At 37.7% G+C, this 144179-nt stretch overlaps 5 protein-coding genes across 10 annotated transcripts in view; all 5 read left to right on the top strand.

The window, feature by feature from the left end:
* The window catches only part of sipa1.S (signal-induced proliferation-associated 1 S homeolog), a 29311-nt gene extending 15770 nt beyond the window's left edge, over nucleotides 1–13541 (top strand). The window contains exons 4-15 of the mRNA XM_041591557.1: nucleotides 1–181; nucleotides 315–489; nucleotides 729–832; nucleotides 1498–2295; nucleotides 5356–5630; nucleotides 5721–5879; nucleotides 7353–7419; nucleotides 7707–7818; nucleotides 8868–8954; nucleotides 11413–11473; nucleotides 11561–11627; nucleotides 12596–13541. The exon at nucleotides 1–181 is cut by the window's left edge and continues 8 nt beyond it. Of these exons, the coding sequence (XP_041447491.1) occupies nucleotides 1–181; nucleotides 315–489; nucleotides 729–832; nucleotides 1498–2295; nucleotides 5356–5630; nucleotides 5721–5879; nucleotides 7353–7419; nucleotides 7707–7818; nucleotides 8868–8954; nucleotides 11413–11473; nucleotides 11561–11627; nucleotides 12596–12766 (2257 nt within the window). The 3' untranslated portion in view covers nucleotides 12767–13541. The remainder of the gene's footprint in view (nucleotides 182–314; nucleotides 490–728; nucleotides 833–1497; nucleotides 2296–5355; nucleotides 5631–5720; nucleotides 5880–7352; nucleotides 7420–7706; nucleotides 7819–8867; nucleotides 8955–11412; nucleotides 11474–11560; nucleotides 11628–12595) is intronic.
* A 2682-nt stretch (nucleotides 13542–16223) lies between these two features.
* On the top strand, nucleotides 16224–48581 carry ltbp3.S (latent transforming growth factor beta binding protein 3 S homeolog). Of its 2 annotated transcripts, XM_018259949.2 has the most exons (25): nucleotides 16224–17191; nucleotides 21405–21698; nucleotides 22729–22946; nucleotides 24917–25022; nucleotides 28588–28680; nucleotides 30669–30791; nucleotides 31217–31375; nucleotides 31520–31711; nucleotides 32257–32276; nucleotides 33077–33161; nucleotides 34410–34505; nucleotides 34589–34714; nucleotides 35681–35812; nucleotides 37169–37297; nucleotides 38741–38860; nucleotides 38947–39075; nucleotides 39244–39411; nucleotides 39506–39589; nucleotides 39889–40017; nucleotides 40460–40597; nucleotides 41200–41340; nucleotides 42979–43131; nucleotides 44972–45052; nucleotides 46296–46427; nucleotides 47852–48581. In XM_018259949.2, the coding sequence occupies exons 1-25, from the start codon at nucleotides 16948–16950 to the stop codon at nucleotides 47998–48000; spliced, it is 3441 nt and encodes a 1146-aa protein (XP_018115438.1). In that variant the 5' UTR covers nucleotides 16224–16947; the 3' UTR covers nucleotides 48001–48581. The 2 variants fall into 2 exon arrangements, with proteins under 2 accessions (XP_018115438.1, XP_018115443.1); XM_018259954.2 differs by lacking the exon at nucleotides 21405–21698 and having other exon boundaries at nucleotides 16225–17191.
* Nucleotides 48582–54134: 5553 nt separating this feature from the next.
* On the top strand, nucleotides 54135–71065 carry sf1.S (splicing factor 1 S homeolog). 2 transcript variants are annotated; one of them, NM_001087311.1, is given in 12 exon segments: nucleotides 54135–54193; nucleotides 57713–57838; nucleotides 59293–59368; nucleotides 64235–64387; nucleotides 64557–64646; nucleotides 65271–65454; nucleotides 66974–67089; nucleotides 67169–67276; nucleotides 68459–68651; nucleotides 68777–68948; nucleotides 69178–69339; nucleotides 69480–71065. In NM_001087311.1, coding segments are annotated over 12 exon segments (1716 nt in total). In that variant the 5' UTR covers nucleotides 54135–54189; the 3' UTR covers nucleotides 69812–71065.
* An 11032-nt stretch (nucleotides 71066–82097) lies between these two features.
* On the top strand, nucleotides 82098–105372 carry pygb.S (phosphorylase, glycogen; brain S homeolog). 2 transcript variants are annotated; one of them, XM_041591556.1, is made up of 21 exons: nucleotides 82098–82359; nucleotides 82464–82734; nucleotides 85306–85407; nucleotides 85931–86009; nucleotides 87505–87608; nucleotides 88062–88193; nucleotides 88597–88708; nucleotides 89628–89710; nucleotides 90738–90881; nucleotides 90968–91060; nucleotides 92990–93136; nucleotides 93372–93535; nucleotides 93761–93875; nucleotides 94900–95001; nucleotides 95490–95637; nucleotides 98473–98531; nucleotides 100014–100155; nucleotides 100386–100593; nucleotides 104038–104172; nucleotides 104314–104380; nucleotides 104669–105372. In XM_041591556.1, exons 2-21 carry the CDS (start codon nucleotides 82492–82494, stop codon nucleotides 104819–104821), a joined length of 2532 nt encoding a protein of 843 aa, XP_041447490.1. In that variant the 5' UTR covers nucleotides 82098–82359; nucleotides 82464–82491; the 3' UTR covers nucleotides 104822–105372. The 2 variants fall into 2 exon arrangements, with proteins under 2 accessions (XP_041447490.1, XP_041447489.1); XM_041591555.1 differs by having other exon boundaries at nucleotides 82099–82359; nucleotides 82446–82734.
* Nucleotides 105373–105698: 326 nt separating this feature from the next.
* Nucleotides 105699–143930, top strand: rasgrp2.S (RAS guanyl releasing protein 2 (calcium and DAG-regulated) S homeolog). 3 transcript variants are annotated; one of them, XM_041591148.1, is made up of 17 exons: nucleotides 105699–106116; nucleotides 125981–126126; nucleotides 127010–127112; nucleotides 128554–128604; nucleotides 129025–129156; nucleotides 130001–130151; nucleotides 131450–131623; nucleotides 131784–131900; nucleotides 132834–133115; nucleotides 133789–133866; nucleotides 134112–134225; nucleotides 135358–135473; nucleotides 137414–137555; nucleotides 139551–139587; nucleotides 140344–140502; nucleotides 142630–142696; nucleotides 143170–143910. In XM_041591148.1, the coding sequence occupies exons 2-16, from the start codon at nucleotides 126057–126059 to the stop codon at nucleotides 142686–142688; spliced, it is 1785 nt and encodes a 594-aa protein (XP_041447082.1). In that variant the 5' UTR covers nucleotides 105699–106116; nucleotides 125981–126056; the 3' UTR covers nucleotides 142689–142696; nucleotides 143170–143910.
* The last annotated feature ends 249 nt before the right edge of the window (nucleotides 143931–144179 follow it).

Genomic DNA, 144179 nt, shown 5'->3' with positions numbered 1-144179 from the left:
CCTTCGTGGTTCTATCCTGGAAGAAGCCTTTCCCTCAGCAATCCGTCACAACTCCTCCAGGGCCATATCACCTAAAAAACTCCTAGAATATATTGTTCCAGAGGTTAACCTGCAATGTCTACGCTTAGCATCCAGTTCTCCTAAAGTCCCAGAAACTCTCCTCAAACTGGATGAGCAAGGGGTGAGTAAGTAGAAATGCGTGTTATACCATTTTAGTCCTTTAGTAATCTTCTTGAGTGCAAGTGGAAAAGACCTAGTGTAGGTTTACTGTAAGTATGTAGTTAATTTCTACTGCTATTCCTTTGATTTCTCAGATCAGCTTTCAAAGGAAGATTGGCATTTTATACTGTAGAGCTGGACAAGGCTCAGAGGAGGAGATGTACAACAATGAGATACCTGGGCCTGCTTTTAAACATTTTCTGAATCTCCTAGGAGAAGAAGTTCGACTGAAAGGGTTTGACAAATATCGGGCACAGCTGGACAACAAAAGTAAGGCCTTTACTGTTATATATATATATATATATATATATATATATATATATATATTGTTATATTTTGGTTTTGCTTCCTTCTTAATTATCATTTGGTCTTGTGTCCCCTCTTTTTTTCAATTTAGTTGTAATCATTCTGTTTTACTTTATTTTCTATTGATTATATGGCCACTTAATACCATACATTGTTATACTATATTAATCTATTTATTCACACTTGTATTTCCCTATTCACAGCTGACAGCACAGGAACACATTCGCTTTACACACGTTACCAAGACTATGAAATCATGTTCCACGTATCAACAATGCTTCCGTATACAGCCAACAACACTCAGCAGGTAAAGAAAGAACTGTATATACTAGCATTTATATCCTGAAGAGTTACAGTTAAAAGCATACCCTTAAATGGATAACTCATTGTTGATACAGAACAATAAGGGGCAGATTTATCAAGGGTTGAATTTCGAGGGTTAAAAAAAACCTCGAATTCGACCCTCGAAGTAAAATCTTTCGAATTTTGAAGGATTTTAGCGCAAAAGCTTTGATCGAACGATCTAATAAAAATCGACCGATGAAATCGAACGATTTTAAGCGATCGATCGAACAATTTTTATTCGACCCAAAAAAACTTGCTGGGGAAGGTCCCCATAGGCTAACATTGGACTTCGGTAGCTTTAATTTGGCAGTATGAAGTCGAAGTACCCAAAAAATTACTTTGAAAATCGAATATTTTTTGATTTGAACTATTCACTCGAGCTTAGTAAATCTGCCCCTAATAGTATTGCTTAACAGGTACTCACAAAAATACTCAAAAAAATAAAAATGTCAGGCTTTTGTTTCTTGCTTGTCCCAGATGAAGTAGAAGGGGACAGGTCCTGTTCTTGTATAAATATTGAATAGGGCCATGCATATAAGTCGCTGAAGAATCATGCTATGCCATGCGCAATTTGTATCTCTCATAAGCAGTTTAGCTTCTTCTAATGTCAATTTCCTTTTCCCCCAGCTGCTTCGGAAAAGGCATATCGGCAATGACATTGTAACTATAATTTTTCAAGAGCCAGGAGCCCTACCATTTACACCCAAAACCATTCGCTCCCACTTTCAACATATCTTTATTGTGGTGAGAGTCCAAAATGCATGTACTGCTCACACCTCTTATAGTGTAGCTGTAAGTCGTTCAGCTGACACACCATTCTTTGGCCCCGCACTGCCTCCCACCAACTTCGCTCACTCCCCTGAGCTCAGAGACTTTCTGCTTTCCAAAGCTGTAAATGGTGAGAATGCAGCTGAGCATGGAGGCAAGTTCTTAGCTATGGCTACGCGGACTAGAGAAGAGTATTTGAAAGACCTTGCTCGTGACCATGTTACTACTGCTACTCTGGACTCTTGTTCATCTAAGTTAGCCATTTTGAGTCTGTCCAAGAAACGTGACCGAGCTGGCAGCACTGGCACTGGAGACAAGGCTGGAAAAAACCCTTGTTGGGCCTACACAGTACCTCCTGAATTTCACAGCCCAGGTGCACTAGTATGGCCAGCGAGAGCCAAAAGCTACTCAGTCCCTGATGGTACCTACTTGCTGGGCATCTCTTCTGAGATGCTGGTATTGATAGATGTACAAAAGGAGAGAGAAATTGCCATAAGCTTTCACTGTTCATGCAGAGATGTTTTAGGATGGACATATTCATCAAAAGGAGGGCTGGACCTTTACTATGGTGGAGCTGGTAGACTTCAACTTTGTCCAGTGGCCGGTAGTGATGCAGAAGTTGAAAAAGAGGTGAATCATATTGTGAAGAGACTTCAGGTGAGAAAAAATAAAGATATACAGTAGTTAAATGAATGCTTTAGTATTAAAGCAGAACTAAACCTTAAAAACGAATATGGCTAAAAATATCATATTTTATATAGTAAATGTGTTGCACCAGCGTAACGTTTCATCTTGTCAATAGCAGCAATGATCCAGGACTTCAAACTTGTCACTGGGGGTCACCATCTTGGAAAGTGTCTGTGACACTCACATGCTCAGTGGGCTCTGATTGGCTGTTGAGAAGCTAAGCTTAGGGCTCGTCACTAATTATCCAGCAGAAAATGAGCTTCCCTGGCTGTAATATAAGCTGATGCTACAGGTTTGCTGATTATTCAATTCTGATGCTAATTACACTGGTTTCTGTGCTGCCATGTAGTAATTATCTGTATTAACTCAGTAACTAACAGCATCATGGAGCATGTGCAGTGAATTAGCAGAAAAGAAGATGAGGAGCTACTGGGGCATCTTTGGAGACACAGATCTTTACGAAGCCCAAAACATAATTTACAGAATCTCTAGCCTACTTTTTTAGTTAAGCTTTATTTCTCCTTTAATGATGGTTGTTCAGTATATGAGTATGGATAAAGCAATACGCATTTGCCAGTAAACTAAAATAGCACCTCTTATAAAAGGGCTGCTGTGCATGTAGAACTAGCCTCTCTGTGCCAATATTTGGTTTGTCACATTATTCAAAGCAATCTTAATAAGTGAAGTGGTGAATTGTGTGGCAACTTAAAGTACAAGTGGGTCAGTCAAGGATGCAAAAAATAAAGGTTATTTCTGTTGTTTTGAGCAGAGAGTAAATTGTAAAATATTAAGCACAAGGCTATGGGACCCTTGGTATTTGGAAACAGGAACAAAGCTGAGGTTTTAAGCCGATGAGGAACCAGTTAATGAAGTATTTCTTCTTAATAGACCTATTTCAATAAGTCTCAGTACAGTTTAATGGTTGACTCAGGAGGAAGTTCAAATAGATTATTTAAAGGTATCAAGAACCAGATGGCATTTACCCCAGGTAGTAAAGGAGTTTAGCTCTGTGCTTGCCAAACCACATTGATTGAAGGGGAAACAGCACAGAAATGAAAATCTCATGGAAATGATAATCTTTTGAAATATAATTAATAAATTAAAATACAAATTATGTATAGTCATGTTTAAATCTGGTGTGTGCTGCTTACAATTATGAATTTTTGTATTTATATACAAGCAGAGAGAGAAAGAGAGATGGAGACATGGTTGATAAATGTGGGGTTTTTTTTGGTGTGGAGCTTGTTGCCTAATGTGGGTTAGTGAAGATGATATACACATGGAAGGTTCAGTTTTAGAGGGGAAAAACACAATTTTTTCGTGCTTTATTAAACCCTTATTAAAGCCAAATTTTTGGGTATCAAATATGAACAAATCGTATGATCCAGATTTTTTGGAGTACATTTATTTATACATACGGTAAAAAATGTGTGTGGGAGTTTGATCAAAGTGGTTTTAAGAAAATAGTGAAATATTTTCAGATTTTAGTAAATAACCCCCTCTGTGTCTACTACTTTTAATTCAAATGCATGTTTTTATATTATTTCCTTTTACTGTCAGAAGAAGGTTCAAATTATTTTTCTTAAGCCAAAAATTCTAAAAAAATGTAAGTTTAAAATACAGGAAGTTTACTATAAAATTGCAGGAAACTATTATATCTCAGGAAGTTAGTTCAGTAGTAAAATGCTGGATACCACTATTGTTAAAATGTAGGCAGAATAATGAAAAAATAAGTTGAGTTCTTAAATATAGGAAGTCAAACAAGTGAATGTGAGTCTCACAAATAACAAAGTATAATTTTACAACCAGAGCAGCTTAAGAAGATGTAATAGTTCTTCCCTTCCTGTAAATCTACTAAACTGAAGTGAAAGTTCAAATCAATTGTTCCTATTCTCTTAAGAAAAGTGTAGGCCTTTGCAAAGAGATATTTGGCTCTGCAGCTATTCAGTGCTCATTTTCATTTAGGGTTTTGATGTCCTCATTCCATGTCCCAGACTGGAAATAACCATTGTTGTAGGTTGCCAACAACTCACTGTTTGAAATGTACTTGAGAAGTATTATAGCATTGGCTATATGATTGGCTATCATTATTGCACTTATTGAGTTGAGTGCACAGATCCCCAATATAAATGCAGTGCTGCATCTAGAGGAGGCTATAGGTGCTTTGCATGTGGCCATCCTCTCAACCCACCTCAGCTTGTTCTTCTAGCAAGTGCAAGTTATATAATGCTGGGGATGCTTCCTGCCAACAATCGGATCAACCTGATTTGTGCCAGTGTATGGTTGGCCAAACTGGGCAAAGATACACTAGTTTATTAACTTTAGCAAATGAGCAGGTCTTTACACGAATAGCCAACTTAAAACAGTGTAGTGAAAAAGATTATTATTTACTTATGAATAGTGACGGGCGAATTTATTCGGCAGCTGCAAATTCACGGCGTCAAAGTTTTTTCGACGCCGGCAATGGTTCCAACGTCAATGATAAACAGCAGCCCACCTGCGAATTGTCGCAAGTGTCAAAACTGCCATTTTGCAAATTTTTCGCCAGTTTTATGAATTTCGTGGCGAAGAGAAACAGGACAAATTCGCCCATCAATATGCCTGCCGCGTGGTGTTCTTCCTTCTAACGTTGGTGATACTGTGGCTTAGGGCACATGCGGCGCGCACTTTGGGTTTTTATAGGCGCACTTGAGCTGCATGTTTTCATCAGCGCACAATGGCGCAAAATTTAAACAGTATTAAAGGGGACTTGCTGTTTTTATCATGGCCCGTTGTACTGTCACGATCGGTACCCAAAGTCCAGAACCAATGCTAGGCTCCCTGTTCTCGGCTCTTGACTCAAGAGCTGAGACCAGGGAGCCTAGCATTGTTTCTGCACAATGATAACAAATCTGGCTGTAAATGCACAGAACATCATCAGAGGGTGCATGCCATTCACAATAACAGTAGCACATTAAAAAATAAGCATGCACTTTGTGACAGATGAAACAATGATATATATGTTCAGATATGTATTTTTTTATTTCTTAGGTTGTATCTGGTGGTTGTGAGACTCGGGAGATACCACTTCTGAGAAATGGTCTGGGCCAGTTGGGGTTTGAAGCAGACTCTGAAGGATTTGTGACAGAGGTGGAAAGATTCAGCGTGGCTGAAACTGTTGGACTTTGTCCTGGAGCTCGCTTAGTGGCTATTTGTGGCCAACCCTTCTGCTTGCTCAGCCCAAATGATGTCCGTTCTCTTTATCTAAGTGGCAAGAAGGTTACAGTAACCACATTACCTCCAGATGAAGCAGGAAAGCCACGTAGGCAAGTGCACCTAGGAATTACCAAAAGACAAACATTTGTAGCTTTTGTGTTGTATTGTTTTTCATTTCTATCCATACTCTTTATACTCAGGAGCTTCTCTGAACTGTATGTGAGATCTCTGCAGGGTCAAAGAGTTCTAAAGCCAATAGCAATGGAGGATGGCAAGGAAAAGGGTTTAGAGAAACCTTCCCCAGAGACCAGAAACCTTCTACGTACTTTGTCTGTACAGGAAGAGAGAACTGAGTTCAGGTAAGAGCAATTCTTGCGGCAGCACCATCTTTATAGTTGTTACCTGTATTTCGATGCTTGTTAAAATGAGAGAACTAGATTGAAAATCTCTATTTAAAGGTGCAACAATAGGCCACTGAAGATACAGCTCAACATATTTAATATCAGGGAGCATTTATTTACGTAGCCAATTCTGCCTCCTCCTTCCACTTGAAATAAATGGACAGTCTCTTTATATCGATTAGTATATTTGTTTTCTACCTGAATGATGAGAGGGGTCATTTACAAAGACAGAAGAGCAAAAGCACTAAGGGGTGTAAAAATGTTCTAGTGAAATAAAGAATTAGCAAGATGCTAATGAAATAGTTTTTATCCACAATTCAATACAGAATTTCTGCAAGATCTCTTATCCAACACTAGACACAAACTACTGTTCTGTATGTTTTGCTGACGTCAATGTGGGTTAGGGTTGGGCATGCAGCGGGTGTTTTATAGTTGCAAGCTCATCAGTTGGTATATAATAATTTGTGTGTGAATGAAGAGTGATAATGGAACATGGGACTTAACAGGACTGCCCTTTGGAAATAATTCAAAGCAAAAAGTCATAATATTTGCAGCTATGGCTTCGTCATGCAAGGCACAACAACACTGGTTCTTAGTGATAATTGGTTTGGTAGAAATCTTTTCTGATTTAATGAATACAGCCTTGCACTACTTTGTACCTTGCACCACAAGGCTGCTTGATATGAGACCCCATGTCCTTTCATTAATCCTTGTGAGGCAACTTCGGGCGACTTTGGAAAATGAAGCACTCTGAGTGCTATCCCACCAGCGGCTTACATTCTAGCCGGCGGGAAGGCATTGCAGGGAGATTAGTCGCCCGAAGAAGAGGAGATTTGTCGCTGGCCGACTAATCCCCCCCAAATACTGTAGCATTGTGTGCCTCTACCCTAAAACCAAAATAGATAAGATTCAAGAAGGTTGACAATATTGTTCCCTTGATGTACTGTAACAAGTATATTCAGCCTCACAACCCACACACTGCAGTGCTGGCGCATTCCTCATATAATGTAACACAAATGTTATAGAAGTCACACACTCTACATAACATGCAGGAGGCAAGCTTACAACATTTATTGTGATACCTGCATTAACTTCTGCATTAACCCTGCCTTTATTATCATGTGATAACTGGAATCTATGGCATAACTGGAAATGACTGGAAACCACAGCAAAATTATTTTAGGGGATCCCCTAAACTGTGATGCTATTTTTTTATGAACGATATGGAAACTGCTTATTTGTAAGGGTCCCATTAGGCTACAGATAACTCCTGTCCCCCTACATCAGTAGCAAGGTCTGTTTCCTCTCTAGTTATAGCCCTGGTCTTATCCCTAACCCCAGGTGCTAATATTATTTCAAACAGGACAGTGTCTATTATTATTTTAGGAAACTGCTTATTCTCTAAATGCAAACTGCACTCTATTTCTGCAGATATAATAATTCTGATCTGGCTCCCCCTGATGTCATACCTCAACCTGACCCTGTTGCACATGAACAGGTAAGATATACAAATTGTCATTTTCTTAACTTTCTGGTAAAATATAACATTTGGGAAGACAAAGAGATTAGGGTTTATTCACAAAAATGGGGCATGGTGCAAAGTGCAAAAAAACAGGCGCCACAAGCAAATTTTCTCGTTGTCCTCTGAGGTGCAACTCTTTGGCCATTACAGCCGGCACCTCATTCTACAACAGATGTAACTGCTCCATGTAAGATGTCATTTTCTCCAGAACTTGTGCCTGTACCAGTGGTAAATTTGGTGTATTTGGTATTTTGAACTGTCAGACTGTGGATGTCTCCTCCCTTGCATTGAATAATGATGTATTTGAATCAAGCACCCTCAGTGAAGATGGAAGTCTCCCAGAAGCTCCATCTTTTGAAGAACCCTCCAAAGAAGGTAAATTGAATTTATTTCACTCTAACATTGATTTCTCTTAGAAAGCTTCTCTATGTTGCTCAAGTCTTTTCTATTTTACCAATCTGTTTTGAAGAGAAATCATTGTTTTATACTAATAATAGGATGGGCTTCCAAATTTCGCCTCTTTGCAATTATATTCTTAATATGGTTATTTATATATATAGTTTGTACACATTTTGAGCATGTGAATTAGTCTCTAGTCTCTCTCAAAGCAGAAAGCAATATACGTTCTGACTGTAAAATGTAACCCAACAATTTCCTGCATTAACAATTTATTGTTGGCCCAATTGATAGCATGCCTGCTATAGCCAGGAGGTTTCTCATGTGCCATATGCTCCCTTGCCTGTCCTAGTGTGCAATTTATGGAGCATTAATAGCAGTGGTGCCCCCAAAGAATGCGCTGTATACAAAGCAAAGCCAACATTTTTCTGCTCTAAAGGTCTTCGTCACTACCTCCCCTGTGGTGACAATATGGGGCCAAGTATCAGTCATTGCACTTCACAATATAGGTTCTGGGGCTTCACTGCTGGTCCATATTTAGTAGATTTGATGCTTTATTTTCCTAATGATTCCAAAAAATGTGTATGGCTGATGAGACCTGTGAACAGACATAGTAATGGGCAGGTCAAAAAGATTTTAAAGCTGTAGCAAGCCTGCTGCATAGCAACCCACACACATCCTTCCTCTGATGGTGACATTGCTGAACTGGAAGGCCTTGGTGGTAGTGGTCTTGCTTTAATCCACCACACGCCCAGCTAAGTTTCCTGAATTCACTCAAATTCACTCAAATTTACACAAGCTCAGGCAATCTCACCATCACTAAATAAATAAAGTGATAGATATTATGCAAAACAGATATGGAATATTAGAAATAAATGCAGTGGAAATGTATATCAAGGTAACCTATTGAAATTACAGGCAAAGGGTCCTGTGTCTTGCGTGCAATTTTAGAATTTGTTGTTTCCCAACTGGACTGTCTAGTTCCTTTGGTTTCTTGTTCTGATTCTCTTTCTCAACCCTGTCACCAGTTCCCTCGTCTATTGAAGATGAATGGCAGAGTATATCGGATCTCACCTTGGCCTGTAACAGTATACTGGAATCCATGTCTAAAGAAGGTGATCACCATGCATGACTACAATGAATTAAATATTTTAGGGCCAATTTATTGTTGTAAAATTTCCTTTAGGGGCTACAACTTTGTGTGATACAAACCAAATAGATTTCAAGGATTTCAGGGCTACTGCATTTGTTCGATTACAGTTACATTAATCTAGCAAACCTTTCCAGTTTCAATGCAGAAATGAAATGTTGTGGTGTCATGTGACATTCATGCATTGAGATATAAACAATTATTTAGTGGCATCCAGCTAGTCGGAACATGCAACTCCTTAAAAAAGAACAGGGAGACAAGTGACTATATGATCGGAATAATAGAAGCCAGTTTGGCACATACACAGTCTTCTTCCAGAAAATACATTTAGAGCATATATGAATGAACTGGAAAATGCAGATACTGTAGTATAGTTAGCAAGACTAATCCTAGTCCAACATACCAAGTTTCAATTTTGTTAAAATGAAGGCACCCTAATGAGGAATTTGGCTGGTAGCAGAACAAACCTGAAGCTGCTTCCAATTTTCTTTGGAAGAGGAAATACCTTCTTAAATCCTAAAGCACAATTGGGCTAATTACTGAATCAACATTGTATAATTGTATAATACAAGTATATTCACTTCATTAGCGTTGTGTTTTAACACTTTCGAAAAATGAAGTCATCCAAATGTATCTGCTAGTACAAATTCTATGAAACTTGTCATGTGAGGTGGGCAATATCAGCTGATGCAACCATTTGGCCACGAACGGACAAACCTTCACCTCTATATAGATAAGCTATGTAGAACCAAATAATGCAATCAAATTCTTAGTAAGGGTCTGTGTTTCTTGACTAATGTGTAACAGTTTTTTTATTTCTATTTCTGTTTATTCAACTTGAGGAGAAGTTTAAAAGAATGACTTATTCTGCCCTCTTTGGAAACACTCTTAGAAGGTTAAAAGGATACTGTCATGAGAATTTTTTTTTTCCCAAAATGAATCAGTTAATAGTGCTGCTCCAGCAGAATTCTGCACTGAAATCCGTTTCTCAAAAGAGCAAACAGATTTTTTTATATTCAATTTTGAAATCTGACATGGGGCTAGACATTTTGTCGATTTCCCAGCTGCCCCCAGTCATGTGACTTGTGCCTGTACTTTAGGAGAGAAATGCTTTCTGGCAGGCTGCTGTTTTTCCTTCTCAATGTAACTGAATGTGTCTCAGTGGGACCTGGATTTTACTATTGAGTGTTGTTCTTAGATCTACCAGGGAGCTGTTATCTTGTGTTAGGGAGCTGCTATCTGGTTACCTTCCCATTGTTCTGTTGTTAGGCTGCTGGGGGAAAAAGGGAGGGGGGTGATATCAGTCCAACTTGCTGTACAGCAGTAAAGAGTGATTGAAGTTCATCAGAGCACAAGTCACATGACTTGTGGCAGCTGGTAAATTGACAATATGTCTAGCCCCATGTCCGATTTCAAAATTGAATATAAAAAAATATGTTTGCTCTTTTGAGAAATGGATTTCAGTGCAGAATTCTGCTGGAGCAGCACTATTAACTGATTCATTTTGAAAAAAAAAATTTTTTCCAATGACAGTATCTTTTTAAGCACTTCTTGCCATTACAAAGCAAATTCAGAAGTTAATTGAAGTGTTCCTCTTCTTGCTTTTTTTAATCTATGGTTTCACCTAAGGCTAAACGGCTGTGCCTCGGGTTTTCTCTGTCTGCATTTTTTCACCAGGTAGAGAGAAACCAATGCACTACTTTGTGTAGTGCAAAGCATGAGTGCAAATAAAAGGAGTGGAATTTGGTGCAAAATATGAATACTTCCATATTTTTGCTCCAAAATCTGTTCTGTGTATTTGTACAGAGTCTGATGCTGTGTCTGTCTCTGTTTCTACACAAAAGAAAGGATCAGAAAGATTTTTTTCCATTAGCGGAGAGAAACCCATGCTCAGTCCCAGTTGCCCTTAAGTAAGTAACTAAGACCCAAGAAGAAATTTCTGGCTTCCCAGATGATAAAATCAATATCTCAAAGATGCCTCTTATGTACCCTCCCTGAATTCCTGTAAGAAGACATGATACTTTATGGTTCAAAATATTAAACACCATTAATGAGTCTAGGACTTTGTCCTTTATGTAGGTTTAGGCAATGGAGTGGCTCTGAGAATTTATAATGTTCAAACACCAGCCTTTCTTCCAATGTCTATGACTTTAATATTAGCAAAGCCACAGGGTTGTAGTATTTCTTTTACTTGATTTCTATGCTTGTTTAATAAGTAAACTTGTTCCTTTAATGTCCATAGCAAATTTGAAAAATGCTTTATTATACCCATCTGAGTATAAAAAAAATGTTCATCTACATTGGATTAACAACTGAAGCAATTCTCTGAAATCATATTAAATATAATGAGCAGCCCACCAGTTTAAAAAAATGAAAATAACATTTGATGTGCTGTAATACCGTTTTTATTTGTTTTATAACAGGACAGGAGCTGGAGGTATCTAAAGAATTGAGGGCACATACGCCATCCTCACCACCATCAGGGTAAGGAATACCAATATTTTTTATAGTTCTGCCTCTTGGACTATGTGTCTTCTGTAAGAGAAATCATTTCCCCTATTTTCATTGCAGGAATCTCTCTTACAAAGTCTCAGAGCTGGAACTGCAGCTGAAAAGACTACAGGAGGACCTGAAGAGGGTGAGACATTTAATGTGAAAGACTTGAAGACATTTGTCTATTTGTCATTCCAACAGTTATGTTGATCATACTTTGGTTCCCCCACAAGCTAATGCATTAGATCAAATGCCCTTGCATTTGAGGGGCTAAATTGCACCAGTCCAAATAACAGCCATATCTAACAGTAGGTAGGACATATCCAGGTGAAGGGCAAACATGGCAGATTGTCTGCTTTCCTCCATCTGGTTTTGTGTATACAGGTGGTGGAAACCATATCTGCTTTCTTTAGCTCCCCCCCATAGGTCCTTTGACTACATGTAAGTGGCCATATCTGATAGGTGCTTGCCGAGGTCAACAACCTCTGTAGTTTATTGGGGGTGGTAAAAAAAACTTCCCCCGTAACTTTAAAAAAAAAATTCCTGTTTTGTAATTGCTAACTGGTCAAAAGTGATGAGTTTCGGCACCCACCCCTTGTTACTGAATGTGGTCTTCATTATACACCCCTCCCTTGCCCCAGTTGGATCCCAGAATGTAATTCTAAGGGGATTAAGGGGGCAGTATCAGGTAGGATGACACGCGGGGCTGGAATGCCCATGATCAGGTAGAGTTTTGATTATTGATTTGGGCATGCATAATTTAATATAATTTAAAACGTTCAAAAAATAAAAATGAAACACCCAAAGAAAATTTTCAGTAAGCTTCACCTACTCAGCTTTGTATGTAAGGGGCAATAGAAGCCACGACGGCTGTGGGGGACCTGAGGGGGCAGATGGAGGGATCACAGGTCATGGAGTTGGTGAGCCCAGAAAGGTTTTTAGGGACCAGGGGGACTGAGGAGATAAAGTTTTGCCCATGCTGGCAAGAAATCATAATGTATGCACTGTATTGAAGATGAGGGACTAAGGAAATGGTGTATCTAAGATTTATGTAGAAATAAACTCTTATGCTATGCAGTGTTAATAATTGCAGCCAAATTTCCCTGATCATAGGAGCAAGAAGGTCGGGCCCAACTTCAAGCAGAAGTGCAAAGTCTGAAGAGGACTCAGGAGGAAGCTTTCACTGGAACCTTGCCCCATGAGGGTGGAGCAAAAATACTCAGGGGTGGTGCCACCAACTGTGAAGAACTAGCCAATGACTGTACAGAAAGAGCCATGGACTGAGTGCATTTATGGGCTGGGACTGGTGCAAAGGATAAGGGGAAGTTATATCATTAAGAAGGATTGGTAACATTTATTTTTTGGCCACCAAACTAATTAAACACTCAAAGCATAAAACATAAAAATCAGAAACAGAGAAAAAAAAATCATCAAGAACTTAACAATAAAGGTATAGCCAGGAAATATGTGAAAAACGAGTGACACAAAGAAGCCTTTGAGTGGATGGCGCGGCTGCTTATTGTGGGTTATTGAGAAGCAGATGATTCACAAGACGAGAAAAGACATGAGAAATGGAAGAAAGATTTTAGGGAGTGAGGAAGGATCTGACTAAATAATCACAAGAAAGAAACACAGGGTAGTCAAGGACTGAGGGGAACACACATTTTTATAGTGTGGGCAATGATTATCTTGTTCACTCTTATTTCAGGGAGGGTTTTTATTTTTAAACTGTGAAAGGGGTTAATAAAATGATTTGCAAGCGCAAGCATATTTTGCAGAAGGTTGATCTGTGAGCAAAGTATTAACAGAATTACAGGAGTTACGGTCAGAGCGATACTCTGCAAAGGTTAATTCAGCTGAACTCGTAGAAGGATGTTCTGCATTGAATAACTTTGTAAATATGAATGTCTTCCGGCAATTTTAAACCTTCCAGCTATCGTGAATATATTCCTGGGACAATGAAAGGGTTAAATGTATCTGTAAGAAGTTTTCATAACTGCACTCATTAATGACTGCAGATTGGATAAATATCGGAATATTAAAATTGTATAAAATTTGACTAAACAAATTGTGAGTTTCATTTTTTAATTAATTTATACATAGTCTACCAGCAATGTATGTGAAAACAGCAATTTATGTAAAAAGTATATTTGACTTAAAATTGGCTCTATGGATGTGTCAGGAGCGCCGGCGGCGCATCCTTCTACCGGCGACAACGGATCTAAGATGGCGGCGCCCTTCAGTCCCACGTAGGTATCGATGCTGGCGCAGTAACGGCGGCGCAATGACATCACAAACCAGCGCCAAATTCAAATAAAAGGATGCCCAGCACGCCGGTTCAATACTCAAGTATAGGATTTGTTTGCTAACGTTCCTGGGTGCTCTATATTTCCTATTTGATTGATTATTGGACTTTGACCCCTGCCTGGACTTTGTTTCTGAAACTATTCTTCCTGCCTTTGAACTCTTGCTTGGACTTGGATACGATTTTGCCTGAACTCTTTTTGTAAAACAATTTTGGACTTTAACCCTATAGCTTCCTCCTTGGTCCTGACTACTCCCTGCTAATACTCTTTAATGTGCATATAATATATATATATATATTACTCCAGCCCGTTTGCTTTGTGTTGTCCTGATTCATCTCAGGTAGATAATTAAAAAGGCAGCTCAAGCCAGAGTGGGGATCTCCAGTCTGAGGAAAGGACACAGAAAAGCTCCTGTGTGAACTCATTGAGGGGATTGAAATCACCACAAGGTTTGGGATTTTGTATTTTCCTGAATGTTCTATGTTTTGGGGAGACAGGCGGTAGGCCTCCACTTGATTGTGTTAGTTAGAACTGACTTGTGTTAGAAGCCCATTAAGTGGCAAGGATTTTATTTTGAACTGTTTATTTTGTTTCTTTTGCTGCAAGTGAAACTAAACTGCCGAAAAGAGACTAAATTCTCATGAGTCGTGTTTGTGCCGTGGGCAGTTTAACCCCAGAAAACTGATCCCAGCTACACAAGCCCATACAATATATATTGTATTGCAGAAAGTACCCAGACATGGGGGTCCGTTTACTAAAGTGCGTTAAAAATATTCGCACAATATATAGACAGAATTTTCGCCAAATATGTTATCGCCAGTTTACTAACCTGCGGTAAATATAAATTTGCGAATTTTCTTGCGCAAGAATAATTGTTCGCCAGTTATCGCATTTGCTGAAAATAACGCTACGTACACATTAACGCATGGTTTACTAAACAGCGAAATGTGCTAAAGACAAAATTAACGCCAGAATATTCGCAAACTTTTACCGCCACCTATGAAGTGGCGTAAAAGTATTTTTTCCGCCAGAAAATTCTCAAGGGGCAGGAAATATCCCATAATAATGTTTTTTTTTTACCCATCATTCTTTGCTGACAGGAGACAGATCTGTAGCTATTGCTGACAGGATGTTTTGGCTTCTGCTTCTATCTGGTGCAACAGCAGCAGTTTCAGCTCAGAGTCGTATTATTGGCAGCGGCATCACAGTCCAAGGATTCGTCAGCCTCTACACTTTTTTGGTTTCATTGTGATTGGCTACATTAAACTGTGCATTTCTATGAAGCAAAGAGATTGACTGGTATCATTTCCTATGATTCTATTGGCAGAAGGGTTTATATGATGCAGACATGTTTGATTGGTGTCACGCTGGTGATGTTGTTGGATGGTATAATCATCAGTCAATAAAGTTTATAAGTTTTGAAGATGCATTTCTGGCCATAAATGTCACAGTAAAAATTGCCATAATAACCGCCATAAAACAAGACTATTTTATAGCATAAATATTCGCAAAAACGTAATTTTTCGCCAGAAAATTCGCAACTCGCTAAAATTACCGCTAACGTAAGCTAGTTCCTTAACGTAGTTACCGCAAGTGATCGCAATGACTTCTGAGCGCATCGCTGTTTAGTAAACTTAGTCGCTGCGAATATTCTGGCGTAAAAATATTCTCAGCGATAACATGCGGAAACTTAAAGTCAGATTTACCGCACTTTAGTAAACGGACCCCATGGTATTAATTATTGGGTCCTGGTCTCGTGCAAGCTCAGGAGGACTACCTTAGCCACTTCACTTCAGGTCATTGAATATCAATCAACCGTAGCTATTTCTCAGGGCTTTCTCTTTTTTTAAGTGAGGGTTCCCCTTAGCTCTTAACAATGTTACTTGTACTGCCACAGTTTCAACAATGTATGAAACAGCAAATACGTTTCACTCCCAAATATCCCAAATATCTATTTGACCTTCGTGCTAAGCGTCCAGTATATAGGGTATGACTCTGTAATGAGTTATATAAAAAATCTGCTGAATTGATCTGCTCTGATAGATGAAAACCTTGAAAGCCATCATTTGACCTGGGTCCAATAGAATCTGTTGAGTTAACGGGGCTTTTCTAGGGTCTGTCATCATGCGCAGCCAATTATACCTACGTACGCTATTTCTGTATTAGTGCAATCATTTAATTAGTAATTAGAATTCATCTCTGGCACAGTAGAGACAAAGCAATAAGTTATTTGCCATGTTTCTGGGATTCTACTTCATATTTCCTTCCTTTCTAACCACATCTTTGTAGTATTTCTTCTTCCTTTGTTGCTAATTCTTGTCTGCATTTTTCTTCTGTCTGTCTCTGAGTCTCTTATAGTTTTTTCAGTCTCCCTTTCCTCCCACCCCTCTCAGTGCTTGGCTCTCCTCCCCTGTCTGCCTCAGTCGCTCCCTTTCTCCCCCTCCTTCGTCTTCCTGTTTTCTCACTCCGTTTTTCTGCTGGCTGCTCTCAGGACACTGCTTTCATCCGGAAAACGTTCTTCCTAAAGCCTTGGGCTTTTACATTTTCTACCTACACCCTGTTACCTTTACTTTCTTTAGCCCTCAGTACTGTATTTCCCTTTCTGATCTACTCTCAATTTCATTTTTATCTTCATTTCTTTTCCTTACCAGAAAGCTTCTGCACATGAGGAAACTCTATACACAATACATCAATTATATACAAAAGCTGACGCTAACAGAAATAGACTTCTGATATGGCTCTTGACACATAGTTTACACACACACACTTGAGAATTCCACAAATAAGTAATAATAGACTTCAATAGCTTTCAGACAGCTATAAACTACATGAAGATACAACTAAAATATATGCACACTGAAAAGCCACACATATTTTATAACACCAAACGCATATAGATGTAAAATTATATAGAACATTTAAAAGAAATTGTTACTTTGCCAAATGAAGGAGAAGACACAATTCTACAGATATGCAGTGACTCAGACCTATAGAGAGACGGAATAGAACACATTCCTAGAGTCGAACACTTCTAGAGCAGCACAGGACTAAACAGTGTCTTTCATTGACAAACATGTGAGTGACACAGAGTACAAAGGAAAAACTAGTGCAAATTCTCACAATCTAAAACACACCCAGGATACAGTCTATGCTTGGACAATGTACCCTACTTGTATCTTCTCCTCTATTTGTCTTCTGTTTCTCTGGCTACGGATAATCTCTTGCCACATCACCCCCTCTGGAACCCGAGAACGTTTCAAGGTGGTGTTTGCCCCATTGGTATGCAAAAGAACATGTCAAAAAGGCTACTGCCATGATGTATGCAAACCAGGAAGCAACATGACGCTCATAGCAGAAAATGGGGGATCAGCAGACACCCTAACAGGTTCTGGATTCCGAGTTGGTAAGTATGTGACTTGTGAGTGACCCTGCCTTACAGTGAAAAGTAGCAATAGGTCTGTGCTTTTGTTTTTCTGACTATCACATAATCCTTAAGGGCCTTTTCAATGTGAATTTCAGCTTGATTAGATGGTAATGGAGTAAAAAAAAGTCCAAAGTAAAAGGGGTTGTCGATGGTCTGTACAGCCTGGACGAAGTTGTATGTTCTACTTTCATATCAGTTGCTCTGTGCTAACAACTCCACGGTGCCAGTAAATCAAAAATAATAATAAAAAGGAAGGAGAACTCCAGCAGAATCTCTTTTATTCCATGTTGTGGTTAAACAACCTGGAATAAAAGTTTTTGCAGAGATTCTGCTGGAGTTCTCCTTCCTTTTTATTATTATTTTTGATTTACTGGAGTAATGGAGTAAGAATTAGAGTGAGCATGTAGTGGACACGCGGATAAATCATGGTTAACTGCAAAGTATATTTTTTTTAACTTGCATGCCAGCTCCCTGCCCCTGGTTTTAGTAAACGCTGAATACTAATGTGTCTTAAATCTGATATACACAATAAAATGTAAAAGGGTGTTTTATATTATTTTCTTAACATTACGACCCATTTCCAAAAGCAAACACAACTGCTTAGTGCAACTGGCACGTAAGTCACCTTGTTTTTCACCTGCTAAGTAGTTGTCCCAAAACTCTGGCATAATAGAAGAGCCTGCTAAGTAGCATTTGCCCCAACTTGTGGGTGATCTGAGTTGGATTGACCCTCCAGGAAAATTGCCAGTGGGCCCAGGTTTCTGCTCATCCAAACATTTTGCCTTGTATTCCTTTCTGTATGAGAACAAAAAGAAGAGATAGAGAGAAGACTAGATGATAGTAGGCAAAAAGAATGACTAGGAGAATGGGTGAAGTTGGGTGAAGAGAAGAGGAAAAATATGTGGACACTGGTCCTAAGTTTTCTGGTGGTCCTGGGCATCCCAGTCGACACTGTTTGCAATGGCACAATAAGGGTTCACAAGTGGATATATAGTATTACTTCCGCATGGTGTCAGGAACTGCATTAGAGTCATAATCACTTGGAACAAGTCCAGGGTGCACAACTGCCATTGCACATACTTCACCTGAGCATGTATGGGCGCAAGTACCTTGTAGCATAACTGCAAGTTACATGTTCTATATCTGTTCTAGAGCTTTGCAAATAAGTCCTTAAACAGAATATTATTTCCACACCCATGAAATACATTTATGTGTACTGGGAGGCTGGTTTGAGTACTTTGGCACCACATTTTCAGCCCCCTAAAAATGTGATGCTTAGATTTGATCATTTATTACCTAGAATGTATATCAGAAATAAGTGGAATTGTGATTTTAAAATGTGTTTGGTTTTGTGGTTCTAGACCCTATAGCTATTTCTGGTATTTTGCGTTCTGTCCATATTAGAGTATCCCATTAACACTGCATTCTGAGAACCATTTTATTGTTGTGCATTAAGGTGCTTGCCCTTTAAAGGCCACAATACTTAGACACAAATAAAATTGTACAAAATTAAAAGTGGCGGCCCTGTGATCCAAGCTAATATTCATATAGTATGGATATTGGTCGCATTATATTGGTTTATCTTCACTTCCAGCTGGGTGTATGTGTGTCTGTCTATTGTTTCAATCATTCAGGCAGACAGTCTCTCATATGCTGTCTATCCTTTCAGTCCTGGGGCTATATATATAATTTTGTCATAAATGATTTGCTTTTACATTGCCCATGTGACTCCCCGTGCTCGTCTATGAGGGGGCTGCCATATTTGTGCAGCAGGAGTCCGTTTGCATTAGAAACTCTAACTGACAGTCTGGTTGGCAAAACAATCAGGTTTAGGAACATAAACTAAAAATTATTTACAAAAACAGACCTCTTAGCAAAAAACTATCAACATGACCTATAGGTAACTTTTAGGGGCCCATTTACTTAGCTCGAGTGAAGGAATAGAGGAAAAAAAACTTCGAATTGCGAATGATTTTTTTGGCTACTTGGACCATCGGCTACTTGGACCTTCAAATCGAATGATTCAACCTAAAAATTGTTCAACTATTCAACCATTCCATAGTCGAAGTACTGTCTCTTTAAAAAAAACCTTCAACCCCCTAGTTCACCACCCAAAAGCTACCGAGGTCAATGTTAGCCTATGGGGAAGGTCCCCATAGGCTTAGCTATCTTTTTTTGGTCAAACAAAAATCGTTCGATCGATGGATTAAAATCCTTCAAATTGAACGATTTGAGGGATTTAATCGTTCGATCAAACGAATAGTGCTAAATCCTTCGATATTCGATATTTGCCCCTTAATGTACATTCATATTTTAAAATAGTTTTTTAGCGTCAGTATCACTTTAAGTCTATACACTTCTGCACAGCTGCACAGTCAAATCTATGCTGATACTCAAAAGTAAACTTAAATCAACAATGTCTGCTCATTCATAGCAACCAACATGTCTCGTCATGTAATGTGCCCAGTTGAACAATAACATCCAACACTCATCACTAACCTGCACACAGCTGCAAAGCCACAAAAATGCATTCTAGCAAACTCATATGTAGGTGGAGCACAGTTACTCACTCAGAAGTGCATAGGTCACACCAGAACACCAAGGGGCACATTTACTTAGCTCGAGTGAAAGATTAGAAGGAAAAAATCTTCGAATTTCAAAGGTTTTTTTTTGGCTACGTCGACCATCGTATTGGCTACTTCGACCTTCGACTACGACTTCGAATCGAACGATTCAAACTAAAAATCATTCGACTATTCGACCATTCGATAGTCGAAGTACTGTCTCTTTAAAAAAAACTTTGACCACCTACTTCGCCACCTTAAACCTACCGAGCACCAATGTTAGCCTATGGGGAAGGTCCCCATAGGCTTTCCTAGCAATTTGTGATCGAAGGAAAAACGTTCGATCGATGAATTGAAATCCTTCGAATCGTTCGATAACCCTCGATATTCGACCCATAGTAAATGTGCCCCCAACTGTAAGTCTAACATGACACACACCAGTGCAGTGAGACGTGAGAAAAGTATTAGTACATACTTAGGGGCAAATTCACTAAGCGCCGAAGCACCGAACGCTAGCGTTAATTCGCTAGCGTTTGGCATTTTCATTACTGCGCAAACTCACTAACGAACGCTGGCGTAGTTTCGCTAGTGTTACTTCGCACCCTTACGCCAGGCGAATTTTCGCTAGCGACGTAACTACGCAAATTCACTAACTTGCGCAGTGTACTGAACGCTACCTTTTACGCTAGACTTCCTTCGCCACCTCAGACCTGGCGAAGCGCAATAGAGTAGATAGGGATTGTTTCAAAAAAAGTCAAAATTTTTTCTAAGTCCCAAAAAATGCTGGCGTGTTTTCTACATTATGGGTGATGGGCTGAAAAAGATCGAAAATTTTTTTGGGGCTCCCCTCCTTCCCCCCTACATTTCCTGACTCATGGCAACTTACCTAGACAGTGGGCACACGTGTAGGGCAAAATAAAATTTATATTTGATGATTTGAAGGTTCCCCAGGCATTTGTAGTGCTGATACGTATTCCTCCATTGAAATTTGAATTTCGCGCCGTATGCAAATTAGCCTTCGCTAGTGTAACTTCGCTTTATATAGCGAATCAACGCTAGCGCAACTTCGCAACCTTACGCTACCCCTGTGCGCAACTTCGGATTTTAGTGAATTTGCGGAGCGCTGGCGAAACTACGCCTGGCAAAGTGAGGCGAAGTTGCGCCTGGCGCAACTTCGCATCTTAGTGAATTTGCCCCTAAAATGAAGAATACTGACTCTAGTATTGCATTGAAATCTGTTCCCCTTGCAGTATCCAGGCCACTATGCATTGCTTACATTAGTGACCAGAGTGGCACATAAAATAAAATAACCATTAAGGGGTATTCTAATAAGAACAATTACATGCAGTGATGGGCGAATTTGTCCCATTTCGTGGGAAAATTTTCCAGCGAATTTCGCAAAACGCCTTAAAATTTCCATCAATTCTGATGCCTGCATTATAGTCAATGAGCGTCCAAATAATGTTGACGCACGACAGATTTGATGCAACCGACTATTCCAAATTATTTTGACGCCGGCTAATTTTCGCAAATTTATTTGCCGATGTCGAAATGCGGACATTTATGTCACCATTATTTAAGTTGGTATTTCCTTCAGTTACATATGGCATCTTCTTTCTCTTCTACAGTGGTGTGCCCACTACCATGCATTAATGGCGGCCAGTGTTCTTCAAACAATCACTGCCTCTGCCCCCCAGACTTCACTGGACGATTTTGTCAGTTGCCGGCATCTGGTGGAGGGGGCTCTGCAAGAAATACAGGTGAGGCAACTGAAACAGAGGTTGCCGACCCCTCCTCAGGAAAACACGCTGTCTATGCCGTTCAGGTGATTGCGGGAGAAGATGAAGCAGATGGCAGAGAAACAAAGATTAGCCAATCAGCTCTTACAGTACCACTGGCACCTGGGCATACGTCATCGGAAGGTATCCGTCTATATCAGAAAGTAGCTTTATTTATGGCTTTAATCATTTTCTATGCAAAAAACTAAATTATGGGGAAAAAAATATTGGTACTGGCCTCTCCCACCACCAGTTGTAAATGTTTTAAAAAGAATGGAACGCCAATACACGTTTCATCGTGACCTGCGTGTCCTGAGCACTTCAATAAATTTGGGAACACCCCATTTTTGATTAAGGTATTGGCTTTCTATTTTTTTCAAAGCATTTAATCATTTTCTTACATTTCTATCTAGATATTCATCATAAATAAGAATTTTTATTAATGTGCAGTATATCTTGTACATATTGCCATATATAGCTAATGTAATATTTATACAAAGAGGTATATCGACGGTGCTTTATAAAAGACACACGAGGGAATAAACTCTTTTCTGAGGAAATCTTACTGCCTTTATAACTCCCAATGTGGGAGTTTTTGTGGGAAAATCCAAAATCTCAGGGTTCCCCAGAAAGGGTGGACTTATTAGAAAGTGGTTGTGGTTTTGGGAACATTCAAGAGAGATTTGTATGTGTCTATAGCAGTGGATGTATAGTGTGCTTTAAATTGCTGTGCCTCTTCATATTCAAAGATAAGGATGCAGGTTTTTTGGTAAAATGAACATTTCCATAAATTGTGCTTCTTGGGCTATTTATGTAGGTCACATTTTATCTACTTCCTGTCACCCCATGTCCATATACATTTGGAGGTTCATGTAGGAATGGGTGTGACATCAGTATCCGTGATTGCAGAATTAAAAAACAATTAAAACAGTAAATACAGAAAAGAACCTGCAAAGACAACTGAGAATATGGTCACTGGGACATAATTAGAAGAAGCTGCAGTTGGACATTCCCTGTGGTCTCATCAAGAGAAAGAACATTATGATAACACTGCCAAGTCTATAAAGAAACATGATCTTCTGCTCAATATGTCTATAGTATAGATGCATCTTTTATGTTTCCTTACTTACCTCCATCTTTTTTTTTTTACTTAATTATCTTCCTCTCGCTTCAGTCCAGGTTTTACCCCCTTTCCTAAATGTCCGAGTTCATCACCCACCCAATGCCTCTATCCAAGTTCATCGTATCAATGGCCTGGGGTCTGAGGGTTCACCAGGTGGAGGAGCAACTCATCTGATTGCGCATTCGGAGGGAGGCAAAGCTACACCTTCTCGGCCCCTCACTTACAAACCTTTGGGGCGCTGTTTTCAGGATACTCTTCCCAAGCAAGATGTGAGTAACAATAAACCAATAAAAAGCTTGCATAGCATCTCTGTTATTGTCTATATGTGAGGAAGACTACATTTGATGCAAGTATGTGAGTATATGTGTACCACTTATGTACAGCACAACAATAAATGAATGTAACAAACAGGGAGTCCTTACAATAATATATATGCAAAGAATTATAAAATACAAAGTACATTAAGATCTTTGGGGCAGATTTATCAAGAGTCGAATTCTGAGGTGATGGGAGTTTTTTAAAAATTAAATTTGTCATTTGTAGCTGCCTTCCTTTCGGAGAAAAAACTTGAATTGAATTGAAGTTTGAGGGACGATCCTATTCACCCAAGTACAAAAAAATTAGATTTTTTAATAAATTGCAGTTGGTCGTATTTCGAGTTCATGGGAGTTTATAATAACTCCCATGAACTCGAAATTCATCCCTTGATAAATCTGCCCTTATATAAATCCAAAAAGGATTGTTTTCCCACCAGTAAGGATTATTTATTTCTTAGTTGGGATCAAGTACAAGATACTGATTTAAAATGTTGAATTATTTGATTCAGAGTCTATGACAGATGATCTTTCCATAATTCTGAGCTTTCTGCATAACAGGTTTCTGGATAACAGATCCTACACCTGTACTAATTCTTTTCTCTAAATGTGCTGTATAAAAAATGTAGATTCATTTAGAGGACGTATAGGTGCTTTTCATTGCGCAGCATATTCTTGTTCTATAGGTTTTACCCTCACCAGGAATGCTGCAATTTTCATGATGCCAAATGCAATAATAGGTTGAATGGAGATGGATCATTTCAAGCTCTATATTCATCTGGAAAAGAGCATTTGGCCTCATTAAATGTTTCCCTCTGGCAAACTTTAGCTTATGCTAGCACAGTGATTGCATTTAAAGGATTACTAAACTATTATTATTCCATGTTTTGCCTAGCAACCAGCTCCAAAGCAAAGAATTTACAAATATAGGTATAGATCTGTTATCCAGAATGCTCAGGATACAGTATATTTCTGGATAAAGGATCTTTCTGTCATAACTTAAAATTTTTTAAACATTAAAGAAACCCTTAAGGATTGTTTTATTACCAATATGGCGTCATGCAGCTTAGTCACCATCAAGTAAAAGATATTGTTTTATTATTACAGAGAAAAGAGACATATTTAAAATGTAATTATTTGCTTATAAAAGAGTATATTGCTTCCAATATTCAGAGCTTTCTGGATAATGAGTTTTTGAATAAGGGATCTTATATATGTATTTCTATGAAATAATATGTACTTTAAAATATAATATAAAAAAAAGTATATATATATATATATATACATATATATATATATATATACATATATATATATATATATACATATATATATATATATATATATATATATATATATATATATATATATATATATATATATATATATATATATATATATACAGGTACAGGATCCCAACTAAGATATATTTAATCCTTATTGGAAGCAAAACCAGCCTATTGGCTTTATTAACTAGTAGACGTAATGTATGAGGATCCAATTTATGGAAAGATCTGTTATCCTGAAAACCCCTAATCCTGAGGATTAATTATATCTTAGTTGGAATCAAGTACAAGCGACTGTTTTATTATTACACAGAAAAAGGAAATCATTTTTTAAAATGTGGATTATTTGGATAAAATGGAGTCTATGGGAGACAGCCATTCTGTAGGGTTTCTGGATAAGGGATCCTATACCTGTACCTGCTTATTTTGGGCTATAATCTGTGGCATGCTCACTTTAGCTCCGGTATTTTTCAACTTTTAAACAAACCATCAACAATTACACTTTATTATTATTCTGCCGGCATGTACAGTATATGAGACCATGGTTTACTCTTTCACTCATTCTGATGTTCTTCCCCATCGATGTGTTATATACAGTATATATATATGTGTCTCTTACTTTGTTCCTGTGTATGACAGTGCAGCACTAACCCTCTACCTGGACTTACCAAAGAGGAGGACTGTTGTGGCAGTGTGGGGACATCATGGGGACAGCACAAATGCCATAAATGTCCACAATTGTCATGTGAGTGTCACAAGAATTAAATCTCCAAATGACAATTTATCAATATGGTAAAAAGATATCTCAATACACAGTAAACATTACAGGTCTAATGCAATCTAATTCAATGTACAAGTAACCTGAGTAGTACAAGTAGACCTAAGAAAGGTCTCCAAAGTGTAAGCTCAACTGAGATCACACAATAAAACACATTTTCATTATTTAGGGCAGATTTATCAAGGGTCGAATTTCAAAGTTGAAAATACTTCAAAATTTGACCATCGAATTGAATTACTTCGACTTTGAATATCGAAGTTGAAGTTTTGTTTCATCGAATTTGGCCATTGGGGATCGAAGTAAAATCATTTGATCGATTATCCATCGATTGAACCATTTTTCTTTGACTTCAAAAAATGTAGAAGGTCCCCATAGGATAACATAGCACTTTGGCAGGTTCAATTTGGCGAAGTATTGAAGTCGAAGTTTCTTTAATGAGACAGTACTTCGATTATCGAATATTCGAACTATTTTACTTCAAATCGAATTAGAAATTGAAGTCGTAGTATCCTATTCGATGGTTGAAGTATCCAATTAGAATTTCACATTTTTTTTCTTCGAAATTCCCTCGAATTTACTTCGACCCTTGATAAAGTAAATCTGCCCCTCAATGTTAGCAGACATCACTTTACATAGAGGCCAATTAACCCTAATCTACCCCCTAATCTGCTTTGTGAGATTTACAGTTCAGCATTCTTGAGGAGCATTTCAGACTCATCAACTACCTGTAACTTGTTCTTATGTCCATCAATCAGCTTTTATGGCTACTGAGGGGAGTTGGTTCTTGTCAGGATTGAGAGAATCTTATCACAAGAAGCAGTTGGATTAGGGAATTGAACAAAGAAGTGACATCAGGAAGAAATGAAACTTGCACCTCTATTCGTCACAAACATTTGACGATTTAAATTCGATTCTAGGGTTGGAACGTTCAAATGTGACGGTCAAATTTTTTCATGGATAACATACCATTCGAATGGTGAATAAAATCTAATTTATTAGAGTTTTAAAAAAATCACATTACTCTAAAATTCAACCTTTGATAAATAACCCCCTATGTGTAGATGTTTTTAGAAATTTTTCATTTCATGGTGTTAGTGATCTATTAAAACCGCCTGGAATCTAACACCTAACTGCTATGAAGCACCAAAACACAGAGTAAGTTGGAAGAGGAATGCAAGTCTTCAAACTCTCTAAAAATATAACCATAAGAAGACGCATAGAAAACCCAGCAGCCAAAACACTATTCCAGGCTTAAGGCAACATTTTAGAATATCTATAAGTCTTGAATGAAATCTTTAATGTATAGTAACAAATGATCTGCTCTTATTCCTACGTCTTTTTCTATAATGGTAATAGAATAAGGTAAATTGTTGATATTAATATATTTTTCTGTAGTCAGCAAAGCCTAAACAGTATGTGTTTATGTATATTTTATAGGGATAACCCAAATCCAGGGTTTGGTTCAGAATTCAGCTAGGAATCTGCCTTTTTCAGCAGGATTCAGCCAAAATGAATCCTTAAAATCACTTCATTACACAAATAATGAAGTAACTGAGCAGTCCTCTCAAACCATTTGTAGACCATTTGTAAATTAGGGTTCCGATTCAGTACGCTATTTGGCCGAATCTTTCATAAAGGATTCGAGCTTGGTTGAATCCCAAAATGTTGAATTCTGTGCATCCCTAATATTTTGGAATTATGTTTTTTATATGTGTTTATAATTTTCTCATTGTGATGTTCTTCTCCCTTTAAAATAGTGGCCCTACATCACGTTACAGTGTGTATTCTAGTAGCAACCATAAAGGGATACTGTCATGGGAAAAAATTTTTTTTTCAAAATGAATCAGTTAATAGTGCTGCTCCAGCAGAATTCTGCACTGAAATCCATTTCTCAAAAGAGCAAACTGATTTTTTTATATTCAATTTTGAAATCTGACATGGGGCTAGACATTTTGTCAATTTCCCAGCTGCCCCAAGTCATGTGACTTGTGCTCTGATAAACTTCAATCACTCTTTACTGCTGTACTGCAAGTTGGAGTGATATCACCCCCCCCCCTTTTCTCCCCCAGCAGCCAAACAAAAGAACAATGGGAAGGTAACCAGATAGCAGCTCCCTAACACAAGATAACAGCTGCCTGGTAGATCTAAGAACAACACTCAATAGTAAAAACCCATGTCCCACTGAGACACATTCAGTTACATTGAGAAGGAAAAACAGCAGCCTGCCAAAAAGCATTTCTCTCCTAAAGTGCAGGCACAAGTCACATGACCAGGGGCAGCTGGGAAATTGACAAAATGTCTAGCCCCATGTCAGATTTCAAAATTGAATATAAAAAAATCTGTTTGCTCTTTTCAGAAATGGATTTCAGTACAGAATTCTGCTGGAGCGGCACTATTAACAGATTCATTTTGGAAATTTTTTTTTTTTCCCATGACAGTATCCCTTTAATAATAGTAGTACAAAGCATTCAGATGTGGTAAGAGGTCCTCCAGCAAGAAAACAGCCAAGGTATTTTTTATAAAAGTAGAAAAAGATTTTTCTACTTTTATAAAAAAATACCTTGGCTACTGCTTTACTCCTGGAGTACCTCTTACCACATCTGCATGCTTTGTATTTTTCAAAAAATTTGGCAAACATTTGGACTCGGGGTCACCCTGGTAAGAGACCATCCTTTATAACATACTTTTGTATTTTTGACCTTTTTACTTGTTCACTATACATTATCTTCATTATTACTTTTTTGACGTTTGTCAAAGCAATGGAGCCACACACTAACATTTATATGGCTTAATAGTAGTAGTCCCTTAATTGGAAGCCCTGGGTGGTTTCCATCAAAGGTTTATTGTATAGAAACACTGGAAATATAATCAAACAAACCATTCATAGAGAAACTAATGACCTTATGGCTTTCAATCCCTACAGTAGTCTCTAGGAGAGTGAGATAGTGAGGGAAGATAGAAAGAGCAGCTTTGTGCTCCATCAAGGATTGTGGCAGGGAGTAGATTCCCTAGGCTATTAGATTGCCTACAGTGAAGGGACTGCAGAGAATAGGGTGTCAGGTTTATATTGTTCTCCCTGATTACTCCGGACCACTTTTGAGGTATTTCTGCCTGGTGGTGCTGTACTACATTGACTACATCCACAGGTATGTACTGTCCTACAATGCATAAATGCATCTGGACAAAAGTGCAACTTTTTGTCAGTATCAGTAAATAGACCAATTACATATATGCTTTCATCATCAGAGTCTTTAGATTAAATGAAAAAAAAGAGAGATGCAAATGACAATGGTTTAGGGTGAGGAGGCAAAGAAATAGATCAGCATTTTACAAAGCTCCCATCTGTCTCTGCTCCACCACATTCCCGTCTCCCCCACTCTAACGTTTTTCTCACTTCTCTCAGACTTTGGATTCAGTTTTTCCAGACCTGCTGGAAGTGAAATATTGTAAATGCAGAGTAGGGGGAGGGTGGGGGAGGCTGAAATCTTCAACGGCTTCAATTTAAATACTGACTTTCCTTTTCTGCCTTCAGACTCTGGAAGCCATAAAACAGCCCCATTTCGTGGGGAACACGGATCTAACTGCCCTCAGGGTTTTAAGTGGATGAATACTACGCACTGTGACGGTAACTGCATCTTTCTTCTGTTTATTATTCACTCACTTCACAGCGCATGTAATTACTCTGGAAATGTGGGGAAAACGCTGCATTCTGGGTAAAAACCATGGACAATTGCATCTGAATTTGCACTTTGCACACTGCACTTTGGAAATAAGCTCTATTGTCTTCTTAAAGGAACATTAATTCACTGTTTCACGGGCTGAGACAATAGGGCTGCAATTGTGGGCGTGCAAAACTTGCCAAATTAAAGCAATTCATTAAAGGTAACATAAGAATTGAAGTTGAAAAAAGACAAGTTCATCAAGTTTCTTTACAATGACAATTTGACCAGTCCCTGGATGAACTTTTTGCTGTCAGCTAATGTTGGTAACTCTGTACCTTCTCTCTTGCTAATGTGCCATCAAAGCCCTTCTTAAAGCTGCCAATGTATTTGCCAGTACAAGTGATTCAGGGAGAGAAATTCTACTCAGCTCTCACTGTAACAACTTCTTTCAGATACAGGTATGGGATCTGCTGTTATCCAGTAGGCTCCGAAAGCCGTCTCCCATAGACTCCATTAAAACATTTTTTTGAATAATTCACTTTTTAAAAAATCCCTTTCATTTTCTGTAATAATAAACCAGTACCTTGCACGTATTCCAAACCCCTTATTGAAGGCAAAATAATTCAATTGTTAATGTTTCAATTATTTTTAGCACACTTAAGTTATGGAGATCCAAATTACTGAAAGACCCCTTATCCAGAAAACCCCAGGTCCTTAGCATTCTGGATAATAGGTCCCATACCTGTATTATAGGTATGCCCTGCTGGAAAGACCTACAGGTAATTAAAACATTGGAGAGATTGTTATATGATACCCTTAAAGGAGAACTAACCCCTAAAGTTAAAAAAACCCTACCCCCTACCCTACATAGACCCCTCCCCACTATGGGGAGCATGTGTAAGAATTCTCAACCAATTACATGTACAACCTAAAGCAATAAGTGATGGTGTATGACTGTATAAGATGCAGAGCATTTTTGGGAACATTGGGACAACATTTTTATACAAAATCTGGAAAATGCACCCACTATGATGCATTATAAATTGGGGGGACCACAATTGTCAATTTCACTGTATATAAATAAAGCACTTTTCTGTCTCTGGTATTCTTGGTTTTTATTCTCTCCTCTACTTTCCTTGTGCTTTTTATTACTTCCAGATCTTTTCTAGTATTTCCGTCCCTATATTACTGCCATACAGGACTGCTGCTGAGGTGCAGCTCATTTTTTTAGTAGAAGTTTAAAGGGGAACAATTTGAAGATGAAAATGTAATATAAGTTTCCTTATACTGAAATAAGAAACATTGTAAATACAATCAATTGCATATTCTGCATTGTTTCTGAAATAATCAAGTTTATATTCACTATTCCTCTCTCAGCATCTGTTTCTCTTCATTCTCTCTTCATGCAGCAGTTGGGTGTCAGATATTCACTGACAGTTACATCCAATATATCTTATAGGGGGCTCCTTTCCTAGCAGATGTATTAGAGCTCACTCAAATACCTGATTCCAGTACAAACACAATGTAACAAAATAACTGCCTTTTGCACAAATCCTGCATGTAGAGAGACATGATGTCTGGTGAGTTTAATAGAGTGAGCTCTAATTCATCTTCTAGCCAAAAGGAGCCCCCCTATAAGATATATTGGATCTAACTGTCAATAATTATCTGACACCCAACCTCCTAACAGATGAATTAGAGCTCATTCAAATAACTTATTCCAGTACAAACAAAATAACTGACTTTTGCACAAATGCTGCATGTAGAGAGACATGATGTCTGGTGATTTTAACAGAGTGAGCTATTACTTATATTAAAAGCTGTTTTCAAATCATATCTAATGATGCTCCTTTGGACATTTCATATTATTTTATTTCTCTTCCACGGTGCTCTATTTTGTATTCATTTTATTTTGAACTGTTATATTCAGTTTATATTTTTATTCCCACAGATATAAACGAGTGTGTCATGCAAGGAGTATGTCAAAATGGGGAATGTTTAAATACACAAGGCAGCTTTCGATGTACATGCAAACATGGCTATATCTTTATCTCCTCACAAATGCATTGTGCACGTAAGTGAAATATTTTGCTATTTGATTTGAACTAGAACTTAGTATATATTTTATGCATTAGGAGGCCTTTACAAATATACAAATACACATAACACAAACCTGGGACAGATTTATAAAGGATTGTTCTTGTTCATTGTGGTACCAATGGTTAAACAATCATTATCAAACAAATCTTTTCCAGCATTAATGCAGAGTAAAATTATGGGAAAAATAAATTACTGATTACATATTAATTCATGCCCCACAGAATTTATTTTTAGGAACTTTTTTATAAATTGCTTCCCTGATAATTTTGCTCACCATAATTCTGCCACAAAGAAAGGATATTGTGTTTTTAATTTTGTGTTCTTTCAAATTGCATTTAAAATCATTGTCTGACATGTTTTAGATATTTATGGTGATTATTACTGATCTCTTCCATTTAGCTGAGAAGCAGGAGGTTAAAGGTCTGTGTTACAGGCTGGTTGGGACTGATGGGCAATGCCAACACCCATTGGCTACGAGGTTGACCCGACAATTGTGCTGCTGCAGTGTGGGGAAGGCATGGGGGTCTCAGTGTGAGGCATGCCCTGCAGATGGGACTGGTGAGAAATGATTTCAGCTCTAAACCTTTATTTTCTTAGCTTTACTATCTCTTCCAATTCATAAAGTGCATTTAAATCCTCTATTTCTCATTCTAGGTCTCTGAACTGTCTCTCTGCTTTTGTCTCTGCTTTTGTCTCTGCCAGCCTCTTTCAGTGAGATCTGCCCAGCTGGAAAGGGTTACCATGTGCTGATGTCTCACCAGACACTCACAATCCAAGCTCAGAGTGATTTTACACTTCATCTACACCCCGAGGGTGGGGAAAATCCACCTCTGATTCCAAGGGTCCCTGAGGTGATTGCACCTCCAAAGATTACAGAGCCGGATTCCAAAGATGGTAAGAATTAATACTTAATGGATATGAATCTATGATTCATTTTAGAGATATATATTTTTTAGGGATATGCTCATCTAGAGCAGTGATCCCCCAACCAGTAGCTTGTGAGCAACAAGTTGATCTCTGACCCCTTGGAGGCCTCAAAGTAGCTTATTTTTGAATTCCTGGCTTTTAGGCAAATTTTAGTTGCATAAAAACCAAGTGTACTGCCAACCCTAGCCTCCTGTAGGCTGCCAGTCTATATAGGGCTACTAATAGCCAATTTCAGCCAATATTTGGAACCCTCAGGAACTTTTTTTATGCTTATGTTGCTCTCCAACTATTTTTACATTTGAATGTTGTTCACGGGTAAAAAAAAGGTTGGGGACCTCTGATCTAGAGGATGCAATCTGAACCTCAATTTTAGGTTCTATAAGTACTATGTTATTTGTTCATGTGTTTAAAAGTCTGTAAAATAAAGTGTAAATGCGCAATACCATTTCCATATAGGTTGATTTCTAACACACTTATACAAACCTAATTTATTTACTTTTGTTGTTTTCTAGGGGATGTTACTGCTGCTGTGGTGAGTTGCTTCTCTCCTCTCCATTCTAGATAAACACAAAACATAAAATATCATCGAATGATCAGAACTATTTCATGTGGCCCAAATAAGGGCTTATTTGCAAATTCAAGATTCAAGAAATTCAAGAACTGGGGCATAAAAAGTCATGTTTACCAATTCTGAATCCTTTCGGCAGGTGTAGTATTAAAACAATATCTAGTTTTCTTGAGTCTACTCACGGTTTACTCACTACGTTTAGCATAGATATGGAGTTTGATGGTCAAAGGTAGAAAAAACATATTTACAGACAAAGAATTCTTCACGAATCATCCTAAATATGAATGATATGATGTTTGTCTATATGTAAGAACCAGAAACCTGTTTCAGCCAATGGCATGTATCCTTTTGCAAGTGTGGAAAGCTTCAACCAATAAGAAAGTGACTGGAGACAATTTCCTTTACAATCTCAGTACATTATGGTCCTCCCATAGTGCTTATGTAGTTCATCAAATCCTGATGTTAGAATGCACGGATTCTCAGACATACTTACTGAGGTGAGACCAGTAGTACTGTTAGCAGAGAAAGACATTTATTTTATGTTAGCCAGGAGGCTGGATATTTCTTTTGAACTGCTGTTTTTTGGTTACCTTGCCCCTGGGAGGGGAAATTTCTGCAGCTGCTGGAAAATAAACGTGAGCAGGAAGCCCTTAAACCGATCCTGGTGTGTGAAGTTGCCTCGTTTGCAGCCTACAAGCAAGTGAACCCCCACAGTACATGGATATATTTATATATATATATATAGTCAATTTTTTTACTTTCAGCTCCCAGCGTACAGCACAAACTCAGAGGAGGAATCTGTTGATTTTACACCAGTCCTTTCCACAACACAAGGAATCTCGTTTCCAGGTAGGATAAATGGGATAACTGGTTTTCTTTGTTGAATTGCACACAGTGTTCCATAGCAGTGGATATGATATACTATAGACCGAAATATCTTTCCTGGATTCATGAAATGGGGTAATGAGAAAGTCATTGGTGCTTGTCAGAATACAATAGTAGGTTTAATTGACGTGTGTCTTTTCTACAATCACATTTCTGTAAGAGTAAAACAAAAAACTGTTTGAGAAGGTACAATATTCAGTTCAGTGAGAAAAAGAAAGGTTTACCACGTTATCACGAGATTCAATTTGCGATGCAATTCAATTCAGGAAAAACTCTATTCAAGTATATGGGGGAAAAACTAGAACTGAATTAGGAGACAAGATTTTTCTCCTCAAATTGAATCTCATCCATGACTTTTTTTTTTTCTAACTTTTTCTCACTGAATTGAATCTGGAGCAGTGTTGTGAGGTTTGAGCCTATCTAACCCATTGCCCTCAAAGGCATTGCAAAGTGCAAACAATAGGTACAAACAGCTATGTTTTTTTATGTAACTGCACCTTGCCCTGCACTTTGCAGAATAGCCACAAATCTTTGCATTCCAAAATGGAGAGCAAAGACCTGCATCTGCCCCATGAATACATACGAACATGCAATAGGCACATGAGGATTAGTCAAGGGGAGGCACATAGGTGCACCTCCTCCCGTCTCTTAACTTGTGCATCATTCAGACAGACACGTTGGTGGGCATGGGATACAAAGGAGCCCTGTAATGCCAAAGGCAGGTGGTAAGGACAGGGCTACCTTGCACCCATGGTCTTTATAATAAAGGGAAAGATTTTGAAGCTCCAGCAGTTGTAGCATGGACTTCTTAATTGAACCTCCAGTTTTGTGCATAATTAGAGCCATTCACTAAAAGCTGGACAACACTGATACTTAGGGGCCTATTTAAGATTTAAGTTTCTTAACTAAGCTGGACCTATTTAAGATTTAGGTTGGGTTTCATGCTGAAAAAAACCCAGGTAAAATTACATAGATTGCAGAGCTTTGAAACAGGAAACTGAAGCAGGTTTTCCTTAAATATTGTTTGTGTCGAAAGGCATGTACAGTCTCCAATAAACCCCACAGCTATTACATTTGCTGTTCCTTTCTCTCGGATTATAAAGATTTTTCCAGTCTGTGATATTCCCTGCAAAGATATATGATTTTCTGCAGTGATAATGATGATGTATGAAGGTATGAACTAGCAATCCCTGAAAATAAATATCTTTTCAGAGGTTGCTCTGAAACCTACCATTGTTGCCGTTAAGAATATACCTCCTGAGTATTACAATCGGAGCGCTGTTGAGATTGCTGTGACAAAGGGACCAGGTGAGCATTATAGTCGTTTTTTCTGCTGAAACTGATTGTTGAGAACGTAATTACTGAAATGTCTCTGTGTTCTCTGTGCATAGAAACTGACGAATGCAGACTGACCAGGGACCTTTGCGGGTTTGGAGAGTGTATAGCAACCCCTTCAGGATATTACTGCAGTTGTAATCCTGGGTACCAGCCACATCCCGAGAGAAAGCATTGTATTGGTGAGTAGCTATAGATAACAGAACTAAAAAACGGTTAAAAAGTGGTGTATCAAGAGAGCTGGGCTCATAGTGATGGGCGAATTTGCGCCGTTTCGCCGAAAAATTAGCGAAACGGCGCCGGCGTCCGTTTTTTGACGCCGGCGCCCGTTTTTGCGTTAGTGACTGTTATATTCCCCCAATTGTCTATTCACATGTGGCACTTTCTGTTTTGTACTTTGGATGTTTTTTTGAAGCACTTTGCTCTGACTTCACTAAAGAAAAGGAAAAAAAGAGATAGAAAAGAACAGTCTTGATGGGGCAGTGTACCTCCTTGTTCAGCTTGAGTTGAGCTGAACAGGGCAAAAAAGGAAACTGAAGCTTCTTAAAGGAGAAGGAAACCCCCTGGGCGCAAAACCCCTCCCCTGTGTTGCCCCCCCCCCTCCTCCCCCCTGTCCACTCCATGGACAGGACCTGCGCAGAGGGGTAAGTAACAAGTTAGGGGCATTTGCCCAGGGGGACAGGTAGGCCAGGGGGGAGGAGGGAGGGGGGGCAACACAGGGGAGGGGTTTTGCGCCCAGGGGGTTTCCTTCTCCTTTAATGTTTGCTCCTTGCAAAATTGATATTTATATAAGTATACAACCCTCTACCTTCACTCCTTTTTGTGACTATTTTGTAAGCAGAAATCAATTATAAGGAGCATTATATGTGAATATTAATTATGCTGGGGTCACCTAGGTGAATTTGTAATCCTAGGTGGGTTTGAAAGCCTACAGTATATTTCCATTTGCAATTAAGGTAATAAAGTGATATATTGTAACTACACACATTGTAACTTTATATATTGGCACAGTCACTTCCCTTATGCAAGAATTGAATTAACAATAACATAACAAATGTCTATTAACATTGATTTATTACCATATTGCTCTTGATTCTAGGACATAGAACAACAAATACTCTGTAATATTATTTGTCTTTGTGCCACAGATATTAATGAATGTGACAAAAATCCATGCGGCCCTGGTCGGGGCGTTTGCCTTAACACAGCCGGCTCCTTTAACTGCCGCTGTCACCATGGCTACAGACTACAAGTGACAAATGAACAGCGAGCTTGTGTGGGTGAGAGAACTTGCTGCCTGTCAATATGTCTCTCAATTTATTTCTATTCTTATCTCTTTATACTTTCAACAATCTTAATCTTGCCACCAGCAATCATTAATGTAGGTTGAATCTTTATCTGTGCCGCAAACTTTCAGCAATAGCTTAAACGAGACATAAACACTAAGGGGCACATTTATCAAGGGTCGAAGTGAAAATTAGAATTTCATACACTGCTCCTTTCAGAACTCAAATTCGACTATTCGCCACCTAAAACCTGCCGAATTGCTGTTTTAGTCAATGGAAAACAACCTGGGAACTTGTTGTTTGCAGCCTTCCTGACATTTGGACATTTTCGGATAAAAAACTCGAATTGGGTTTTTAAAACTCAAATCGACTTCGATTCCAGTTTTCGGGTCAATCTTTTTTTTTCTTTTTCGATTGGTCAAATTTCGAGTTCATGGGAGTTTTTAAAAAACTCATAAACTCATGACTCATAACTCATCTGTTTATGAGATTTGTGATGACCCCTAAGCTTTGCTACTCAATGGCTACTCAATGGCTACTCAAAGCTCCACTGAGCATGTGAGTGTCGCAGACACCCCTAACAAAATCTGAAGATGGGGAACTCCTGTGATATCTTATTACTACACATATGGGATCCATTATCCGGAAAGCACCAACTTATTGAAAGGCCGTCTTCCATAGACTCATTTTATCCAAATTATTCACATTTTTAAAAATGATTTCCTTTTTCTCTGTAATAATAAAACAGTACCCTGTACATGATCCAAATTATATATAATTAATCCTTACTGGAAGCAAAACCAGCCTATTAATCTTAATAAACAGATTAAATAAAGCCAATAGGCTGGTTTTGCTTCCAGTAAGGATTAATTATATATAGTTTGGATCATGTACAGGGTACTGTTTTATTATTACAGAGAAAAAGTAAATCATTTTTAAATATGATTTAATTTGGATAAAATGAGTCTATGGGAGACGGCCTTTCAATAAGTTGGTGCTTTCCGGATAATGAATCCCATATGTGTAGTAATAAGATATCACAGGAGTTCCCCATCTTCAGATTTTGTTAGGGGTGTCTGCGACACTCACATGCTCAGTGAGCTTTGAGTAGCCATTGAGTAGCCATTGAGTTGCCATTGAGTAGCTAAGCTTAGGGGTCATCACAAGTCATCAAGCAGAAAATGAGGTTAGTCTCTCATATAAGTTGATACTACCAGCCAAGAATAAGATGCTAATGTAATTTTGCACTAAGGCAGTAACATGCTTGCCTGTAATAAACAACATTGTGCTTGTCTGCTGTATGTTACGAACTGCTACTGAAATAGTATATGTTTATTTTCCCTCTATCAGATGTTAATGAGTGTCTCCGGACTGGAGTTTGTGGAGACTCTCGCAGCTGTTTCAATTTCCCAGGATCATATAAATGTGAGTGTCAGCTTGGCTACAAACAGAGAACCACAAGACCACTGGTATGTGAAGGTAAGGAACAAACTTAGAAAGGAACATATACATTGTAAAGATACATATATAAACACACAGAATGAGAACCACTTAGACCGTAAGCTCTATGGGACAGGGACCTCCTTCCCACTCTCTCTCTTACCATATAGAATGTAAGCTCTGTGTCCTTATATGAGCTCTGTGTATATTTATTGTGTGACTTGTCCTACCTGTGTGTACTTTTATATATTGTACTTTTATTTATATTGTACTTTTATGCTTTGTAGGGCGTTGAGGCTCCTCAACAGCACTTTACAAATAAAGTTATACGTACATACCATAACCCAGTCCTTTCCTGCCTAATCTAGTGCAACAACACAGGCTAAACCCCATTTCTCCATAGCACCCCATTTAAAAGCTTAATGTAACTGCTACGTTAGAATCAGGCAGCAGAATACCAGGATTAAACAAAAGTAGTGGATCTCTTGGGCCTAACCTCCTTTCCCCTGGGGATAAGCCTGTATTGTATAAACACAAATAATACGTGACAGGTCTCTGAAAGTCCAATGGTTTGTTGGACTAAGTACTGATCTGGGGACTGAATCCAATTGTATTCTAAAGAACTTATTTCTGCCTTTCCACCATTTCCAGCTTTGAATGGCTGACCCCATGGCTACACAGCAGCTTGTTTATATAAACTATAGTAGTACTTATCTGTTATCTACTGTGTATCCTGTGCTTGAATGGCTGCCCCCACAGCTACACAGCAGCTTGTTTATATAAACTATAGTAGTACTTATCTGTTATCTACTGTGTATCCTGTGCTTGAATGGCTGCCCCCATGGCTACACAGCAGCTTGTTTCTATAAACTATAGTAGTACTTATCTGTTATCTACTGTGTATCCTGTGCTTGAATGGGTGCCCCCATGGCTACACAGCAGCTTGTTTCTATAAACTATAGTAGTACTTATCTGTTATCTACTGTGTATCCTGTGCTTGAATGGCTGCCCCCATGGCTACACAGCAGCTTGTTTATATAAACTATAGTAGTACTTATCTGTTATCTACTGTGTATCCTGTGCTTGAATGTCTGCCCCCATGGCTAGCCAGCAGCTTGTTTATATAAACTATGGTAGTACTTATCTGTTATCTACTGTGTATCCTGTGCTTGAATGGCTGCCCCCATGGCTACACAGCAGCTTGTTTATATAAACTATAGTAGTACTTATCTGTTATCTACTGTGTATCCTGTGCTTGAATGGCTGCCCCCATGGCTACACAGCAGCTTGTTTATATAAACTATAGTAGTACTTATCTACCCTGTGCTTGAATGGCTGCACAGCAGCTTGTCAAACCCACCAGATTTACTAGTGCAGCTCAACAATACATTGTAATCACTTATTACTCATTATTTGTTGTTACTGTTCCTTTAAACATAATCATAACACAAATATTATGTTATAATTTGTCCCGTGTTGCAGATATCGATGAGTGTTTGTCTCGCCAGCCGTGTGGTGGGGGAAAATGTATTAATATCCTTGGCTCGTTTCGCTGTATATGTCCACCAGGTTACAAATTATACAACCATCACCTGTGTAAAGGTAAAACTATCCAGAATTTTTTTTTTTTGCAGTATTTCTGTGTTTGAATCAATTTTTTTTTCCTAAAAACTGTGTTGACCTCTCAGATATAGATGAATGCTGGCTCAACCCACACTTATGTTCCCCTCATGGCACATGTGAAAATGTGGTGGGGTCATTCGTTTGTGTATGTGACACTGGATACACACTGAGTGAGGACGGCACGACATGTCAAGGTTAGTGGTTTCAATTGTTCAGCCAACACTTCTTCCATTTCCATCTTCATGTTTCTTGCTTGTTGCAGTCAGTCTTTTATTATCAGCCTTTTATTATCAGCCTTTTATTATTCTACCAACACTCACAATCTTCCCAGTGTGTCATTTTGTTCTTTTTTTGCCACTTAGAGGCTGTGCGTATTTTGGATCGCAGAGACTGCTTTTTGAGTTTGGATGACTCCCTGTTCTGTGACAGTGTTCTTGCTGTTAATGTAACTCGGGAGCAGTGTTGTTGTTCTCTGGGGGCAGGATGGGGGGACCACTGTGAGATTTACCCCTGCCCTGTGCATAATTCAGGTACTCAAATATGACATTGCATATCTCCATTATCTCTTACTTCACTATTGTCTTGTCTAACACTATTGACTGCTATTGCTTTTACTTACTTTAGCTGAATTCCTCACACTCTGTCCCGATGGGATAGGATTTATAATTGATCTTGACATCGTGACTTATGGTTCCCCATCCTACAGAGGTGAGACATACAACGTTCATTAGAATATTCAGTTAAATGCAAAGAATGTGAGCTTCTATTCTTGTAGTTGGGCCTGCAGTAAGATATATATATATAAATATATACATATACATACATACACATACATAACAGTCTTGGCAACGGTTCAAGGAGAACCAAAAAAAGAGTAGGATTGTGTGTAAATTTGAATAAAGTCACTTGAAGGTGTATCCATGAGTGCTCCCTCCTAAATACTTTTTATTATATATTATATTATATACATATAACTTGAGCTTATAATGAACTGATCTCTCCTGCAGATATTGATGAGTGTCAGCTATTTGGACAGGAAATCTGCAAGGAGGGAATGTGTGTGAATACAAAGCCCAGCTATGAATGCTACTGCAAACATGGATATTACTATGATAATCGTCTGCTACAGTGCATGGGTAAAATGTATTTTATTTGACAAAGTGAAAATGAAAATGGAAAAAAACTGATGTTTTAAGAAACTAGTGAACTGATATAAGAACACATGAGGTCCTGAGGTGATGGCCCCCAATGGGTTCTGGACAAAAAAATAAAAATGTGCTTATTTTTAATGTAAAAAATATATACCTGGACTTAAAGTTTCACCAGAGAAGGGGGGATATGAACTACAAAGACATTGCAAACACACCCAGTGAAATTGTACCCTAATACAACAGTTGGTTTAATTTCCCCAACAAGATCTTATTTTTTGAGAATAGCCTTACAACATTTAATATTTTATTGCCATCTTGTAAATTACACAAATATGAACGTATACATAATGGGCTTTCCTGCAGTTTCATGTACATGATGAACATGTTTCAACTTTTCTTGCTCTAAAGATTTCTCTTCTTCCCACAGATGTGGACGAATGTGTTGATGAATCCAACTGCATTAATGGCCGATGCATCAATACTCAGGGCTCCTTCTATTGTCATTGTCCTCAGCATACTCAGTATCATCCAGAACTCAAGCAATGCCTTTCTAATGCTGAACTTGGTAAGACTGTTTTTATTAATAGATGTTTTCTGCATATGGGTAACCCATCACAACATTAATAATTCATGTATCAGCACTGAATATCAGAGGTAAAAACACAGCTTGGTAGCAGTTAGTCAGAAAATGTTTCACCCAAAAAAATTATTCATAATCCTATTTTATCACATCAGTCAAGCAAAATGAACTTTAATTACACTATATAAATTATTTGAATCTTGTTTCCTTCAGTCTGGGAATTCCTAATTATAACAAGCAGGCAGGAGCCATTTTGTGGGACACTGTTATTAAGACAAGTCTTGTATCATCTCAGAATCTTGTTTGTGCATCAGAATGGGGGACCTGATGTCCATCCCCATGTCCTGGTTACACAATTAAATGGTGAAGAGATTGGGGGGAATGTGGGGAGAGCAGTGACATGTAGGAAGTGCTGAATGGATAGTGAAAGTAATTGTCTGCCCCACCAATATCTGAAAACATTTTCACTAGTGGCTTTATAAGCAGCACACTTAATTTAGTAAGATGGATTAATAGCTGATAGATATTTCTACCACAAGTACTGTAAACCTGTCTTTTTATTAATTTTGCTCACTTTCATCTTCTAGATGTTGATGAGTGTCGAGATCCAGCATTGTGTCGCAATGGGCGTTGTGTAAATACACATGGCTCATTCCACTGTGAATGTACTCATCCTTGGACTCTGGATCCTCTCGGCAGACACTGTAACCCTCCTGAGATGCAATCAGGTGACACATATTTACACTCTATAAGGGACTTGGGTAGACTAAAAGCAATCAATACATGCAAAGAACGAAGAAAAACCTTTGTTTAGAAGACAAGACTGACAAAGAGATACAAGATAGAAAGCAGAGAGGATAGAGTCAGACGAGAGGGAACAAAATACATTAACTAATTAGGTAACTAATTAGGTAAGTAGTACAAGCTTGAAACCTATTATGTTATAGATTACAGCACCAAAGAAAATCGATGTTCTGTGCTTATTCATACATAACCCTGTGCAATATCCATAGTCACATGGTCACAAGCCTTCGGAATCAGTGCATCTCTAATAATTAGCACCCCCAGATCCTTTACATACACAATCCTTTACTTACACATTTGTAGTGTAGCGTTTGACGCATTCATTGTGTTTGCTAGTCATGACTCTACTCCACTAAAACGTATATAGTAAGGATTATAACAAGGCTTACTTAGAAAACGTCATCTATTTAACAAAAAAAAAAAAACAACCTACAACCAAACTAATCATTGGTGTTCATGATTATGGATGCCATAAAAAAGGTATAATTACAAATAGTCTTGTTCTTCAGAAACATCTCCAGCAGAATTCTGCACTGAAATCCATTTCTCAAAAGAGCAAACAGATTTTTTTATATTCCATTTTGAAATCTGACATGGGGCTAGACATATTGTCAATTTCCCAGCTGCCCCTGGTCATGTGACTTGTGCCTGCACTTTAGGAGAGAAATGCTTTCTGGCAGGCTGCTGTTTTTCCTTCTCAATGTTACTGAATGTGTCTCAGTGGGACCTGGATTTTCCTATTGAGTGTTGTTCTTAGATCTGCCAGGCAGCTGTTATCTTGTGTTAGGGAGCTGCTATCTGGTTACCTTCCCAATGTTCTGTTGTTAGGCTGCTGGGGGGAGGGGGGTGTTATCACTCCAACTTGCAGTACAACAGTAAAGAGTGACTGAAGTTTATCAGTCACATGACTGGGTGCAGCTGGGAAACTGACAATATGTCTAGCCCCATGTCAGATTTCAAAATTAAATATAAAAAAAATTGAGTTTGCTCTTTTGAGAAATGGATTTCAGTGCAGAATTCTACTGGAGCAGCACTATTAACTGATTCATTTTGAAATTTTTTTCCCATGACAGTATCCCTTTAAAACATTTTCTATAAACAACATATTGCTGGTATCATTTTTTTCTCCTTTATTAAACAAATTTCCTTATAGTGTGCCTGGAGGTTGTATAGAAGTCAATAGGAATGTTCTCAACTTTATTTATTTTTCCAGTTTATTAAAATATTTGCAACTGAGGTGAATAGGACAATGAGTCTCGTTGAAAATGAATGTCACACAAGTTTTGTCTGTGTTTTTTCCTCCTCATCAGTGTTTTTTCCCCCACTATTTCCTATTTTGAGGAATCTACTTTTTTAAAGTTTATTTATTTGTATGGACGTATGCTTCATTTATTTTAATTTTTTTTAATATATAATACACCCAGCAGCAACCTGGTTGTTGAACCGTTATGGTAGTAAAAAAGTAAATTGCATTAACCTTAAGGTTGAAGTATGACCGCATTTTCAGGCATGTGGATATACCTATTCTAATAAATACCATAATGTATGCTGTTCTGTTACAGATCGTGAGTCTCAAGGTATTTGTTGGCAAATTCGAGGTTCAGATGGAATCTGTTCCCAGCCCTTGCCTGGTCCCCAGTTGTCACTGGCCGAGTGTTGCTGCCATCAAGGACAGGGATGGGGTTTGAGTTGTCATTCTTGCCCACCCAGACATGGTAAGACTGTTGTTGCTTAATTTAAAATTGCACTTTACATTAAATATTTGCCAAGAGGATTCTCTTCATAGAGATTCTCTAGTGATTGCAGTAGGCAAGATTCTGCTACCTTGGAAGACAAATGTGCCCCTGCATCTTACTGTGACACAGCACTGGTGGTAGATTTATCAGTCCAACACAAAAGGTTCTAGCAGACGACTTAAAGACTTATCCTCTATTCTGAAATTGTCTTGTCTAATTGAGGGTATATACTTTTAAGTAGTTTTGTTCATACATGTTGGTTTATGGAGTGGTCCTAACACCACCCTCCTGATTCCTTATTCAGTGAGGCTTGGAGTTTACCAATTTGTATAGAATCTATACAGCTCATATTGGTTATATTTCAGAAACATAAATGGAGGAATTGTTTACTATCTAAGTGGATACATATTGCACAGCAGCATAGAACCCAGCCTGTATCAAATGAATTATACACAGAACAGATGGATGAATTTAAAATATATCTGATTTGAAATGGCTAATCTACAAAAATGTACACTATCCACTCATGGCTGCATCCCTCTTAATATATAATGCATTGTACTGGGGTATGCTGATATATATATGAACCCCCACATTAGGCAAATTTAGGGTTAGGGTTTTGCATTGACCTGGCACCTGAATAATAGACATTATATAAGTATAAAAGTATAAGCATGTTTTTAATTCACTTCCTTTTGAGTAGCACACAGCTGGTGGTTGGGGTGTAACAGTTCTAAAATAAGTATCAGTCTTAAAAGGTTTCAGCATAAAAATAGCAACTGTTTCCTTTAGCAATTATATATTATTGAACTCTGCCTTTCCTTCGTGCATAAAAAGTTATAAAAACCATAAACCAAAATAAAACAGCTCGGCACATAGACAACTTGATGGTATAAAATGTTCACAACTGTCAGATCCACATTTGCTTTTTGTGGCACTGAAAAAATTCAGTTCTGCTGTGTTTTTTACCAAGAAATTGAAAATGCCAGTTTCATATTTCAAATTGTTGAAATGAAGATTGCTGCAGGAATGCATACGTATGCCGTTAAGTCTCTCTTGTCATATGAGTGATACACCAGCAGCAGATGAACAAATGTAAAAACATTATTAAGCATTGTTAATGATTAAAGATGAACTCAGTACAGAAATCAGGGTAGAATTTGGTTGAGTGCCTGGCTGGACCTATTCATTATTGTCATGTGAATTGAAGTTAGTTGACCATTTTTTTAGATGTTGCAATTTTTTTTATATTTTACTCAAATCCAAATATACTTATAAACATTATGTAAATTCAACAAAACCTTTGTGTTATTCACACAATCCCTAACAATTTTGACCTAGGCAATATTATTTTGACACTCGTTATTATATAATAAGATATTAAACGGGTCCTGATTTGTGGGAAGATCACAAGGGCCCAAGTATAGAGCAAATATATATTGAAAGCGAAGAGATTTTGAAATATTCATGTATTCTTAAAGCACATTTTTGAAGCTAGTTCAAGTAGTTAAGCTGGACATGGACCAATTAAATGAAATGACTTTAGTCTTGTGTTTTCAGAAATGCACACAGCATGATATTGTGGAGAGTCTAGTGAACCAAGACCTTCCACTGTAATCATGTAACTCCATAATTAGCCACTGCTAACTTAAACTTTAACAAGCTAAACTTATTGCAGCATCCGGCATATGTGAACACATCTCTGAAGCTAAGTGTGCTTCATCTGTAATATACGTATGCTCAACTGAAACAATCCTGGAGCTGCCTGTGTATTGTTTATTAGTAACTATACAAAGTGCATCTCCTGTTTGCTTTCCAGCTCTGCAATGCTCAGCTTCTCATAGTGAGGCTAATTCTTTCTGGGAATCAAGTGCTCTTCACATAAAGAAATACAGAAGAGGTAAAACATTCTCCTTTTATGCTCACCCTTTTATATCTTCAAGTTTGTTCTTTTCTAACACTATTTAAGATTCATCATGCAATGTGCTAAAATGGATGTAAAATTGTGGCATATTCTCAAATACAGTGTACTTCTACCCATAACCCAATACACTGATTCAGCCTCCTACAGTGCCCACCTCTTGCTATGGAGCTCTGGAATTAACACCCGTTTTGAGGAGGTGAAAGTCACACGGTCCCCTAAACTTGTTTTGTCCACACATGCAACTGAGTTGTGCCTAGTACATCACACACACATAGTGGCACCATTTGGGCATAAACCAACTGCTAAAAACTTGCACTGAAAATTGAATGTGATTTACTAGGGAATCCACATTACTAAATCGCACTTAAGCTGTAACAAACACTACTATTTACTAAGCTCCAAATGCAAAAATCACAAAAAATTTTTTTTTATAAAATGTGACTTTTAAAAAATCACGAATTTTTCAGAATTAATCAAATCCAGAGGATGGAAAAGTCTGAATCAGATAATCCGGCATCTCAGACCTGTCGAGGTTGCATATAAGTCAATAGGATAAGTCCCAATGATTTTTTGATGTGCAATACCCCAAAGTTTTCAGGTGAAAAATCGGAGTTTGTAGCAGAAGATATTAAGATATATTCGGACTTTGAAAAATAACCCCCCCAGTGTGTGCCCGCAATAACTTATAAAATGCTGCATTGTGGGTAAAAATCATTGTATTTTTCTGTCTATTTTGCACTTTTCACCTTCATTCCTTAAGCTTTATTTTCTGTTTATGACACACTGAGGCCCATTTAGTAACAATCAAATTTTGGTTCCCCCCCCCACAAATCGAAGTTTTGCTATGTTTCTAAAAATTCAAGATTTAAGTGTAAATACCACAAAAACCTCTAAGGCAAAACTTTGCCAAGTAAAAGGACTTATAGAAGTCAAGGGAGCGGCGCTGATCTGATTGGACCGCTTTAAATCAATTTGGACTTGTAGAGGTTTTCAGGTTTTTTTAAAACTAGGAATTGTCAGACAAACTCACATTTGTATTTTTTAGCGCATCGTTCAGCACATTTTTTTAGTTCCTACTTTTTATATTTGTTTTTTTTAATAAATTCAATGATAATCATGGTTTTACCATTTGTGAGTTGAGTTGTGGTTTCAAACACCTCTAAAACCACTAAAATCTTTAATAAATACGTCTCACTGTGACATAAATATGTCTTATCAGATCATGACAGCTCAGAGGAAGGGTCAGATGAGTGTCCCTGTGTGAATGGCCACTGTAGAAGAGGGCCTTATGGTGTCTTCTGTGAGTGCCCAGTGGGCTTTCAACTGGATATTACTCGAACTCGTTGCCTTGGTGAGTTATGACTCTTCATTTATTACTACATACTGTAGGTACATTGCTGCTACCAACACTGCACCTTTCAGCTTATCCCTAACACATTACTCCTAGTAGTGGGAATTAATAAAGAAGAGGAAGCTTAACTCATTCTGAAACAGAAGACGATGCTAGTTAAATCTGGCATACTCTTGATCTGGGTGGCAAGTAAATGTAAGGTTATGCACTTAAATATATAGATAATAAACAGCAAACATATTTCTGTGTAAGAGGGCTACCGATCCACAGTTTAAGAAGTTTTTCCTTTCTAAGGGAAATAGTTTTTGGCTTTATCAGGTAGAAGTTAGGTAGGACTTATTTGGGCAAAAGTTTTTTTTGTGAAAAAATTGCACAAATAAGAACAAAAATTCAAAATGTTCATATCTTTTTCAGTAATAAGTTTTATTACATACACTGGTGCTAGCTATATAACTAGCTATATTAAATTAGCTCAAAGGTAAAACAGTTAAAGAAATAATTTTTCACACTGTACATATTTTATCCATTAAGACCTTTTATTAAATTCCCCAATTGTTTGGACACCAATATGGATTCATGCAGCTTAGATAGAAGCCAAGTAGAGGGTATTGTTTTATTACATAGAAAAAGGTTTTCTATATTTTCAAAAATGAGAATTAGTTGTTTAATATAGATTGTAAGGGAGATGGATTTCCCATAATGTGGAGTTTTTTGGGTAATAAGCTTGTGTAAAGGGATCCAGTAGCAGTACTTGGTGATAAATAAGCTAATAACTAACAACTAATCACATTTTATATATTTTTAGAAGTCTTAAATCTGATCTTATTGTGGTCCAAATTATGGAAATATCCATTATCCATAACACCCCAGTTCCCAAGCATTCCAGAATAAAGATCTCATTTTGTATTATGTAACTATGTAGGTCAGCAACAAAGTAGTTGTCCTCATGAAAGAGAAGCTCTTCCACAAACCTAGCAATATAAAAAATATTAATAAATTCTAAAGAATAGCTAAGGGAATTATTAGATTGAGAGAGAAGCTCTGAAAGTTGATTTGGGTTGGCATAAAATGAAAGAATCAATGGCAGAAGGAAGAATATATAGTTGGAGAAATGAAATACATCTAAGAAGTCCTTAAAATGCTTACTATTAAAAATTATTATAAATGTGTCCCAGATCTGGAAGTGTAGAACTACCTTTAGAATAGAAGGACATTCTCCGAAAGAAAGTTTTATGAAGTAATGAGGAGATGCTCAACCATATAATTTTTTTGTCAGTTCTCTGAATTTGGATTCATACAGTGTAGTTGTTTTTGTAGATTGTATTCATTCAATTATTTATTGATTTCAATTGTTCTCTAAAATTGTTTTCTCTCTGTTTTCACTCAACTAGTAAATTGCATTTCACTTATTGTTGTTATCACAGATTTGGATGAATGCAGGCAGAAAAATCCAAGAGGATCTCTGTGCAAGAACAGCCGCTGTATAAATACAATGGGATCATACCGCTGTGTGTGCAAGCCAGGATACACTCGTTTCCCCAACCCCCATATCTGCATCCCTCAGAGGAAATAACTGCATTTTCAAAATGAATTTAGCTCAAATTTGAACTGATGCTTGCAAAAGTAGGCATAGTGTCAAAGAATGGCGATAAGGCATAGAATGGCTAAAGGAGTAAGAAAGAGAAGGGGCCACCATCTGAAGAAAAGAGGTTAATCAAGTAAACAAGGCGTGAACTGAAAAACAGAAAGCAAGAATAAAAAATGAGTATTAATTAAAAAAATAGAAGGGTATGTGTCTTCTGTACATATAAAATGCTTAGGCTGCTGTATTGGACTATGGCAGAACAGCCCAAAATGCTGACTATCTATTTCTAGAATCCTCTGTATATTTATAGAAAATCTTTTTAGCCTGCACACTTTCAATGTAAAAACATTTAATGTAGAACTGTAGTTAAAGGAAATTGCTGAAATAACAAAAGGAAATGGAACCACTGTGTGTGTATATAAAGAAACGCTTCACTTATCAGTATGTACTGTATGCGTTTATACATGCATGTACCTATACAAATACTTTTGTCCTGCTCAATCATATCCTTTTGAGTTTAGATTTAAGTTTAGAATTGTAGATTTACATAAAAATATTTGTCCAAAATATATTCTTTATATTTATTATTGTATATTGCAGCAATTAATGTTACTCTAAATATAAAAATGTTTATATAGATTTTTACCTGCATTAATTTACTTGCTGGACTACATGTACCGTATATACTCGAGTATAAGCCGTCCTGAGTATAAGCCGAGGTACCTAATTTTACCTCCAAAAACTGGGAAAGCTTATTGACTCGAGTATAAGCCTAGGGTGAGAAATGCAACAGCTTCTGGTAAGTTTCAATCAAAAAATTTAGGGTTTCTGCTCCCATTGGAGGTGCCGGCGTCTCGTTTTTGGATGCCGGCGACCATTCTTGGACACCAGCGAATATTCTTGGACACTATTCTTGGACGCCAGCGAATATTCTTGGAGACTATTCTTGGACGCCAGCGACTATTCTTAGACGCCAGCGACGTATTTGCGCTTGACCCGAGTATAAGCCAAGGTAGAGTTTTTCAGCAATTTTGGGGGCTGAAAAACTCGGCTTATACTCGAGTATATACAGTAATATATGTCACTAAAATAACCTTACAGATTAAGAGAAGTAAATATTGCTTTATCTCTAGTAACCCATCTACTAATCAACCAGATGTTAGCTTTTAAATCGACCAGTAAATGATTCTGCTGTTGCTATTTGGCTTAAGTCAAAAAAGAACTTAAGTTTGCCCAGGTGAAAGAACCAATTGGAACCAATCATCGGGTAGAATTTATTGGTTTAAAAGAACATTTTATTGGCTGCTATGGGTTAATGCACCTGGGCAAACTACAACCTTTTATTACATAAGGGGGGTATGTGTATCTAGACCTGGAACAAACCGTAACATTATGCTTCTTAAGATAAGATCAGATAAAAAAAAATCATACAAAAAGTCAATATGCAATGTTCCCTTTTAGAGGTTCTACTAGTTTTGGATTATACATTAAATTCTTAGCCTTAGAGTGGCCGTGAAAGGTTTCGATCAGTTTCCCGGTCTCCTGTTCTACGCTGTCTATGCCTGTCCTGCCTTTGTGTGCCATACTCTGCCTGCCCTACACTGTCTGTGGGAATTCAGCCTGATCTGGTGGTTTGTTAGAATTTGGAAATAGTTGTAGGGGGTCCCTAAGGTGTTTCATTATTTACTGGGGGTCGCTGCACTATCCACAGGGGAGGAAGACATATGTATTTAAAGGTATATATTAATATGACAAATTTCTCTGATAAAACTATATGTGCCTTGGAGTTACAATAAAAAATTCTTTTGAACACTGGATAACTTTTAACAGGATTCCCCAGTTGAAACACATATGGGGGAATGTAGAAAAGTGCAATGTGAAAAGTTATGCCTTTGCACAAAAAATGTTGCTTTGAGCGAATTTAATATAGCTTTGCAAACCCGGGAAATTGTTTAGTGCCCTCTTCCGACAGTAGAAGAAAGTTTGCGAATTTTATAGTTTGTGACAGTGTGCAGCGAATGTAATAAACTTTCTTTGAAAAAGTTGTTGTTTGCGCAAGAAGATTACGACACCTTCAGACACTTCTTAAAAGTGGGCAATGCGCAATAAAAATTTGCAATGTAATAACAGTTTGAGGAAGCATATTACATTGTGAAATGAGTTACTTACTTCTGCAAATTGCTTTGCTCTTTGTGACTTTTATTACATTCCCCCAATACTCACGTTTTCATTCTGAAGTCAAAAATGTTGGTTCTAAATAGACCCTTAAAAGGGAACCAAAGCCTAAAAAAGAAGAATGCTAGAAATGCTGTATTTTGTATACTAAATATAAACATAACTTACTGCACCAGAAGCCTGCCTAAACAAATGATTTATGCTTTCAAAGTTGGCCACAGGGGGTCACTATCTTGTAACTTTGTTATATATCTTTGCAAGACCAAGGCTGTGCACATGCTCAGTGTCGTCTGGGCTTCAGTTGGGAGGTTAAGATTAGGGATTGTCAAAAATAATCAAAACAGCACAGATAATTTCTGCCATAGTAGCCGATACAGCAAGACTGATTAATAAACAGAATATTAAGACTGCAGTGGGTCTTCCGGATACAAATCTCTACACAGTCACCGGCTGCTCAACAGGGAAACAAACAAAGCTACTCGAGTTCTGGGAAGTAAGGTGGGGGGCTCCCCCCTGCCATTTGAAAGTATGATCTGTTTCTATGCAGAGCAGTTAGAGACAGCTATCTGCAGCTGTCAGAGCAAGTAAAACGAAGGGATTTCACTGCATACAGTCAAGTTTCTTATAAAAATCAGTACACATTTTTTAATTAAAGTATATTGGAGATTATTAAAAAGTAAAAATTGGATTTTATTTGTTTGCATTTACATTCCCTTTGAAACCGGCAATACAGTTTTTAGCCTATAGAACTACCCATTCAATTCTGTGCAATACTAAATCTATTAACATGATTCTCCAGTTACAACATATTTTACAACTTGTATCCCACCTCCATGAAATAGATAAGGAAAGGAACCAACTATTTGCCATTAAGTTTTGATTTTGATGAGCTTTAACACAGCTTTATACTATACTGCTTTCTGAAGAACAATTTTGTGTGATTGTGTAGCAAAATGTAGTTAAATGGAGGAGAGAGAAAAGCACCCCGCTTCTATCAATTACAATAACAGGTTTCTAAAGCTTACTACAGTGCTAATTCAACATACATCCAACCACAGGAATTCGAGGATCAACAAAATAACTGTGCAACAACAACTTGACCACCTTAAAAATCAGAGGCCAACTTTCACTTAACCTAGAGTTTCTTATTAAAGTGCTTTGTGCAATTGTTTCAGTTCAGTAAATCATTGTTTGCCAACAATTTGATTGGTGCCTATTAATATCTAAAGAACAATTAATTGTTAATTATAAAGTGCATATGTAAGAATTAATTAGAGGACTTGATAATCAATTAATATTAAGTGCTGTGCCAATAAAAAAAATTTTTTTTGGATTTCCCGTCCGAGTATTGCACGGAACCCAGGGTATCTTTGGGACTTCTCCCATTGACTTAAATACAACCTCAGCAGGTCTGAGATGATGTATTTTCAGATTAAGAATTTTTCCATCCTCGGGGTATAATAAATCCCTAAAAATTCAAGTTTTTTTTCACAAAAAATTCAGATTTTATGGTAAAAAAAACTTGAATTTTTAGGCATTCAGACTTTAATAAATAACCCCCTAAAAGTAGGCAGTAAGTGTGTATGTTCTTAAAATTTGGACTGCCTACCATTTGAGATCTTGGCCAGGATTCATACATACAACACATTTTTGAATGTCTATCATGGCTCAAACAATGGATGTGCCTGAGGACCTCAGAAAAAGAGTTGTTGATGCCCATAAAGCTGGAAAAGGTTACAAGACTATCTCTAATGAGTTTGGACTCCATTGATCAACAGTCAGATAGATTGTGTACAAGTGGAGGAAATTCAAGACTATTATTACCCTACCTAGAAGTGATCATCCAAAGATAACACCAACTGCAAGGCATCTACTAGTCTGAGATGTTACAAAGCAACCTAGGGTATCTTCTAAGCAACCGTAGACCTGTCTCACATTGGAGAACAGCAAACAGCAATGGTGTGTATGGCAAGGAGAAAGCCACTGCTCTCCCCCCAAAATATTGCTGGCCATACAGTTTGTGGAAGATCATGTTGACAAACCATAAGGATACTGGAAGAATGTTTTGTGGACAGATGGAGCCAAAGTGGAATTTTTTGGCTTAAATGAGGAGCATAACATTTGGGAAAAGAAAAACACTTGTCCCATCTGTGAAACATGGTGGTGGGAATGTTCTGGTTTGGGCCTGTTTTGCTGCATCTGGGCCTGGCCGCTTGCTATCATTGATGGAAAGAATACATGACCAAATATGAAAATTTGTTTTTCACTTGTTTAACTAGGTTTTCATCTACCAAATTTCCAAAAATCATGCCAAAGCTCCATCTACCAAACAGTTTCTAAATGGAGTGCTTTAATGAAATGTTTAAAAAATTGCAGTTCACTGCATCTTATCTCCAACATGTTCTTGGGTACAAATACAAAACATAATAAACTAAAGGCTATGAGCAACTATCAAAATGTCAAAAGATAGAAAGAAGCATTGCCAAGATTGATTCAGCAACAAAAATGCAGCTCAGATAACATATTTACAAATAATTTCATGATCCCACTTTATTGAATATTGAAATTTCAGATTATTTCAAAGTGCCTCGTGTAGAGGGCCAGGGAAATACAATCTTAACCTAAAATTTCATTTGAATTATAATTAATATAATAATCTTATTACGAGCTTTGCAAAGAGTCTCTCTTAAACAATGAATCATTTTTTTTTAAAAATAAACATTTTTCGTTTCTGTTTGAAGGCTCTAGATGTGAGACATACTGTCATGGCCGCCATCAGGGGCTCACAGGGGGCCCGGTGTGCTGCAGTTTAACCCCCTAAAGTGATGCAGGATTTAAGTCAACTGTTCAAATTTTTTTGGCCACAAACGGACAAACCTTCACCTCTATATAGATAAGGTCCTGAGGGGGTGTGGGCCCTGGCCTGCTCACACCCCCTGCTCCCTGGGTAGTTCCACCACTGTAACTAACTATATTAGAAACATTTTTTATTTTGCACAGCCTGTTTATTTACCCAGTTTTTATTTTTATACTGAACTGTTCCTTTAAGGTGAACTACCCATTGGCCATGAAAAGAAAAGCAGAAATGACATAAAGTGCAATTGGATTTATTAGGCTTAAAATAGAATTGCCTTTGTTTGTGTCTGTCTGCACAGCTGGTTGTGACTCGTGCAATAATGTAGCAGAATCCTCCAGCTGTTCATGAACCAGTGCTCGGACTCCTCCTGCATCTCAACAGTGATAAGGAGTGGGAAGAATAAATCAGACAGACACGTGTTGCTTTTAACTGCAGATATATTTACAAATGTCTGAATTGAGATTGTCTGCCCTGATTATTATAGCTGGAGACTAGTCTCTCCATTACTACAAACATTCAGTCTTTATTGGTCCCTACTCAGTCACTATAGCCATTGTGTTACTGCTTCAACATCGCTCAATAGTAAAACCCTGCGATAACAGAGACATGTTTAATGTTGAAACGTGCGCTCGTTCAATCCCAATCCGCCATTTTATTGCTCGCTCTTTCAGCGATAAAGCAAGATGGCGGCACAGACGTATTGGTAACGTCACAGACCACAACATCCCACAATTCCGGAAGAGTTATTTGAGTAAATAGCAAACATATTTTCGCGCGTTTAGGCTCATTACAACACAATCTATGCGAACAAAAAAAAAAACGGCTGGGATTATGAGCACGTCAGATAACCAATCGCTTCACTGTTCCTACAATACGTACGTGCGACGTAGCGCTTTGTCCAATAGAAACTACTAATTTCAGCCAATCATCGTTTACGTTTTTCCCTCTTTAGAAATCGACACGGTTCTCGGCCAATCGCTATCCTTTTTCTTCACCAACTCCGCCAATGTTGCTCGTCCTCTATTCGTAGAGGGAGGACACCGAAGGTGATAAAAGGTAAACGCTGCACATTTCCGTTCAGTCATCTTGGAGCGAGGAAGGAGGAGGAGGAGTTTGGAAGTGTAGTGACAAAGCTAGACCGCGTGATGGGTAAGTAGTGGACGAGACGTTGACTAGGCCTTTCCTGTAATTCTCCCGCTTTATCTTTTCTTCTGTGAGTCGCGATTATAAGTGTCCTTTTTGTGTGACTTTCATTTCGGCCCAATATGGGTTTATGTTCCGTGTGTAAAACCTCCATTTGTGCTCACACATCTCCCTGACTGGTTTGTTCTCTGTATAAACGCACGTGACTAGACTTCTGTAGTTTGTATAATAAACGTGTCTAGTAAAGGCCTCTGCTTTTATTATAATTCTATTTATGCTGCTGTGTGTTTCTCTATTGAGTTCAGCGCAATTTGTGTGTTTCTATGAGTGTAGCCCTTCATACAATGGGGAGTGGCATCTGCCTGTGAATTACAAGTCTATTCCCTTTATTCAGTGTCACGTGGTTAATGCACTGCTGCTCCTGACTCCCTCCTGCAGCTGCACCTTTGCTGACTTTACATTTTCAAGGAGATAAAAATCATCTTTCAGTTTACCTTCATTTAAGTCTGTTCCCTTTTTACTGATTTATCAAACAGTGTGGCACAAAGCAGCTGATCTGGGGACAAGTGTGAAAGGCTGACTTCTACTGCACTGCTTCAACAGTCACAACCAGCGGTGTATTGTTATTAAAGGGCCTGTTCACCTTCCAAAAACTTTTTCAAATGAGTTCTTTAAAGGGGAACTCTGGCTTCCAAACCAAAATGTGATAGAGACCCACATAACTCAGAAACCCCTAATATACTCATCAGTTACCTGTTTCTTCAAAAAGTCTGAATAAATGGCATTTTCTATGCTGAAATTCAGCTGTTTAACAGTTCTTCTCTTTCTGCATCATTTGAAATCCTGGCAGGGAAGCACTGATGTTACATATTGTATTTACAGACAGCATGCAGGAACTACATAACCCACAATGCATTGCACTGGGATGTTCCTTGTTGAAATCACGTGTGCAGGGAATTGTGGGGTTTGGGAGATGCAGGCTGAGGACAGATGGCTGTTGATACAAAGTAACAGTAGTCAGACAGCTCAGCACAAAGTGGCCGGCCCAGCACAAAGTGGCCGGCCCAGCACAAAGTGGCCGGCCCAGCACAAAGTGGCCGGCCCAGCACAAAGTGGCCGGCCCAGCACAAAGTGGCCGGCCCAGCACAAAGCCCAGCACAAAGTGGCCCGGGGGCTAGGCTTAGTGAACTGTCGGAAACCATTAAATATAATGAAAAGTCTGCATATTTTTTAATTGATGTATATTGCAAAATTGCTTGAAATTATGTTTACTTTTCAAAAAAAATAAGTTATGCTTGAGGGGAGTTCACCTTTTAACGGTTGTTCGTGAGAAATAAACGCTTTTTCCAATTGCTTTCCATTTTTTAGTTTTTACCGTTTTTCCAAAATTGAAGTTTAAATGTTAAGGTTCCTGTCTGGCAGTTCAGTGATTCAGGTGCAGATTGTGAACTGTTACAATTTGCTACATTTAGTTGATACATTTCTCAGCAGTACACCTGCTGTATCCATTCTAACAGCTGCCTTTAAACGGTTCACCTTTAAAGGGGTTGTTCACCTGTTAGTATGATGTAGAGAGGGATATTCTGATACAATTTGCAATTAGTTTTAATTTTTTATTATTGAAGGTTTTTCAGTTATTTTTAGCTTTTTATTTAGCAGCTCTTCAATTTGCATTTTAAGCAATCTGGTAACTAAGGCCTAAATTCCCCTAGCAACCAGGCATTGATTTGAATAAGAGACTGGAATATGAATAGGAGAGTCTGAGAAGAAGGATCAGCAATAGAATAACAATACATTTGTAGCTTTACAGAGCATTTGTTTTTTAGAAGAAATTTCCTTTTTGTCAGGTGACCAGTAAATGCTAAAAGATTATTGGTTGCTATGTACTACTGCGCCTGCACAAACTTTGTGTATTCTATTACATAGCACCTTTCGTCTCTCTAAATATTAAAATATTTTTGTTTCAGCATAAACTTGTTTTTCGTTAAGTGGGCGATATGTATAGGTATATAATGGCTTCTTAATTACAACTTTAAGGATCATATAGAGCAGGAATTCCCACAAATCTGCCTTATGCTCAGCTGCAACACCAATGCAGGTTTCTCACCAGGGAGTGGACTGTACAGATATTTGAGTCCTACGAAATGTTTATATACCTGTATTATGTCATTTATTTCTAGTTGGTTGGAGTTTTCTCTCCATCATGCTGAAATAAAATATTTTATAAATATAATCAATTTAAAGTACAATTACTAAAATAATTAAATTACCCTTTACGGTCACCCTTTAATTTTCATCTGTCAGTCAGGTTTTGATTAAAAGTTAGGTTTAATATAGGCTTAGGACTCCTTTACCTATAATGTTTTTCAGTTCTTAATGGATGATTCACAAATAACACCTTTGAGTATATTAGGCTGAGTTTGAAGGTAGAGGGCTGCTGTTAGGATGACAAATGTATTATCAGTGAGATATATTACTTTTTTTCTCGAAAGGAAGAATAGAAAGGCAAGTAAGCAGTAAAGAGATTGCTGTTTGTGCATTGTCTTAAAATAATTTTACAGTAAAACACCTTCCGTTTCGTTACCTTTGTACATTAAATCATTACGAAATAGATTTGTGCATTATACTAATGAAAAGGCTTCCCCAACCACCTGCCTGACATACCTGCTCTTTCCCTAGACCTAGTGCTACATGTTTTGGACCTATTGGGACCTGGAGTTTTCTGGATAGGGATTTTTCTGTAATTTGGATCTCCATACTTGCGTCTGCTAAAACATTTAAAGCCAACAAGCATTAATTGTATTTTAGTTGGAATCAAGTACAAAGTACTGTTTTATCACAGAGAAAAGGGAAATCATTATTTGATTAAAATACAGTCAGTGGGAGATGACTTTCTTGATAACTACTTTCTGGAAAATGAGTCCCACACATGTACAGCTAACCGTTGTAAAATAACCAACTCCAACACAAAGCTTTCAAGTATTTCTGTGAAGGGGATGATGAAGGGTTACATGTGACATGTTCCTTGCAAGATGTACAGTCTCCAAATATGTTGTAAAATACAAAATCTTTAAGGAATAGTAACATCAAAAATAAGCGTTTTTAAGATATAAAACATAAAAATATTTTTAAGATATAAAACATAAAAATATGTTGCCCTGCACTGGTAAAACAAGTTGCTGTGTAACAATGGGGACAGCCATTCAAAGGAAACAGCCCAGGTTACAGAACAGATAAGCTCTGTAGAACATAATCTTATCTGTTATCCACTATTTAACTACTTGTACCATATAGCCTTTTTTCAATTTCCACCATTGCTACACAGCAGCTTGTTTATATAAACCATAGTAGTGTCTCTGAAACAAACCAGTGCAGGGCAATAGTACATGATATTTTCATTACTTTAAAACACTTCGTTTTTGGATGTTACTCTTCATATGAGCAAAGACAACATTGTTTTGCTTATTTTTTTCTGAAAACGTGTTGTAGAGAGTTCAGAAGTTAACTTGTAATTATCCTTGTTAGATTTCTCCAGAAAACGTAAGCGCAGTCGATGGAATGATGAAACTCCAGACCAGAAGACTATTATACCCGGGATGCCTACAGTAATACCTCCAGGGCTCAGTCGTGATCAGGAAAGAGCTTATATAGGTAATCTTCACATATGTTTTGCCTTTATCTAAGTGCAATCTCAATTTTAATAATTGTTCATGTTTGACCTAACAATTTTAAATAGGTTAATTTTGTACTGAAAATTATACATGAATAACAAATCAATTTCTATTGCCAAACAAAATTGTGGGATAATAAGAAATGCAAAGTTGTAATTAGTCTTTTTGTATTGTTCAATAGGTGGTGTCCGTTCTTAAAATTCTAATGTTTAATACAATTTCAAGTGCCCCCACTGTAACATTATTAGAAATATTAACATTTTAATTGTGACCGTGTCTTAGTCAGTGGTACTTAATAGTTATCCCAATTTTACCTATTTCCTATAATCTTTTAATATTGGTGAAATGTTATGACCCTTTTTTTTGATATGGTATTGTGCATAATGGACTAGTGGAAGCTTCCAAGATTCTGAGCTTCGTTTTAGGCATCTGTAGGTCCATGCACTGCAAGGAATCTATAAAGTCCATCTATCCACTGACATTCATGCAAGGTAGCCCAAGTATGGTTATTGTTAGATAGTGTTAATTACCCCAATTTGTTGCTTTTTACAAATGTATAATCTGACACATGTAGGTTCTCCTGTACTTTAACACGTTGAAAATGATAGCATTGACGAAAACAATATCATTTTGTGCATGTCACCTACAGCCTTTTAAAACTTTAATATCTGGCCTCGGCAAGGTGTTGAGCTCCACCTCACAATTAAAAGCACAATAAAGATATACAGGTGGAGCCCAGAGTCAGAAAAGGTAGATTGGGGAAATTCACTTTAGGGAAGTTTTTATCAAGGCATTCTTAAAAGTGAATATAAGGAGTGCTGCTAAATACAATATGTCTTCTTGTTTGCGATTTAAGAAATTCTGAAATTAATGTTTTTATAAAAATGAGAATCTCCATTTCTTAGTAAATAATATCCAAAATCATGGGCATATCGTGAATCTTAATTATTATGTAAATATTTAGCAATTACTTTAGAAAGTTTGCTAGCCTTGTTTCAATGACATCTCCATATTCCTGCTATTGTGTAGTTATCAAATACACTAATTCTAAAGCAGCTTTCAGGACTATTGGAACACTACTTGAATACTCGATTTTAATAGGTTATTTTACTTTTTAATTGTCACTGCTACTGCAGTTGCACTGCTTTAACTTTAAATTGAATTGCTTGTCATGTTAATTAGCAGGTTTTAATTCCTACACGTTATGCAACATTTTAATTATGACATTTACCAGGCATGTGCTGGAGGGCACCAAGGTAAATATACCTCTCAGTTGCCACCATCCAAGCCTTGATTGTTAACATTCAACATGTTCTCTTCCTCATCAAAGGCTAAATGTAAATGATTTATATTATGGGTTTAATTCTTTCCTCTCTTGGTTTTGTAACAATTTTTCCCGTTCCCTTTTTTGTTTTCTAACCTACTTTCTTCCAGTTCAACTGCAAATTGAGGATCTGACGCGCAAGCTTCGCACAGGAGACCTGGGAATCCCCCCTAACCCAGAAGACAGGTTGGGAAAACCCATCCACAAGTTTATAACTGCTGACAGTAATGGTTTAATCTTCTCTTGGGCTCATATTTTAGTGAAGGTGTGAAGTTTAGACAAAAATTGTCAGGAGGCTTTGTATCCTTTCCACTGTTTTCTGCCTGAGGGTTCTCTGCAAGTTTCCCTGAAAAATGAATGCTTTTGCAACCCATATGACTTTTAAAAATAGCTTAACCTCTGTAATATTAATTTTGGCAATATTATGTAGGAGTGTTGAGTAACATGGCCAATTTAAAAGGACAGTAACACCAAAAAGTGAGTGTTTTGCAGTAATTAAATCAGAACCTTGATTATATATACTATAGTTCTTTTCAAAAACAAACACATCAGTTTTACCAGTGCAGGGCAGCACTATTATATTGTCCTTCATTTAAAACACTTTCATTTTTTGGTGACTATCTTCACCAAAACCACTTAATGTAAAGTTTCTCAGGGTGTTCATCTTGCATTCTAAATTTTTTCCCCTTCAGTTCTACACTGCTTGTCTAATAGGAACACCCCGTCATTTGTCAATGGCTGAAGCATACGTTTCTAATGTAGGAGGGGTGTCCTGATTGTTCATGTCACCACCTGCATTAGTAACATAAGCTTTTGCTTTTATCACTGGACAGCAAGGATGTTCCTGTTAAAAATTGATTGCCGTTATTAACCTAACCACAATTTAATTTTAAGAAACATTTCTATGCAGTTCATGTTTTCAGTGCTTTTAAAGTAATTTTTTAAAACCACTGGAAATGTTGATCTTACACAGTGGTGTAGCTGTATGGGCCTGGACCCACCTCCCCCACAAAAAAACTGCCCTCGGAGTGGCAGATTTGGGAATGGAAACTTACATTGTCATACCAACATCCTGCTTGAACTGAAAGCTGGCTCTGTCATATGCATTGGGTTTCTCAGGTAAAGTGAATCTAGTTTAAATGGCAATTATGCACATTTCAATTTATTCCAAATGGTCTAACTGATAATTACAACAGGAAGACTGTGATGTCACATGTCATCTGTTTTCATGCCTGTTCAGAACTCCTGCAAAGCAATCTAAATGATTGACACATCACTTGGCTCAGTGGGACAGTGTATATATAAAAAATGTGCAAATTTGCACTTTGGCAAAAAAAATATAACAACCAATCTTATATTTTCTTTTCTAGTTCTGCCTCTAACTGTATAAACGTTGGTTGCTATGGGCTACTGCCAATGTGTAAATCACAGTTTTTCTATATTCGCTGCACATGCTTTGTTTAATCCATACTTTTTTTGGGTATCTAAAGGTGACACAAACAAAAGAAACCTTAAAATCTTGAGTCATATGTTGTAAAACCAAATATACTAATCAAAAGAATGTTTTGTGATTATGGTTGTATGCATTCTGGTCATTCATATGGCAACTTTTTGGGGAAACTTTTAGACTACTTTCAGTAGATTTGAAAATCTTCTTAATTCCTAAACTGTTGTCTTGGCTTCTTAATTCTGCCAGTAGGTCTCTAGATTGGAAAGACAGTTTGTTACATGGTTTGGATTTGGCAATATCCCATACTCCTTCCAGGCTTAATTGGTATTACCTCAGGGGAAATTGCAAAATCCATTCAAAATTTTATACAGGTTTTGATTTTGTGCTGGGTTTTAAATTGACGCTTCAGGAAACCAAAATCTTGAGTCTCATGTGCTTGGTTAAAACTATGGTTTTGGGGACACTTTTTTTGAGCAGTGTACAAAAAATATGAAGTTTCTCTGCTACCATTCACATTAATCTACTTCTTGCACCCTTTTGATATTGTGTATAGATTCAACAACCTGGATCTTTTTGACTGAGGCTCTCCTTTAAGAACTGCACAAAAACAAAAACGCTGCAATCCCAAAGCGGCTTTCTACTATGGAATAATTAGCAGTGTCCCAGTTTTTTTTACTTAGCAGTAGTCAGAATTGGTAAAATATTGGGTATTCCATAGATAGCGAGATAGATACATTTGTCCCATTGTCAAAAAGTTATACAATATTATTTACCCATGCCATGGCTGAGCCATACCACCCAACAAAACAAAATGGAATATTATCTTAAAGGTTAACTATACCTCCAAAATGAATACTTAAGCAACGCATAGTTTATATCATATTAAGTGACATATTAAAGAATCTTGCCAAACTGGAATATATATTGACGTAAATATTGCCCGTTTACATCTCTTGCCTTGGACCCTCATTTCATGATGGTCTGTTGCCTCAGAGATCACCTGACCAGAAATACTGCAGCTCTAACTCTTAACAGGAAGAGGTGTGGAAGCAAAAGAGAGAACTGTCTGTTAATTGGCTCGTGTGACCTAACATGTTTGGTTTGTTTGTGTGCACCGTGAATCCTATGATCCCATGGGGCGGCCCTTATTTTTTAAAATGGCAATTTCCTTTTAGGATTACCCAATGTCACATACTACTAGAAAAGTATATTATTGTGAAAATGGATTATTTACATGAAGCACGGTTTTACACATGAGCTGTTTTCATGCAATATATTTTTAGAGACCTACATTTTTGGGGGTATAGTTTTCCTTTAAGTGATAAAGGTCACTTCATTACAGGAAGGCTTTGATAATATGGGGAAATACTATGGCAATCTTTGTAGCCTAATATTTGAAAACCAGCCCCTGTTATTTCAGCTCATGCAGCAGCTTCTGCAATATTGGCTGGGTATTTGCTTTTTTTTATTCTGTAATTTTTGCATTTTTCAGAACCACTTCTGATTTTCTTTCACTGCTACTCTTATTGCCAGTGAGTGTGAATGCCACAAGGAAAAAGCAAAAATGAGGTTTTCTATAGCCTGCATCTCAGCTGCAAATGCAATTTCACTGCTAAGATGATTTTCCTTGCTAGCACATATGCATAAGACGTATTTGGCACAAGGGTGTTTCATATATGAGCATATATTTGACTGGCCTAAAAAATGACTTCTATAAGAAGGATGGTGTCAGCAGTGGGAAACACATCTGTAGATTCATGGAAAACCTTGCAACAAAAACAGTGCCATGTATTATTTTAATATTTCTTTGAAAACAAATAACTACTGATTTCTGTAATTAAAATAGACTACCTGAAGCAGTCTCTCAACCCACATCCAATCAATTGTAGCCTTATATAGCCTGTAGGTAACCCCCCTGCCCATTGAAGTTAGAATGCAGCTCCCATTTATGCGTTGGTTCTGCTTAAATTGTGAATTTCTTTTTAATGATTATTCATCCCCTTTCAACATATGCATGCAACTGCTATGATCAAGGATACTGAATATTTTTTACAGCCTTTTTACTGCAGTAACTTAAATCCGTTGCCTTTTTATTTGTTACTACACGTGAACAGTCACTACATTTTTTTAAAAAAAAAATTTGTTGCAGTCCATTGCCACGGAGTAGCCCTAAATGGTTGCAGACCGTTATATTCTGATTACATGGATGTAGATAGGGAAGATCTGATGGTCCGTTTTATAATTGTGTATACACCTTACATACTTTTCTTAAATTGGAGTTTAATTAGGCTCTTAACTTGTTTGCACTTTAATGGCTTTTTCTCTGTACATGTTTGGCAAACAAAGTGTTTAATTCTGCTTTTTGTTAAAAATCTGTGGCAGTCTAAAGTAATCTCAATATGTTACAGATTCTTGCTAGTCGTAGGACATTTGTATGGTCTGTGCTTTCGGCATAGGTAAAAGAAATTGCATTAAACACTTTGTTGCAGAGTTGTTAGAATAGTGCTCTTAAACTTCCAAAAGGTGGCCCTATAGTTCCACAAGAAAACTTCCCAGTTTACCATTGTAATAGTTAATTGTAGTTCCCAGTTGCTAACAGACTTCTCAACTTTATCTTTTAACACTCCTATTTCTCCCATATGTGCTTTTAACAGACTTTTTAATTGACATACACTCAGTGGGATTTTCTATCTCAAACTTGTTACTTTTAAACTGGGATGTTGGAGGTTTACCTGACTTTATACATATCCCTAACCTCACCCTTTTTTTCCTCTCCTCATAATGTTTCATTAACTTTTTTTTTATAGTAAAAACAGGTTTTAGAGAGGTTAATGTTTCTTTTGAAGAGTTAATAACCGTTGCACCTCTTTAAACACGTCTTATTGCCATGTCTCCCAATTTAAAAAGGTGTATCAGCTGAAGTGTACTCAGTAACCCTAATGTTTGCTTTTTTTCTCAAAGCAGCCCTCAATTAAATTTTGTCTTTTTCGGCCGCGTATTTAACCACATTTTGCAGCATTAACCTGCATATTTCTCTTTAGAGCAAAAATTAGGTTCTTCATTATTTTCCCCTTTTCTACCCATTTACACAATGTTCTGAGGTCAGCAAAAATGTTTTTCTATTAATTTAGACAAGTTAGTGGGGTTTCCAGAATTCTTCTGACATTTTATTCTATTGAAATTGTAGAAATAGGCTTTCTTTTTGTCCAAAAAAGAAATGCATCTTATTTCCTTTTAAATGTATAATAGCGGTGTATTAGCATTTTGCTAAAAAAAAAATCTTTGCTTTTGAATGTGAGGTGAGTAAATTAGATTTTGTTAATCTCTTAAAATAAATCTGCGCACGAAAGAGAGAAAATAGTGCATTATAAAACATCAAGTGCTTCTTATTAAAGTTATAAATGAGAAATCTTAATGTAATGGACAGATAGGTTTTTTTTATGTGTTGACGAGACTTGATTTAACAATGCAGTCTTTAATCTTAACAAAAGTTGGCTTCATGAACAATGTTTGAGAAGTTTAAAATTCTGTTCTTGATGCATTTTTATTTGGGAAGCTTGATAATCCCACTTTCTGATGCCAGCTTCTCTACCTTTATGCAGGTCTCCATCTCCAGAACCAATTTATAACAGTGAAGGGAAGCGGCTGAACACACGAGAGTTCAGAACACGCAAGAAGCTGGAAGAGGAACGGCATAACCTCATCACTGAAATGGTGGGGTTGAACCCTGATTTCAAGCCACCTGCAGACTACAAGTAAGGCTCTGTTTGGAAATTCTTTGGCATAAATCCTTTTTTTATTTGTTTATTTTTCTCAAACCACAAATATCTGTAATCTGCTGTTTTTTTGTCTTTCTTCTGTTCTATCAATTGTAATAAAAAAACTGATCCGCAAATATAAAATGTTTTCATTTTTTCGTCCCAGGCCACCAGCTACCCGTGTCAGTGATAAGGTCATGATACCTCAGGATGAGTACCCAGAGATCAACTTTGTGGGGTTGCTTATAGGGCCTCGGTATGTAAATATTTTTCCATAATTACATTTTCATATTCCATTTAGAATAGCTCTTATTTTATAACAAAGTTGTGGACATTAAAGGGGAAGGAAACCTAGTCGGCGCAAACACCCCACCCCTCCTCCCCCCTGGCCTACCCGTCCCGCTGGGCAAATGCCCCTACCTTGTTACTTACCCTTCTGCGCAGGTCCAGACCAGGGAGTTCACCGACGACATCTTCTTCCTGCTGTGAACGGCGTTTTGGCGCATGCGCAGTAGGATCATTTCACCCGTACGGATCTACTGCGCATGTGCCAAAAGTCACGCGCATGTGCAGTAGATCGTGCCGGCGAAATGATCCTACTGTGCATGTGCCGTTGATCGCGTGGAAGAAGATGTCGTCTGTGAACTCCCTGGACTGGACCTGCGCAGAAGGGTAAGTAACAAGTTTGGGGCATTTGCCCAGCGGGACGGGTAGGCCAGGGGGGAGGAGGGAGGGTGGGCAACAGACGGGAGGGGGGGTGGGGGGTTTGCACCGACTAGGTTTCCTTCCCCTTTAAGCTTTGTATTGCAATTAGTATGCATGGAAAGTACTAGGTGTCATTTATGGGGGTTCTGTAGTGTTTTGTTAACACATGTTTCAGGGGGAACACATTGAAGAACATTGAAAAGGAGTGCAATGCCAAGATCATGATACGTGGTAAGGGTTCTGTGAAGGAGGGCAAGGTTGGCAGAAAAGACGGACAGATGCTTCCTGGAGAAGATGAACCCCTTCATGCCTTGGTAACAGCCAACACTATGGAAAACGTGAAGAAGGCAGTTGACCAGGTAAATGCATTGTCGTCTGTATGGCCATAAAATGGGTTCAAGTCTCACAGATATTGTGGTGAACTTCGTACTTGTAATAGACTGAAATGAGCTTGTTAGGGTTACTTAAGAGCATCAGTGTGCACAATAACTTTGAATTAGAATAACCAAAACTGGAATGTTTGAAAGCCAAATTATTTTATTTTTGATCTTCACAGAAGCACAGCTTTTTGTGTGCTTCTCTGAATGGAAGGAAATCGCTAAATTTGCTTGGGTAGGGCTGTGTTGTAGCATTTTAGGGACTGCCTCTAAATTCAGACCTTACTGCTTTACACCTTGGCCTAAGTAAATGATGAAGGAAAATGGTTGTTTAAATGTGTTCCCTCGACTAGTGTTTGCTGTTAACAATTTGTCTGAATTCCTAAAGTTTGTTCCGTCTTTTTTTTTTTTTTAAATTTTATTACGCTATTTTAATATAGGCATAGTGCTAGGTATAGAAAATACAATGATTTGTGGATTTGAGTTAATAGGTGTCTTTACCCTTTTTGAATTTGTTAGAATGTGAGCTTTTAGGACGAGTCTCTGTTTAACTTGCTGTTATGAAACACCTTACACTAAGAATAATTATATGGTTATTTTTTTTATTATTATTGAATACCTTATAGGCACTAAGTTTTAAAGCAGATGGAATGATTTAGTATTTAAAAATATATGGTGTTCCATGTCATCTTAGTGTAGGGCTATTATGGTACATATAATGCAGGTATTGTACTTGATTGGTGTAGCCAAATGTATGGTCTAATGTGCTTAACTTATTAGGGCGTTTTGGCCCTGTGCTCTAAACTATGCTTCTGCTGGTGTTCTTGAAAATTTGGTATTTGTGAGTTTTTGATAAGGGATGCACAAAAAAAATCTATTTTTTGCCTTGACCACATCTTGAATCCTATGAAACAGATTGAAAGAATATTGTACCAAAACCTTATTTGCATATTCAGATGAGAGAAAAAATATAAAAAATGCATCATTTGGAAACAATTGGTACTTATTTCATTTTCAATAGAACTGTAATGTGAATTTCAGGATTAATATTTGGTTTCGCTTAACACTAATTCAATAAAGTCCCGCAAAGAATATTAGGTTTTAGCAAATCCTCAATTTGGGATCCATACTCATCACAAGTGGCTCTAAAAATTTCATATTTGTAATTGGTGTATTCAGAAAACAGGGGCATCTGCAAATCTGCTGTATAACCTCTTGTGTTCTTATATTATGAACATTTTGTTTGTGTTGAGTAATAAAGTGTTAATTTCTTAACTATCAGTGTGAATTCAGTGGACAGTGATTGGGTTAAAGATTTTTCCATATTTCAATTTAATTGCTTATATACTGCAGCTGTGTAGAAACTTCTCATTTCTACTTTTCTTTTGAATAACTAAAGACTAACTTCTGTAGCAATTAGTTACCAATAAGTTTTTCTATTTCTTCATCATATTCATGCGTTTTGGAATTCTTATGTAGATCTTTTTTTTTATTTCTCCAGATTCGTAATATTCTAAAACAGGGCATAGAAACTCCGGAGGATCAGAATGATTTGCGTAAAATGCAGCTGCGAGAGCTTGCTAGGCTGAATGGTACGCTGCGAGAAGACGACAACAGGTTGGTTTTCTGAGAGACGAGTGTAAATATATAGGATTATCTCCTGACTTCCAAGTTAGTTATATCTGTCTATCAACAGGATACTGAGACCATGGCAGAGCTCTGAACCTAGAAGCATCACCAACACTACATTGTGCACAAAATGTGGAGGAGCAGGACACATAGCTTCCGACTGCAAATTTACTAGGTAAGGTCTGATCTTGCTTTAATGATGTTTTCAGCTCCAATAATTTCTTGCCTTTACCTGATGTAACCCAGCAATGCAATTAACCATAAATTCAAAGCATGTTATGCTCATAAAAACAAAATATCTTCTAGCTGTACCTGGATTCATGATAAATTATATGGAAGTATCGGGGCAGTACCAAATGCTTTGTCACCGGTGATAGTTACCCACAGAAGAGATTTTTGTGGGAGTCTAATCTCATGACATTGCCCTACATCCAAAGGTCAATTTATGTCCGTGCATCCACCGTCAGGAGTTGCATCTTTGCTTTTAATTTCTCCTAATTTAATGTCAGCCTTGACTATTGCAGTTGCTATATGCACAACAGGTTTTATTTTGTCTGGTCATATTATAAACAGCTTATTACTTAAGTTTGCGTCTGGGTGCTGACAAAACAGTTGTGCCTGTTGGTATCCTTTATGGGTTCTTTCCATGCCTGCCCATCCACCATTTAAATATCGTATTGAAGATTATAGCCAGAGAATAGCATTGCAAGTAATAGCCAGCAAGTCATTATCCTGTAATAATAGGGGTTTCATAGTATTAGAAGGTTAATTGGAACATGGAGTGCTGTTTGTCAAAATGCCAGAAAATACCCTCTTTTAGGTAAGTATAGAAAGCATTTCCCAATTGGCCAGACAACTCAGTTAAACATTTTATCAAAGAATTAATTGCTGACCTGCCTTCAGCGATTCTCATACATGTGCCCCCTAACCCTTACAAAGCACAGGAAAAGATCTAGAAGCATCTTTGATCTTTAATAAACAGGGATAGTCTAGAGATTATGGAAGATCTCCATCATCCAAAAAAAAAAAGCTGGTTAAATTGTCATTGCTTGAAGTTAGAAGAAAGGTTGTTTCATCCTAATGTGTGAAATGTTTTTGTACATTGCAAGCTGTGAAGTTGTGTAGTTCTCTCCCCAAAGTGGTTGAACTGGCCAATACATAACTTCAAAAAGTGTTTTTTAGAGTTTTGATCCAGGGACTGGTCCCCTTGTTCTTCCTGTGCAGGGGACTAGGCCTTTAAAATTTGCAGCAATCTTTGTTAGTTTTAGCTGGAAAGATTCCCAATCTTATAAGGGGAAGAGGGGTTTATAAAAGGAGTGCATTTATGAATGTTTAAAAACCGTTTCATTCTGTTTAGTGTAACTGCGCGCCCTGGTGAACCACAGTCTGCCCAGGACAAAGCAAGAATGGATAAAGAGTATCTGTCCCTCATGGCTGAACTGGGAGAGGCCCCTGTACCCTCACCTATGGGTCCTGCTTCAGTTCCATCCCATAATCCTGTTCAAGGAGGGCCCCGTCCAGCTGCACTGACGGGAAACACACCTCCCATGGTATGTAAATCATTTTGGAAGCTAGATTTTTAAAGCAGTGTAGAATTACTACAGTATTAAAGAACATGCATGACTTTTGTTTATTTGAGGTTGCTGATAGCAATTCTTTAATTTTCAATCTTTAGAACCGTCCGCCTTGGATGACTCCTGATCGTCCATTTCCAGCTCTCCATGGTAGTCCCCATTCTTTTCCACACCATATGGGAAATGCAGGGAATGGACCTCCCCTCCATCATAACACCGGGGGACCACATCATCACTGGATGCAACCACACCATTCTGGCCCACATCCTATGGGTAAGATGAAGAAACAGAGCCTCTTCCCAATACAGTAAATCACATATAACTAAAATGCTTTAAAACCAAGCAGAAAAGCTCTGCATATCAATTTTAGTGTTTTCTCTATGACCTGTTTTCTGTGGTGTATTTGTGATTAATCTTTGCTGCTCTACATATTCTAATCAAAAATATTAGCAATACCTTTGCACATCAACTGTGTTTCCTAATATTACAATTATTTCCTCAGGTCTTTTGCATTCTCATCCAATGGGCCTGATGCCACCACCACCTCCACCCAGTGGGCCAGCCCCTCCACCACCCCCACCTTCTGCACCATCTCTACCCCCTTGGCAGCAGCAAGCTACTGGTGCCCCTCCCCAAACTGGAGGTCATTTACCTTGGCACCAAAGTAAGTGAAGTCACTACATTTATTCAATGCTCTTTATTTACCTTGCCAGCTGAATAGCACCACTCTTGTATTACCACCAGGTAAATTATTTGTCAAACAAATAATACATTTTCTGTTACTTTTTTTTTTTTTTTAATTAGGTTCACCAACAACAGTATCTGGAACAGCTTCTCTCCCTCCATGGCAACAGGGAGCTGGAAGTACTACATCTAGCTCTGCCCCCCAACTACAGACAACAGCCTCCCTAGTGCCTCCTCTTCCAGGTGTTCAGCCACCATTGCCACCAAGTGCTCCACCCCCTCCCCCACCTCCTCCCCCAGGCACATCTGGTCTTCTGTATGCTCCACCTCCCCCACCACCACCTCCTTTAGATCCCTCAAACTATGTCACCATGATGGGAATGGGTGTACCAGGTATTCCCCCATTTTCTATGCCTCCTGCTCCTCCTCCACCACCACCACCTCAGAACTAAATTTGACGGTGGACCTTTTTAATACAAACAGCGAATAGGGGTGTTTGCACTATTCTTTAAAAGTGAGTGCCCCTTCCCCAGTGTCTGGCTACTTCAAATACTTAAAAATGATTGGTGCTGTCCCTCTCATAATGTGTGACGTAGTAGTGTTTACTACAACATCTGGTTCCCCTAGTTTAACAGTGAAACTCCATCCCTCAAATGTGACTGTACTGTCTGCGCAGCACAACTGAAGAGATGTTTTATTGAATTCTGAAGGGATATTGTGCCCTTGCCTGTACCTAATTATTTCTGGTCTCCTAGAACTACAGTACTTTGCTTGTTCTGTTACATTAATTCTTCCTTTCACAAATTGCTTGTTACTTAAATGTATTGAAATGCTAATATACATCTTTTGTTTATATGACAGCCTTTTTTTTTTTTTAAATATACATATGTATATGAATCCATAATTTGACATACAATATATTGTGCATGCCCTAAGGTGTTGGTGCCATTTGCACATATCCATTTTATTTTTCAGTCTATTGTTGAGTATTTGAGACAAACGCTGAGCAAATCCCTTGATAAAGTAACACTTCAACCCTGCACACTGTAAGATTCGGTTGGTAGCACTTGCCTTCTATGTGCAAATTAACATGCTTGGTTATACAAAATCCTGCCGTAGCTGCATTTTAGTAATATAATACATCATGCTTTCATATAAAAAAAACTTTCTTAAAGTTCCTTAATATAAAGGGAACTGTTAAGGACTTTTGCAGCCTTTTATAAAAGTAATGTCCTAATGGAAAAGATTGTTAGTGTCAAAGCTTAGAGGTAACGTATGAAAGATTTAATGTTGCTTCTTTGCAAAACCTTTGTCATAAAGTTCTCATCCCAGACAGTTATTCAGTATTCCACAGCAGATATAAAACTGCCTTCCTAGATTATAGGCGCTATGTTCTTGGATTGTGTTCTTTAGTCCCTCTGCCAACTTTTTAGATACGGATTGTATTTAACTGCTTAGTCCAGGTACTTTACAACTTTAGTAAGTTGCTGCTTTGATTGTTGAATACTTGTTAAAGGCCCCAGCATCAATTATGCCTTTTGGTTGTATACAACAGTCACCATTTTTAAGATCCTCTTGAGGGAGGGGCCAGGTGTACTATTTAGCTAGGGAAACACATTTCTGTGCCCTAATGCTTGCTTTTTTTTGTGACTGATTACTCTGTAATAAGGGCCTGTCCCTGAATTAAAATACATTTTTAAAAAAAAGTTTCTTGTTTAATTCACTGGCTATGTATGTTAAATAAAAATTAGCTCTTATAGCAGTGGCGTAACTATATGTCACTGGGCCCCACAGCAAATTCAATTTAGGGCTCCAGAATATTGATAAGGTGGCCTGTTCTACCCAGACATATTAATATTGGCTATTAATTAGGGCCTCACTGGGCCCCCTATTCTACTGGCCCCCCCCTGCATGTGCAGGGTTTCCTTCCTCTGTAGTTACGCCCTGTCTTATAGATAGCCTTAAAGACGGGCACCAGAAATTAAACCATTTTTACATCTATCATAGTATTGGCTTTGTTTGCTACTTATAATTTTGCCATAAAGTATTTCCTCAAAGCTTTTAGATTAACCATCTAACTCCCCGTGCTGATCTATGAGGGGGCTGCCATATTTGTGCAGCAGGAGTCTTAAACTGTCAGGCTGAGATGGGACAGTCAGGTATAGGAAACGAAAAATTATTTACAAAACCAAATGGTTTTTACCATTACTTGTAGGTCATAAGTACTCATAAAAGCCCATAAAATGTCCTGGCTATTGCATCGATTAACATGATGTTTGTATTCTGGCAAATTTCTGTAAATATTCTAGCACATCATACTTAAAATATTTTTAATAGGATTAATGAGAACATCATTTTGAAGGTTTAATGGTGTTACAAAAAAACTTATCAATTACAGATAACATTCAAAGAAATTGACCCTGACAGTCTGAAAAACATTACAGGATAGTAAGAAGAGTACTGTGCTTACCAGCCTATTTTTGGGTACATAACTAAATTTGGTATGATAAAACATCTCACATTATCCCATTCATCTACAGCAGTGATCTCCAACCAGTGGTGTGTGAGCAACATATTTCTCACCAATCTTAATGTTGCTCTACGTCTACGAGACCTCTAAGCTGCTTATTTTTAAAATTCTAGGCTTGGAATCAAGTTTTGATTGCATAAAATGTATGCTTGATGCCTAGTAGAGCCCTCTCTAAGTTGCCAGGCTAAATAGTGGCTACCAAATAGCCAATCATAGCCCTTATATGGCACTCCAGGGACTTTTTTATGCTTTTTACTCCCCAACTCTCTACATTTGAATGTGACTCGCAGTTAAAAAAAAAAAAGTTTGGGGGACCCCTGAGCTACGGTATCCACTGCTCTTATGTGTAGAAAAATCATCACTACCAAGGTTACATTCATCACTTAGGCTTTTTTTTGCTGGTCCTTGTTGAGCCATAAATGAGCAAATTTTGGAACCAGTGATATCCAGCAGCTGTAGAGTAAGTTGCTCAGTGAATGGCTTCCCAAACAAAGTTACAATGCAAGTATGTTCTGTTCTTAAAGGCAGATTCTGTAGACTGACAATGTCAAGCCTTTTGTCTGCTTCAGTTGAAATTGTTTATTGTGGGCGCACCGTGTTAATTGTTTCGGCGGCCCAGTTCAGGACTGTCTGCGGCCCAGTGGTTGGGGACCCTTGATTGTTTTGCCTGCATCTGATCCATTTATCTTCATTTTCTTAAAGGAGATATTTGCCTTTAAATTAACTTAGTATAACATACCATCCTAGAGAGTTTATTTATCTTTTTATTCAGCAACTCTCCAGTTTGCAATTTCAGCAATGTGGTTGCTAGGGTCCAAATTACTGTAGCAATCGTGTTCAATAAATGACTTTTATATGAGTAGGAGAGGGCCTAAACAGTAGGAGTATAAAAAGTAGCAATCACACATTTATTGCCTTAATGGGGCCTTTGCTTTTCAGATGGTGTCAGTGACCCCCATTTGAAATGGGTCAGAAGAAAGACATTAATTCAAAAACTTCAATCGTGCATCAAGAATACACATGGATGTAAACTGACAAAACAAGTGATGCAAGAGTTGGAATTTAAAGGGATACTGTCATGGGGGAAAAAAAAAAAATTTTAATAGTGCTAATCCAGCAGACTTATGCACTGAAATCCATTTCTCAAAAGAGCAAACTGATTTTTTTATATTCAATTTTGAAATCTGACATGGGGCTAGACATATTGTCAATTTCTCAGCTGCCCCCAGTCATGTGACTTATATAAAAAAAATCTGCTTGCTCTTTTGAGAAATGGATTTCAGTGCAGAATTCTGCTGGAGCAGCCCTATTAACTGATTCATTTTGAAAAACTTTTTTTCCCCCCATAACAGTATCCCTTTAATGACAAAACTGTTCTAATTTATTGAAGTATTGTGGTTGTGTTCAAAAGTATAAATGCAAATATAAGAGGAAACTGCTGAAGAAACCACATGAAAGAAAAAAAAAAAAATATCTCCACAGTTAACAGACTAATCACACCCATGTTTGTCTGTGTGTAGTGGCATAGGTGTACCAGTTTCATGTGAACACAAGAAGGAAGGACTGATATTGTCACCACAAGACTGAAAGCGGCAACACCCATGCATAAGAGGCACAGCAGCAGAATCTATAGAGACTTCGGGAATCTGGAGAAACATTTGCTGCCAGACCTCTAGTAAATTCCCAAGTGGCTGTGTAAGAGCAACCAGTTGTTTAGTGAGAATAGCCAGGGCATAGTGATTACTACAGGTTGCATTTCTGACACTGTGAATATCCAAAGTGGGTATAAATGAATAGGGTTGAGGCCCTAAAGTTGAAAACAAACTTAGATGTAGAGTAGCAGAAGTGCCCGATGATTACTGTTCAAATGATGCCCAGTGATAATTGGCCTGTCAGAATACAAGGAAAGTATTAAGTAGAATCCAAATTCAGAAAACAGGCAGGTGTCATGAAAGTCTAGGAGTTGATCGTAGGAAAGGGCAAGGAGCTAACTGATCACAAAAGTTGGATATACAAGTATTATTCAATGAGTTACAAAAAAAATCACTTAATGTTAAACATTTACTTATATAGTTAACATAGGAGAATGATCCTTATTTAATTTATTAATTCAACAGATTTTATATTTTTTAGAGCAGTAGCGATCTGTAACCAGGATTCTATTCATTATTTACAGCTGTATATTTATTGACTTCAGGTGGAATATATGAAAACTTGACTCCAAACCTTGCCCAACCTCTTACATAACGGCAGCCTAAACCACTGCCTCTCCCCTTGGGGGAAAGTTATCCGAATTCTACATTACATTCAACACCTCAATCAGGATTTCTCACACAACATCAAGATTCATTGGAAGAGACATTTAAAAAGTAAATAAATGAAATAAACTATGCATCAACGGCCTGTTGTCCTATACTGACGAGTAATGTGACTGCGCCAACATAATCTGTATGTATATATACGTCATTTGTATATGTATGTACATACAAGTAAGCTGAGCTGTAGCCATGGGGGGTCCTACAGTCAGGCCTAACCAACACTGTCCGAGTTACAAGACCACCATACTCCCCCTGAAAACCAGATGAATTTCCAACATTATTCCGTCCTTTCCCATTCACTACTTCCCTCTATACACGCTTATGTAACTGTGTAGTTGCCCTACTGTTGTAGTAGATTACGCTATTGCTGCAAACATAGCAGTACAGTAGATACAGGTAATACAGCCTTAATGTTACTTCCATTAAATAAGTCACCAAAGCATATGCTAACATATTGTAATCCGGATTCCTGTATGTAAATCTTGTCAGAAAAAATGTAAATACTTTGATTCAGTTAATCATATCCTATATTACAAGTGCTTCATTCACAATATTCTATAAGTGATAGCTTGGAAAACACAATGCTGTAAGTAATAAATACCATTATAAATACTTACTGCAATATGGCCTTGGCATTGGAGAAGACTGTTTTATCATTGCAATCTTTTTTTTTTTAAACAATATTAGCCTTATTTTATCATGAAAGAAGTAGTCAAGGCCAAGAGATTCCTGACTTCTTTATATGTTTGTTCCTTTATGTCTTGCGTGGGAGTTTTGTTTTTCTCGAGTTGATATATTACTTCATGTCACTTGATATCTTTAAAGTATTTTCCCTGATACTATTTCTTGAAACTTTGCATTATCATTGGCTTTGATTAGCAATGAAGAGATACATTTATATATAACCTGCCTTACTGCTAGGTGATCCAGAGGAAGGTGAAAAACCTAATTTGAAGTCTCTCCAATTTGCCTCAGAGGGGAAAAAGACTGTACTACTACTACTACTTTGCACTCTGACGCCAGGCGAAAGTCCCAAAAAACGCTGGCAACTTTTCAGTTTTTCAGGGTGATAGGCTGCAAAAGATCATAAATTTTTTTTAGGGTACCCAGCTTCCCCCCTACATTTCTTTAAATATGCCACATAAACTATACACTGGGTACATGTGTAGGGCAATATAACAATTTTATGCAAAAGATCATAATTTTTTTTTAGGGTACCCGGCATCCCCCCTACATTTCTTTAAAAATGGCACATAAAGTATACACTGGGTACATGTGTAGGGCAATATAACAATTTTATTTTATTAAGGTTCCCTGGGCTTGTGTAGTGTAATGTATTTGTTGCAACACATACGTCCATTGAAATTTAACTTCCCGCCGTATGCAAATTAGCCAATGCTAGCGAAACTTCGCTTTGCTTGCCGAATTAACGATATCACCGCCCTGGACGCAACTTCACATTTTAGTGAATTAGCGCTGTCCTGGCGAATTTTCGCCTGGCAAAGTGTGGCGATTTGAGTGAAGCTGTCACTGCCGAATTTTCGGAGGTTAGTGAATTTGCCGCTAAGTTTGCAGTGCATTTAAAATCAAGACGTAAGTAAGTCAAGTAGTAAGACCATTGCGCACTTACCCTTAACTCAGGAGCTTTAGTGGGAAAGCTTTTAAGCCCCAGCCAACCAACATACACCTGTGCATCATTATTTTCCTACACTATCTTTTAGCATTTGAAATTTGTAGTGCATTTAAAGGCACAGCGATGGCTGCTTCCACACCAATATCACAGCTAAAATAATACATTTGTTGGTTCTTTTTATGAATCTCTGGTATATAGGTTGAACAGTTGACTGTCACGTGTATCAGTGTTTTCTTTGAAATGGGTGAAACTCAACTCTAATGCTCAATTAATTAATTTACAGCCTTATCTAATGGATTTCTGGATAAGGCCACACTAGGCGATAGCGCCGCGATTTGACTCGCGGCGACTTTTCGCCGCGACTTTTAAGCCGCAATCGCTGGGGAAACTTTTGCGCTGGCGTCTATGGGGAATCGCGAAAAATCGCCAGCGTAAAAACACACGCGGCGATCTTTTTTCTATTGTCGCTCGAAATCGCCTAGCGAGGCAATTTCGAGCGACAGTAGAGAAGATTGCGGCTTAAAAGTCGCGGCGAAAAGTCGCCGCGAGTCAAATCGCGGCGCTATCGCCTAGTGTGGCCTTAGCCTAAAGCATCCCCACTGCTGCATGTCACTTGATATTTTATCTTGGATATATTTTAATACTTTTGAATTCAGCATGTCAGGTATAAAGACTTTTACAACAACTTGCCGTAGTTTAAAATAACTGTAATTATACGGGTTTTTTTCAGTATATTTCAACATTTTACATGTACATGCAATTAGCATGTTTTCCATTTTGTATCTAAGAAAAAATGACACCAAGTCCCTTTGGGAGGTTTATCAAACAAATTAGTTCTTTTGAGAGGTTCAGCTCTAGAATTAGGATCTTTACTTAACTCTCCTTCAGTTGACTGTAAGCATTCTTGTTTCTTTCCAGCAGAGATAAGTTGCTTCCCCTTCAGTGGCATACATATATGTTACTGGGCCCCACCGCAAATTAATTTTAGGGCCCCAACATATCCAGTGGTTGTCCTGTTTTACCAATAAATATTGAATTTTCACATTCATTAGGACCTCCTGGAGCGCCTATACCTCCCGGGTCCCATGCAGCCGCCCCATTAGTAACAGTATACAGATGTATCTTGTTTTTTTTCACTTCTATAGAAACTTTGAGCATATCGTCCTCTGTTACATCGTACATTTCAGCTATGGGAACATATTTCATTAAGAAAATGTCCGTGACCAAGAATGCTAGGCCAACTCAAGGTCTTAAAATGATACTGACACTTAAAAACGACTCTTCTTTTCACTGATAGGGCTGCTTTTTTAAGTTTTCCTAAACCTGACTATTTTGCCAACCTGACTGTCCCTTCTCAAGTTAGAATTTCTAATGCTAAAGCACTATTGCTACACAAATAATGGCAGCCCTCTCATTGAGGAACATTAGGGATCATTTAGGTAGCGTAAAAGCATTTGGTAAATACCTTGATGTCAACAATGTAAAAAGTTTGATTTCTGGTGTCGCTGGCATGTTGAAGCAAGATCATGATCAATTATTCTTCATCTTGTAACAACTTGGTGCAACTTACTGCACAGGCCTTACGCTACGCTGATTCATTAAACCAGCCTTTACCATGTTAGCACTCTACTTTGGTAGGTATTGGATCTGTTATCCAGAAGCCTGTTCTCCAGAAAGTATGGAAAGGCGTCTCCCATAGACTCCATTGTAATCAAATATATAAAATAACTAATGCTGATATGGTGTCTTGAAAACGGTCTTTAAAAAATGCCAATATATTCTACTATCTGTAAGCCTTTCATGCATTCCCTAAATGCACATTATTCATTTATCGATTTTGATTTTAAAATATAATTTTACTAATGGAGCACCTCTATGAGAAATACAAAGCAGCTCATAGAATTAACTAAGGGTACAGCAACAATAAAGGTAGCCTATCACACTTGTGCCCTTCTTGGACACTTCTACTAAAAACCATGTACTCAAAGGAGCACACTGTAGTTTTTCCACCGCAAGCTGATTGTACTGTGAGGATAAAACGTGTTTAATTAGAACAGATTATGTCTAAAATGTAGAGCAATAAAAGTATGTTAATGACTGCGGTATTGTAACAGGTGTCTTTTCACTTGAGGATATTTATTTTCCATGTCACTGATGCTTTAATTAGGTTCTTTCCTAGCTGGTTGCTTTGTAAAGAACTGAAACAGGGCACCATCTTTTTTTTTTAATTTTTGAGAAATTTGCTCTTAGCACTGACAATCTATGTGATCAGGACACATTCCAATATTTTTAGATACTGTATTTTAATGTTTGGTCTTATGTGTCACCTCTGACCTTTCTCAGCTACCAGACTCGCCTGTCAATCATAACCCTTGGCCTTTCTCCCTGTTGAAGGGCTATATTTATAGGCCGCCCCCTTGTAGGACAAAGCAGCTGTCATGTCACATGACCACCAAGCTCAATTCATGGGTCATTAATAAACTTCTGCTTAGAAAAGTACCTTATTCTTTTAGTTTCTTGTGTCAGTAGTTATAGGATTACAGTTTTTATATTAAGTCCCTGTAATTTTTCAGTGTATTTATTCTCTCTTTCAAAACATCTGTGGTCCCAGCCCTGTTTTCACCCCCTGTGTAAGGTGTCGCATCTCCTCCTATGACCTTTTATAAGGCAAGTTTTTTAAATTCCAAATGAGTCACTTCACCCTTGGCCTAAGAGAGGGCACTGCAATTGCAAACATTAATGTAGGGCAATAATGCTGTACTCTACTATAAAGCAATATCTAAAAACTTGTTTCCAATTTTATTACAACAAATCAGACACACTAAAAATTCTCACAAACTTGAGAATAGAAATGATGCTCTGTGAGATGGTAATGCAACAAATGTCAACTTTATTTACTGGTTGCATTATTTGGTTTTGGTAAAAAAAACGAAAAATCTAAAGGACACAGATTATACAAGGGAGGCCTATTGCAAGGCACACAAGACACTTGCTGTGTTACTACCCTTTACACAAATAATTTCTTCTCAGTTTTTGGTCAAAAGGTTTGGATGGGTAATGGGAAAACTCCATAAATAGATAGAAATGTCTCCTAAATCTACCACCGTGGGCTGCATCAATACACACAGCAGACTTACCTAAAAAATCAGATCACTGTAGATGTCATTTTGATACCCCTTTAGAGTCTGCACCCAAGCCTGAGCTTTTAGCTTCTAGGCCTGCAAAGGAACCCATAGAGTTGGGCTCTACTTGTTTAACTCTGAAAAAAACGCATGCTGCTGGGTTGTGCCTGTATTGTAAAGGTAAAGGGCATTTCTGTGATACCTGTCCGAAGAGGCATGGAAAAAAGGCAAAATCTAAACAGCTCTGGAGAATTCTGTTTTGGTCATGCTCGGTCTACTCCCCAAAATTTTTTTCCAAAGTACTCATTCCAGTCCTCTTAGATTCTCATAAGGGTTTCGTAGAAAGTTCTGCCTTCTTAGATTCTGGAGCAGCAGGAAACTTTTTCGATTTTAATTTTGTTCATAGACACTGCATACCCACACAATCCCTTGTCCCATTGGTCAAACTATTGGCTATAGAGGGTAGTTCCTTAGGATGTGAGTTAGTGTCTTCCAAATCTGAAAATATCATCACCTTCATTTGTACTAATCATTCTGAACAAATTTCCTTCTCACATTAATTGTCCTCATGCTCCTTTGAGTCTAGTCCTTTCCTGGTTACAGAAACACAACCCCCAAGTGGATTGGGTTACTAACAATATATTTCAATGGGAATAAGTTTCATGTCTAAAATCTTTGCAAATTTTTGCGGCAATATCTGTTAACTTTCTGCTACTCCTCATTTGCAGATGACTTCTCTAAAAAGGCTGCCAAGACCCTTCCTCATCCTTATAATTGTGCAATCGGTTTAATTCCATGCTCCTCTCCTCCTATGGGAAGGATATACCCCCCTTTCAATTCTTGAGTTTCAGGCCATGGAGGAGTATATTAAAGAAAACCTGGAAAGAGGGTTCATAAGGCCTTCTTCTTCTCCTGCGGGTTCCAGCTTTTTTTTTGTAGAGAAGAAAGATGGTGTCCTAAGGCCGTGCATAGATTATAGAAATCTGAATAAGATCACAGTCAAAAATTGTTATCCCTGTCACTTGGTTTCTGAACTCAGGGCCCCACCGTTTTTTCTAAATTTGATCTGAAAGGCTCATATAATAAAATTCGAATCAGGGAAGGAGATGGCCTTTATCAATTATGAATACTTAGTAATGCTCTTTGGTTTATGTAATGCCCCAGCCAGCTTCTAAAATTTTCAAACAAGATTTTTTGTGGTCTTCTGGGTCGCTATGTAGTGATGTACCTAGATGTTACTCTGATTTATTCTTTATTTAACTGACAATCGTGTCCATGTTCCGGTGTTCAGGCTCCATTAAACATGTTTTCTGATAGGTGGGTTCAATCTGTTTCAAGGTTCTGGTGGGCTTTTTGCTCACTTATGGGCACTGATTTGTCTTTTTCCTCTGTGTATTATGGGCACATGAACAGCTAGATGCAAAGGATAAATCAATCATTGGAACAAAGTCTCAGTTGTTATGTCTCCAGTAGGGCAGATTATCTTTTTTGGGCTGAGCTTGCATTCAATAATGCTACTCCCTCGTCTACCGGAGAATCTCTGTTCTTTATTGATTTTTAGCCATCATCCTAGTGCCTTTTGATTTTCTGGTCTTTTGACCACTTTTCTAAAATTTGGTAAAAGGTTCAAAACAAAAGAGAACCTCTCATAGGCATCATAAAGTGTCACCCAAGTTGATGATAGTTGGTGGTCACTCAGGTTGGTGATAGGGTCTGGTTATCTTACAAAAATATTCCATTGAACGTTCCTTCTGCCAAGCTAGGACCCAAATCCATTGGTCCATTTTCTGTATCAGAAATCATTAATCCCAGCACTGTCAGAACTTCCTCCTGAATTTAAAGTGTAATTGTGTAGGGCACTGTGCATCTGCCTTAGGTCCCCCATTCCGGCACCAGCCCGGTATATACAACTGTTTAAAGGAAAACTATATCCCCTAACAATGTAGGTCTCTATATTGCATATAACAGTTCATATGTAAAACCCTGCTTCATGTAAATAAACCATTTTCATAATAATATACTTTTTTTTGTAGTATGTGCCTTTGGTTAATCCAAATAACCCGTACATGTTAGGTCACATGAGCCAATTAACAGACAGAGTTCTGTCTTTTGCTTGCACACTTCTTCCTGTTAGAGTTTCAGTATTTCTGGTCAGGTGATCTCTTCCTATTACAGTTAGAGTTGCAGTATTTCTGGTCAGGTGATCTCTTCTTATTATAGTTAGAGCTGCAGTATTTCTGGTCAGGTGATCTCTTCCTGTTACAGTTAGAGCTGCAGTATTTCTGGTCAGGTGATCTCTTCCTGTTACAGTTAGAGCTGCAGTATTTCTGGTCAGGTGATCTCTTCCTGTTACAGTTAGAGCTGCAGTATTTCTGGTCAGGTGATCTCTTCCTGTTACAGTTAGAGCTGCAGTATTTCTGGTCAGGTGATCTCTTCCTGTTACAGTTAGAGCTGTAGTATTTCTGGTCTGGCGATCTCTTCCTGTTACAGTTAGAGCTGCAGTATTTCTGGTCAGGTGATCTCTTCCTGTTACAGTTAGAGCTGCAGTATTTCTGGTCAGGTGATCTCCGAGGCAGCAGACAGACCATCACAAAATGGGGGTTCAAGGCAATATTTACTAAAATATATATTCCAGAACGGTAAGATTATTTAATATGCCACTTAATTTGATATTAACTATTAATTTTAGTGTATAGTTTAATTTTAAGCAGTGATCTCCAGCCTAAGCAGTAAGAGGAAAGCTGCTTCTGCATGAGGAATGTATGGGGTCTCCCTCCTTTCCAATCCAACAGCTGAGACATTACATGTTTTTTTATTCACTAACTAGTTGTCAGGGGCCTGACTTGCCCCCACCATAGAATTGCTCATTCCTGTTGCTCTTAGACCAATGACATGCCCTGTACCTATGACATGGCCTTTGTTCACAGGATATATGTAGAGAGGTTAAGATGAGAACATCCTGGCAAGGAAGGGGTTAAGTAGCCTCCCCAAACACAAAATTGACCCACCACCCATGCCTGTAATCAATATATCTGCTGTTGGAAGGTCAGAGTTATATTTAAACAGGAGAGGGGCAGACTAAAATCTGATCTGCGGCGCTGCAATCACCCCTTCCCCTCCAGATCCCCAGTACAGATGATTTAACCTTTGCCTTTCCGAGGCCATCCCTCCTTTCCCTTTCTAATGGCAGAGATGACTTGTAAAACGTGACCAAGGCACATAATTATGACATGTGTTTATGGCACGTATTTATGGCGCGCTCTGTATTTACACCACCAGACAAAGAGCTGCGCTGAGCATTCCCTGTACCTGCTGAATGTTGTTGAGACTTTCTTACTGTAAACTATCCCTCGTACCCTTTGCTCAAGCTCTCTAACCCTGCCTATTGGCTTTTTCAGTAAGTATGGGAGTGGCGTTATAAGGGTGGGTTTTCTGACACAGTGAGACATCCCCAGTTATATTATCTGTACCCTGCTCCTGTAGCCTTTATTTTCCCTGCAGCTGCTGGTGCCCACCTTGAGCTTTCATCATGTCTCGTCCTCTTACTGACCAGGAGAAGCGCAAACAGATCAGTGTGCGTGGATTGGCCGGCGCAGAAAATGTCTCTGACCTCAAGAAGAACTTCAACCGACACCTCCACTTTACTCTGGTCAAGGACCGAAATGTGGCACTGCCCCGCGATTATTACTTTGCTCTTGCACATACAGTACGGGATCACCTGGTGGGACGCTGGATCAGAACTCAGCAGCATTACTATGAGCATGACCCCAAGGTGAGCTGTGATGCTGGAAAGGCTCAGTGCGTTCATCTAATAATCCTCATCTATTTATAATGTGTGAGAATGTAATATTCAAAATACTTGTATGGAAACTTCCTGGCATGGGATCCTTTCTATGCCAGGACATCTTAATCTTACCTCCCCGCGTAAGTCAATACAGAGTGAAAGATCCAAGAGCAGCAGGAAAGAGCAATTCTATTGTATTGACTGTCATGTCCCTTACAGACAACACTCTAGAATTGAATATGTGACAGTTAGCAGAGTATAGAAAACTGTTCTGGTTTTAATGATGTCCCTCTGTTAGTGCCAGTATTCTATAAATAAAATGCCAAGGAACTTCTGTGCCTCTGACTATTGGCCCAATGGGTATGTGTATTCCTCTTTCATAGCTTACTGCTGCTTTCAAAACAGTGACCATAAAGGGGAAAGGGAGAAGGTTGCACACCAGTAATCTAATGATCTACTTTGCAAGGATCAAACATGGAGTATATTCCTATTAAACATCATCTCCCATTAATCTCATTGCCTATATTGAGAGGTGTAATTCATCACCAGTTTGGGCCTGCAAGATGAACCCTGGAAGTAGCTGGAGAGTCATCATCTACCAGCACATCATATAGTGAGATAAACCATTTAGTAAAACCATGCAATTATTATCCGTGCTAAGGACTGACTGACTGCCAGGCACTATAACCACAAAATAGTCGTTTTATTTGAATCTGCACACTCCTCTTCACTAAATCTCCCCAGGCCTGCATTTCCCTCATGAATAGAGCGCTGTCTGCATTTGGCCACCCTGTATTCATGAGGTGTTGGCAGAGGCATAGACGTGACCCAACTCCTGACCAATACCTGTCCATCATGGGTGCCCAGGGCCAGCTTCAAGCAGTGTTTCTCAACTCCTCATAAGACCAGTGCTGTTCTGGGCATTTTGGGTCCATCACAAAAACCTTCACAAACATTAGACATTGTAAAGCTCATTTACAAAATGTCATTTTCTTATTCTAAAAAAAGATGCACTATATCTGCAGTGCAAAAGAAAAATAAATAAACAGGCGCAACACGCCATGTCTTTTCTGCTTAAAGGGGTGCCCCTTGTATGCCCCTAGGTTGCACTCATTTAGAACTTTAAATCCAGAAGAACTTTGCAATTTTGCAACCCTTATTGCTTCTGCACATGTGTCTATTCCATTGTAAATGTGTGCTAAATCGTTTAGGTGTTGCATTGGCTTGTGGCAGAGATAAGAAGGACCAGCAGTCATTTTACTTACTATGGGGTTAGAGATTTTTTTGGTTCTGTTACAAACGATCCCAACACTGTATAAAGTGGACTCCCATCTGCCAGATGTTTTGAGCAGTCTCAACTGTTAAAGCCTTCTCTTTAGTGCAAAGTAAATAGTAAATGTCTAATTTCCTTACTTTATAACTTATTTCCATTCGCCACATACTTCACTTTGCCTATATTATATTGTAGAGCAGAGGTCCAACATTTGGTTAGCTCCCCCTTGTTTATACAGGGGCCAGACAGATATAGAAACACCTTGAAGTATCTTAGAATTCAAATGGGCATTTTCCTTATATCTCATCATGTTGGACCAGACACAGTTCTGTGCTACCACTGGGTATTAAGTGCAACACTTTGGGGGTTATTTATAAACACTGGGCAAATTTGCACCTGGGCAGTAACCCATAGCAACCAATCAGATGATTGCTTTCAGTGTTCAACCTACAGCTGACTGTAAAAAAGCTAATCACTGATTGGTTGCTATGGGTTACTGCCCAGGTTCAAATTTGCCCAGTGTTTATGAATAACCCCCTTTGAGTACCAGTTTTATAGAGCTGCCTATTCTAAGCAGCTTTCATTATTTATTTATTTTAAATGATTTGCCTGCCTGTTTCCAGTCTACAACTGAAACCACTTCCATGTTTGCAGTGTGCAAATTGCAATTGCAGACGAGATCTGGTAGCACACCTAGGAATTGTGGGCAATTCATTAAAACTAACGCAGTTGCACGTATCCTTTGACTTGAAGTGGAAAGTGGTGGTGTCAGAAATTGTCATTTTTGGGACTTGTCATCTGAGTTCCGTTGCAAGTTCGCTGCTTCAAATGATACAAGGCTTATTTGCAAGCAAGGCAGAATGGAGCCAGTACAGGGCACAACTATGCAGCTTTGGATGCAAGTACCTTTAATGAACATCAATTTTTGTGCAACGACTGCTCCTAAAATTGCACAACAGCAACTGCACTTGCAGGTCATAAATGACCCTTATAGACTGTTAGTCTTCTATTTTTTATTGCTTATCTCCTGGTGATTTTCCATTATGACTTCCAAGGAATTCCAAGGGTTTAGTACAAAAAATAATTTTTTTTTAAAAAAAATCACATAAAAAAAAACATAAAAATGAAAAGTAAATTCTATGGTGAACGAGCCTTTTTAGTGTTGCCTATACCTGCCTTCAGTAACGTGTCACTACACAGCTGACTCTCCTATATAATCCTTATACATGGGCTGACCCATATGTTATAATGTCCTAATCAACAATCTTTTTTTTTTTTTTTACCAGCGGATTTATTATATCTCCCTTGAATTCTATATGGGCCGGACACTACAGAATACCATGGTGAATTTAGGTCTTGAAAATGCTTGTGACGAAGCAACATACCAGGTACTTATTAAAGGATATCAGGACACTGCTGAATATAACAATAGCTATTAGCTGCCTTTTCAAAGATTTGAACCTAAACATAATTCTAGCTTGCACTGAATTTTTCATTTTCATCACAACTATATTTTGCAATATTGCAATAACTAATGTATTCTTATTCAAGAGTCTTATATTGGTTCCGATGTTGTAAAAAAACTAGAAGTAGGCCTTTTCCTTTAAAATGGCCTTAGAACTCAACGGTTGTAAAATCCTTATAGTTTACAGCAGGGTTTCCCTTATGCAATATACAGTATATACCTTCATGGCTCTTATGTATAAAAATAGAAATATATTCTGAACGTCTAAAAGTAGGTTAATACAAAGTTATAGCAAAATACTCCTATAAAACACTAATGATATGCAGATTATTACAATTATAATTATTATATGCAGGTTATTACAATTATATTATTATAATCAGTTACAGATTATAAATACTATGATTTGTCATGAATAGTTGATCAGCTGTGACCATTTTTTACAGCTTGGACTAGATATGGAAGATTTAGAGGAGATTGAAGAAGATGCTGGATTAGGAAATGGAGGTCTTGGGAGATTAGCAGGTACATATGCTTGTGTAATATTTTTAAATGCAACACTTTTTGTAAGATACTGTGAATGGTACTTCTTTGACTTCTTTGATTTTAAAGAATTATGTCATAATTTTAAGGTATAGTTTTTTTAAATTTCTAAATTACACTGTGTATATTGTAATTAATTAATTAATTCTACCATTTAAAATGTTATTCTTGAACTAATAAATATATTTTAGTTGTAATATTGGTGTGTAGGTGCATCTCAAGTCATTTTGCCTGGTCATGTGCTTTCAGAAAGAGCCAGTGTTTCACAATGGGACTTGTTTCAGATAAGCTATTGTTTCTCCTACTCAATGTAACTGAAGGAGTTGCGACTTGGGTTAGCTGGACTGGAATTTTTACTACTGAGTGCTGTTCTCATATCTTCTACATGACTAAGGGCACCTGGGAAATTGACAACATGTTGGATTTCAAAATTAAATATAAAAAAATCTGCTTGCTTTTTTGAAAAATGACAGAATTCTGCTGGAGGATCGTTATTAACAGATGCATATTGGAAAAAAAAAAAACATGTGATAATCCCTTTAACATTGAATACATAAAATACACATTTAATATTCACAACATGAAATTTCCAAATGGTCCACACAAAGTTGCAGCTTCACCTGTTCAGGGAAACAGGGACAGGCCCTATCACAGTCTTGACCCATTTAAGGCTTCAACCTTAAACCTGGCAACAACATTATTGACAGGGAAGGCTTTGGGAGTACTCACAGATAACAGACATGGGGAAATGTAATAAAAGGTGTAACATTTCTGATATACTTCTGTTACAATTGATTCTGTTCTTTACTTGGGGCTCTATTTCGTTTTTGTGAAGACTCTAATTAATGGTCCTTCAATCTCTTTTTAAACCTCCCGCATTTCATTTTTTCACGATTGATGCAGGTTTTGAATCTATTATCCAGAACGCTAGGGACCTGTGGTTTTCCAAATAAGGTTAATGTTCGTAATTTGCATCACCAAAGGGGCAGATTTATAAAAATAGATGTGGCATTATTTTCTCTATCCAAAACAAAGAAAGAGAAAGCACAAATATAAACACAGGCTCTTTCTGAAACTTTGAATAGTCACAATTTATTAAAGAAAAACATGTCGCCAATAAAAACTTGGCAAGTAAAAGCAGTCAGGTTTCTATGGAAGTCAACAGGAATTGTCTCTAACAAGTTTACTTATTTATTTTCCAAGTTTATCAAAACATTTGAGATTTTCCATCTCATTGAAAATGAATGGATCAATGTGATTCTTGCTTGCAGTCTAGTTTTTTTTCCCACAATGAACCCAACTACAAATATTCTGAGGTTATTTTTCTAAACAAGATAGTGCTCGAGGAAAAAATGTCACACAGATTTTGTCTTTTTTTCCCCCCTTGACCTTGAAAATGAGTTAAAAGGCCTCTAAATCTACTAAAACCCAAGAGGTTTTAACGTACACTGATCTCCCTTCTGATTTTTTTCCACAGCTTGTTTTCTGGACTCTATGGCGACTGTTGGTCTTGCTGCATATGGTTATGGAATTCGGTATGAATTTGGCATCTTCAATCAAAAGGTTTCCAATGGCTGGCAGGTTTGTTGAGTACTCTATCTAATGCACACGGGAAAAACAGGTATTTTCAAAAAGGCACCTATCAAAAAGAGTTCCCCCTCCTCACCAGAGGATCAGGATCTTACAGTGAATTGCACTTGGGACACTTGTTGCTTATGCATTGGCTTCTGCTTGGCTACCCACACTGGAACAGCACTCAACAGGGTGACATTCTCCAGGGAATTTACCTGACAGGCTTTCAATTGACATACCAGTTGCTGATTTGTTTTGTACCCCATTAAAGATCCCTTGGTATAGTTTACCCAACAATAACTAATATCATTTAAAAAAAGAAATCCCTCCATAACTTCAAAACGTTTTTCACTGCCTTCCAATAAGACATTCTGTTTTCTGCCTCTGTATATTCCATTTTCATGCTTTTTTCTACTTTTGTCCATTTATTTCGTGCCTTGCTCTTTTTACTTACTATTCTAGATGGAAGAGGCAGATGATTGGCTGAGATATGGAAACCCCTGGGAGAAAGCTCGGCCTGAATGTATGATCCCTGTGCATTTTTATGGCAGGGTTCAACACACACCACATGGAGCTGAATGGGTGGACACACAGGTTAGTACAATCTATTACCATATGAGGAACTTTAATACCAAAATAAATATATTTATCGTATACAGGAATGGGATCAGTGTCTGGAAACTCTTTATCCAGAAAGCTCTGAATTATGGAAAGTTTGTCTCCCACATTTTATCCAAATGATACAAATTTTTTAAAATAATTTCCTTTTTCTGTGTAATAATAAAACAGTACCTGGCGCATGCTCCAAACTAAGATGTCATTAATCCTTATTGTAATGTTATTTAATGTTTGCATGGTTTTCTAGTAGGCTCAAGGTTTGAAGATCCAAATTATGGAAAGATCTGTTATCCAGAAAGCCCCAGACCCACTAGACTAGATTATAGGTCCCATATCTGCAGTGATTTTCTCCGTTTCTTATTTTTATCACATTTGCCAGATTGTTCTTGCACTTCCATATGACACGCCAGTTCCAGGATACAAAAACAATACAGTGAACAGCATGAGGCTTTGGTCGGCAAAAGCTCCCAATGATTTCAACTTGAAAGACTGTGAGTGGAGAAATCAAACTTTATGCTTTAATATGACTTTAATGTGACTTACTATGTCCTTGACAATATGAAATTATAAACAACTTTCAAATACTGATTAATTGAGAACATCTTAGTGGTTTAAAAGTTACGAGGAGATGTAATTGCTACTCAAACCAGTGTTTTTCTGCCTCTTTCTACAGTAAAAACATGTCTCTTCCTCAGAATGATTTGCTTGATTCAACCCAAGTTTGTTCATGCGCTGGCTTCTGCGACATTGATTCAACAGTCAGAACCAGCAATGGAGAAAATAACTGCTACAGACAGTCCTGCTTTGAACAGCAATGACATTTTTTAAGAACTTTGAAACCGCAAATGTTTTTGACAAATTAGAAGGCTGCTAACAATTACATTTTCTTTTATTGGGGAAATAGTGTTTTTTTTGGGGGTTACATACCCTTTACAAAGTGGAAGCCTGTGATGTGTAAATAATTTATCTTTGGACAAGGTCTTAGCAAAATGACATTTATGTCAAAGCTCCGTCCCATATGTTTTTGTGTACGGTAGAATGACTGTGGGGTGCCAAGTTGTTCAACCCTCCCATTGATGCTAACAATTTACTACACACCCCAGATTGGTGCACCTCATCTTGCAAAAATTTGCCAACCTGGGGTACTTTTCTGATCAGCGCCCCAGCATCATCTATACTGCTCTAGGCAATTGCTGTACATACTGTTTTCAATTAATTCTGTGCTGCACAAGTGCAGAGGGGCTATCTGGGCAAATTTGGGGTACTTATTTCAAGAGGTACAAATATCTAATTTCAGCCGTTATTTTAAATAGGCTTGTGATGGGTAGAAATGCGTTCCTCTGTTTCAGTACAGAAGGATAAATACTGAGAAGCTAGTGATAAAAATAAATAAATTTCTGCTTCTTACAGTTAATGTTGGTGGTTACATCCAAGCGGTTCTGGACCGTAATCTTGCTGAAAACATTTCTAGAGTTCTATATCCCAATGATAATGTAAGTGGCCTATTGTCATTGCTGAAACCTATCCATTAAAAATATTCTGTTGTAAAACTCTTCACACCACTAGGGGGCATCGTCTTTATTATGCAGTGGAGTGTTGGGCTGCAGGGCAGAGGAAGTAGAAATGCCACCATATTAACTGAAGGAATAAAAACATTATTATTAAGACTGATAACTTGGGTTTTTTTGTGCATTAGAGAAGAAGCTCTTAAATGAGGATATGGTCACAGATACATGTTATAAAAAGCTATACTTTTCTTTAGGAGACTGACATGAACTTATGTCCACTGGCAGTGGCTACATTTTAGGGGTAGATCTAAGAACAGCACTCAATAGTAAAATCCAGGTCCCACTGAGACACATTCAGTTACATTGAGTAGGAGAAACAACAGGCTGCCAGAAAGCAGCTCCATCCTAAAGTGCTGGCTCTTTCTGAAATCACATGACCAGGCAAAATGACCTGAGATGCACCTACACACCAATATTACAACTAAATATACTTGCTGGTTCAGGAATGACATTTTATATTATACAGTGAATTATTTGCAGTGTTATTTAGAAATAATGACTACATCATAAAAATCAAAGCCTATGGACATAGGATTGATGTGATACTGACCGTGTATAATTAGCAAGCTGGGGCACTTTCTCATTAGGCACATGCATGTGGCACTAGGAGCTCCCTTCTTTATACCTTTTATAGAAAATACTCCTATCCAGGAACAATTCCCTCCACTGAGGGAACCAGTAATAGTTGCCCTTTAAAGGAATACCATTATAGAGGTGAAGGTCAGATGGTATGTTCTCCTTGCCCGAACCCCAAGATTAAGAAAGGCAACTGCTTTTATATTCCATTACTTGAGTTTTGTGTAGAAGTTATCCAGCTAATTCAATTCTAATTTGTTTTCACTGTCTTTATTCTCAGGGCTTTCTTGCTTGTTATGTATCTGTCACTCTAAATATTGCTTTTACTATGTTGAGTCTACAGTATCTTTAATAAATGTCTCTCTTCTATGTCCAGTTCTTCGAGGGTAAGGAGCTAAGGCTGAAGCAGGAATACTTTGTTGTTGCCGCCACCCTACAGGATATAATCAGACGCTTCAAAGCCTCTAAGTTTGGTTGCAGAGACGCAGTCCGTACTTCATTTGATTTGTTCCCTGACAAGGTACATTCATTTCTATCAAGCAGATCCTCATTTTCTATCTTTAGCTCCTTTCAGTTTTTATAGTCATTTTTCGCTGTCTCTTTTAGGTGGCCATCCAGCTTAATGATACCCACCCATCACTTGCAATTCCTGAGCTCATGAGAGTGTTTGTGGACATTGAAAAACTGGAATGGGATAAGGTACCCATCATCTGTTTTGTCCTAACATTTAATATCATTTCATTTAATTAGTCCCTGACTCACTTGTTACGGGGATAGTTCACTTTTAAATGAAATTCAAATACTATCTACAATTGGTCTTTTTTTATTTTTTGTGGTTTTAAATGATTTAGCTTATTTTTCAGCAGCTTTCCAGTTTGGAATTTCAGCAACTGGTTGGTAGGGCTCAGTTTAACGTAGCAGCCAGCCAGTGGTTTAGGGCTAGTCCACACGGGGAGATAGCCCTGCGTTTGCGGTCGCGGCGACAAAGCGCCGCGCCAGTCGCCGCGACCGGCGCAGGCGACAGTTTTGTATGGGCGCCTATGTAAAAACGCCTGTGCTAACCACACGAGGCGATGCGCTTTTCAACAGTCGCCTGAAAAAGCCTGGCGAGGCATTTTCAGGCGACTGTTGAAAAGCGCATCGCCTCGTGTGGTTAGCACAGGCGTTTTTACATAGGCGCCCATACAAAACTGTCGCCTGCGCCGGTCGCGGCGACTGGCGCGGCGCTTTGTCGCCGCGACCGCAAACGCAAGGCTATCTCCCCGTGTGGAATAGCCCTTAAATTGCAGTCAAGAAGGTTATTAAGATTAATTACAGCCTCACAGAGCAATACTTGTTTGGCTGCCGGTGTTATTTACTAACTTTTCCATTTTAAGTGGCAAGCTGTAAAGAAGCAGAAGAGGAGGCAAATAATTAAAGAAATGAATATGAATCAATAACAGGGCATCCTATTACATACTGAAAGCTAATTAAGGTGAACTACTCTTTTTATAGATTGCTTCCAGGGTCGGACACCAGAGAATCTCCTGGTGGGTCTAGGCCCTAGTGGGCCCTTTTGTTGGATAATTATTATATCTAGTTATAGCATTTAGCATGTTTTACTTGGGCCTCAAATGTTAGGTTCTCTGGTAGGCCCTAATTCATTCTGACACTGTCTGACACTGTATAGTTTATGTTTCATAACAAAAAGAAAGATATATATTTGGCAAAGGTCAAGAGACAATTCAAATGAAAATAAGTCAAGCAGATACACACGCCAAAAAATGAGAATAGTAAGAAGAAGAATTCCCCTTGATAAAGGCTATTTCACTGAAACGTTTGGGGTATCTACTTTTTTGTACCCTTCCTTTGCTTTTTATTACGATCTGGGTGGTATGTATTTTCACTATACTATCGTATTGGATTAATGTTTATATGTGCACAATGTATAACAAATCCTGTTTGGTATGACACATATGATCTTTATATGAAGAGACTTTTTCATGTAAATACTGCCTTGTTTTGATAGTCCTTTGAGTGTGCAATTCATTATAAAGAATATTAATTCCATGTACAATGTTGCACCTGCCACAGCTGCTTCTGGTGTGTTAATATGGTCACAACTGCGTCATACATCACTAGCCATTTATACAGGGATTGTGTGTGGTTCTTTAGGCACCACCAGTCTACTGCACCTATTGACACAGATTGCAGTGGTAATTCTGGAAATACACCCATGTTCAGGGTGGTGATTGCTCCAGGGTTCCACTTGTTTGTAATTCACCAGAGCAGACCAGGCGGTGTAATGCAATGTAGGTACATTGTCCATGTCACTGTAAAACTGGCCATACATGGAAAGAGGTGACTCTGTAAGAATTGGACAAATCACACAAGTGTAACTTGGGCCAATGACCAGATTTCAGACCCTTTGAGGGTGGACCACATCAGTGGCTTGAATGCAGTCTTCTTTCTATGAAATGATCTAAGCTGCTATGTTCTACAGTTATGAATGTGACATGAACACGTGAGTCCATGGCTTATTTCACATGAGTCAGGAACTAGTCCAATTGGCCTTTCAAGTCTCAGGCAAATTGGAGATCGCTTTAGATTGTTTTTATATATAATTAATACTCCTTTCCTTTCTTCCAGGCCTGGGATCTGACTGTCCGTACTTGTGCTTACACCAATCACACAGTGTTACCAGAAGCTTTAGAGCGTTGGCCAGTGCATCTCATACAGAATTTGCTCCCAAGGCACTTGGAAATCATCTATGAAATTAACCAGAGACATCTCAATGTACTACTTACCTTTACTTCTCGGCTCTTCTTCATCTTCTCTGCTTCATTTCTGTCTATTTTTTCTTTTCTAATCCAGATGCATTCATTATTATTTTTTCATGTACAATACCATACTCAGTCTCCCTCCATCTCTCCTGTCTCTCACGTTGCCTCTTTTTCATTTGTCCTTCTACAGTATTTCCCTCTCTATCTTTTCTTTTATTGTATTATCAAGATTTTTCCCTCTTTCTTAGCGTGTTTCATCCATGTTCCCTGGAGATATGGATCGTATGAGCAGGATGTCTCTTGTTGAAGAGGGCTCAGTAAAGCGCATTAATATGGCTCATTTATGTATTGTGGGTTCACATGCTGTTAATGGAGTTGCCCAAATCCACTCTGACATTATAAAGGATACAGTGTGAGTATCTTTCCCTCTTTGTTTCTTTCTACTGATGTACCATAGAAACATAAATATTGAGGTTGATTAGCAAAGTCTGTCTTGCTCAACCACAATTTAACTGCTTTCAATTCTTATTCTTTTCTTGCCGAAATCCTCCCCATCATGCGCAGGCAGATGTCATTAATGCTAGTTAGTACTGTGCAAATTGCCCTTAATATTCATATTCTATACCCTTTTTCTCAGTTTCCATGATTTCTATGAGATGGACCCACACAAATTTCAGAATAAGACAAATGGAATAACACCCCGGCGCTGGTTGGTGTTGTGTAATCCAGGTCTGGCAGAAATAATTGCAGAGGTGAATATAATTAGATATATGTGTGTTCTTCTCCTTAAATAATAATTTAAAGAAAGAGAGGTTTATTGTACATGAAATTACAGATGGTTTATTTCCATTCATAAAGACCATATTTGTTTCTGTCATGAATGACCTATTTAACTAAAGTGGGGTGTGTTAACACTTTATTTGTAGCTTGTAGGGCCTATTAGTAATTGTATGTATGTATGGTATGTATTTATATAGCAATATTTAAGTTCATAGCACTGTACAGCAGAACAATACATTAATAGAACGAACAGGGGTCATTAGAATAATAAATACAAAAGTTGGATAAAGGAGATCCCTGGGCCAAAGAGCATACAATCTAAGTAATTATTAGTCCTGAATATTGGAGCAAGGAGCAAAACATCAGGGAGTAATTGTCAGATATTTTGAATTGCTAATCTGCATAGCATTGCACATATGCCCTTAAAAATCAATTTGACTTGTGGCATTTCTTAGCATCAGAGTGGGCAGTTAGTACTGAAACACCGCAAGAATTTTCTGTGCATCCTGAAACACAACCTGTCTTCTCTCCCCTCATCCACTTTCCCTCAATCTTCCACTAGTTGCACTTGTCTCGTCAATCAGATGATCAGCCCTCTATAATCTAATCTCAAAAACACTCCTTTTAATTTAATTTTATCTCCTCTTTCCACCATCCACTCTCGTCCAAGTGGATTCAGTGCAATCAGTCCTAAACCCATCTCCTTCACTATGGTTCTCTACCATAATCCACCATCATCCACCATGATGGATCCACCATCATTCATCCCAGATTGTCTTTCTGGATCCACCATCATTCATCCCAAATTGTAAAGAATGAGGGCAGATTATTGAGGGCTGAGAGTGGATGGAGGAAAATAATTAGGTGGATCATGAAATACTGATGAAATGATGAAGGTTAAGAGTATATAGGAAAGTTATACATTTTTGGAACACTGACTGCTTGTTTGATACATGGAGCACTACTAAATCTATTATAATTTTCTTGTTCCTACAGCGTATTGGTGAGGACTACATCACTAACTTGGACAATCTTAAGAAACTCCTTAACTTCGTAAATGATGAAGGGTTTATCCGGGATGTGGCCAAAGTGAAACAGGTAGATATACAATGCTGTCTGGAACATGTACGTTTCTGCAACATAGTAATTAACACAGCAAAAAGTTTATCTTCAAACAGTTCAATAGACCTTTAGCAAACCTTATGAACTTTTAGAATTTAAAGTTTTTCAAGAATAATAAGGTCTGTGATAGTCCCTGCAGCTAGTTCCAGGATATCACTCCTTTTGTATCAATTTTGGACTTAAATGGACTATGTAATCAGAGACTGTAGTTTCACATGATGACTTTCTACAAGGTGCCCATGGGAAGTTTGTGGGGCTGGGGTCAGTGCATGTTTTAGTTTCTGTGATGTGTGTTTCTTAGCAACTATTACCATGTGGTAATAAAGTAAATTATATATAATATATATATAATAATACACTGCTTTCATTTAAATATTCTTTGGCTTTATAATGTGTTTCACATATTTGAACTAAGAGTGTTGGTATTATTATTATTATTGTTAACATATCTATAATCCATACAGGAAAACAAGCTGAAGTTTGCAAGGTATCTGGAGAGTCAATACAAAGTGAAAATTAATCCAAACTCTATGTTTGATGTTCATGTGAAGAGAATTCATGAATATAAGAGGCAACTTCTAAACTGTCTACATGTGATCACTGTGTACAATCGTAAGTAGGATAGAAGAAAAAACCCGGAGAGGTGGCTAGAACTTTAAAAACCTATGTTGTACGGGAGTTGTCTCTATGCATTCATGGGCAAATAGTAGCACACCATGAATTTTAATGTCTGATCAAAACTCCATGGTCCTTTTGCTTAGCTGACACACTGACTACTTGTGCTACTAGTTAGTCCAATCATCTGACCTAATCAAAACACAGTACAACCTGTTCTGTACTATTTCATGGGCTAGTAAGACAAAGGATAGTAAAGAAGCCTAATAAACATTATAGTATTTTTTCACAAGATAAAAAAAACAAGAACTTTGTAAACTGAACTCTTTCCCTGTGTTGGGACACAACTTTACATTTTATTCCTGTAGTAATAACACCCCTATGTTTTCAAGTCTCATAAATAGGTCCATGCACAGACGTATCCTCATTCTACAGCCTTCAGTATTTATCTGCGAGCCACTAGTTGGTCCTAAGGAAACCAAATTGAGTACATTATTAGCTGTGAGTGTATTTACTCAAACAAATCACATCCTATGTTTTCTTGTGTAACTGACAATTAAAGTCTCATTTTTAAAGGGATACTGTCATGGGAAAAAAAAAATTTCCAAAATGAAATCAGAAAGCAGAATTCTGCACTGAAATCCATTTCTCAAAAGAGCAAACAGATTTTTTTATATTCAATTTTGAAATCTGACATGGGGCTAGACATATTGTCAGTTTCCCAGCTGCCCTAAGTCATGTGACTTGTGCTCTGATAAACTTCAATCACTCTTTACTGCTGTACTGCAAGTTAAAGTGATATCACCCCTTCCCTTTTCCCCCCAGCAGCCAAACAAAAGAACAATGGGAAGGTAACCAGATAACAGCTCCCTAACACAAGATAACAGCTGCCTGGTAGATCTAAGAACAACACTCAATAGTAAAATCCAGGTCCCACTGAGGCACATTCAGTTACAATGAGAAGGAAAAACAGCAGCCTGCCAGAAAGCATTTCTCTCCTAAAGTGCAGGCACAAGTCACATGGCCAGGGGCAGCTGGGAAACTGACAATATGTCTAACCCCATGTCAGATTTCAAAATCGAATATAAAAAAATCTGTTTGCTCTTTTGAGAAATGGATTTCAGTGCAGAATTCTGCTGGAGTAGCACTATTAACTGATTCATTTTGGAAAAAAAAAATGTTTTCCGATGACAGGATCCCTTTAAACTAACAATGCAGCAAATTCAGATTTGACTGAATCCTCCACAAAAGGTTTGGCCCAATATTGAACTAAAAATTGAGTTTGGAATCAGTTCAGCTGAACAAAGTTTGAAGTTTTAGAATCCTAGTAGCTTCTTTACTGTAAAATACATAAAAAAAGGTTTCCAATCTGATATGATACAAAACTGCATGTCGTCTTTTCATCTGACATTGACTGTCGGATGAAGTTGCAGAAAAACAGAAAAACATCCGACTTGATCTGATTACATTTTACATTACAGCACAGAGGATGAGATTTTGTAGCATCCCGCAACAACTTGTGCTGTTGCTTGAAAGGATAATGTGGGAGAGATATGTTATCCATCCAAAGACTCCCATCTAATTGAGCCCTTACAATAAATGCTGGCAGCCTCAGTTCTTGTCATTCTTTTCTAATAATGCCAGTGTAGATCCGTCTGCTTTACTGTTTCAGCTTTAATCTTTCAGCTTTTGCTGCTTTACTGTTTCAGCCGTCACTTTGAAGACAAATTACATTTTGCATGAGAAAAGAAAATGTCATTTTAAGCAACTTTACTTTACATTGATTAAAAAATGTTTAATGATTTTCAGTGTATTTGTAAAAGGGTATCGCTGCCGAAAGCTGTATCTATCTGGCTATTTCTGTTCCCTGCACTCCTTGTTCTGAAATAGGCAAATACCCTCTTTTTGTTTTCATGTTTATCAAAGACTGTACACACCTGGATATTTGTACAAGGGCTTCATTTCTGTTCTGAAGGCTGATAGTGGGACCATGTGCATTTTCCAAACACTACAATCCTATAGGAAGGTTTATAATGATGGTTCATCTGACCATTTGATGTTCCAATCACTGAATATCACTGGGTATTTAATTCCTGTGGTCAAATTTCCCAATTTATGCCTTAAATTATCTCCTATCATGAATGAATGGTTGGGAAGCGGTAGTCCTGCTGTAGATGTCAGCTTGCACAAGGAAACAGTATATTTAAAAAACGTTGATTTCTTCAACTACCTGAGATGCCATACTTTTGGATGCACTCACATCTACCAGTATACATAAATAGGTTTATGGCATTTAGGGGTTGTCTTTTGCAGCTACTTCAGGGGATGCCAGTTGAAGCCAGATTCTTAAAGAATAACAAAGATTGACTTATAACTCCAGGCCCCCTTCAAAGTTCTCCTTCCCCACACCACATATTAATCTGACCATTGGTCCTATCTATGTTCCTGGCTTAAAATGCAAAGTAGAGCATCAGGGATGTAGGTCGCTATCTTGAGCAGCTTTGGGTTCACTATTTTCCAATCGCTGATACAGAGCATGTGCAGTTGAAGCCAGATCCTAATTGGTTTATGCTCTTGCAGCACACTCTCTACATTCACTAGTTGTGAGACTAATGTGTGGTGTGGTTTGGGAGTGGGGAGGGAGGCCTTTGGATGGGGCCTGGGGTTGTACGAATTGTTTTGGTCTCCTTTAAGGTCTAAAGCTTTCTGTTTTGAACTCCATCATAAGACCCAAAGCTTCTTTCTTCAATGGACAAGAGCATTTTGTTTTCCATGCCCTAAAAATACTTTGAAGATGGGAAAGCATTGTGTAATTTACTTTCTGTGCAACAGGTATAAAGAAAGATCCCAGCAAACAATATGTACCCAGAACAGTGATGATTGGAGGAAAGGTAAGTTCAGCTTTTGTTTAACTTATCTCACACTTAAAGTAGAAACTACCAATGTGACTATCAAGGCTTGACTGTTATGCATTGTTGTACATTTCCACATTCCATTGTAGGCCATGATAAAAACCATGAGGGACCATTTACATAACAGAATGCAGTGTAATTGGCCATTTTTTTACACTTTGAATACTATTATTCTGGTCTTTAGAGTTGCTGCAGGTCTCTGACGTTTCTCTTGTGACTATAGCTTCCAGTTCAGCACTCTAATGGGAAGTGGCAGGACAGGGGAGGCAAGTAGGGATACGTTTAACTTCATTGAGACATGTAAGTCAAAGAGAGACAGACGACACAGAGAGGCACATGTGCTTGTAAAGTGACATCTACTGGACATGCTCTTGTGAGGATCGCTAAATAGTCCAACCAATGCCTGTAGTGGTGGTTTAATGGTGGATTAATAATGAGATCAGTCAGTTTTCTTCTGAAAGGTGAGCATCTCAATCTAACTCAACAATGCATATGATCCATGGAGAGCACCAATTTTTTATTATACTAATTAAGACCCATATGCATGGAAGATGCTGATCTCCGAGCACCTAAATACATCAGTTAAGTGATTTGATTCTAGTCTGTCTGGGTTTATCCATTAGCATAGCACAGTCATGTCCCACTGCATTTTGAATTCTCACAATACTTATATTCATATAAATGTATCTATGCATTATAATAGAAACCCATTTAAACACCCATGTGTAAATTCACTCAAGCCATATAGTAATAATGAAATAATATTAAACTCATTACACTCTTTATAACATAGACAAACTGAAATATATACATAGCAATGAAAACACAGGTGGTTTTTTTCTAAAGTATCAGCAAGAACCTAATATCCCTGATCCGTTCAGTAACATGTAGACGCTGCATAAGGTGATTCACAACAGTGGCGTAATTTTACACTGGAGTAGTAACCCATAGCAACCAATCCGCAATTAGCTTTGCTCGCACAAAAGCCGTAAGACTAATGAAAGCATAATTCTCATTCTCATACTGCAAAGAGAAAAAGAGATGGAGGAATGAAAAATAAGGGGGATGGAACGTGGGGTATTATAGGAAAAGAGAGCATAAAGGGGCCATTTGTGACCACCAAAAGAGTGTGTAAAGTGCAATTAATGTGCTGCTTATTTTGCACACTTCCTCTTACAGAATTGCAGCAAATATCTGCTCTCCATTTTAGAGCTCAGAGAGATGCGGCTGCCATTAATCTCTTGCACTTTTCTCTGGGTTTAGGTAAATGACCCCTTCTTAGTTTTTACCAAATAGGATGAGAAAAAGTAATCCAGAATTATTTTGCTTTGATTCCCTTACTGGGTTTTTTGAAAGCTTTCTTCTTCCAGCCCAAATTCTGTTTTTCATCTTTTTCTCCATCTTTTTACTTCCCTGTTTCTGTTCTGTTTCATGATCACTGTAACATTTTCTTATTGACAGGCTGCTCCTGGGTATCACATGGCCAAGATAATTATTAAACTGATCACATCAGTGGGTGATATAATCAACAATGACCCCATGATTGGAGATCGTCTAAAATTAATTTTCTTGGAGAACTACCGGGTGTCACTGGCAGAGAAAGGTGAAGCCTTTAATATATATATATATATATAGCTTTATTAGGAGGCACGGATGTTTGGCTGAGAGCAGAGACCTGCATTCAGTCCATGAATACAGCTCTGCATGTGTTTAGCTGTGCTGTACTCATGAGAAGTGGGTGGAGTGGGTGAAGGGATTCACTATAGCAGCTCACCATCTGGTAAAGGTAATAAATGCTATTGACATGCTTTTCTATCATCTACTAATGTACAGTGGTTCCAGCGGCCGACCTATCCGAGCAAATATCCACTGCTGGCACAGAGGCATCTGGCACTGGCAATATGAAGTTTATGTTGAATGGTGCCCTCACAATTGGTACCATGGATGGGGCAAATGTGGAAATGGCTGAAGAAGCTGGAGAAGAGAATCTCTTCATTTTTGGAATGAGAGTGCCTGATGTGGAGCGTTTGGATCGTGAAGGGTAGGGAGATGCCTTTTCTATATTGAATGATACAATTTATAAGTAAGATTTAAAGTCATTTCTATGTACATAACCAAGTATGGGGAGTCATTTACTGCATGTGTAATAAAATGCCTTCCCTGCTTATTTGCATTTATAACATTAAGTAAGAGATGCTTCTACTGCTTTTTCAAGCATTCAATGGTGAAACTACTAGGTCACACCCCTGACACCCGGCCTCCATAGACCACTGCAATTTACCCCAAACCCTCAATCCTTCCACTTAGAGGTCCATTCACAACAGTGCACTTACTGTTGTATTATGAATTAAAAAATAAATGTAAATGCTATTGGGCAACTACAGCCATTTTGCAACAACTGACTTTTTGACCATATTTTAGTCACAAGCTCAAATGAATTTCCCATAGTATTGCATAGTGCAATATTTCCATTGTTTTGATAGCACATGTTTTTAGCAAACACGTGTTTGTAGATAATAATAAAGATAAACACTCACATGCCGCCTTTTCCTTACATTACAATGGAAGCCTATGCATTACAGACCTCTGCTAATTAACTGGAGGGGACAGAGAAAAGTTCTCAACATGCATGCACAAACGACTTGTATGGGCATAGGGTTGCCACCTGGCTGGTAAAAATCTTGCTTGATGCCAATGTTATTTATAGGGAAAAACCATAAAAATATAGGAAGGCCGGTATTTTTTTCCGAAATGGTGGCAACTCTATATGGGCAGTATGTAGGACAGAGCTACAGTGAACTCTAGGTAAGTCACATACACTGTAACACCTATGGTGATTGACTATTACAAGACCTGTGCTGTTGGACAAAACAGTGTCTCTGGAGACACCCCACCTTCATTTATAAAAATGCTTCCCATTATAGTACCAGAAGCATATCAGCTGGCCCTCTCCTCTTTCTCAGTCACGGACAACAGCAGGGATCTGATTTGTAAGGCTGCAAGCCATGGGTCTCTCAATCTTTCTTGCTGCTGTGCCTCCCACATGTGTTGGTAACATGCAAGCAATGGTGTGTAGCTCTATCCTCAAAAAAATAAAGAAAAAAGAAAAAACTATAAGTAATGAAATAGGTCCCTCACCAGGGCAACCCCCAGTCCAAGAGTTGCCAATCTATTTTCTTCAATATCTAAGTTTCAAAGTGGGGTGAGGCCCATTCAATAGTAAAGCAGTAGCCCAAATATGATTAAGTTAAAAAAGAGTTTATTAGGACATATGAGCCTAATGCTTTTCACTTACTCATAGGCTTGCTTGTGTTGGTGCCTGGAAGTTAAGTGGTGTACCTTGTAATTGTTTTTATTTGAAACTCTGTATGAGGTACATGCCCCTTGCTTCCAGCCGTGGTCCTGAGTGTCACTGTATAGGTGGAGTAAGAGGACCATACTGTTCTCCTTTTTTTATTTCAAGGATGCTGGGGACATTTTTTGGCCCCTGTAGTTTAAATGCTAAGAAACCCTTATCTCTGTATGTGTACTGCTACGACAATGGCACCTGTACTGCTGGGACATTGTAGACTTTGCATTTGTATTACTTTCATGTTACACTTTTCTACATTTTATTGGTGAAAGCTACGGGCCCAGTATTTTTTCTGTATTCGTAGCACTGGGACAGTGTTCCAAGCTTTACATTTATATTGCTGTAACACTTGAAATGTGTTGAAATAAACTGGGGCTGCTCATTATCACATTCAGTACGTATGGTATATGTTCAGGCTGGCATAGCTTTTTTTAATCTTTTGTGTGTTTATAAATCACATTGACAGTAGTACATGCCAGGAAAAGAAATTGTACTGTTAACAGTGTGACCCTTTTCTTCAGCTCCCTACTTTAACAGGGGAGCATGCCAAACCATAGTAAGCTTTAGCCTTTAGTTTGAACAATTTCATTTATAATGTAAGAAAAATACATTTATGTGCAAGACCTAGGGGCAAGCACTTATACAGCAAAGCTCAAGTCTTTCCAGTCTCTTTCCAGAAAATGGGTTATATATCTGATACTTCATCTGGACTTCTATGCATCAGAGGAGGATTGGAAGCACAAGGGAAAGAAATTTGTTGCTAATGTAGCAAATAAAATAATGATTTCCTTTAACCCCATATGTAGACTGGTTGTATGTGGTAGACATTGAGGAAGAACCCTGTCCAGTTTGAAATGTCTCTTTTAAACTGTCCATGAGTCAGTTTTGACTTTTCCAGGCCCTGATGAGCAGTGTGTGTCTATAACTTATATAGGACATAGCAATACAATTTTGTTAGTGAAAGGCAATTGTGTAATAATGTAAGAAGTTGTAATGTAAGAAGATGAATTGAAAATGTATTTTTAATTCACATACACTCATGTTTATCTAAACTTTTATTTTATTGGACATTACATAGATTAAGACCAAACGCGACCCATAGACAGGTTACTATTCTTCGCTTTCCCAGTAGAACGCACACTTAAAACCCAACAATACAACATACATCATCATCGTGCATCTCAAGACCGAATGTTCTCCAGTTGGTAGAAATATCCTGTCGGAGCATGAGAACTACTACACTGTTCATCAGTTGTTCCAAATGGGAAATTTAGTCCTTGACTGGCTTTAGCACTGCCAAGATAATGATATACTCTATTTTACTGTTTCACCATTTCTCCCATACACTCTCCCGGCAGGAGCAATGGTGGAAGATGGAGTGATCAATATTTGATCCTGCTGGCCTCACCCACTGCTGATTCTTGCCTTGACTGTCCCCTCTGTTCATTCTACCTTAACAGAATGGAAAGAGATCCTAGATCTACTGTGCCCTTCCCTGTCTCTGTACACATGCCTTTACAACTTGCCTTTCCTTTCACATACATCCATATTTATACTTTCAAAGTTCTACATTTCTCCAGCACACTTTAGCACACTTTCCACCATCATGGCCATTATATTTAAATAAGGAACATCTATTTAAATCTCCTTTAATTTTAGCAAAAAGGTATTTTGGAAACATCTTAGTAATTATACCCCACTTGGGAAACTCAAGTTCCTTCTTCCTGACAACCGCCTGCAAGCGTTGGTTTAATGTCCCATAATGATAAGACTTTTTTTTCTATAGGAAGCTTTTCAATGCATTCTACCAGATCCACTAAACACTACATTGTATGCCTTTTTATTGTTTGTATTCTACCAATTACAGATTTACTGCCCACTGAGAGGCCAAAGGGTTCAGTTCAGTTCTGTGAACAGGCTTCAGTTCCATGGTTTCCACTTCTACTTTAATTTACTTATTTTTTTGGATGGTTGGGGTTTTTTTTCTCCCGCCCTGGTATATAACTGGGTTCTATAGGTGTGCAAAATTCATTGTCTATGTAGTGTCTTTAAGAAACCCTAACACAGCAGTGTGCCCTAACAAAAATGTGCATGATGGCATCACAGTCTTGACTTATTATTACTTTTGCACAGGTACAATGCCCGGGCATATTATGAGAGAATCCCTGAACTCAGACAGGCGATCGATCAACTTAATTCAGGATTTTTCTCCCCCAAACAACCTGATTTATTCAAAGATGTTGTCAATATGCTGATGAACCATGACAGGTCAGGATCTCTTTGTCTCTCATGCTTTTAACACATCCACCACACTTCTCCTTAATCTCTGACTTTTCTCTAAACTGCATTTCCCCTCTCCTTTCGCTTGTCTATCATGTGTCCTTTCTCTTATGGGTTGTTTCTTTTCAGGTTTAAGGTCTTTGCAGATTATGAAGATTACATCATGAGTCAGGAGAAAGCTAATGCTTTGTACAAGGTAAGTACAATATGTGGGGTGATTTGCAAAAACATTTTTGGATTTCTGTTCTACAAATATTATGGTGCACAAGCAATATAAGTGCAGTTTTGGTAGGGAGGTTTCAAATGAATGATTCCAGGGTGGTAATTACAATAAGCAAGTGAGGCATTGTTAGAAATTATAAAGATTCTATATAAGTTGCTCTGTCCTACCCATTAGGTGGTTTGTCTCCGTCTTTGCAATTCTATGAAATAATTTTGTTTCTAACTAATCACATTGTTTCTTTTTTCCCAATACATTGCTTAGAACACTAAAGAATGGACTCGCAAAGTGATACACAACATTGCTGGCTCTGGGAAGTTCTCCAGTGACAGGACCATTACTCAATACGCCAGAGAAATTTGGGGAGTAGAACCTGGCACAATGAAAATCCCTCCACCTGATGGCCATAATGAGTGACTCCTCTGTACTGCTTTGGTTGGTGCTGACTGTAACCAACCTCCCATCCCACCCCCACGGCACCGCTCCAGAATGACACAAAATGAATCGTCCAGTCGTCATTCATATTGTTGCCCCTGTGACCATCACCTGCTCTTCTCACCTTCAGCTGGAGCCCTGCCAGTACCCCCACCAAGGAGGAACCCCAAAAGCAATGCAGTTCCATTCCTTAAAAAAACAGAACATGGTTGTCTTTACCCCTTCAAATTAAGCCCACACCCGCCACCACGGTGAAAAAGTTTTTGTCGTGCCCTCAGTCATTCTATTGGGTAATCTATATTGCTTGAGCATACCTAGCATTATAGTCTCCGTCTCCATACCCAGTTGCATCTTTGCATTATTTATTTGGTTCTATATTCAATGGATCCTTACACTGATAATATATCACAACTATGTCATCATTTTGCATATTTATACAAGTCCAGATCTAACATTTCTCTATAGATGATTCATTAGCAATTTTGACCTTTAAATATGTAATGTGGTATTTAATAAAGTAAACGTGTCAGTGACGGCTTCAGTTTTTTTTTCTATCGATATCCCTTGAAAACTATTCCTCCAATAACAATACTTTGTGCCTTATTGTTTCAGTCTTCTATCTTACTTGTCCTCTGTCCTTTTTCTCTCACTTTGTATCCTGGCTGTTTTTGTTTTTCTGTCTCTTTCAGTCTTATCTCTCACCCTCAGGCTTCCTCATTGCTTCCTTGGGACCAAAGTGAATATCCGATTCTTACTGTCAGTTTGTTTGGCATACAATTATTTAACCACTAAAGGGCTTATTGCTTCGTTATGTTTAACTCTTCCTGGTTTATGAACAAACGGCTCTGCACAGAGGAAGTTAAGAGCAGAGAAGCAGATTCCTGCCCTGACCTTTCCCAAGAGCTAATAATAGTTACTTCCCACTGAAGGAAGGAGAGCTGAACATTTCATGTCCCTATATTATACCCCTTTCTGATTCCAGGGTAGTACATACCCCCTGATGCAGATGTGTAGGTCACAGAGCAGTGTGATACATTAATCACTGGAAATCTGAAACTGCACTTGTGAAAAGATACAACAGAAAGGCATAGTGCATATGTCAGAAAGAGAATATACAGAGGGAAGAAAAATGGGAAAAGAGGATGAGCCAAAAAGTGAGAAATCCACCAGTATATAAAGAAGGGAGAGGGAGAGAAGAAAGAAAAACGATTAAGACGAAGAGCATAAATAACAGAACCATAGAAGGAGAAAAAGAAGAGCAAGAAATCCAGGAGCACGTGAGTGTGGGTTTGACATATAAATATATGCAAATAAAAAGGCTCCTATTGACTTTACTCTCAGCTATACTATATATATATTCCTAATTATCAGAGTCACGGGCAAGCTGAGGGCCCTAGTCTCTGATTTAGCTTACTTCATTTTGCTTTACTAAGGGCTAAAATATGAGAAGTGCCTTCTGTTTACAAACTGCAGAGATGGCCCTGCTCTTGACAAACTGCCGTTTAAAGCAGAGATATTTAGAATTATTTCTAGCTAAGGATTCTGAGAATTGTTTCTTGTGTATTTAAAGCACGACTAATACCACAACAATGAAAATGATGCATCTTAATTGACATTCAGTTATTCTGGGGGGGGGGAGAATTGCAGCAGCTGCAGGGGGGTAAAATGTGTAAAATACCCAGTGGGGTGCAGGCTTAGGAAACAACTTATCTAACAGATGGTGGGGGGGGGGCTGTAACCCCTATTTACACAACAGAATATTTGTGCCCTGTAAAATGCTTTCTTTAAAGCAATGTGCCTTATATAATATTATTATATTATTGTTAAAAAAAAATGAGTGCATAATTAGACATTCAGAACTCAGATTGTGACATTCAAAAGGAAAACCACAGTATGTATAAATCAAATGATGATGCTTTCAAATATAACACAAGATACAGGACTGCACATAAATGAGTATTACATGTACATCTCTATAGGATAGTGGTAGTATATAGTTTCAGAAACTACAACTTTCCCTTTAAACTTGTAGTTGTGCTGTATCAAATGTGTATGCATGACAGTAAATAGGACAGTGTCGCTTTTATACAGGTCCCCATTTTGGACAGACTCTGTATGTTACTATGTTCTGAAGGTTGGGAGCCAGGAGATAAACATGCTGCATGATGCTGATGCTTTTTAAAATAAAAACATACATGAATTATACATGCACCTTAAAGGGAAACTATCATGGGGAAAAAAATGTTTTCAAAATGAATCAGTTAATAGTGCTGCTCCAGCAGAATTCTGCACTGAAATCCATTTCTCAAAAGAGCAAACTGATTTTTTTTATATTCAATTTTGAAATCTGACATGGGGCTAGACATTTTCTAAATTTCCCAGCTGCCCCTGGTCATGTGACTTGTGCCTGCACTTTAGGAGAGAAATGCTTTCTGGCAGGCTGCTGTTTTTCCTTCTCAATGTAACTGAATGTGTCTCAGTGGGACCTGGATTTTACTATTGAATGTTGTTCTTAGATCTACCAGGCAGCTGTTATCTTGTGTTAGGGAGCTGCTATCTGGTTACCTTCCCATTGTTCTTTTGTTTGGCTGCTGGGGGGAAAAGGGAGGGGGTGATATCACTCTAACTTGCAGTACAGCAGTAAAGAGTGATTGAAGTTTATCAGAGCACAAGTCACGTGACCAGGGGCAGCTGGGAAATTGACAATATGTCTAGCCCCATGTCAGATTTCAAAATTGAATATAAAAAAATCTGTTTGCTCTTTTGAGAAATGGATTTCAGTGCAGAATTCTGCTGGAGCAACACTATTAACTGATTCATTTTGAAAAATTTTTTTTTTTCCAGTGACAGTATCCCTTTAAGGTTATGCACCTTTTAACACAATATTTGTCATGGCACTATCTGCCTGCAATGGCTGAAGTTACTGTATTAACTGCAATTATTACTATGTCTCAGTAAGCTCATACATCTAAATCCAAATTTAAAATCTTGCATATATCTATTCTAAATTTCAGCTGGTTCTCAGACACCCTAATTACCATTTTTTTCCCTGCATTCATCAGTGGTGTCCAGAAGCTAGATGGGGATCTACCAGTAGACCTTTAGCTGGTGATCAGTAGATCTCACGACATTGTCAATAAACAGCTTCTCTAAATCCCCCTCCTATTTCATGCTTTTCATTCAGATATTTATGTTAAGTAACATAAGAAATAGTTGTTTGTTAAATATAGCAATGTACATCAACTCTAAAATTAATATTTAAGTAATATTTTATATGGATCAGAATGCTAACAATGCTTTTATGGATGTAGATCATAATGGGAGAACAATAAAAGTAGACCTCACGTTAGTAAAGTATGGGCACTCTTGCTATAGATCTACAGGTTGTCTACAAACTACACAGAATCCATAATGTGCTTAATTTAGGATCTCTCCCCAATATGCCCACCTTGAGGTGGGTGATATCGGATCATATGGGCGTTGGATCATGGGATCATCAACGAATCCATCAACTGCCGATCAACATCTGGCTGACTTTCGGCCAGTTATCGATTGGGGATGCCCGTTGGAGGGCCCCACACACGGGCCAATAAGCTGCTGCTCAGTCTGTTGACAGCTTTTATCGGTCCGTGTATGGCCAGCCATAAACATAGCGATCCGCTTGTTTGGCAATTTTGCCTAATGATCGGATCTCTCCCCTATATGCCCACCTTGAGGTGGGTGATATTGGGTTGAACCGATCATGGGCCCTAGGACCCAACAATCGGATCATACGAGTGGTCAGATGGCGGGAACGCATCAACAAACAGATGCGGTTAGCGATCTGACTGGATTTTTACCCCTGCCCCATCAACTCCTGGCCAACTGGTACCTTTTATCTTCAAAGATATCAAGCAGTGATGACTGTCACCTTTGCCCCAACCTATGCCAACCATTTTATGGGGTTGGAAAGAATAACCTTTTTAGACCTAGAAATAGGATATTTTGTACATCACATACAGCATTAGGGATTTGAGATGGTGATTGACAATCCCTTTTGGCTTTTATGGAACATTGCACGTAAGGTATAAGGTTTACATATAAGGCACATACAATATTGTGCATGATGGGAACTACATACAACTATACATCATATTAAAAGGCAATCGCCATGTTGTGTAATGTAATGCTTTTTCATGGCAACCTAAAACTGAGGATGTGGCATGAGACCACAAAATGCATCGTTTTTTCACTGTGTGCGACATACTCCATATGTGAATTTGCATAAAGATGGCACCACACTGGGAGGTGATTCACTCCTATTGAGTCTGCAGGACGGTGGGTTCAGCATCAGGCATTATTAAAAGACGCCACCGATGAGTGGATGATCAGGGGCGTGCTCCCACTGGAACTTTCCAGCATGTATTTAAAACTGTTTGCTTTTTGTACAATTAAGTTATACAATTCAACAGCCAGTTTGGGTCTGCATTCGAAATAGTAAATATTACATTGTAGGTACACTTTGGTAAACATTTGTACAGCATGTACCCTGCAAGGTTGTTTTGCCATTACATAAGCTTGAGGCCAGTGAAGAAATATGTTACAGTTCAATATTGGATAATCTTCATCAGGTGAAATGATAATATTCATCAAGCTAAAGCAGGAGTAAACCTAACTGTTTTGTTTTTGACACATGATAACTGTATATTGGGCACAATAAAAGACGATGAATAGCTAAATGAATACAGCAAAGGATGGATGTGGAACCCGCACAAGGCAGAAAAATGTTGGCGGAACTGTAGTCCTGTAATTGCTGCAGGTATCATGTTCACTGTATTTGTGTCTTCAAATTTGTTGAAGTTGTAGTCTTTATCAATAAATCTTCTGTGTACACGTGTTACCTCTGCGTAGATCTCTTCACTACAGGGAATCAGACTTACTCTCAAGACCTGCTGCTCATCTCATCGTTTATCACTGTCTGGTGAACATGAGGGAATTGCAAAGCAAAGCTGTTTGGATGTGTAGTGACTTTCTTAGTTGGGCGAGATTTCTCTTTGCTTATAGCACCATTTTTTAGAGACCTTAGAAAATGCTTAATGTTTTGTATTCTGTACCCAACCTCACTAATACACTTGTGGATGAATGGAAGCAAATTTCACCAAATCTAGTGGAAATCCTTCCTGTAAGAGTAACAGCTATTTAAGCAGGAAAGAGAGGACACAATCATGTTAATACCTTTGCCTTGAAATAAGATGTTGGATAACAGGTATGAACAATTAGTGTAGAATGTTGCCAAGCTGTATTTGTCCTTAATTAAGTAACGGACAGCTTAAAGGGATTCTGTCATTGGAAAACATGGGGGTTTTTTTCTACAAAATGCATCAGTTAATAGGACTATGAAGATTTTCATTCATCCAGGTCATGGTATATCTAGTATAGGTCAATCTAAAAACAACTGGACCTGCTGAGTAATCAATGGAGACATTTCACTACTCATCCGAGCAGCTTCTTCAGTACAACTGAATGGTGTGGGAAATTCTCGGGGGGTTTATATGCTGAGAACTTCCCACACCAGTCAGTTGAACTGAAGAAGCTGCTCGGATGAGTAGTGAAACGTCTTCATTGATTATTCAGCAAGTCCAGTTGTTTTAGATTTACCTATACTAAATATACCATGACCTGGATGAATGAAAATCTTCATAGTCCTATTAACTGATGCAGTTTGTAGAAAAAAAACCATGTTTTCCAAGTTTTAGATTTACCTATACTAGATATCAGTTAATAGGGCAACTCCAGCAGAGAACTGCATTGAAATTCATTTTTCAAAAGTGTTTTAAATTTAATTTTGAAATCTGACATGGGGCTAGACATGTTGTTGGTTTTCCTCACCCATGTGACGTGTGATAACACCCCTCCCTTTTACCCCCAGAAGCTCCCTGACACCTGCACTGCTAAAAATGCTCCCTTGCCCCACCTAATGGTAGATATTAGAATAGCAGTCAATAGTAAAAATCCAAGTCCAGCAACTCCCCCAGTTACATTGAGTAGGAGAAACAATAGCTTCTGACTGGGTACAATAACCTGGAATGGCTGCTTACACACCAATATTATACCTAAAAATACATTAATTGGTTCAAGAATAAAATATTAAATGGTGGAATGAATTACTTGCAATGTACACAGTGTCATTTAGTAATAAAATGCCATAAACATCATTACAGACTCCCTTTGAACAAACACAACAGGACATCAATGTTTTAACGTGTTTCCTTTGAGTCTTTCTTTTGTAATTCATACAGTTGGCTACAGGGAGTTGGTTAAGAAAAGCAGCATTACAAGGGCATTTGACTCCTGTTTATGACTCCATGTTCATTACTAATATCATTTTATTCTAGCTTGTCTGTTCTTTTCAAATGGCCCATGTTTATATTCTATGTCCATGTTTTATGTTCCTACAGCCAATAGGAACATCTCTCATGGCTAATCAGCAATATATTTATAGGAAATGTCTTTATGTTCTGTAAGCAAACACTGTTTTTAACTATTGCAGTGTAACAGAACACTCTACCTAAATGTATAATACAAATGTACATGTGTCCATATTTCCTAATAATTCAGTTTCTAAGATTTAAGGCATTTAGTTATTTATTCATTATATGTAAATCAGTTATGTATGTAGTGTAACAGCCCCAGTGGAGTATATGGGCCCTACCACATTCACACCAGGGTAAATTTCATCAGATACCAATTATTCCTCGTGTTTGAGCTGAATGTCCCAGACTATGCTAATTATGTATTTTACTTAGTAGGACCCCCCACACACACACACACCCAGCTTGGCCTAACACTATTGGCTATTGGCCTTAGGCACTGAGGAGTGGAGATATGTGCCTACCTGGACCCATACATCCATTACACGATGTGCAATCAGCTTGTTTCTACTGAATTCACTGTTAAAGGTTCATTATATTTTGATTCCCACCACAATGTATGAAGCACACAAAGCACAGAAATTGCAGGAATGTATTTATACTATAGAATAGCTTTACAACATATCCTTCCACCCTGCAGACAATTATTTTATGAACAAAATATTCCATATTTAAGCTAAAGCTTTAAGGTTTGCATTTGGGGGGACAATATGCCCTACCCAAACCATGAAAAATATCCCCACACCATTTCCAGTTCCTACTACCCCAAATTTTACAGTTGTCTGGAAGTGTTTTCATAGCATCTCTGAAATGCAGACATTTCTGTTAGACTTCCAGATGGTGAAATGCCATTTACTATTCCACAGGAGGTTTCTATTGATCTTGTGTCCCAGAGCAGTGAACTTTATGCCATTACAACTCATGGTTGGCATGGCCAATGGTGCAAGTGATTGCTCCTAAATGTTTCTACTTACTCACCTAAATGTAAATATTCTTATTATACTCAAGACTGGGGCCACACCACAGCCACAGCTTACAAGCTGTTGGTCCTTTGATTATATAATGAATGTTTTGTAAGACTTTGCAGTAAAGTACATTTGGTGTTCACTAGGCTTCACATTTATAAATGTTTATCAGAAAATATCAAAGGTATAATAAGCACATTATAGTTTGTAGGAATATAGCTGGTAATATAGAGGCTTTGTATCATATCCTTCCATCCTACAGGCTATTTGTCTATGAATAATATATTTCCCAACTTTTCCTATTAATATACTAACCCCACTATTACTATTAATAATTCCTAGGGAAATTGAGGTTTGGGCATGTTTACATTTTTAAAACAACCATTGGGCTTCAGCAAGTTTGAAAAGATGACTTTTTATGATTTAAAAATGAATTAATTCTACAATAAACTGAAGCAGAGATAATAACGTTCAAGATATCTAACATTTTAAGGTCACTATGTGCAAGACTGAAGAGGAGATTGCAACTGAAGTTCTGTTGGCAGTGGAAAAATAATAAGTTAAAGCATTAATCAGCATATGCCGCACAGCATGAATCCTGGGAAGGAATCCAGGTCTCACTTTTGACTTTCCTGAATACCCTATAGGCTATAATGGCTCCAGAGAAAAGCCGCTTAACCTCAGTCATCCTGCACTGGCAGGTAGAGTTATTTATAAAATATTATAATATAAATATTATGAATTTTGTATTAAAGTGGACCTGACACCCAGGCACAAAAGGCTATATAATAAAAGTCCTTTTCAAATTAAACATGAAATCCAATTTCTATTTTTTATTAAAGCATTCATAGCTGTTGTAAACTCATTTAAAAATCTCAGCTGTCAATCAAATATTGTCTGCCCCGCCTCTGCTTCAATTACTTTCACTTTCAATTCAGCACAGTCACTGCTCTCCCCACATTCCCCCCAATCTCTTCACCATTTAATTGTGTAACCAGGACATGGGGATGGACATCAGCTCCCCCATTCTGGTGCACAAACAAGATTCTGAGATGATACAAGACTTGTCTTAATAACAGTGTCCCACAAAATGGCTCCGTCCTGTTTGTTATAATGATGAATTCCCAGACTGATGGAAACAAGATTCAATAATTTATACAGTGTAATTAAAGTTCATTTTGCTTGACTAATGTGATAAAATAGGATTATGAATAATTGTTTTTTGGGTGACTGGTCCCCATTAAGGCATAGAGGTGGGGCAGTCAATTACTTTCACTTTCCATTCAGCACTTCCTACATGTCACTGCTCTCCCCACATTCCCCCTCCCTCCTAACGCTCTATAATTGTGTAGGCCACTGTCTATGGGCATTAGGCCCCCCATTCTGGTGCATACACAAGATTTTGGGGTGCTACACAACTTGTTCTACAAAACAGTAGCCACAAAAATGGCCACTGCCTGTGTCCTGCGATTGTGTAATTCCTAAGGAAAATGGAAATAACAGTTGTATTGTAAGTCAATTTAATTTTAATTTTTCTAACATGATAGAAAATAATTAGGAATTAATTCCGAGGGTAACCGGTCCCTTTTAACACTTAAATGCTGCCAAAGAATGCTGTTCTTTCAAGTTACTAGCTCTCATTATGTGACGTGATTTGAGAGAATGCAACTTGTGTTACTCCCAAGATGCTCTGATCAATTTTGAGCAATGTGCTATTGTTTTGCTGGCATGCAATTTGCAATTTAACAACATAACAGGGTCCTGTCAATGGGCTAATGCGCAACAAGCCACTTATTGTGAATGAGGAAAAAATAAAGGTGGCACAATGTGGCTTGTCCTGGGAGCCATGCTCACCGTGTACAATCTATGCACCAGGTTTAGCAATAAAGTTTACATTGATCACTATTGTATATTTTGTTTGCAGGGTCGATGGGTTGCCTAAGGCAGACACGTTAATGTGATCAAGTTACTAAACAAACTAAATACAGTCATAACTTTCTTGCCAAATAGTTACTATGGTGCAACCATGCAATTGCCTTACACACGACAACCTCGTAGCTCAGGGTATGTCTGTGAGGCTAGTAAAATAAAGCCAAAGAAATTGATGGTTAATGTAGATCATATATTGTCTCTGTAAAGAGTAACATTGAGAAATACTAGTAAATGACGTACTTAGCTGGGAGAGAATTTGGAATGACAGCACATTGTGTGTAGAGGATGGGACATAACTGAGGATATTGTTGTTGTGTTAGGGTTAAAGCAACATGGATGTTATCAGTTGCTCAGTTTCCTGACCAGATGTATAGTGAGGAAGTGTAACAGAATGTGTGTGTGTGTGTGTGTGTGTGTGTGTGTACATTGCGTGTGTGTGTGTCGGGGTTGCATTCACTGCAGAAAACTTGTAGGGAGGAGCAGTGTTTTGTCAAAACTGCAAGACTGAGGTAGGGAAAACATTGTTCCATGGTGGTGTCATAATGCAGTATAGGTACAGTACTTTTGTTAAGTCATTATTTGAGCATCTGTTTGCTTTGTAGCTCTGTGTCTTGTTGTGTTATGTTTAGTATGATGTCTTTCTTGCTGCTGTTATATAATAAATGATGATAATTAAGGAAAGAATAACGCTGGGTCGATTACAGACAAAGGTGTTAGTGCTGCAAGTCATGTAAATGCCGTAAGTACTTTAACGGCCCTAAAATGATGGGACACATTTATCAGAGTGAAAACAGAACTTGCTACAATTGACTAGAGAGGAACTCTTTTCTCTAGTAACCCACTGATAAATATGTCTGCAAAAATTCTACATGTACTTAAACATCCCGTGTAGGTCAATAAAGAACTGGGATATTTTATTTATTATTACTGAACAATAATGGTGAGTTGTGTTTCCACCATTTAAAAAATATGCCGCTATAGATAGATGGAAATAGGAGGAAAATACATATAAAATATGTAATGATGTCATGTACTTTGCTTTACGGTCCAGATTCATTTGGAAGATAGTTTATTATAATGTAATTAAACATTGTTAGCTTAGCCTTTATATACATTCTTTTTTTATGCTCGTAGTTGAATTGCGAATGCTTTGTACATGTACTGCAGCTTGCGTTATGTATGAGCCACTAGCACAAATACCATTTTACTCAAATTTATACACTTATTTCTTTATTTCTAGTTGAGAATAATCAAAAAGTACTTCACGTATACTTTATAATCATACTGAAGAAATAATTAAGCATTCCAAGAAGATTGTTTTAATGTTTTTGAAAAAAGCTTATCCAGACTTGCCAGTCTTCGTGCAGCCTCCTCTGCCAACACACAGCCATTCATGTAATATAAGAGTCATGTAATATAAGAGTCATGTAATATAAGAGTCATGTAATATAAGGGACACTTCACAAAGAGTCATGTGATTCTGGCTCTTAATTAGCATTATACATATTCCTGTTTCATTTGCTTCTGGTGTGGCAATGTCATTAAGAGACAGACTTTTCAGCATCTTTTCATGGGGAGGAATTGTTAATGGTTAAGTCATAGATCATCTGAAATGCCCATGAGGCTTAATCTATATTGGTGATACAATACAACCTCTAAGAGGTCACACTCCACAACATCACACTGCTATTAGGACGGCTCGTTATTAAACTGCCTGTATTGTACCATTTACACAGACACGGCACACTTTTGCTCAATAACATTTAGTGATACAAAAATATCCAAAAAGCACAGAGGGAAGGCCACCCACCATAAAGTCCATTTTAAGGCAATAATTCTAATTGTTAAAATCGATTTCCTTTTACTTTAGGGTAATTAAGCTGCATGAATCTTTACTGGTGCAAAACAATCATGTTGGGGTTCTATGATGTTTAAATGTTTTTAACTCAGACTTGAGGTACGGTGATCCAAAATCCCAGGCATTCTGGATAAGAGATCCCATACTGTACCTGTAATTGATTCCATACCAGTGCCCTGCAAAAATGGCTGTAGTCCCTTATTATGAAGCATTTTGGATATATACACGCTTCATTCACTAGGATTATGATCTATTTAGACTTATTTTGCCTACTGTACACTTTATAGGATATTATAAAATATGTTTGGAACAATATTGTACTTATTATTCTGCTTTTTATAATATATTATTCCATAGTCCAACATGCCTGGAAACCAACCCATGTTTATTCCGGTTTGCATGCTGCTGCTTGCCAATCACTGCCAGTCTGCCACTGGGACTGGTATTGCATGGCCAAACATGGCGGCCTAGTATGGTGGCATGGAGTATTATGCTCTAGGCTTAAAGGAGAACCCTCCAATGTTTTTTTTCCTTTCTTAGTCCATTGCCCCCTCCCCAACTGTGTAAACCACAATGTATGAAACTCAGTATTTGTAACCATGCCTTATGCCCAAGTGTAGAGCTGTGCATTAAAGCTGGAGGTTTTCATATTTTGCAACATCACTTCTGGTCCCAGGCCATTAGTGTTGATCTTTAAGCAGGACCTTGTGTTTCCAGTGTGCATTTTACTGGTTGTTAATCAGAGTCATCAAGTCTGCAATTGTAAGTGATGCAGCCAAATACAGCTGTTGAGTTGCATTTCAGTTCCCCTTTAAGAACACCATTTGGCACATTTATACTTTCTTTGTCCGCTGAAAAGTTATTTGTTTATATATAACCTAATCAGTTATTATTATTGTGCTTATAGAGTCATAGAGCTACATTTCCATTTAAGGGTAGAATTTTATATTGACACACTTCCTGATTGCAGCTTTTTGCACCTGTTGCTGTAATCTGAGGACATTATGACTGTTTCACTTGAAGGCTTGAAACACAAGCTTGAAATGCTATTCTGTATATTTATCAGTATTAGTGTTGGTACCAATGGGAGCAGTGTTGTGAGTTTCCCTATATTATATTTAATTCCTCAAATGGAGCTCAAATGTGTATATTTGAATTCTGCGCATGCCGAGTTATTGTCCCAGTCTAGTGTCTTGGCCCACTGAGTCACTTAGGTCTACACAAACAAAGTGCTGTGAACAGATCGCTCCTCTGTAAAAGCAAAAAAAAAGAACCAAATCTTGGCCCTCGGGATTAGTCAGCAAATATTTCATTCAAAGTTCTTCATGAGTACAGTTCAGAATATTTTTGGAAACTGTTTGTTCAAGATTTGTGTGCAATCCAGCAAAGATTTTTTTGTTTAGGATTCATAATGGAAAATATATTATTACTGTTTAGTTGTGAAGTTGTTCTGCTTAGATTGGCAAGAAAATAAGAGTCATCTGACTTTGGTCTGGTCCGTTTTAAAGGGATACTGTCATGGGAAAACATGTTTTTTTCAAAACGCATCAGTTAATAGTGCTGCTCCAGCAGAATTCTGCACTGAAATCCATTTCTCAAAAGAGCAAACAGATTTTTTATATTCAATTTTGAAATCTGACATGGGGCTAGACATATTGTCAATTTCCCAGCTGCCCCTGGTCATGTGACTTATGCCTGCACTTTAGGAGAGAAATGCTTTCTGGCAGGCTGCTGTTTTTCCTTCTCAATGTAACTGAATGTGTCTCAGTGGGACCTGGATTTTACTATTGAGTGCTGTTCTTAGATCTACCAGGCAACTGTTATCTTGTGTTAGGGAGCTGTTATCTGGTTACCTTCCCATTGTTCTTTTGTTTGGCTGTTGGGGGGGGGGAGGGGGTGAAATCACTCCAACTTGCAGTACAGCAGTAAAGAGTGATTGAAGTTTATCAGAGCACAAGTCACATGACTGGGGGCAGCTGGGAAATTGACAATATGTCTAGCCCCATGTCAGAATTCAAAATTAAATATAAAAAAATCTGTTTGCTCTTTTGAGAAATGGATTTCAGTGCAGAATTCTGCTGGAGCAGCACTATTAACTGATTCATTTTGAAAAAATGTTTTTTTCCCATGACAGTATCCCTTTAAGCAGAGAAATATCACAACACCTTTCTTTTATCAGGGAATAATGATTTTGCAAACTGTAGCCAGTCAGCTAAAATGTTGGTTCTAAATCATTACATCAGCGGTTTAAAAAGGCCAATTTCTTGAAAACTATAAAATTAAAAAAAGCGTGTCAATTTAAGTGCAATTTCTTAGAAGAGTCCATGGAGGGTTTACATTTCCTTTAAAATAAAACTGCTCATTGGTTATTAATGGTCTGGAGCAAATCTTTACTGTGTTATTCTCTAATACTAAAACCATAAGGGTTTGTTGTCTAGTGGTGGAGGTGTAAGTGATGGTCACTAAAATCGGCAAAATTGATACATGGAGCATATGGGCCTGTAGTAGCAGCAGGTGCAAACTGCTCCATCAGCCAAATTAAAATCACATCATCACAAGGGGCCTGTACTTAATTGTTGCCTCTTTAGGTGCCAGAAGTGCTGACTTGCATGTCCTGAATGATGAGCCAGGAGATACTCTCATCCTTCCTAATGCTCTACCAGACACTGCTGGCTGTGCTGCATATATTTTATATAATATATTTATATATATAAATTGGCTGCATAAAACAGGGAATTGTAAACAGATAAACTTTTTGAAGTCTATAATGTGTTATGCATAAATCTTTCCCTGTGATCAAAACGGAGCCCTATAATCTCTTTTGATTTGTTAGGAATATTTTCAGGTACAGTTTACAGTCGGAGCAGAGAAACCGAATAAAATATAAGATATTTTCCTTTCTGGAGTGGCTGGTGAAATTGTATAACAAGTGCCTGAGAAAACAAGCTCAGGGGGAAGAAATGGTCACATGCTCATCAGAGCTGAAGAAGCAAAATGTTCAGGATAGAGAGACATTCTGTCTGTGTCAGTGGAAGTGGTTGTGAAATCATTGGTCTCTTTCTATGCTGATTTGTGTGACTTTATGAATGTGTATCGGGGGAATATTTGGAAATGTGGTGGTGCTGATGCCTGTGTAATTATGGGAATGTGAGTATGTAAGCAAGACTGTGTATACAACTGTGTTGAGCTGAGTGTTATGGTTGGTGTGAATGTTGGTCTGTAATTATACTGTTAATTGTAGGTTTATAGATGTTTATCTGTGCAAGCAAAGTGATGCCTTCTGGAATCACAAGGTATTTACTTGTCTCATGCCATACACACAGCACTGCCTACATACCAAAGATGACAGTTTTGATTCTCCAATAAGGCATCATGGGCAGAGACATACAAATCATTCCTTTGTGTCTCTTTGGCCAACTCTGCATCCAGAACTGCTGGTTTATAGCACAGATACAGCCTAATGGTTCAGAGCCATATATCCAAACTTGCAGACAACCTGTTTCAATTTTGTTAGATCTCATCAGTGCAACATATTGGAACATAGCTTTTGTGCAACTATCTCCCCGAACTGCCTCTGCGTTTCTCCCCATAGGCTAGAATGAAAAGTCGCCTGTGCTAATGCACACGCGGCGATGTGTTTTCAACAGTCACCCAAATTTGCCTCAGGCGACTATAGAAAACACATCGCCGCGGGTGCGTTAGCACAGGCGACTTTTCATTCTATCCTATGGGGAAACCCGCTGAGGCAGTTTGGGTAGATAGTCATGCAATAGACAAGGTGATTAGTCACCAGGCATCAAAAGCTCCTCATGTGGCCTTACCCTAAGAGGTAGGACTTGGAGAGTAGCAAAATAAGGAACTAAATCTGGTTATGGTGAGAAGGGCTGAAAGGAGCCAAAAAGCCCTTAGCAAGTAATTCTATGCAAAGTGATGGAATCACAAGGTATTTACTTGTCTCATGCCATACACACAGCACTGCCTACATACCAAAGATGAAAGTTTTGATTCTCCAATAAGGCATCATGGGGAGAGACATGCAAATCACTCCTTTCAGCCCTTCTCACCATAACCAGATTTGGTTCCTTATTTTGCTACTCTCCAAGTCCTACCTCTCAAAAGCCATATTCCAATATCTTGCACTGATGGGATCTAACAAGATTGAAGCCGGCTGTCTGCAAGTTTGGATATATGGCTCTGAACCATTAGACTGTATCTGTGCTATGAACAAGAGGTTCTGGATGCAAAGTTGATCAAAGAGACACAAAGGAATGATTTGCATATCTCCGCCCATGATGCCTTATGGGAGAATCAAAACTTTCATCTTTGGTATGTAGGCAGTGCTGTGTGTATGGCATGAGACAAGTAAATACATTTTGATTCCAGAAGGCATCACTTTGCAGATAATTACTTGCTAAGGGCTTTTTGGCTCCTTTCAGCCCTTCTCACCATAACAGATTTGGTTCCTTATTTTGCTACTCTCCAAGTCCTACCTCTTACAAGCCATGTTCCAATATCTTGCACTGATGGGATCTAACAAGATTGAAACAGGCTGTCTGCAAGTTTGGATTCCTTTGTGTCCCTTTGGCCAACTATGCATCCAGAACCTCTTGTTTATAGCACAGATAAAACCCAACAGTTCAGAGCCATATATCCAAACTTGCAAACAGCCTGCTTCAATCTTGTTAGATCTCATCAGTGCAAGATATTGGAACATGGCTTTTGAGAGGTAGGACTTGGAGATTAGCAAAATAAGGAACCAAATCTGGTTATGGTGAGAAGGGCTGAAAGGAGTGATTTGCATGTCTCCGCCCATGATGCCTTATGGGAGAATCAAAAATTTCATCTTTGGTATGTAGGCAGTGCTGTGTGTATGGCATGAGGCAAGTAAATACGTTCTGATTCCAGAAGGCATCACTTTGCAGATAATTACTAGCTAAGGGCTTTTTTTCTCCTTTCAGCCCTTCTCACCATAACCAGATTTGGTTCCTTATCTGTGCAAGCAGAAACAGATCAGGGGTTGCATTCAATGGGCAGCTGCCTGAAATGTAGGAATTCTGCTCTGAAGGGCCAAAGATAAGAATTTATCAACTAATGTATCATTTTAAAAGAGTTTAAAGAGAGGGAAACCTACTAAGCTCCTTTAGAAACAAATAACAAGGTGATAAATTAATCTTGAACTTCAATAAAAGAAATGGGCACAGATAGATAACAGAAAATTTTTCTATCCTAGGCGTCAACCTGAAAAGAGACCCATGTGTTGCTCTTCTAGGATCGGTCCCTGAAGGGGTATCTAGGACCCAAGGTTGCTTGTTAAATAACACCCTATTGGCATCCAAACACCCAAAACTAGATTGGATTTTCACTAAGGAAAAGTGAACTAGCATTCATCTGGATAAGTATCATACCTTTTGCTTAACTTGGCAGCCGTGGATAGATTATAGATACCATGGTTATCTACTTAATCACCTCCTATCCTTATAGTAGTTCACTGATGCAATGGGAATAGTTCTGGGTAATTGGAGGATTGGATGGGTCCATGCTATTTTAGCCTTTCTATGCCCTGAGTGTAGGTCTAACATGTAATACTTTATGAAACATTTACTCATTTCCATATGGCTAGCAATGAGAGACCAATAGGCATTTGTTTTTGTTTTCTTTTTTTTTATTAATCTTTACATTCTGTTTACATCTTACGGTTATTGATTTTTTTCTTTTTATATAAAAACTGTGTCATGAGAATCCATGTCAATAAGAGATACTGTAACAGAGAAATATCTACGATTTGTAGATTATATTGGGTAAATTGTCTTTATTGTAATACTTTTTCTTAGCTGACACATTTATAAATCTATTGAGAAAGAAAAAAGCATTTACTTCTAGTGAATAACTGAAAACAGGTGAACGGAACAAAAGTGTTGGAAAGTAAACAACCCATTTAAAATATGGACTTCATCAGTTCCTTTGGCCCAGTAGTTTGAGTTGCAGTAGAACACTAACACTAGACATCAAACAGTTGACTAGTACTAGTTTCAAGGAAAGTCTGCTTGTAAAAGCCCATCAATACAGCATTACTAGCACTTGGATGAATTTATGTCAAGACCAAGTAAGCCTAAAGTCAGGAATGTGTGCCTTATACATGAGGTTTGGCCAGTACAGGGCAAAGCACTAAGTTGAGCAAGAGGCAGTTAGAACTAGATAGCTTTTTCTCCAACAACGATTGTTGGGTTATCCATTGGTACATTAGTATCACCAATACAGTGAAGACAGAAATTGTGGTAATAGAAGTTGCAGTAGTGTCACAGGAGTGCCTAAAGAGTGACATACAATGCAGATATGCTTGGGGTATTGATCCTTACTATACTGATTTATACAGTGCATACTGTGTGTCATTACATTGTGGTCTTCCTCTTCTATTAATAAATAGCTGTCATCAAAGCATATCAGTTATAGCTGTTAATTAGTGTACCATGTAACATAGTACACCATCCTTCACTTACATCTAAGGAGCCTTAACCAATGTATATTTATTGTCAGACCATAGGAATGTGAAGCTCCTAATTTAAGGATGTTTTAACAATTACCATAACGCATAAGGGGTAATTTACTGCTTGAAGGGCAGAGTGCACAATGCAGAAAAAAGGGCACTTAATCTGGCACAATGTACACAGTAGAGCCAGACCCTGTACACAAGGGTGCGCTTTTAATCCCACTTATTGCTCTTGCACTTCTGTCTCCAGGACTACTCTCTCATCTCCCGAATTGTACTGCTCAGCTTGATTGGTATTGACTCGGCCTGTCCCTTGATTATGCTCCTTGTTCCCTGTTCCTTGCTATACATTCTAAGCACTAATCAGTTTCTACTGTAGCATTAGAGAAGGTGTTTTGTTCTGTTTCATAGGAAAGAAGTGTGAAATGTCTATGGTCTTTAATTAAAATTCTAAAAAGCCTCAGCAGTGTTAAACCCGAATCGATAAATCTGAATTCCACTTTGTGCTTTTTATCAAGTAATGATACTTTAATATCTGAGGACATTTAGTTGAACATGAAGTTTAATATTTTTATTACTACTTTACTAAGTATTTATTGCATGTGTGGTGTGTTGCAAATGAGGATTATAACTCTTAAAATGTATTGTGTTCTTCAGTGTTACTAACTTTCTACTCACCCTTAATCTGATGGACCCTCTCAACTGAGTGTTATGTATTTATTGTGGGGATAAAGGGCATTTTTGCGATACCTGTCCCAAGAGGCCGGGAAATCAGCAGAATCTACACAGATTTGAGGAGTCCTGTTTGGGTCATGCTTTTTGTACTCCCCAACAATTATCTTCTCCGATACATTGGGGTGCAGGCTGTGAGCCTTTGTGTTTCAAAAAGCCCCACATAGTAGCTGCAACTTCAGTTGAAGGGTTACCTTCTTTTTACTAGTCATATGCCGATGTCTTCTCTAAAAGAGCTGCCGAAACCCTGCCTCCACACAAGACTTATGATTGTGCTATCAATTTAATTTAAAGTTCCTCTCCTCCTCAAGATCAAACATACCCTCACTCTCTTCCTAAGTCCCAGGCCATGGAGGAGTATATTAAGGAAAACCTGGAATGAGGGTTCATAAGGCCCTCCTTGTCTCCTGCAGGTGCTGGCTTCTTCTTTGTAGAGAAGAAAGATGGGGCTCTGGGGCCATGCATTGATTACAGCGGTCTGAACAAGGTCACAATTAAGAATCATTATCCCTTCCCTTGATCTCTGAAATCTGAAAGGGTTAGAGGTGCCACCATCTTTTCAAAACTGCTTCTGAGGGATGCATATAATTTAATTTGAATTGGGAAGGGGATAAAAGGAAGACAGGCTTTAACACTCGTGATCAGCATGAGGCCCTTCAGCCGATGTAATGCCCCAGCCATCCAAGATGTCTTCCGTGACCTTCTTGTAGTAGTATACTTGGACAATATTCTAGTCTATTCTTCTAGTCTAATTGATCATCAGGTCCATGTCCAGGAGGTGTATTCCAAACTTGAAAAACGTGTCTTTGAGGTCCCCTCCATACATTTTCTTGGCTACATTATCTCCCACAAGGGCTTAGAGATGGATTGGGCACAACCCTTTTCATTACAGTCTAGAAAAATAGAGAAAATATTAAAAAATGTGTTTGTAACAATATCAAAAGAGCTTAAGCAGTTCAAGGTGAAATTGTACTCTTGAGTGCTGAAAATCTCAGTACCCATAAATAAAGTTTATATTTCTAGTACAACTGACACTAGAGATATATTTCCAAATCAAGCCATTTGCATACTTAGCAACACCAAGCAGACCTAAAGTGATTTCTTCGATTCAGTAAAGCAGTAATATCCAAAATTCACAGCCAGTTGAACAAACAACCTGTTACTAAAGGCAGAATTAAAAGACATATGACAAGCCGCAGCCTTTATGAGAAAGTAGCTGTTTCCAAGTCAATTATTTACAACAAAGAAGAGTAAAAGGTTTTTGATGAGTCAGAAAATACTGACGTTCCCTGTTGAAGACTGGAAGAAAAACTATTTGTCTCAAAATATGAAGTTCCCTATTGTGGTTGGAGATCTTATTTAAGGAGATGACAAACATGAAACAAAAACAGCAAAGAATAAATCTCACAGGCAAACACGGTGTTGTATAGTGTAAAGGCAAGTGTGAGAATGTGTTACCTGTTCTGCGGTTAAATCATGTACATATTTATAAATATAAAGATAAATGTATATAACAGAAGCAGGCCATTCTCTGGGATGTACTGGAATGACACAGGGCTATAGATTCTGCAAGAATTTTAGAATCAATGGCAAACATATTTACTGTCATTAAATACAGTAAATAAATATTACCTGAATTTACTGAACTACAACTTAAAGGAATTCTGTCGTGGGATGTGTTTGTTTTCAAAATGTACCACAGAATCATGTGTTTTTTAAAGATGAAACAGATTTTTTTTTTATATTTAAGTTTGAAATCTAGCATGGGGCTAGACATATTGTTAGTTTCTCAGGTGCCTTTAGTCATGTGACTTTTGCTCTGATAAACTTCAATAACTCTTTAGTGCTGTACTGCACCCCCTCCCTCCCCCAAGCACCTGATCAAAAAAATAATGGAAAGGTAACAGGATAACAGCTCCCCGACACCTGCATTGCTAAAATGTTCCCATGCCCACCTAGTAGTAAATATGAGAAAAGCAGTAAAACACCCAAGCCCCACCACCACCACTCCTCCCCTTACATTGAGTAGAAGAAACAATAGGTTTTCTGAAAACAGTTCTATTGTGAAGTGCTGGCTCTTTCTGAAAGCAGAAGCTCAGGCACACCAATGTTACAACTAAAATGAAAAAAATGTGTTTGTTCAAGAATAACATTTTATATGGTTGATTGAATTATATGTACTGTAAACAGTGTAATTTAGAAATAAAAAGTACAACATAAAAAAACATGACAGAATTCCTTTAATATGGAATGTTTTATATAGGCATTTATACAGTATATTTATATAGTATATGTGTTAATGTATATAAAGCCGGCCTCTAACAGAAAACTGTCAATATCATACAGCACAATAGGGGATTGACAAACAGTTCTGTCTGGCTAATATTGGTTGCAAAATTACAAATACAATAGTTTTGTCTTGCAATTTTTATTATATTGTTTTGAATAGCTATATCACAGCTTCCTAAGTTATACATTCTATAAAATACATTTGGGTTACGTGAAACTCAGAAAAAGTAAATTTGGGTTATATAAGGCTGAGGAAGTGAGATTTCAAAACAGGAAGGAGGAAGGTGAGTATGTGAGAACACTGGCAGACTGCTGAGAAATATATTAGTCACATACAGGGAGGAGTAGGAGAGCACAACTTGTTTACCAGTTTCTAGCTCTTTCTATTCCTCTATAGTTAATTCATGTTTTAGGTACCACACAACTGCTTCTGGAGTGAATCTAATCCATCACATATTCTCTTTCTAGCTGAATTGATGTGCTGCTTTGCTTCTGAAAAAATTCAGCCAACTGGATCTTCAGAATAGCCAATGAGGAAATTAAGATGGATTCTTCTGATCTTGATAAGGGTCTCACCATTGATGACATAGTAGTGAAATGCATCCAAAGCTTTGGTAAGGCTTCTAAAGTTCTGATTTTTTTAAAAAATATTATTGACTTTGTTGTAACAAAAATGCAAAAGGGCTTGTGAGAGCACTTTAAAATTAATTACTGTTAAAGGAATGTACTGTATAATGGAAGTGTACCTGATCTGGCCAAATTTTCATCAAATACAAAAGACAAATCTTCTCTTCTTCGGGGCGACTAATCTCCCTGAACTGCCTCCCCGCTGGCTGAAATGTAAATTGCTGATGGGATGACACTCGGTGTGATTCGTTTTCCGTAGTCAACCAAACTTGCGTCACAAAGCATCCCGCCAGCGATTTACATTTTAGCCAGCGGGAAGGCAGGGGAGGCAGTTCGGAGAGATTAGTCAACCTGAAGAAGAGGAGATTTGTTGCCGGATGACTAATCTCCCTGAATCTGAGCGTGTCTCTGCCCTGACCCTTAACGAGGCACTCCTTATCTGGAAATATAACTTGGACTTTTTAAGCAATTCATTCTTACAGAAAAGGCAGCCAAATAACACCCAGAATAATGAACAGCGATTTGATAAAAGGTTAATAGACCAACTAATCAACAGGTAACGCTGACTGGTCAGCTGCTTGACCCAAAAAACACATTTGCTGTGGGTTACTAGATGTTTGCTTGCGAGACAGACATCCATAGCCTATTCATTTAACCACAAAATAACTATGTCATCCCAAAGATATGCCAAGATTTCAATATTTATATCTGAGCTGAACTTGACAGGAAAGCAAACTGAAACAAGTTAGTGGGAAGCATTGGCGTTCAGATAATTTGCAATATATATATATAAGTACAAGCTGTAAATTGAACCACTTTTTTTATAGATATTTCAAGGTCTCACTGTTCCCTCCTCTCTGTTCTTTCTAGATAAGGATGGAAAACTATCAGATCCAGAATTCGTCCAGATGTTTTTGATGATGCATCCCTGGTATATTCCATCTGGTGACCTTGCCAAGAAACTCTCTGCTCTATATCCTTTACATATTATATCAATCCTACTATTATTACTTATTAATAATAATGGACAAAATATTTCAAACTACTATAAAACGTATGGAAAATCGATACTAACACAGAAAGGTTATCTGGATATGTAGGGCGTTTTATTGGAGAGTAGTTTATAGTGTAAACCAGAACTATATATAAAAACATAATAAACATGTAGATTAGGGCGATGCTTTCTGCTCTTTATTAGATAACTGCATAGAATTGAATAGGTACAGGCTTCCTCTTTTGTATCTATTGCAGCAATCTTGCTCTAGCCAGTGAGCTTAAAGAAACAGTAATACCAACCAACAATAAATGTAACGGTTTTAAAGGAATGGCAATATAATATAGTGTTGCCCATCACTGGTAAAACTGGTGTGTTTGCTTCAGAAACAAACACAGGATACACAGTAGATAACAGATAAGTACTACTATAGTTTATATAAACAAGCTGCTGTGTAGCCATGGGGGCAGCCATTCAAGCACAGGATACACAGTAGATAACAGATAAGTACTACTATAGTTTATATAAACAAGCTGCTGTGTAGCCATGGGGGCAGCCATTCAAGCACAGGATACACAGTAGATAACAGATAAGTACTACTATAGTTTATAGAAACAAGCTGCTGTGTAGCCATGGGGGCAGCCATTCAAGCACAGGATACACAGTAGATAACAGATAAGTACTACTATAGTTTATAGAAACAAGCTGCTGTGTAGCCATGGGGGCAGCCATTCAAGCACAGGATACACAGTAGATAACAGATAAGTACTACTATAGTTTATAGAAACAAGCTGCTGTGTAGCCATGGGGGCAGCCATTCAAGCACAGGATACACAGTAGATAACAGATAAGTACTACTATAGTTTATATAAACAAGCTGATGTGTAGCCATGGGGGCAGCCATTCAAGCACAGGCAGCACAGTAGATAACAGATAAGTACTACTATAGTTTATATAAACAAGCTGCTGTGTAGCTATGGGGGCAACCTTTTTCTCCTTTTTCAGCTTTGGATGGCTGCCCCCATGTCTAGTTTGTAGCTTGTTTATATAATCTATAGTAGTTATTCTGAAGTGAACACACACATTTTACCAGTGCAGCAAAACAGTATATTGTTTTCATTAGCTTAAAACACTTTTACTTTTTGGTGTTACTGTTCCTTTAAGGGTGAAGCCACACAAAACTATTAGTAGCAGCTACATGTCATGGCTACAAATATAGCTCAGATTTTGTATGCTTTTTTATACTAAAAAAACACATATTTTTCGGGATTTTTGCATTTGGAGTTTAGTAATTAACCCCCCTAATACCAATTGACTTTACTGTATAAACTGATTGAACTTTGCATTGAAGTCGCTGCTACTAGTAGTAGCACTGTGTGTCTTCACTCTAACACTTTACACTTCCTTAACTACTTTTTACATCTGAATCTGGTGATAATGTGGAACGTGAGAGGATTTGTCAACTTGTCAGGTATCTGCTATATGATATTTGCTAACATACTACAGGTATGGGACCTGTTATCCAGAATGCTCGGGACCTGGGGTTTTCCGGATAACAGATCTTTCCATAATTTGGGTCTTCATTCTTTAAGTCTACTAGAAATCCATTTCAAAATCATGAAATTGGCAGGTTTTGCTTCCAATAAGGATTAATTATATCTTAGTTGGGATCAAGTACAAGCTACTGTTTTATTATTACACAGAAAAAGGAAATCATTTTTAAAAATTTGGATTATTTGGATAAAATGGAGTCTATAGGAGCCATTCCGTAATTCGGAGCTTTCTGGATATCGGGTTTCCGGATAAGGGATCCCATACATGTACTATGCTCATTTGTCTCTTCTTGTGCTGTCAGTAACAACCAACTATAGCCTGGTTATATTGTTTGCAGATTTTGGATTTCTGAATTTCCTGCAGAGTTTGATCTCAACCCAGAACTTGGGGAACAAATCCGAGACCTGAAGAGAGCCCTGGAGAACAAAGGAAACAGAAGAGAGAGTAACCTAATAGACATCGAGAGTGTGTATGTTGAAAGTGAAAAGTGAACGTTGGAGCTATTTTATTAACTTAAACATGGATGTGTGTTATTTAGTACAGTTTGCCAGCAAAATACTTTGACTTTCCATATATTTTGCTCTACTGTAAAATAAGCCACATCTAAATTATTATGGGGATTACATGGTATACTTACACCTTGTTTACCATCTCTTTAAGATCTGTAAATTCTTGCCCCCCCCCCCCCGTATTGAAAAATCTTAATGCATTTTACCCTCAATGTATATTTATGCACTATTTATTTTTTCCATGCAAGGTTTATTATTCTAGCTTGGTAGTTAAGATAAAACATAAGGAACAGATAATAGGAACACCTAGAGAAAATGAATGGCCATGACTGCGGAATGTACAGTATAATAAAACAAACAAGATCTTATTATGCCCTCACACTGAATCCAGCTAAGCCCATTGCATAAATTGCATCGTTAAATGCACCGCTTATTAAACTTCTCCAAAACGGGTGTTTTATCAACAAAAAAATAAAAACAATACATGTAAAAAAATACCCAATGACGGCAGTATGTGGCAACACATTATTATTAGTAGTATTATTATTATTAATAATAATATGTGCCTGCTTGTTGATTTATGGACACATGCATATTTCATTATTTCTCTCCAAGAACTACGTTCAAACCCATGATAGAGAGTTTTATACATAAACTGCCTGGAAGGCTTCCATGACAGGGCTCTTTATCATAACAGATATATAAACAGCTGTCAGCTAAAGGAAGTACTTTGTATATCTTATTCATTTCCATACAAAACAATAATTGTGGATTGTGGCATTTATTGCTGCTATTTTGTTACAGCCCATCCTATGGATGGAAGAGACAGGTGACTCAACGGGGCCCCAGTGGCGGCAGAGTTCGGAAGACGTCCTTGTTGTTTGACCACCTAGATCCAGCTGAACTAGCAGAACATTTAACACACCTGGAATTTCACTCATTCTCAAAGATCCTGGTAATGGAAAACGAAAGGGTTGTCTTTCATTTTACTGATTTACTGCCAGTAGAGATTGATGCAATGAAAGAATTACGTTCCATTAAAGACAGGACTATCTATAACAAGTCTGTAGGAGTCATTTACTGTGCATAGACCATTGGCAGAAAGTGGTCTCACTTCAGTTTTCATGTATATGTATGTATGTATGTATATTTTTATTTGTATAGCGCTCCTTGAGGGCAAAGCACTGTACAACAAAACAATAAATTAGTAGTAACAAACAAGGGGTCAGAATAAAAAGTAACAATAAGTGCATTATTAGAAATACAATTCACATAAATATAAAATATAATTACAATACAGATTAAGTGCTCAGTGTCAAGGAAACAAAAGGCTAGAGGACCCTACCCCGTAGAGCTTACAGTCTAAATGGGAGGGTAACATACAGACACAATTCAGAGGGGTATTAAGGTGCTGTGAGTTACAGTTTGTTACACTGTTATATAAGTGCCAGTTCAGCTGTTATCCAGGTGCTCCCAGAGGGAGTCTTTGAGTTTTGTTTTAAAAACATTGAAGGAGGATTCTCTCCTGAGAGATTCAGGAATGGCATTCCAAATATAAGGAGTCACAAGAGAGAAGGGTTTGATACGGGAAACAGCAGTAGTAGTGGGGGGTACAACCAAGCGGTTGCTCTGAGAGCATGTACAGAGAACTTCTGCCCAGGGTTTGGCTGCACTTTGCATCTCGTGCAAGATAGTTATAAAAATTCCACATGAGATTCAGAGCAAAGGGTAGTCAGGCACACGCCAGCCCTAAGCTCAGGCAGTACTGTATTCACGAGGTCTATGTTTTTTGCACTTACTGCCTTCATTATTGTAAATGTGCACTTTTATGTTCTCCTTGTGCTACCTTGGTACATTGGTCTTCTAATCTAAAGACGTACAAGAATGTAATGTTTGGCTCCTGCGTGTGACCATAGCCTGTGGTTGTGTGGGCAGACACCAATGTAAATGTTATGATCACAATAAAGCATTGCAGAATATGTCAGAGCTAAATAACTAAACATAATAATACAATAGAACTCCACTTTTACATTTTCCTTGGGATTGCTAAAAACCACTGTAAATACCAAGAAACTTAAAACGAGGGAAGAAAAGAATGCTGCTTACATGCGCCGCTGGAATGCAACTCAGTAATGTCATTTCTATGAAGACATAAATCCAGAGGACATACAAGTGCCATTGTACTATAGAAATTCTTGATTATTACAACAGAAAATCAATATAAGGTGCTTATCAATTAATTTCTCTCTCTAGTTTCAAGACTACCACAGCTTTGTTCTTCATGGTTGTACAGTTGGAAACCCTGTTTTGGAGAGGTTCATCGCCCTTTTCAATGGGGTGTCTCAGTGGATCCAACTGATGGTGCTAAGTAAACATACCCCTCAGCAAAGAGCGGCTGTGATTAAACAATTTGTACAGGTGGCAGAGGTAGGTCTTTGTTTTTATCAGTATTAGAAATATTCGCTATTCTCTAGCATACAAACAGAGCTGATACTTGCGTTTAAAAACAGAACTCAGTACACTAGGTTAGTGCCATTGTAAGAGTTGTATAAAATGATCCTTTTCATGGTTAGTATATTTCTTGTAGAAGCTGCTACAGCTGCAGAATTTTAACACTCTAATGTCTGTGGTTGGGGGCCTAAGCCACAGTTCCATTTCTCGACTTAAGGACACTCAATCTCACATCAGTCCAGAAACTACCAAGGTAAGAATCTTTATTTTTGGTCTAACACTTTAATCTTTAACTTTTTAGACAGCTTTTTCAATAAATGCCCACTTTATCTCTTATGTTTTTATCTCTCCTGTGTGGGATGTCGACCAATTCCTAAATCGTGGGTATCAAAATATTCACCATAGACAACTGTTTATGAATAATGTTAATACATTCATTTAAAATGTAAACTTTTCCAGGGTAAATATGTTATTATCACTGATGGAATCAGACAGACTAGCACAAAGAACTTTCGCTAACAAGTTTGTAAACATTAGTGATCAAGATTTTCATTGTCTGCTTTTTTGACTGATTTGAGACCTCAATTTAAGGTGGCCATACACGGGCCGATAAAAGCTGGAGACAGACCGAGTCGGCAGCTTATTGGCCCGTATATGGGGGCCCCCGACGGGCTTCTCCCGATCGAGATCTGGCCGAAAGTCGGCCAGATCTCGATCGGATGGGGTTAAAAATCCCGTCGGATCGCGGCCGCATCTGTTTGTTGATGTGGTCCCGCGATCCGACCGCCCGTTTGCGAACGCTAGGATGCGATTGTTGGGCCCTAGGGCCCACGATCGGATCAGCCCGATATTACCCACCTCAAGGTGGGCATATCAGAGGGAGATCCGCTCGTTTGGCGATGTTGCCAAACGAGCGCATCTATCCATGTATGGCCACCTTTACTGGCAAAGTTTGCAACAAATGGGTTTTGCGAACATGTGCAGTGTATGTAATGAAATTTTGCAATTGCAAAGCGTTTTTTGACAAAATATTTAACGAGCAGTGCAAATGTTAACACTAACTTTTGCTTAGTGATGTAAAAATGGTTTTACATTGCCAAACATTTGCAAAAACACCATTTTAAACAACATTTAATATGAATTACATTCCCCCCTAGCTGAGCTGTTTTTATTGTGTCTCTGCAAGGTGTTTGATTCCCTCTTGGAGCTCCTTACCTCTTCAGATAACTATGCAAGATACAGGCGCAGATTTGCAACATGTGAAGGCTTCCATTTTCCTGCGTTGGGAGTACACCTGAAGGACCTCATGGCACTCCACGTGGCATTGCCTGATTGGGCAGACAAAGCAAAAACCATCATTAACATTTCCAAGATGCGTCAAGTCTACAAAGTTGTTCATGAGCTCACTGAAGCACAGAGATTGGAACCTCCAGTTAAAGCCAACCCTGATTTGCTAAATTTGTTGACGGTGAGAAAAATGAATAAGTAAGAGTAAAGAGAATGTAATCAAAGATTAAGAAAATATCACAAAGCAACTTTAATGACATGAATAAAACAATTTTCTTTACACGGTGGGTGGGCATAGAAGTGTGACAGAGGTGTGATTATGAGAGAGAAAGAAAATACAATACTTTTCAAACTTACAAACTTCAGACCCAGATAAATTCTATTCTGATCTGTTGGTCTCACTATTTTTTTCATTTGAGAGCACTGAAACTCAAAATTAGTTTTTAATTGAAGAAAAAAATGGAATATGCAGTTTGCCAAAGTATTTTGATTTACTCACTTTATATGCATACACACTATTTTACACACTGTTTGGAAGTTATTTTGGGGCAGAGTTGCTCTATGTTGACTAGGTTAGTTGGGTGCATGTTAAAGTTTACATCCCATTGTAGGCCATTTAGATTTTTGTTCTTGGGCCACTGCAATGTTTCTTTGGAACTGTGTTTAGGATCATTGTCCTGGTAAAAGATTATTAAGTAATAAATGAACGAAGACTGTTATCACTGCAAATGTTGGCTCTAAAAATATAAGTGTGGGCCGGCCATCTGTTATTGTAAATAATAGAGAAGTTAGACTTTTGTGAATGTATTATACTTTTGTTTTAGTATTGCTGTCTTTCATCTCTTACTTGTTAGGTTTCTCTTGACCAGTATCGCTCGGAGGAAGAAATCTATCAGCTGTCTCTTCAAAGAGAACCTCGGGCTCGAACTACAGTAAGGGAGCAAGTACATAAATAATCAGATTAAAATAGATATGCTTGAAATATAGTAGAGGAATGAGATTATGGTAAGAGTGTCAGGAGGTTACATACACAGAATATAATGCAACGAAAATCAATAAACTTTAAAAGTAGAAGTTATATATTTGCATAAAATAGTGCATTTAAGGAATATATTATATTTCTCTTTGAAAATCTCTTTTAATTTATTACATTTATCATTTTCTTCTATCTGCACAGCAAACAAATGCCAAATCTCCACCATCTCCATCACCTCCTTTAGAAGAATGGGCATCCCTCAAAGCCAAACCAGATCAAGCTCTGTTGTGCCAACACATCGAGAAAATGGTGGAGGTATGCGAGTCTTAGATGGACAGGGGCAAACGATGCATAAAACGATCATAAATGTATCAAGAATTAAAAAGAAATGATTATTAACCACTCCAAAAGGGCAGAGATACCCTAGTGCTCCATGGTCATTGAACTCTTCCCTCCTATGAGCACTAACCATTGAACACTACGCTCTCCTTTTGGAATGGTTACATTTAATTTTGGATTTTTTGATTGTCTTGTGCTCCACATAAATGTTTCATGTGTGATGATGCCTGCCCCTCATATTACTAAATAGCTGATAACAAGAGTAGCACACTATGCCCCTTACGTATATTACAAACCCCCTTCTACTGCTGTAAAATTATTTCAAAATGAAAGAAATTCTGATACATATATTTACCTACTGTAAGGCGCTTACTGTGGCTGTAATTAGAAACAACTATGATCTAGTCCTACATATCACAGAGGAGTATTTTAACTCCATTCTTACTTAATATAAAATGGGTAAAATAGCTAGTGCAATTTTTTTATGAACCATAAAAAGGCCCTTAGGTTCAATAGCATCGTTGGTTATTGTCTAAATAATAAATATATTGTCCATGAACAGCTACTTCCCCTGCTGTATGGCTCAATATAATGTCATACTTACCTAATGCAGGAGCAGCATGTACAGAGACATTTTTTTCCCATTTAGTAGTTCTGAGAGCACAGACGTAAAAGCAACCTTGTGTCATTGCACTCTCAGGGGTGGTTTAAAACAAATTTTAGTCTGTGTTCAGAGGATTTCAGGATAAAAAGTGAAATAGGAACATATCAATAAGAGTGTAAAAATTAAAGCCCATAATTAGTGAAATATTTAAGCAAGAAATTACCATAAGAACAGACTGTGAGTTTATGTAATAACAAATAGAATTTAAACGGGTCCCATACTCCCTACATGCCAACTAATGGTTAGATTTTACTCACCAAGTAGTAAAAAATATTTTGAAAAATTCTGGTTGCTATAAGTTTTGCCCTTGTTGCTACACGGCTCAGATGTCTTCTACTAGTAATCCCTGTTGAAGTCAAGTTCAGTGAACGCAATAATTATTGTAAAACCTTTTTTTGTGATGTTTTTGCTTTATGATCACCTTGTACCAAACTCTCTTTACAGTCCGTGTTCAGACTGTTTGATGAAGATGGTGATGGTCACATTTCTCAGGAAGAGTTTCAAAGTGTCCGTAGCAATTTTCCCTATCTGTGTGCCTTTAATGAAATAGACCAGAATCAGTAAGTGAGATAAAATCATATTTTATTTGGTATAGTGGGCCTATATGTTGAATCTGTTCCATTTATCTTGTTGTATGCATAGATAAGCTCATTAGAACACTGTCTTACGCTGGAAATCTGTAATTTGTCGTGGAAGAATCACCCTACAAACATCTAGAGAACATGTATCTGTCTCATTGTATTCCCCTCATACTGTGATACATGTCGGTTCTCATCTTTTCATTTCTGCTAAGCTCCTTATTAAAGGGTTGTTCACCCAAAAACAACTTTTTTTTTATAATTGAAGATATACAATATAAATTAATTAAAAATGTTTTGTGGTTTTGAAGTTATCTATAAGTGTAATTGCTTTTAAAAGCAGTATCTGGTTGGCTGTTTATATTCCCTGCCTTTGCTTTATTTGACTTGACTGAAGCCTGTACTAGCTGGTTACTTGGAAGGAGTTTGATGGGAGATATATTTTGGCCCAGTTCATCTTCTATTCCCTTATGTACGCTGATTCTCACAGTGAATAATATCATTTGGGGGATAATTTGCAAATAGTGCTTTGCAATCAAGCCATGTGGGGATTGTAATGCTAATATATATGCTAATATATGGGTGGAAAAGAGCAGGAGTCTGGGGTACTGCTGGTTGCCAGAAAAAGTTGATATTTGGGGCTAGCAAAGGTAGTGACCTTTTGGTTTCTGCCTTAAATACCCCTAGGGGGTAGGACTAAATAGGGACAAAACCCTGTGTCTAGTTAGAGGAATAGTGTTTGGTTTTCTTTATCGGAAACTGTTATACATAAAGTGCATTAGTTATTGTAACTGTTAGACTGTACCTACCTACATACATCACTTGTTGATTTATTTATTTATTTTTTCCAATTCTTTTTATTAGATTTTTGTTAATACAGTTGAAGACATAGTATTAAACAGCAATTATTCACTTTAAAATAAGTTGTAGAATACATCTGAGAATAATAAACTAAAAATAATAAAGCCAAAATAAATAAAAACTAAATTCAAAATTCGATTCAGATCAAAGACAAAGACCAAAAACAAAGAACAAAGACAAGGTTAGATCACACTGGAGTTACTTATCCATGGAACAATATAAAACAGAATTGATTTTTTTTCCTTTCCTCTGGTTCTAAATTTTGAGAGAATATTTTCCATTTTGTGTTGAACTTTAAACATTTGTGAATATTGTCAAAGCTGTAGTTCATAGCTTCAATTCTAACAATGTATCGTTCAAAGTCGGAATGGAACTAACAATCCAATTTTTAAAAATGACTCTACGAGCCGATGCTAGTTTTCATTTTAGGTATTTTTAAAGAGCCCCAATCATTTGTTTTACATACCTTCAAAAGTAAAGATATATTCCTAGTCTCACCCAAAAGGGCATTATATGAAGACAACGACATATGTAAATGTAAGTTTGTATTTAAGTGAACTTCAATACCACTGCAAAAAGTTATGGTTGTTCATTTACGAGACTAAACTCCACAACCCTCCCACTCCATCCTCTGTTGACCATACACAAAATAAGCATTTCTTCCCAGCAGTGGCCCCATTACAGATGCAGCCGTGGAAGGCAGTGCTTATAAAAAAATAACACTGCAGAGAAGAACAGAGAAGTGCTATACAAATAATATACTTTACTAAAATTAGTTTTCACTGTCAAGCGCCACTTGTATTTCTGCTTTGCAATTTTTGAAAGCACAACCAAGGCAATGTGAAGATCACCAATTAAACATATGGCAGCTTTCAGTTTTTTCCTGTGGTTAATTTGTATGATAATTATTTTAATGGACTTTAAAAAGCCAAGATCTTATTGTAAGTACAATATTGAACTACTTAATAGTGGGTTACTGTAATTTCCAGCCTTTAACTAGTAAAAATAAGAGCTTTCTCTGGCTGAATGTATTCATCTTACAAGGGTTATTTTTTGTGCAGTGATGGGAAGATCAGTAAACAGGAGATGACCTCATATTTTCAGCGCGCTAGCTCAGTGCTGGATTGCAAAATGGGATTTATCCACAATTTTGCAGAGAGGACATTCCTACGACCGGTGTCATGTCAGCATTGCGGAAATCTGGTATGTCCTTGTGGCCACCCTTTTGTTTCTTTTGCACATATAAAATACATGTATACTTGTTCATCTCAATCCATTAGCACAATGTGTTAGCTGAGCAAAGAAAAGCCCAAAATCTGTCAATGTTTGTCTTGTTCAACAGTTGGAGGGCGGTTATTTATCGAAATCTGAGTTTTTATAATACAAAACGTCTGACAAAATTAGAATGTGACCTTATTTATTTAAAAAAAAATCACTATTTAATTGGATCAGGGGAAAACTTGATAAAATCAATGTGCGGTTTTTTCTTCGAATCGCTAGATTTTTTTATGGCTTTTCCTCCAAGAGCCTGAATTTTTCAGATTTTTGCCTGAAAAGTCCGAAATAGTTGGATTTTTAGGGTAATTCCAGCACAGACCACAGAAACTTCCAAATAGGATAGGGATCTCTCCCATTGACTTATATACAACCATGGCAGGTCTGAGATGCAGGATTTTTGGATTCAGACTTTTTCCATCCTCAGGGTATAATAAATCTTTTTGGCATTCAGACTTTAATAAATAACCCCCTTGGAGTCTGTGATTGTTAGTGTCATATTTTTGCCTACCTACAAAACAATAGTCCTTATTCTAATTAAGTATGATTTGCATGATCAGTTTTCTGGTACTGAAGGTGACCTCATTATTTGCTAAAGGGGGATTTTCACTTTCAAAGTAACTTTTAGGGGCCCATTTACTAAGGGTCGAAGTGAATTCGAAGTGAATTTTCGAATTCAAAAACTTTGAATTTCGACCATCGAATAGGCCAAAATTCTATTTGAATTGAAAAAACTTAGAATATTCGACCATTCGAAAATCAAAGTACTGTCTCTTAAAAAAACTTTGACTCTGACACTTCGCCACCTCAAACCTGCTGAATTGCTATGTTAGCCTGTGGGCACCTCCTAGAACCTATAGCCAGTATTTGGCTAAGTTTTTAGAAGACAACGTTTTTTCTTGGAAAATCGTTCGATCGATCGATTAAATTGTTCGAATCGTTCTATTCAAACGATTTCTATGTACGATCGAACGATTTGAATTTGATCGAAAATGGCTAAATTCACTGAAAAAAACTTAAACTATCGAATTTATACAATTCGATGGTCGAATTTCGAAGTTTTACCACTTCGAAATTCGACCCTTAGTAAATGTGCCCCTTAGTATAATCCATGTCAGTGGTCTTTTTTGTTAGCAGCAGAAGGCCCCAAATATCCTTACAGTAAACTTAAAGGGATTCTGTCATGATTTTTATGATGTCGTTTTTATTTCTAAATGACACTGTTTACACTGCAAATAATTGACTGTACAATATAAAATGTCATTCCTGAAGCAGCAAGTGTATTTAGTTGTAATATTGGTGTGTAGGTGCATCTCAGCTCATTTTGCCTGGTCATGTGATTTCAGAAAGAGCCAGCACTTTAGGATGGAACTGCTTTCTGGCAGCCTGTTGTTTCTCCTACTCAATGTAACTGAATGTGTCTCAGTGGGACCTGGATTTTACTATTGAGTGCTGTTCTTAGATCTACCAGGCAGAAGTTATCTGGTCACCTTTCCATTGTTAATGTTGTTGGGCTGCTGGAGGAAGGAGGGAGCAGGGTACAATCACTCCAACTTGCAGTGCAGCAGTAAAAAAGACTGAAGTTTATCAGAGCACAAGTCACATTACCTGGGCACCTGGGAAACTGACAATATGTCTAGCCCCATGTCAGATTTTAAAATGAAATGTTAAAAAATCCATATGCTCTTATGAAAAACAGATTTCAGTGCAGAAGTCTGCTGGAGCAGTGCTATTGCTATGTTTTCCCATGACCGTATCCCTTTAAATAAGGCTGTTGGTTGCTACACTTTTAGCAATTTTAGCAACTATGCTAGTAAATGAGCCCTGATTTAGCATCATCGCAACATCCAACCTACATTTACATGTTTCTTAATACTGTAAAGGCTTTCTGCTTTTTTTGATGTTTTTTTTTCTCTGCTTTAGATACTTGGAATTTATAAGAAAGGACTTAAATGTAGAGGTGAGAACTTAAATTGTTATCAAGTAAATAGTAATACATTCAGGGTTCTTTATTAAAATCAGAATTTTTCTGATATTTTAACTAAAAGAAGTCTGCTCAAACTTGAATCCACAATACTCTTATTTATCATTAAAAAAACATGTAAAAATGGAGTCGCACGAAAGCGGATTGTTAGGATTGTTGCACAAAAAAAAAATTTAATCTTTTGTTTTTGTCACCTGAAAAGTCCAACTTTTTCATGAAATTGGTGTAAAAAAACAAAATCTTCAGATTATGATATGAAACCCAGCACAGACCCTAATATCTTTAAAATGCAGGTTGACAGTTTAAAGATGGAGTATTTTGAGATTCGGACTTTTTGCGTCCTCGGGGTATAATAAATCTTGAAAAATTCTACTTTTACTAAAAATTTGCAGTTGATAGTAAAAACACTCAAATTTTAGAGTTTAGCATTCAGACTTTATTAAATAACCCCCATCATCTTTGTAGATATCTGAAGATAATTGCACATTCTATAGACATGGGGATTTGGATATATTTGGTGCTTTGTAAAGATGTGCTGTTTGTGTGTGGCTCATCATTAAGAGGTTTATGTGTACAGGTGATGTTGGATAAGTATTGTTCATTTTTTATATATGTGAAGAGATGTCAAATTAAGTCATTTATAATATTTTGGAATCTAGTTATATAACTAGTAATAGCGGACCCTGGTCAGTCACGATTGTGTTATATTAACTTGTCTCTCCTTAAACACAGCCTGTGGAATCACTTGCCACAAGCATTGCAAAGACCATCTTTCTATAGAGTGCAAGAAGAGATCCAAAAGTGTTAGTGAGAGGGGCGAGTCAATGGAGAAGGGCCGCCATTTCTCTTTCACTCTTCCAAGGTCCTTTAGAAGATCAACATTGTATCCAGGTAACTGTTGTTAATCACTTTATACTTATTAAAACATTTTCTTCATTCAAAGAACCGCTTATTAAGAGAATATATTAAGAAGTATGTTTTAAAAGAAAAAGGCCTCCTGGACACTTCACATTTCAGTTTGAAGAGCAATTTGCTACAACTCATAGTAATTTTTGTTGTCACGCTCACACAAAAGGCTTTTTCCCATAAGTAATAATCAGCATGAATATATCTGCTTTTATGAAAAACTCCTTGTGGTATGCTTCATATTCTTTTTATGTTTCAGTGATTTTTATTGAAAAGTTTTCAAGAATTTTAACCTATATTTATACAAACAATTTTCTACATGGCTTATTACAATTATACTGGGCTATTACTATACAAGAAACAAAGAAGAGAATATGGACTAGAGAGAAAAGAAAAGGAAGGAGGAAATATGAACATGCTGCTAAAATGCTGCACTAAGTACAAAAACATATTTGGGTATGGGACCCATTAACTGGAAACCTGTTATTCAGAAAATTCTGAATTATGGAAAAGCTGTTTCCAATAGACTTTATTCTATCCAAATAATCCATATTTCTCAAAACGATTTTCTCTTTCCCTGTAAAAATAAAACAGTTGCTTGTACTTGATTCCAACTAAGATATAATTAATCCTTATTGGAAGCAAAACCAGCCTATTGGCTTTATTTAATGTTTACATGATTTTCTAGTAGACTTAAGGTATGAAGATCCAAATTATGAAAAGATCCCAGGTCCTGAGCATTCTGCATAACAGTTGCTATACCTGTACTGTATTATTAGAACACTTGGGTTGAATGCCATGTGGATTAGTTTATTAATTTAGTTGCTTTTGTGCACCTCAAATTATTAATTAAGCGTCGTCTGTGTTTTATTTGCATAAATCATGTATTAATGGCTGATTCTTGTATAGCAGAGAAATTCTACTATACAAGAAGACTAATTCTTGTAATAGTAGAGGTGATGGACATCTGCAAGCTTTGCAGTACCAAATATTATATTAGCCATTCCACTTTAAAGCAGCTTTTCTTTCCCTAACTATATTTTATTTGTTTTCCGTTTTAACTAATATTGTCACCTCTTATTGCATTTCTTGTAGACATCACATTTTAAATGTTATTTAAGTAATATACTGTAAATATTTCCTACTTTACCATATTTACTGATCATTTATTTTTTGTATTCTATACAGTGCAGCACATTCCCACTGTTTGGTAACACTTAGGGGGCTATTTACTAAGCTCCGAATACCCGAAATTCCCTGAAATCTGAAAAATTCATGATTTTTTTTATAAAATAAAGGTTCATTCAAAAATTTTTCGGAATTTATTAAACCCCGAGGGCTTAAAAGCCAGGATATTGATTTTTGGTTGTGTCGGGGGTTTCGGGAAATTTCACAATGTTTTCGGAGCTTTCGGGTGAAAACTCCAAAAAATTTGGAGGTTTCGGGGAAAACTCATGAAAAAATCATGAAAATCTGAGCTTTTCCCACAAAGCAAATTTTCGGGAAAATAATAAATAAGCGTTAAAAACCCAAGCGGGTTAGATCGGAGTTTGTAGCAGCCGATATTAAGATAAATTATTGATAAATAACCCCCTTAATGATCTGGTTATTACATTCCACATAATGTAACTATTATGTATCAATATACTGTACTTTTAAAGTATAGAAATGTTTAACATGTTGTGGGACTTTAACTTAAGATTTGTAGGCTTCTTCATCCTTTGATAAGATTCCTTAAATGAATTTGTGAGAAACCTGTTGTAGTAGGTGTAATGGCAGCATTGCACTTACATAATGCCATTTTTGCTAGGATTTGTGGCTAAAGATAATCTTATTGAATATAAAATATTTTGCATATCTGTGCAGCACTTTGTATTTTTATAAATAAAGTTATACAGGGGTCAGTAAACAACAAGGAGGCATTATAGGATTTTTTTAGGACTGTCTAAAATATTTGAGGATTTTCCAATCGTTTTTTGTTGGACAACTTAAAATGCAAAAACTCAGATCTTTCTTTGATGCCAATGGAGAAAATGCCTGTTGTCATTCTGGTAAAAGAAGTTTATATGGTGCTTTCATAAAGAACTTGTCAAATAATTCTTCCTATTGCAGACTTGAGAGAGGAAGAACCGCAACTGGAGGAAGATGGTGTATTTGATGACCGTTTGTAAGAACTTATGTGAGTCAAAAATAATAGATTATCAATATCAGGATATTATATGCTCGGGTGAATATCATAGCAGAAATGATACAAAGCAACAGCAAAAAATGTGGGAAAATGGGTTTCAAGGAAAAAATAACTTTTTCCTATTTTACAAAATCTATCTAGTTAGAAATTAAAGGTTGTTGCAGATCAATACAATCACACAAGTCAAAAACAGATGAACCAAAATTATCTGTAATTTATTTTGGATACCAACATTAAGGAGTGCAAAAGGCTCAGTTTTAAGAAAGGTTTATGTCCCTTTGAAGCTGTGGAATTCTCTCATTTGCATAGGCAGATATAATCTGCAGTTTTAGGAACAGGTTTACTGCCTTTTTAGAAATTGAAATAATACAAGGCTATTGGCATTAAAGATTCAATAACTGGTTACTCTTTTGAAATGAGTAATTTATGTTAAACTGTATACAATTTTTTTGTTTCCTACATAGGAGACCAAACGAATCTAAGGAAAGAGGAAGACACAGAATTACTGTCACTGAATAACAACAACACGTATCAGACACATTGGTGAATAATACGGATTCACATTTTGAGAGAACTTGAGAGAAGCACTGAGAGAAGGCAAAAACTCTATATTATGCACCTGTTTTGTCATTATCTACAACTGCCAAAAATGTTCTCCTGCTTGAGAAAAACTTAATGGAAGCCGGAGAATCAGAGACGCTTCATGCTAGAGCTCCTTCATTACACAGACATATACACAACTCTTGGGCTATAATGGAAACTTTTGGTTGGTTTTCCTCTAATATTAGAAATATTAGTTGAAGATTTGTATATCGATGGAAGGAAACTTAGGTTCTCTAAGAATCTGTGTCTGGCTTTGTGTTGACGTCCTGATTTATGAAGAGCCCTCCTTTCTTAGAGACATCTTGTTTAGTAATGAGCAAGAATGACTGGCATTATGGGACAAATCTCTAAACAAGTTAACGGCTGGACATATTTTATTTATCCCAAAAGCTTTTCAATACAGAACTTTTTTTTACATTGTGTACAGAACTTTGCAAAAGTATTCACTGACCAAATTTCTCTCTTTGCTGAATAACAAATCCTACACAGAAATTTTGTTCACTGTGATATCTTTCAAAGCACTGAAACTCAAAACTTGGTTTTTTTGTAAAGTCTATTGTCAATTTCAGAAATAATCTGCAAAATAAAAAATCTAGATGTGCTATCTGCATAAGTATTTTGACACATTTTCCAATGGCTTTAAGTCCCAAGGTACCTGCTTTGAACATTATTTGGTAATTATGTAGCCCATTATTTTAGTGATTTGCTCCAGGTTTTTAAGGATTTGAATTGGATTTGACTGAGTTATTTAACCATGCATCTTTTTGCTTGTGAGTCACTCCAATATTACTTAGAATACTAATATTAGTAGATATCATGTATCTTGGTTGGAAATTTTGATTTTGAGAACAGACTGAGCATAGAATTAGTT

Source organism: Xenopus laevis, chromosome 4S (assembly GCF_017654675.1).
Source record: "Xenopus laevis strain J_2021 chromosome 4S, Xenopus_laevis_v10.1, whole genome shotgun sequence".
Taxonomy (NCBI): Eukaryota; Metazoa; Chordata; class Amphibia; order Anura; family Pipidae; genus Xenopus; species Xenopus laevis.
This window is presented reverse-complemented; position numbering and strand designations above follow the sequence as displayed.

What these genes read in the sequence shown, in the direction of transcription:
- ltbp3.S (XM_018259949.2), top strand. Translation starts at nt 16,948, where the DNA reads ATGTACCCTACTTGTATCTTCTCCTCTATTTGTCTTCTGTTTCTCTGG. An exon ending in AGAGCCGGATTCCAAAGATG is followed by an intron (nt 31,712 to 32,256) that starts GTAAGAATTAAT and finishes GTTGTTTTCTAG; the next exon opens with GGGATGTTACTGCTGCTGTG. An exon ending in CAACCATCACCTGTGTAAAG is followed by an intron (nt 38,861 to 38,946) that starts GTAAAACTATCC and finishes TTGACCTCTCAG; the next exon opens with ATATAGATGAATGCTGGCTC.
- sf1.S (XM_041591201.1), top strand. Translation starts at nt 64,344, where the DNA reads ATGGTGGGGTTGAACCCTGATTTCAAGCCACCTGCAGACTACAA. An exon ending in GGGTTGCTTATAGGGCCTCG is followed by an intron (nt 64,647 to 65,270) that starts GTATGTAAATAT and finishes CACATGTTTCAG; the next exon opens with GGGGAACACATTGAAGAACA. An exon ending in TGAAGAAGGCAGTTGACCAG is followed by an intron (nt 65,455 to 66,973) that starts GTAAATGCATTG and finishes TTATTTCTCCAG; the next exon opens with ATTCGTAATATTCTAAAACA.
- pygb.S (XM_041591556.1), top strand. Translation starts at nt 82,492, where the DNA reads ATGTCTCGTCCTCTTACTGACCAGGAGAAGCGCAAACAGATCAGTGTG. An exon ending in TTAACCAGAGACATCTCAAT is followed by an intron (nt 93,137 to 93,371) that starts GTACTACTTACC and finishes CCTCTTTCTTAG; the next exon opens with CGTGTTTCATCCATGTTCCC. An exon ending in CAGTGATGATTGGAGGAAAG is followed by an intron (nt 98,532 to 100,013) that starts GTAAGTTCAGCT and finishes TCTTATTGACAG; the next exon opens with GCTGCTCCTGGGTATCACAT.
- rasgrp2.S (XM_041591148.1), top strand. Translation starts at nt 126,057, where the DNA reads ATGGATTCTTCTGATCTTGATAAGGGTCTCACCATTGATGACATAGTA. An exon ending in GCCAAGAAACTCTCTGCTCT is followed by an intron (nt 127,113 to 128,553) that starts ATATCCTTTACA and finishes ACTACTTTTTAC; the next exon opens with ATCTGAATCTGGTGATAATG. An exon ending in ACATCGAGAAAATGGTGGAG is followed by an intron (nt 134,226 to 135,357) that starts GTATGCGAGTCT and finishes CTCTCTTTACAG; the next exon opens with TCCGTGTTCAGACTGTTTGA.